The sequence below is a fragment of the Rhineura floridana genome, chromosome 9 (genome assembly GCF_030035675.1).
Source record: "Rhineura floridana isolate rRhiFlo1 chromosome 9, rRhiFlo1.hap2, whole genome shotgun sequence".
Taxonomy (NCBI): Eukaryota; Metazoa; Chordata; class Lepidosauria; order Squamata; family Rhineuridae; genus Rhineura; species Rhineura floridana.
The window spans coordinates 95,055,195-95,199,373 of record NC_084488.1 but is presented as its reverse complement, the minus strand read 5'-3'; the positions used below and the strand labels follow the sequence as shown (position 1 = coordinate 95,199,373).

The 144,179-nt window shown below is 43.3% G+C and overlaps 1 protein-coding gene and 1 non-coding gene across 2 annotated transcripts; both read right to left on the bottom strand.

Moving 5' to 3' along the window:
• Nucleotides 1–36,381: 36,381 nt before the first annotated feature.
• On the bottom strand, nucleotides 36,382–116,458 carry TACR3 (tachykinin receptor 3). The gene is made up of 5 exons (XM_061582945.1): nucleotides 116,007–116,458; nucleotides 90,032–90,220; nucleotides 83,528–83,678; nucleotides 48,936–49,132; nucleotides 36,382–36,697 (listed from the first exon to the last, which is right to left on the bottom strand). The coding sequence occupies exons 1-5, from the start codon at nucleotides 116,456–116,458 to the stop codon at nucleotides 36,382–36,384; spliced, it is 1,305 nt and encodes a 434-aa protein (XP_061438929.1).
• LOC133364702 (U1 spliceosomal RNA) lies at nucleotides 50,634–50,793 on the bottom strand. Its single transcript, XR_009758005.1, has one exon. It is a non-coding gene; the product is annotated as a U1 spliceosomal RNA (small nuclear RNA).
• Nucleotides 116,459–144,179: the final 27,721 nt, after the last annotated feature.

Sequence of the window (144,179 nt, the reverse complement as noted above, 5' to 3'; positions counted from 1 at the left end):
TAAGACCAAGCACTCCAGTTCTCCCATCTTGGTTCGGAGGCTCCTAGCATTAGCGTACAGGCACTTGTAAGCAGTGTCTCTCTTCAAGTGTCTTTGGCACTTGTGGTTTGGCCTGTGGTAATTTTGCCCTTCTGAATTGATATCCTGTGCCCCTGCTCTCACAATGCCTACTTCTAGGCCTACCCCTTTTAAAATTTCATCATTTCTTTGGTTTTTATCCCAGGGGGGAGGTTTATTCCGAACCGGACTTTCCTCAGCTCCTGTCGGGTTTCCCCCCTCAGTCAGTTTAAAAGCTGCTCTGCTACCTTTTTAATTTTAAGTGCCAGCAGTCTGGTTCCATTCTGGTTCGAGTGGAGCCCGTCCCTTTTGTACAGGCCCGGCTTGTCCCAAAATGTTCCCCAGTGCCCAACAAATCCAAACCCTTCCACCCGACACCATCGTCTCATCCACGCATTGAGACTGCAAAGCTGGGCTTGTCTGGCTGGTCCTGTGCGTGGAACCGGTAGCATTTCAGAGAAAGCCACCTTGGAGGTCCTGGCTTTCAGCATCCTACCTAGCAACCTAAATTTTGCTTCCAGGACCTCACGGCTGCATTTCCCCATGTCGTTGGTGCCAACGTGCACCACGACCACTGACTCCTCCCCAGCACTGTCTACCAAACTATCTAAACGACGGGTGATATCCGCAACCTTCGCACCAGGCAGGCAAAACACCTTGCGGTCTACACACCCATCACACACCCCACTGTCTATGTTCCTAATGATCAAATCACCCACTACAAGGATCCCTCCACCCCCTGGAGATATATCCTCGGCACGAGAGGATAGCTGCTCATCCCCCAAGGAATGGGTCCCTTCTAAGGGATCGTTTCCCTCTTCCTCAGCTGGACGCTCTCCTTTCCCGAGACCATCGTTCTCCATGATAGCAGGAGAGCTATCATTGTTGGAGTGGGACACAGCTATAACATCCCTGAAGGCCTCCTCCACACACCTCTCTGCCTCTCTCAGCTTTTCCAGGTCCGCCACCTTGGCCTCAAGGAAATGAAGTTGTTCCCGGAGAGCCAGGAGCTCATTGCACCGAGAGCACACCCAAGACTTCTGTCCAACAGGCAGATAGTCGTACATGCTGCAGGCGGTGCAAAACACTGGAAAGCCCCCACACCCCTGCTGGCTTCTTACCTGCATAGTTTTGTTTAAGGTTTATTATGTCAATGGGTTGGAGACTGCGGTTTAGTTGAGGTTACGGAACGGACGGGCAGAGTGGGGGGCCTTGGCCTCCTTGACCTGCTGCCGAACTCGCTCTGCTGCTTAACTCGCCTTCACGCTTTGTCAGCTGGGGCCTTGACGCTTCGTCAGCTGGGGCTCCCTCTAGCTCATGGAGCTATCACCTCACTCTGCCTAGGGCCCGCCCTGGTTCCTCCTTCTGTTAGTGTATAATAGCTCCATGTGTTCTTTTGGAGCTATCTTATTTTATATTGACTATAACTCTTCTGATATTTGCCTTTTTAATCTGTGCATCAGTCTGTGGACAGTCTCTTAGCCCTGGACATAGTTGAAACTGGGTGGAGTCAGGAGATTCTGTCTTGTTTTCATTTAAGAGAGATGTAGGGAGCCAATGTGATAGCAAGCCATCCACTGCTTCTTTAATCTTGATTGGGAGCCAATTGGGATAGACGGGAACAGGCTCATCATGAATGGGTGGCCAGGTGGGGCACTGGCTGAGGGCTCAGGAACTCAGAAGAGTCCTCACCCTCACAGGCCTTGCTTTCTGCCCCTGGGCTGCCCGGGTGATGAGTCCTATCTCCAGGTGACTCATGTCCCATGTCCCGATTGGTAGTGCACAAGTGCTGACAGTCACGGAAGATAAAGGTAGGAGGAGGAGGAGGTGCTGCTGTTGTCTAGCGTGAGAGTGACAGGTGTGTTTTGGAGAGGGAACATGTCACCCTGCTGGCACCTCCAATCTGCCACCTACCCACTCTCTCTCACACACACACAGGGTGAAGGAGGAGACAGGAGGGGAGGGGGCTCCCCAGCCAAACCATACAGCAGGGGCTTCTGCAAAGCTTCTCTGAGCAGGCAGAGGAGGAAAAGGAAGAGGAGGTGCAATACCACAGGGCAAGAGACAGGCTGCCGGCAAAATATCTGCTTAATTCCATTTGGGGGAAGGGTCAGAAATAAGCAGATATTTGCCCACCCAGCCTACAGCCTGTCTCTTACCCCACAGGATGACTCTTCCTCTTCCTCCTCCCTGGGCTAGCACTCCTGGGGAGGATATTGTTGCAGCCTCTGCTGTATGGATGTGTGGGGCTGGGGCCTCCGGCCTCCTCCTTCTCCATGGTAGGGGAGCGGCAGATCTGTAGTGCCGCAGGGTGAGTGTGTGCATGTGAGGGACAGAGGTGGCGTGAAGGGACTCTGCACCTGAGAGAAGTCTGCACAGGAGAACAGTGGCGAGGATGACAGAGGGTGAGAGAAGGAGTTTACACAGCGGGAGGGTGGAAGGTAGTTGCGACCCCAGGAATGACTATTTTCACCCAGTTTAGGAAGGAATTGGATGTTGTGCTTGCTTCTTGGGTTTTTTACCCCCTCCCAGAGGTGATGGATCAGTTCAGGTTTCAGAAGAGCAGGAGGGGCATATTACTTGCAAAGCATTCAAAAGGGATGAAGAATTGTGCCCTTTCTCTCTCTCTCCTAAAACAATGGCTTTAGAAGTTTGTGAGATCTTCCTACCTTCTCCCCCTTCTGATTCCCTTTCCCCCCCATGCATCTGAAAGTATTCGTGATGCAAAGCATTATAATGCAACAGATTATTCAAAGCAATGTCTTCCCTTCTCTGTCAAACGCTGCCCAGACAAAATTCTCTCTGTGTCTCTTGCTAACAAATTTAGGCTGTAATCCAATACACATTTACCTGGGAGTATGTTCCATTGATCCCAATGAAGCTTGCTTCTGAGTAGCTAATTTGGTTTATTTGGGAGTAAGCTTCGTTGATCACAGTGGGGCTTGTTTATGAGTAAACATGCAAATGATTGGGTTGCATGACACTATAGCAGATTTATCTTGATAAAATAGGTTGTTAATGTCTTTCTTTGGCTAGATTATATGACAAGATTAGAAATAAGAAGAATGATAGTTAAAGAATGATAGTTACATAATTCATGTGAGTTACGGTCATTTTATTATGCTAGGTACATAGCCTTGTGGTGGAGAAGGCATGGAAGGATCTTTCAGCAAATGAGCTTCTAAAACCACAACATGCTTTAAAAAAAATTCCTTGATGAAAATAGGCTTTAAATGGGGAAGGGCTGTAGCTCAGTGGCAGAGCATCTGCTTTCCATGTAGAAGATCCCAGGTGGAATTCCTGGCATCTCCAGGCAGGGCTGGAAGAGACTCTTGCCTGAAACCCTGGATTGCTGCTGCCAGTCAGTGTAGACAATACTGAGCAAGATGAACTCAGTATAAGGCAGTTTCCTGTCTTTCTATCAATCTTCCTAGACTTGCTTAACTTCTTTAATGTACTTGGAAAGAATTGTCTCTAAAAAAATAAAAATAAAAGTTACCTGTAGTAGTCTCACCTGACAAAGGCTGGCCGGCCTGTGAAGTCTGTGACCAAAACAGCCTATCAGCCATGCAGGCTGGTTTGTCAGAGACTTGACTATTTGCTGTCTATATGAAATTACAAAAGTGCAAGTTGTGAAGTACTTACAGGCCACAATACTTGGCTGGTCAGTGTTGTTTTGGGGCGGGGGGAGAGATGATCATCTTGTGGAAGGTGGATGGGTAATTTTGGGGCTAAGGGAGTATGCAAGAGGGTTGGTTAATCTATGTGTGCTGGTGGATCAAATGGGAAGAGATCCATCCATGAGAACTTTAAAATGAGAGGGTGAAGCTTCCATACACCTTCATGGCTTTTCTTTTTCTTTTATTGCTGTAGCTTTCCAAGTCAATTATTCAGGCCCCAATAACGTCAGTGGTATGACCTCAGAATGGGTGGCAGTGGGAGGTGTGGCATGACTCACAAAGGGACCCTGCACTTCTCAATTTGCCACTACACTACTGGCGAGCCAGCGAGCCGGAGTGGGTGATGAGAGGCTAAGGGGTGGGGCCAGAATGGTTTGGAGAGGGGAGCGAGGGGAGGAGTGGCTGTGGTGTCAGGAGCTGGAGAAGAATGCAGCAGGCCTCAGAACTTGCAGTGAAGCCAGCCACTCCTGTCACCGCCACCGCCACAGTCAAAGCAGACAGGGGCACAGGGCCAGAAGCCAGCCAGCTCTTCTGCCTGGCTGAGGTGTGTGTGAAAGAGAGAGAGAGGCAAAGAGAGAAGTGGAGGTGGGAGAAGGTGCAGCAGCCCTAGCATGTCTCCTTGTCCTATCCCTCAGGCTTTCGGTCCTGTTTGCAGGCCTCCTTCCCATTCATTCTCTTCCTTTCTTCAGAGGATGATCCTCTGACCATCCGCCATCCATTTCCTCCCCCCCAGCTTTGCTTGCAACAGCTTCACTCTCGCTGGGCCTGGCAACCGAAAGGTCTTCTGTATCTTTAAAAGTTGTGCAGGGGGAAGGGAGAATTTCACCTTGTTTTTCCCATTACAGTGTTGCAAGAAAACCTGCACTTGGTTGAAATTTTTCTTCTCTTAAAGATTCAGAATCATTCTCAGGCCCTGAGTCTGGCAACCCTAGAGATGAGGCAGCAACTGGCAGAAGCTGGTGCACACACAGAGCTGGGAGATAAAATAGTGGCTAGCTGCACATCCCCAGCCAGTTGTAAAAGTAAAGAGAGAATCGGGTGTGTGGGAGAGAGAGAGGAGTGGAGGCAAGAGCCAAGGACAAAGAGACAGTGAAGAGGGTGGGGAGAACCGAGAGGGAAACCAAGAAGAGACTGGGAGAAACAGAACTGGCAGACATGGGAAAGTAGGAAGTGAGAAAGAAAAGAAGGAAAGGTCTTGGGCCAGTAATCTCAATGGCGAGTTACAGGGAGAATGGAGAGAAGGAGAGTGATAAGCAGGGATTAACAGTACAGCAAGTAAATAAACAAAACAGGATTGTATCTAGTGATGACAGGAGTGTCAAGCCCATAGAGTAAGGGCTCACCAGGAGGTCTATAAAGGTACAAGACATCCTGGGGTTTTGAAGGTCCTTTGAACCAAAAGGAGGAGAGGAGTACCTCTGACAAGAGACAGTGACATTTTTGTCTAGCTTCCTGACTGGTGTACCCTCTTAGCCTTCCATTACAATCTATTTGGAGCCTTGGCAGGGAGCTAGTTGAGGAAAAATTCACTGAGAGTCAATTGAAGTCTGAGTTCAGCATAGGGAATGCCAGCATGGGTAGGGGGTGCAGGGTTGTGCATGTTAATCTTGCCTGCTCCACCCCTGACCTCCCCACATTGAGTGGGAAAGTCTTAGAAACATCCTCCTGATTGGGAACCCTGTAACACAGGGTTGCAGATCACAGAGCGGCTTTTAAGTGGATTCAGTTGAATGCTCTTGGAAGCAGGAAGATTGGGAGTGGAGTTGGTTGGAACAGGGACATTAGGGGTGCGGTCAGCCCCCCTGCATGTGTTCACATTCCCTGCCTGAACAGGCCTAATCTAAACTCATGCCAGTGCAAATGGTCAAGGCACCTATCCAGCAAAATTGCATGCCATACCTTGCTGCCTGCTGAGAAATGAAATGAAACCCATTCTCTGGCTCCTGTCCAATATTTTTATGCTGTTCAATTTTAAAATGAAACCATTTCTTTCATCCACAAAATTGTTCTGAGAAAAATTAGCCCAGCATTTCGTTCTTCCAATGATTACAAATTGGTGGCTCATCTCTAATGGCACATACCCTCTCTGTCCTATCCCTACCCACGTTCCACCTTGCCTATAAGTGTTTGCCATGATATGTGAATGCTTGAAACATCCACACATTCCAAAGTGCAGAGACCTAATAACACAAGCTTTAGCCACCACATTACTAAAAAAAAAGCCACTTTTGATTGGGCCACAATTGTAGCCCTTTGTTAAGAGTGAGCTGGCTGAATTGTATCCCACTATTATAATGAGAAATGGGAGCTGGAACAGGTTCTATGGCTTATAGCTGGGAAGTGGTTCAACAGACTGATTTGAAACTTGGCAGTATAGGAAAGATAAATATGAGGATAGTCCAAATTTGGTACAGAAAGGGTAAGAAATAACTTATTCTAAATGAGTTAAATGTTTGACAAGAGACGCTGGCATATTGATGGGTACTATCCATTTTTCTTCCATAGACTTTGCTGAGGATTTCTCCATATAGATGGTATTGGTTACCAGCTGAGTTCTTGTAACGTGGAATGGTAGCTTCACTCCATGCGTCTATTACAGTGAGCAGACAAATCTGGGACTTGGGTCCAGCACTCTACTACTATCAGCCATCCAGATCCCAGGTAGTGGTGAAGGTGGAACCAACGACAGGATAGGATACCATATCACTATTACCTAAAACAGCCTTTCCCAACCTTTGGGTCCCCAGATGTCGCTGGACTACAACTCTGATCAGCCCCAGTTGGCATGGCCAGTGATCAGGAATTATGGAAACTGTAGTACAACATCATCTGGGGACCCAAAGGATGGGAAAGGCTGGCCTAAACAATGTGCCTATTAAGAGTGAATGGCCCTTAAATACCAGGAAATTACAGCTGTTTGGAGTTTGAGTTTGGAACGCTCTTAACACAACACATTCAACCGGCAGGTTTTTTGTTAATTGAATTATTGATTGAATGCATGTTAAAATGTATGTATGTGAACTCTTTCTTTAAACATTGTGGCAAGTGTATTTGAGAACACAGCCCTGCTGCCCCACTGCATCTTCATTGCATGCTGTTTGCCATGTGTGTGAATAATAAGCTTCTATTTATAAGTACATTTTATTTAGAAGTTTAGGACTGGAATGCAAGACTTTCTGTTCCACTTAGGCCTCAAGCCTTCTGTTGCACATCCCCCCACCTCCTCTCCATATTGTCTGGTATGCAAGGAATGATAATGCACAGACCATTTCAAAACTTACAATATCATCAACAAGCCCCTTCTGCTGTTCTTGCCTTGAGTATATTTGCACGTATTGGGCGGGGTACAAAGAACTATCAGAAGAAAGGAAAGCAGCCACTGGAAATGCGTAAGCGTTCTCGTAATGCTAGCCATTCTCATACTTCTGCTTTTGCAAGAGGTTGCACAAGTGGAACATCCCTTTTCACATCCCTCAGACAATGCCCTGTTGCAAGGAGTGAAATAACCCTTCTGTGAGCAGTGATGTACTTTGGTAATTTTAGACTCTCAGCCTGGAGGGAGGGATGACTCCCCATTTCCTGCTTGGAAAATACTGGACATTCAAGTCCTTCTGCCTCTGTACCACATATCCCACATCCATCCCTATCAAATAAGCTATGTTTAGTTTCTGTGATTCTTGGTGCCATTTGAGCAGGACACAAGTCTGAAGCTGTGTTCAAAGCCTGTCACCTATCCTTCTGAAAATTTTCCTGTTATTGTCCTAGAGACATCTCTATAATATATGACATTTTCATGACAAAATAATTGCCCACGAAACTAAAGGGAGGGAAGCTAATCCCTTTTAATTCTCTCGCCCCTCCACCGCAATGAATGAATGAATGAATGAATGAACCATATAAACCCCTGGGCCTATTTATAATTTGGCAGATTTCTTAGGGGAAACTCTTTCATGCATGCTATTTTCCAACAAATTTCCTACAGAACAAAAGGGAATATTGTGAATCCTTTTTTAACCACCCCCAAACTGCAAAACCTGCCCTTTTAGGAAAGCTGCTACAGCTTTTCTTCCGAAATTTGGCAGGATTCATACCCTCAGAAGGAGCTAATATGCCTGCAAATCTTATAGATAGATTCTTTTATAAATAAATAAACTTTAAAGATGTCTGCAATTCATCCATTCAGGTTTCCAAAACTCCAGCTATGCCTGGAGATACCCTTTCAGTCAAAAGAAAAACAAACTTACAGCAATCTGTTGAGTTCCTCGTAATAGTGAATGGGAAATGCATGAAGCTTGATTTTTCTGAATCAGGATTTGGATTTGGTCTTAAATTGAGCCAGGCAGTCTCCAAAGCGCTTTAGACCAAATCAGGCTGTTTTTTAAACCACCAAATCAGGGTCCAAACCAAATCTTGTAGTCTATGTACAGTATAGTGCTCAAAAAGCAGTTAAGTTGTACATATAAAACACAAAATAAAGTATAATAAATATTTAGTGCACAAATATTATCGAACCAACATAAAATCACTACTAAAATTCTGCATGTAGTATTGAATCAATGTCCATGTAAGATGAAATACAAAAAAAAAATGCAGCCATAAAATTCTGCAAATGGTAATAAATCAATGCCTATATAAGATGAAAAACAGGCAAATGTGTTTCTACAAAGAGGCTTCTTCAGTGGCCTTGTGTCTTAATGGGCATACACCTTATATATTACTTTCACTGATAAGGGCTGATAAATTGGCAGTTCAAAAAGTCAAAATCTCATTTCCTCTTGTTTGCATATTTCTAAAAGTAGTGACAAAATTCCACCAGCATTATGCATCTATCCCGGGCATATTGTAATGGCTTCACTCCAGGCTGCACGTCTAATACTTACATGAAATTTTAGGAACATAGGAAGCTGCCTTATACTGAGTCAGACCACTGGTCCATCTTGTTCAGTGTTCTCCCTACCTGGAGATGCCAGACACTGAACCTGAGACCTTTTGCATGCAAAGCAGATGCTCCACCTCTGAGCTACTGCCTTTTCCCAAAGGCACATATTAAAGTAAGATTGGCAATAGCCTCAGTGACAGCAAGCAACAGGAATCTGCCTCACCAGGCCAGGCTATTTGTCCATCTAATCTAGCATTGTCTGTTATGGCAGTGACTTCCCAAAGTCTTGGGCAAGGTCTTTCCGGCTACTTTTTCACTGGAGATGCCAGGGATTGAAACTTGCATCTTCTGCATGCAAAGCTGGTGCTCTGCCACTAAGCCATGGTCCCTCCTCAAATCTGCTATTTTTTAAAAAGTAAATGGTTACCAAAGATATATTGCAAACCGAATGACTCGCTGATTGATCTTAGCCTCTGTGAGATTATTGAAAAAATACTAGTCAACAATAGCCACAAATAGAAACTCTTATTAGGAGATAAACAATTTATTGGGATGAATCATTTCCTGCAGGAACATACTTAAGCAAACCTTGAGATTTCCCAGTTCTAAAGGTAAGCTAAAAATAAAAACAATGCATATTGAGACAACATAAAAGAATCTGATGGTACATTCTGTGGAAGATGTTATGCACTCATACAAAGAGATGTTCATGAATCACAGAAATGTTCTTGTTCTTTGGAAATACGCATTTGAAACTGCATGGTGGAGTGGTTGAGGTGTGTGTATGTGATTTGGAGAAGAGACCCAGCACGTGTGCCAAGGATTAAGTGCTCCATTCTCTGGTTTGATCACCTGTTCACAAATCTGCTTTTCCTTTGAAACAGCATACGTCAGTGGTTTGTTACACACACTTGGGATTGAAGCATTAAGGATTTCCCCAACTCTCTCTTGGGCAGAGCAATCCAGATCCCAAGGCCCCAATCCACCATATTGGAAGGGGTTTGGATGAGTTTGAGGTATCCCTCTGTCCAGCTCATCTTGGCTCTGCTGGTCTCTGCCAGTAGGAGAACTCCACTACTGAAGGGGGAACCCTGCTGGTGAGGAATGCTGCAGTGTGGCCACCCAGATGGCAAGCAGACAGAAGCTAGTGACAGCAGCATCCCCCACCAGTGGCAGTCAGTGGAACCCCCTGAAATGGGGCATTTTTTGGATAGGGGTAGGCTGGGCCAGCATAGGATGTGATGGCCATCATGGCAAAGAGGCATCCCCCCTCCTCAATGTGAGCAGCAGGGCTGTGGTTGAAGTGGTGGCTATGCTGCTTCATCGAGCCCCGCCGCTGCCAGCCAGGGCTTTGGAATTCAGCCTTAGTCCTTAAAATTAAGGACTAAGGACTTATGTTTGAAGTTAGGTTAGATTAATATCGCGGAGTACATCTACCACTGGGCTCGTTGATGTGGTGATGCTCTCTCCCTCTTTTACCTCAGTGAGCTTTTCAAGGCTGTATTATTATTATTATTATTATTATTATTATTATTATTATTATTATTATTATTATTATTATTATTATTATTATTATTATTATTAACCTCTGTGTGGTTCTTCCCATGTTTCCCTTCTGAGATCTACATGGGGAAACACTGAGACCAAGAAGGAGGAGGAAGCTGACAGGCAGTGCCATACGACCTTGCACTAGTTGTAAGTAAGAAGGCAGGCAGGTGGCACCTGTCCGGGGGGCAGACTGTGAGGTTAGTGAGGCAGTGCTCCATTTGGCCTAATGGACCAGTCTCCTTTGGTAACCTAAGGTAAGCCAAATCATTTTGGTGCTTTGGCAGAAAATCTCACAAGAGCCTCTCCCTGGAAGTTAAAATACAATCCTAACATGTTAGATAACAATTTGTTTTTTAACTTATTTATCTCTCCTCCTTTCACTGGTTTCTGGGTTGTTTGACACCCCTGTTTGCCTGGGGCACGTGCCACAGTCTCCTAAATGGCAGCGCCACCGCTGCAGGCTCAAACAGGCCAGTCTTCCTGGATCAGTGCAACAAATAGTTGGGACTATTTGATCTGTCCTAGGCTGGTCCATTAGATTTATGAGGCCAACTAATTCAAGTTTTTTCTCTTTCTAAAAGGCCTATATTTTATTTATTTATTTATTTATTTTATTGCATTTTTAAACCGCCCTATAGCAACAAGCTATCCATCTTAATTCTTGCGCTTTGAGCCTTGGTTAGGTAGCTGCTGCTTTTGTTTTGAAAGGTGTCTAAATTGTGCATGCTGCCCACTGATCTTGCTTTCATAGCGCGCAGGTCAGTGGAAATGTCAAGCAATCAAGCTGTTTTGTAGAGAGGGATTGAGAGCGAATATTAAGGATTAATTTCTTTACCCAGTCTCCTGTTGTTGGTTTCCGTACTGTTTCTATGTTAAGGAGCCAGCTGTGGCCATTTTGGGTAAAATACAGAACGATGAATCTGTGTTATGGTTTCTAATGCTAAATGTCCCTTAAAAAAACCCACGTTGCACCTCATCCCAAAACATGGTTGCAGAACACAAGGAGTGAGCAGCATCAGTCTGGACCCACTGATATGAACGGAAATTGCCTTGGAGCAGGAGTGGGGAAACGTTTTCAGTCTCATTGCCCCATGGCTAACTTTCTTGGGGGCAAAGAACAAACAGCTCATTGGGCAAGGAAAAAGGCAGATGTGTGAATAACTACTATTCAGGTCTTGTGAAGAAATAAATGGGAACACTTTAATACAAAGCAGGATTAAATGGATTAAAATATTATGGTGAGATGTACTGCATTTCTTTTTAAATTATATTATTTCTAAAATTGCATCTATACAGAGGGGATGTATTAAATGAGCAGATGCAAATTTTATGCAACTCTCTGTCTTCTTATGTTCTCTTAATGGGCGATCCATTTCATGTTTTGTGGTGATATGTAAGGGGCCACTATAATAGTGCTCTGGTCCCATTCATTTAAATGGATTGCACCCTTTGGTCACATGCACACTTTACATGTAAAGCTCCATGGTAGCACTAACAGTTATGACTCCCCCCAAAGAATCCTGGGAACTATAGTTTGTGAAGGGTGCTGAGAGTTGTTAGGAGATCCCTATTCCCCTCACAGAGCTACAATTCTCAGACTTCCTTGGGAAGAGGGATTGAGTGTTAAACCCATAGCTTGGAAAAGTTACTTTTTTGAACAACAACTCCCATCTGCCCCAGCCAGCATGGCCGCTGGATTGGGCTGATGGGAGTTGTCGTTCAAAAAAGTAACGTTTCCAAGCTCTGGAAATCACATGGAATGTCTTCCTTCAGTACCTGGAGAGCAATGGAGATGTGAGCTAGCTGACTCACCTCTCACGCGTGGAATTTCTGCATATTGATAATGCCTGAATAGGATAATCTATGAAACAGAGCACTTGAATCCATGAAATGGTATTCATTTCACTAATATTTCAGGATATTGATCCTCATTTAAACCAATTTTAATGGGTTACTCACCTTTTATACTAGATTCAAACAGATAAACAATAATAACATGCAAAAAATGGATGGGTCTTTTCTACTTTAGCTACAGAGAATTCTCTCTCATAAATCAAGTAAGCAGGTCTCTGGATGCCATGTGTTATTGCTTTCTAGCTGACTTCTCTCACTCACAATGACTTAATGTGCTGGTTCAAACACTTTTAAAGATCAGTGCCCAGGAATTATTCTGCCTGCTACCCTGAGATGTGACATAAAGAAATACACACTTCATCTAGAGAAAGCATTTCCTAAGGGGATCTGATGTAATAATCTCCAAAGAAAATATTTTGTTCATCATCATCAACAAAATATTACCTACTAAGGCAGGCCAAATATGGAGTCTCCTACTGACCACCCAGTCAAGGAGAAGACGAGGATGAAACTTTTGAAAAGTAAATTGCCAGTGTCTCAAGGAGGTGCTATTGGAGGTCACTGATTCATAGGGTCGCCATAAGTCATGATCGACTTGAAGGCACATAACAACAACAAAATATCTGTTGGGAGACAAATTATGCCAAACATGGCCTCTCCAAGAAATTCCTAACTTGTGTGGGAGGTACCTTTCTCCTACAGAAAGTGGAGGAAGAACTAGAGGATCAACTATCCTTGGCTTGACTCAAACCAATAAAGATGACTTGGTGGATGAAGTGGCAGTTACAGGAACTGGGGGAAAGTGACCATGCTATACTTGACTTCTTGATTTTAAAGGAAGCAAAAGCTGAGTGTAGCCATATGGATATCTTGGACTTCAGGAAAGTCAGTTTTAATAAACTCAGAACAATGATAATAAAGTAAGGTCTCATGGCAAGGACTCCTAATGAGAAAAGGTGTCCAAGATGGATGGAAGTTTCTACAAAAGGAAATTCTAAAGGCACAATTGCAAACAATTCCAACAAGAAAAAAGGTGGAAGACAGCAGAAAGCCAATGTAGCTTCACAAAAAGCTTAAGATCTGAAAACAAAAAAGGGTGCATATAGGAAGTGGAATGAAGGTAAGGCCACAAAGGAAGAGTACAGACAGGTATCATGGAATTTCAGGGATGGCGTCAGGAAGGCTAAAGCTAGAATGAGCTGAGGTTAGCGAGGAATGCTAAAAGCAACAAAAAAGCTTTCTTCAGGTATGTCCATAGCAAAAGACAGAGAAAAGAAATGGTGGTACAGCTACTCAGTGAGGATAGCAAAATGATAACAGATGACAGAAAAAGGCAGAAGTGCTCAATTCCTACTTTGGCTCAGTTTTCTCCTAAAAGAGGGTCTATGACTCTTCTGGCAAACATGAAGTACAAGTTGAAGGGACAGGATTGCAGCTTCAGATTGACAGACAAATGGTCCAGGAATACCTAATTACTTTGAATAAGTTCAAATCTCCAGGGCCCAATGATCTGCATCTTAGAGTAATGAAAAAACTGGCTGAAGAACTCTCAGAACCACTATCTATTAACTTTGTTAATCGTGGAGAATAGGTAAAGTGCCAGATGACTGGAGGAGGACTAATGTTGTCCCTAGCTTCAAAAAGGGGGAAAAGAAAAAACCTGGAAACTACAGACCAGTCAGTCTGAAATCAGTCCCTGGGAAAATTCTGGAGCAGATTATAAAGTGATCAGTCTGTAAGTCCCTTGAAAACCATGCAGTGATTATTAGAAGCCAACATGGATTTGTCAAGAACAAATCCTGCCCAAATAATGTTATCTCAGTTTTTGGTAGACCGTGGGAATGCTGTGGACATAATATATCTTGACTTTGGTAAAGCTTTTGACTATGTGCCCCATGATATTCTGATTAGCAAGCTCACCAAATGTGGGCTGGATGGAACAACTATCAGGTGGATTCACAGTTGACTATAAAAATTGTACTCAAAGGGTTATCTAAGGTTCATTCTCCAAGTGGGAGGAGGTAATGAACGGGGTACTGCAGGGCTCAGTCCTGGGCCCAGTGCTCTTCAATGTTTTTTAATGGATGAGGAAGTGCAGGGAATATTTATCAAATTTGCAGAGGACACAAAAACAATCAAATACAAGAGAAGTGGAGAAGCACTGTTGCAAAAAAAATGATTGCTGCTAGGAATGGAGGAGAAATTCGATTTGGTTCACATTTTGATCTAATTTTCACTCCTTGAAACATTAAGTGAACTGAAACTTGGCTATCCTTCGAAATACACACTTCTCTAAATGTTGCAATGCAGTTCACCAACAACAAAAAAGTGTACAAAAATGTATATATTAGGGGAAAGCGTGCATAATATGCATATCAGTGAAATTAACATGCAAAAATGCATTATATGAGGGAAAAGGTCTTGTAAAAATGTGTGTTCCATGAGGACTTTTTTAAAAAAAATTATAGACGCATACAGAAATGTATAAAGCTGAACTTAAGACTGGAAATATGAGAAATTGAAAGAAACCAGAACTGACAGATTCATCAATCTGTACCGTCAAATGGAAGGGACACTATGTTGACTGACGGTCTTGGTATCATCTGTTAGTAGCACATTAGGAAATGTTTTGTTTGAAGGCAACATTTAACATATATATTAGTTTTAGATGAACAGTTCCTGTTAACAGCTCAGTGAACCATTCGTGTGAAAATGATAAATGCCACTGCTCCAACAATGGTGTGAAAGAAATAGAACCAGGTTTACATTCCCCTTGAGTGACAACAGAAGCATGTATACATTTACACAATGGCTTGTTCAGAACATTTAGGGGACATAGTTTTTCCACAGGCCATAAAATACAATTAAGGACACAGTCAAGGACAATTAAAACCAAACAGCACTTGAAGATCTGATCAATCTCAAAGACTTAAGAAAGAAAGAAAAAAGCTCTTTGTTTCTGAGGAAAACTGGAAGATGTTTCACGTTGGCTAATATTGTCATTCTATGTATGGAAGACACAAGGAACGCAATATTTCTGGAGTGAATGACAACATAAAGTGATCTATAAATAGCCCAGTGTTTCTGAAGCATCTGGTCCTACTAACCTTGAGGCAGATGATATGTTTCATTCATTTGCTTCCTTTACATCAGGAGCATTGCACAGTAAAAGTTCCTTGTGCCTAAATGCAAAAATACAATAGGCCTCCATTCATTCATCTGCTTACTCTTCCAGTGTGATGTAAGCCATCCTCTGCCAGGTGCTTGCAATGCCCCTCTGCATTCTAAATAGGACAAACAGGCCAGCCTCCACACCAGAAGTTTATGCAATAATAGGTTTGCTGGTCTTTTAGATGCCACACAATTCTTTGTTGATTTGTGAGTAAGAGGGAACTTAGTGCTCGCTGTTTCTTACATTTTAATCTGCATCTACCAAGGAACGTAGAGCAGAATTACCCTTTGAGGTAGGTGACACTGAGAAATGGTGACATGCCTGAAGCTACCCAGTAAGCTTCCTAGGTGAACAGGGATTTGAACCTGTGTTTCCCATCTCACCGAGACTATTGTCTGGGCCAACAGGCTGGGCAGGCGGGGGCACTTGTCACAGACTATTTACTCAATAATCTACTGAACAGCTGAGACAAGTGGTACTCAAGATGAGTACAATTCTTCACATTTCCACATCAGTTTGCAATTTGTTGAAGAAGTCCCCACGAACATTCATCAACATTTGTGTGCAAATATCTCCTCATATACACAATTTTGTATGCAATTTTGCCTGATAGACACATTTTTGAAAAGCATATTTTTCTGCTATAATGCATTTCTGTATATTATTTTCATGAATACATGCAGTTTTATCCACACTGTACCCAAGTATATGGATCTTTTTACACATTGCTTGTATGGAGAATTACACTGCAAAATTTCAAAGGATGGCTGTGTTTTGGTCAGAACTTGGAAGTAATTAGTTACAAGTAACAAATTACTTGTAATTCATTACTTTTTTGAGGAATGAGTGGGTAATGAGTGGGTAAAGCACTACTTTAGGGCATTACTGGGGGGGGAGGGAAGCAGGGGAAGTCTTCTGCTCCTCTGAATTGAAGATGAAAATCATGTGCCTCAAACTGGGCTTCCATGCAGCGTCGCTCTTTCCTCATGCTCTGTGGGTGGGTAGGAGGCGACAAGGGAGGAGGTGGAGTGGAGAAAACAATTGTTTTAAAAAAAATGGATGGTGGTGGTGAAGAGTGGAGTGGAGGGAAAAAGGAGTTGGAGGGCAAGAACATGGATAAAGCAAGAGAAGGAGACAGCAAAAGAATGGAGATAAAGAACTGTGGAGGTGAAAAATGACAATGTGTGTGTGTGAATACTGTGTTTGCACTTGGCACACAAAGCGGCCTCCACCACCCTCTCTGGCTACTGTGCTGCATTTGCAGTATTTTAACTTTTTTGCATCTCAGGGGAAAATGTTTGCTTGGGTGAGTGTCCCTTAGTTGGTGGCAGGGCAGGGTCTGGGAGGTGGTTACGTGGGAGAGATTATGCTTGCTGGCTGAGTGGGGTGTGTGTTGCACTTTGTTTGACATGCAAAGATCTGAGTAGTGGCCTCTGCCTCCCCCCCACCTCTCTTACCAGTGGAGAGCCCACCATTGCTATCTTATGGATAAAAATAATTATTCTCCTACCTCTGTATGTGTGTATTTATTTTTAATGTTGTTTTAGGCTACTTAGATGTGCAGCAGCCAAGGCCAGCACCTTGTAGGCATTTTTTAAAAAAGTAACTGATTTAATTGTAGCGATTACTTTTGAGAAAAAACAAAGTAATCAGTTATTTTCAGAGCAATTGCAATTGTAATGGTAATTACTACTTTTTTGGACCATGTAATTGTAACTGTAATTTATTACTTTTTAAAAGTAATCTTCCAAGCTCTGCTTTTGGTTCACATGTTGTTTTGGATTAGGTAGGGTCTCTTTTAAATGCAAATTGAATCAAATACCCCCCAAGTCAGCTTGAAAATGTCAGTGAAAATACCCTGGAAATAGAGTGCAAGTGAAGGAGCCCAGCTCCCCAGGTGGAAAATTTCTGGACTAAGGTACTGCTGATTTTGTGTTCAAGAATAGTCCCAAACTGGGTATTCGCATAGGCCATTCCCAAGATAATGAGGTTGCAAAAGCAAAGTCTGCCCATATCCTTTATATCCTTTTGATTTTTACAGGGTGTTTCTTTTCATATTTGGAAAGCAAATCCTGTTTATCCACTGATGTAGCTCATTGCACATTCTCTGAAGAGATTAGCTGTTCTGCCTTCTGCACCCCAAACCTCAAGATGTTATATTTAGGAGGGCTTAACATTTGAGCCAACCTGATTGCAACCAGCCATCTGTGCACAGTCTTCAGGCAATTTCAGCTTCCTTAGCCACCTCTTGTGAAAAATGACACCACCCAGATATATTAGACACAAGACCTACTGTGTTCTTATGTTGTGAAGGGCACCAAAGGGCACTATGCTGAATTTATATCAAAAGTCCAGAAAATGACAGATTTAATCAAGGAAGCAGGGGTCATTTGTTGAGGTTTTAAGTTGAGGCAAATCCAAATAATCAAGATGAAGCTTAAGGTTGCAATATGAGTTCAGAAAGCAGATGATCTCCAGCAAGAACATTTAGTGAACATGAGCATGCTATTGAGACATGTATTTTATTTCCCAGATATGAAATAATATCCTTTGAATGCACAGAAAATGTAATATTCTTATTAAAAAACTTCTGCCTTTATGGAAGAAGAAGTGAGTGTGTCAAGCACTGGTAATCTGGAAGAACCATTATCCTGCTTCACAGGATAGACCATCACCTCTGTGTCCACAGATGTGATCTGGGATTTGTTGGTGGTTTTGTCATCATCCTATGTAAAAATAATGGAGACCCATGGGATCCATGCCTTCAATCACTTTTTTTTTTTTTTGCTACTGGAAAGTACTAGATCTGTGATTTTTCACTGTGAAGTCTACTACTGTAACCTTTAATGAGATGGTACTTTCTTGGAGACTCCATGGAAAATCATGAACATTCAAGAGGATTAATTTACTGGATCCAACTTTTACCCAGATCCTTTGGGGAAGCAATTTGTGTGTGTGCACATGTTGCCTCTCTTTCTATCTGCTGGGTGTGGGATGAGGTAGAGAAACAGCCAGAGAGCATGATGCCCATGGCACTCTCTCAAAATTCTAAATGTGGCTCCTGTTCTGTAGTATTATTTAAGATTTATAGCATTTTGCAAAGCAACATTTGCCAAAAAGACTAGCACCTGCTCTAAGGGGTTTTCAGAGTGAGACAACCAAAGGATCAGGGCAAAGCCCTATGGTCTCAAGTCAAAATATGCAGCCAGGTTGCTGAAGCTAAGTGGGTCTTTGGTCAGCGCCTGCATGGGAGACTACCTTGAGTTTCAGCATGGAAAAAAATGCAGGATATAAATAAATCTCTTTTCTCACAAGTTGCATTCAATGAGTGCACAGTCTGTGTACACAATAGCTGAGCTGTACAAATCAGCAAGTGTACACTCTTTCTCACAAACACCTATACACGTGACAGAGAGCTATACTTGTGTAGTTCCTGTGTTCAGTGTAATGTGTGAACAAGCCTAGTGTCAAAATCCAGGGATATTGTATGGTGGGTGGTGTGGGATTGTGCTTGCTGCCCTGATTATATATTGACCATTCCTTATTGAACAGACCCTACATAGCATCTCTCTCTCCCCCCACAAATTGAACATCCCCACACTTCATCCATGTGAAAATGACTAGTGCGAGGAGGCAGGATGTCATACCAGTGGGGCATATGAGGAAGGGGCAAAGCTGTGGAACTACACCTCGAAGACCAGCATTGCTGCTATTTACATGGATGAGGCTGGGGTGTGCAGGGCCTGTTCAAGACATTTTGGTGCTGAGGCAAAGGACAAAATGATGCCCCCATCCCACACATAGAACCTGATCAGACAAGCAGCTAGATTTGCTTTGGATGCTGGTGACACGACCGGGTCCTCCTGAGGGCAAGCAGGTTAGCTTAGGTGGTGCAGGCAAGCTACAAAGCCCTCGCAGCTCTGTCCTTCCATAACTTGTTCCTGCTGTCCAGCCCCCATTATTTGCCACCCGGGGCAACTGCCTCACTCTGCCTAATGGTAGGGCCTGGTGGCCAGGTGGGGCAAGGTTGGGGCTGCATCATTTCACTGGCAGAAGACCTGGATTGGAGGTGGCAGTTTTGCTAGTGCAAAATGTCTAGCCCTGACCTTGCTGCTGTCCCATCCTACCCACATCTAGGTAAGCAGCAGTGACACTGGTGTTAGGAGGGCAGTTCCACTCCACTACATGCATTGCTACTGGGAAGATGGAAGGCTGAGGAATGCATCCTAAGCAGAGGTACATATGATGAGTCTTTTGGTAACAGTTGCTGCCTAGTTCAGGTATGTTTCAGATTTTTTTGTGTATTTTCTTTTTCACCGAGTTCATTTGCAACAGGCTACTATATTTAAGCAGTGCTATAAATGCTACTGTTATAATAGCAATTACCATTTTTATGAAGTAATATTATGTTTAATTAAAGCAAAAAAGTGTGTTGTATTGCATGGTGATTAGCCCCATAGGAAGGCAAGATATTACCAGATACTCATGCATAAAATATTGTATCTTTGGGAACGGCATTTATTTTAAAAAACTGAAATAAAATAACAATTGGTAGAACAGGTTGTTAGAAAACAGGAGTGTCAGAAAAGAGGTCCTGGAAGTCACTTGGAGATATCTTAACAATTTGTTAAAGTATGAATTAAGCATGTAATAGACATGATTTTATTTTTTTGTGTGTAACCTATGGATAAGACTGAGTTAGTCATATTTATATTTATGTACTATTGACTTACATGTTTTTCATTTAAAAAAAAAACCACATACAGCAAATATCGTCTAGATGTTCAAGCAGTGAAATAATGATTTTACATATGGCAGAAAGAAAATCGACCACTGAAATTAAGCCTGTAGATGAATTCATTAAACATGCATGTTAGCATTTGTAGAAATACAGCTAATTAGTCAAATATTAACGTTATCATTATGGAAACACATTTTTTAAATTTTCCTAGGAAAGGTAATGGAAAATAAGATCATATTTATTTATTTATTTATTTGATTTATATCCCGCCTTTTCCCCCAGTAGGAGCCCAGGGTGGCATAATCAGGCCTCTCTAATTTTAAAAAAATGTGTCACAGGAATCGTGACCTTTGAAGACTGAAAACTGAAAGTGGAAAGTAATTCAAAGGGCAGTTTCTCATTTTTCCAGTCTTGAGTTCACTTCTCCACATTTCAACATTTGTTTGTGATTGTTTCTCTAAAAAAAGTAGTAATGAAAATTCAACAGCATTTTACTGTGAATTTCTCCCAATATACACATTTGTATGCAATCTTGGCTAATATATACACTTTTGCAAAGCAATGCTCCCTAGAATAATACATTTTTTGGTGTTATTTTCACTAACATATGTGACTGTTTGCACACTTTACCCTAATATATATAGTTTTTTATACACATTCCTTGGCTGGATAACTGCACTGCAAAATTTGGAGAAGTGCAAATGTTGAAAGATGTGTTTCTCTTTGCATATTGTTTTGGAAAGTGCAAATTAGGTAGGTTTGCTTTTAAATGAGAACTGGATAGCATTTCTCCCAGGGGGCAGAGAGAAAGAGTGGTGACGAGGTGTTGGAGGATACTCTAGATCTGTGCATTCCCCTAGCCTATTCTACATCCCGTAAGTCAGCCTGTTGCCCTCAGGTATGGCGGAGGATGCTGTCCCATCAATAATGCTGAAATAAGATTCAGCTGCCAGCAGTCAGCTTCTATAAATAGAATAGGAGGGGGCACCATTTTCCTCTTCATCTCAGGCAATATATCCTGCTCTGATCCTGTTAAGATCTCAGGGAATGTAAGAAGATATAATCACTGTGTTGTATGTGCAAGTGATTTATCTTTTAAATGACACAAATGTTTCATGCAGTGCAGGAAGGCAAACCATGAAACCACAGATGGAACATTGGAAATTGGAACTAGGGTGGCTTGAATTACAAGTACATGGCATGATACAGCCAAAGCAAAGAACTTCTGTGTCCTATAGATAGAAATGAACACATCTTCACATCATTATAATTGAAATCAACATTTATTTATTTAATTATTTAATTTGTATACCGCTCCATACTTGAAAAAAAGCTTCTAAGCAGTTCACAGTGCTGGAAAAAAAATCAAACCAAATTACATATTTAAAATAATACAAAATGCTTAAAATAAACCATCTTAAACATTAACATCTTAACATTAACAATAAACATCATAAGAACCAAATTACACATTTAACACAATACAAAACTTTTAAAAAAAATAATCTTAAACATTAATATAACCTAAAATAACTAACAATAAATCATAATCACTAATATTAAAACACAAATATACCAGGAAGACAAGACAACCCCGCCCCCCCCCAAACACACGAGTGTGTGTGAACAGGTAGCAGCATCACTCCCATTTCTGGTGCTACCACCCCAACTTATGCTCTCACCAAAAGGTGGGGCAACACTACACACTCCCCACCCCTGGAGCTCCCTCCTCTCACCAGGGAGCACCCACAATCATTCCACCCCCACACAACACCCATAACTACAGGGGGTACCACCATCCTTGAGGATAATGCACAAAGTGATCTGCAGTAACACAAGTTGTATGTCCATGGATGGGGCTTTGAAGATGCATCGTGTTGCAACCATCCAGCGACTATACGTTCTTTCCCTGTCAGTAAGCTGGCACACTCCATTAATGCCTTATAGGCCAGAATCTTGTGCTCAGGCTGCTCGCCCCCCGCTGAGAGCCACAGGACGAGAGCTCTTTTGCTCTCGCCCTTCAGCTCCTGCCAAGGGCTCATGTGCTTGCTGGGTAGGAATTTAAATAGGTACCTGGAGAGAGAGAAAAAACATAGCCTTCAGTCAGGGTCCCAGCTGCACCTCCTTTCATTAACACACACACTACCAGCCCCACCCTAAGATGCAGAAGTGCTCAATGTTGGTTAGGCTGAGCCCATAATTAACTATTACATGTGAATCATATCATAGAAAGGGGCTGAATGTGTCTTCCCTACCAACGCAGTGGGGAAATGCTTTCTGCAGTTTGTGGCGGTGGGCTGGAGAAATTCTTTCAAATTTCAGCAATGGGGACTTGCATTTCATACTGCTGTCAGCAGAAGTTTATCTCCCCACTTTTCTTGTTTCTAAATATCTTTTACTGCTGTAGCGAGCAGTGGCAATGATCCTCCTAGCCAGCTCTGGCCATCATTCCCTCCCCCCCAATGCTCTGTGGAAGGACACCAAGACATGACATAGCATCCCTCCAGGGAGGAGCCAGCCCTGCGATTAGGCAGAGTGAGGCAGTCGCCTCAGGCAGCAGATGCTGGGTGGTGGTTGTGAGGCGTCCTTCCCTGGCTCTCCCTGTCAGGTTCCTACCTGCTCGTGGTTACTGCCTGTCTCTAGGCACCACCAGGGACTCCACCAGTCCGGACCGCTCTCTCTTATGATTTCTCTCCCCGCTCTAGCACAGATCTCAACAGATCCCCCTGCTAGGCAACCACCAGTAACGTCCCAATACTAGTATTCCCAGAGACTCTGAATACTGGTATTGTTATTCTCTTCACCGCTGCCACCATTTGTTACAGTTCCCCTTCAGCCTTGGTCATTACCTTACCCTCCCTTCTGGTCTGTGAAACCCCAGCCAAGGATCAGGCCTTTGGTAAACCAAATTAAGTATTTATTACAGATAACAAAGCTAACAAGATTAACAAGATTTCTTCTTAAGGCACGTAAGCATATGGTTTTACTCAATACTAATCCGAACTCCACCTCCCTCCTGGTAAACAACTCTCTAAACCCCACCAAGCAATCCACTCTTTCTCTTCTCCCCCCAGATTCCACAATTCACCACCTCACATTCACCCAGATTTACCTGTCATCCTTTCATTTATACTGTCAGCCATTTTAAACATTCAGCCAATCATCAAGCATTCTATTGCCCATTCACTCCCCCTCCTCTTTCACTACTTACCATGTATACTCTAAACAACCAGCACTTACCATATATACACTAATATATAGGAACATCACATTTCCCCCCCCCCTTAAACAACTGCAGAGTATTATTCCTGTTCCAGGATTTATACGTCGCGTTAACAAATAAAAGTCTCTATGGGGAAAATGTCTTTCTTTGTTCCTCTGTCTGGTCATGTCACTGCAGTCCCAGCCACTTGCCTGGAAAGTCCATCGGCCAGTACATTGTCCTTGCCTTTGATGAACTGGAAGTCCACTTGATAGTCCTGTAGGGCCCAGGACCACCTCTGCAGCATAGTGTTATGGTTTTTCATAGTCTGCAACCATAACAAGGCCCGATGATCCGTAGTCACTGTGAATCTTCGTCCCCACACGTATGGGCGCAACTTGTTCAGTCCCCACACGACCGCTAGGCACTCCTTCTGGACCGACGAATAGTTTTTCTCCCTCGGCGTCAGCTTGCGACTCAGATACGCCACTAGATGTCTGGTGCCTTCTCTCTCCTGCAGCAAGACGACTCCCAGCGCGAGGTCTGACGCATCTGTAGCCACGATGAATGGTTGCTCATAGTCTGGTGCTATTAATATGGGTCCTTGGCACAAGGCTTGCTTCAGCAGATCAAAAGCCTTCTGACATCCATCCGTCCATACCACACGCTCAGAACACTTCTTCTTGGTCAATTCATGCAAGGGGGTTGCTATTTCCCCAAAATTTCTCACAAACTTCCTATAAAAACCAGCCACACCCAGAAATGCCCTTACTTGTTTTTTGGTTAAGGGGATCGGCCACGCTTGTATTGCCTCCACCTTGCTCCATAAGGGGGTGATTTTCCCACTCCCCACCTTATGTCCTAAATAGATTACTTCCTTTAGTCCAAACTGGCATTTCTTAGCTTTTATTGTGAGGCCTGCTTTTCTTAAGGCCTCCAATACTGTTGTCAGGTGTTGGACATGCTCAGGCACCGACCTGCTAAAAATGGCCATGTCATCGATATAGGCCACTGCAAAATCTGACATGCCTCGCAACACAGTATTGATTAGCCTCTGAAATGAACTTGGTGAGTTCCTTAGTCCCATGGGTAAGGTCACAAACTCATATAACCCATCTGGTGTACTGAAGGCAGTTTTGGCTCTGGATTGCTCGTCTAGTTCCATTTGCCAAAATCCTTTACAGAGATCTAGTGTAGAGATAATGGTTGCTGCCCCCAATAACTCTAACATAGCGTCTACCCTAGGCATAGGATACGCATCTGGGACAGTAATTTTATTGATTAGCTGATAATCAATGCAAAACCTTGTCGTTCCATCTTTTTTCGGAACCAGGACAATACTTGAGGCCCAGGGACTGATGGATTCCCTGATCACTCCTAATTCCAGCATATCTTCCACCTCCTTTTTGATCTCATTCAAAACTTTCCCATTCGCACGGTACGGAACAGATCTGATTGGGGCATGATCTCCAGTATCAATGGAATGTATAACTATACTGGTTCGGCCAGGTTTGTTGCTAAAGAGATTCCTATAGGTTTTCAAAACTCTCAGAATCTCTTCTTTTACTTCCTCCTTTACCTCCTCTGACCATTCCACTTGATCTACCCCTCCTTTGTCTTTGCTTTCCTGTACCAAATCTGGAAGTTCAGGCCCACTTCCCTCAGGGAATAAGGTAACTTGCAACACCTGTGCATCCCTGGTATGGTAAGGCTTCAACATATTTACATGAACCACTTTGCTTTTGTTTAATTGGTCTGTGGTGATTACGTATGTAACTGTGTCAAGCCTTTCTCTGATGGTATATGGTCCTTCCCAGTTAGCCTGTAATTTGTCATGTTTCCTGGGTATGAACGCCATAACCATATCTCCCACATCATACACACGTTCTCTGGCTGTTCTGTCATACCAGTAACTTTGCTTCTCCTGTGCATGACTCAAATTCTCTTTCACTACTTCCATCATTGATGTTAATTTATTGCGGAATTCCAATACAAAATCTACTACAGAAGTTTTGTACTCTCCCAGAGTTCCTTCCCATGAATTTTTTAGCAGTTCCAAAGGTCCCCTCACTTTTCTAGTAAACATTAGTTCAAAGGGTGAGAAGCCTGTTGACTCCTGAGGGACTTCTCTGTATGCAAATAAGAAGCATCCAAACCGTTCATCCCAGTCTTGTGGGTGATCTTGAACATAGCTTCTTATCATGCCCTTCAAAACTCCATTGAATCTCTCAGTTAGCCCATTAGTGGCGGGATGGGAAGTAGTGGTCTTTAGATGTTTTAGACCACAACATTTCCACATACATTGCATCACTTCTCCCATGAATACACTGCCTTGATCTGTCAGCACTTCATGAGGGAAACCCAGCCTCATAAAGATTTTTAATAAAGCCTCTGCCACTACAGGGGCTTCTACAGATCTCAGTGCTTCTGCGTCTGGGTACCTGGTGGCAAAATCCACCACCACCACTAGATATTTCTTGCCATGCCTTGTGGGTTTGGAAAAAGGGCCCACCAAATCTATTCCCACTCTATAAAAGGGTTGTCCAATTATAGGAAGGGGCTTTAAGGGTGCCTTGGTCTTTACTCCACTCTTTCCCACCTTTTGGCATATTCCACAAGATAGACAGTGTTGTTTTACATCCTTGGAGATATTTGGCCAATAATAATGTGCAGCCAATCTCCTCTTGGTCTTTTTTATTCCCAGATGTCCTGCACATGGGACATCGTGGGCTACCTCTAGCAATCTGGTTCTGTATTTGCTAGGTACTATCAATTGCTTCACTGGTTCACATTCATCCTTTCTTTCAGCAGGCATCCACAGTCTATATAAAATCCCATTCTCACACACAACTTGATTCCTCAGTTTGTCAGTGAAAGGAATCTGTTGGGTCAAGGCTTGTTCCTTTACCTGCTTCAAACTGATATCTTTATGCAGCTCTTCCCTGAATTGCTCTGCTTCTTCCCCAGAGACCACTTGATACAGTTTGTCTTCTTCAGCAGGCCTGCTAGTGGTTGCTATGGTGACCTGAGGCTGGTTAACAGATTCCACCCTGTTTGTTTCAGCCCCCCTTAATATGGCTTCTTTTTCTCTGCCAATTTGCTGTCTGGTCACTGTCTGGTCACTACGACGTCGAAGGCCCTTCTCCGTGTCCCAACACATAGGGAGGCACGGAGAACGATAACTAGAGCTAGGGCCTTCTCAGTGGTGGCCCCCGAACTATGGAACGCCCTCCCTGATGAGATACGCCTGGCGCCTTCTTTGTTATCTTTTCGGCGCCAGGTAAAGACCTACCTCTTCGCCCAGGCATTTTAAAAATTTTAAAAATTTTAAAATTTGAATTTAAAATTGAAAATTTTTAATTATGTTTTATTGTGTATCTACATCCACTTGTATTTTAACCTGTTTTATTATGCTGTACACCGCCCTGGGAGCTTATTGCTATAGGGCGGTCTAAAAATGTAATAAAATAAATAAAAATAAATAAATAGATCTTTCCTTGGGCGCCCATTACATCCCTTCCCAGTATTACTGGTTCTTGTTGCTGGGCATTAATGCCTACTTTATATCGGCCCTCTCGGCCTCTCCAAGTCATTTCCACCAGGGCCACAGGCAAACGTTTTGGTTGACCCCTCACTCCTTGGATAGTCACTGTTTCCTGAGGTAATATTTCTTCAGATTTTATTAAATCTGGCCTCAGTAACGTCTGAGCGGCACCAGTGTCAAGCAATGCCCAATAATTTGCCCCTTGTACACTCACTTCCTCTCTCAGACTTGAATCAAGGTCTGTTACTTCTGTCCAGTTTATCTGGCAAAACTGAACCTTTTTCGCTGTTTCTAAAGCCTTGGGCTCTGTTTTCACTGCCCTTGTCTGAGCAGGATTACTACTGGGGTTGGCAACCTCACATTGAAAACGTAGGTGCCCTGGTCTACCACATTTGTAGCATAATTTCTCCTCACTTTTAGGGTACACAGATCCACTCTGGGGTGTCCTGTGCCCTTCAGATTTTAATGGAGGACTCACCCGCTGTGGTACCACATCCCTTCTGCCAGCACTATATGGTCTGGGTTTAAACTCTCTTGATGTTTTCCCCACCCAGCCAGTTCTATTGGAGGCGAAGTGATCCGCCATCTCTGCGGCCTCCTGCACAGATGTAGGGGAACGGTCTTTGACCAGGAGCCTTATTTCTGGTGGTAACTGATGGTATAATTGATCCAGTATCATGAGGCTTTTCACCTCTTCCACTGACTGAGCTTTGGCACTACTCATCCACTTTCCAAATATATCCATCAACTTTGCTCCCAGTTCCACAAAAGACCTCTCTGTCTGTATCTGGCAATTTCTGAAAAGCTTTCTAAAATAATCAGGCCCCAGTCTGAATCTTTTAAACACTGCTTCTTTGAATTCAGCATAGGTGACGGGCTTGTCTGAGGGGAAATATTGGTATACCTCAGCCAATTCCCCTTTAATCAGGTTTGATAAATACTGCATGTATTTATCTTCAGGTAGCCCCCACAACTGAGCTGCTTTTTCAAAGGTGCTGAGGTAAATTTGAGGATCTTGACCAGGCTCATAGACAGCGAAGTCCTTTGGAGTAATTTTTATTTTTGCTCCATCTCTCTCTTTCCTTGTCTCCTCAGAGTGAAATTTCTCTCTATCAAATTTTAACTTTTCTACTTGTAATTCAGCATCCAATGCTCGTTGCTTCTCCCTCTCCTCAAACCCCAATCTCATTCTCTCAATTTCCAACTCCCTCTGTTTTTCCTTCTCTGCACCTTCCATCCTCAATCTCTCAGCTTCCAACTCCCACTGTTTATCTTTTTCCTCAGCCTCCATCCTCAATCTCTCAGCTTCCAACTCTCTCTGCTTGTCTTTTTCCACAGCCTCCATCCTCAATCTCTCAGCTTCCAACTCTCTCTGTTTTTCCTTCTCTGCACCTTCCATCCTCAACTTCTCTCTCAAGTACTCTATATAAGCGGGATTGCTTAAATATCCTTCTGGGGTCTCTTCTCTGACAGGTTGTTTTTGCTGGGCAGTTGCAAATCCTATAAGTGCTACCCTCAATTCATCTACCCCTTTACCCTCATGAGGTAAATTGAATGTTATGCACTTCTCCACCAGCTCCTCTCTTTTCATTTTTATGTATTCAGCCATGGTGTTTGAGTTCACTCACTCTTTGCCACACACTCTTTGCCAGTCATTCTCACAAGAAATCTTGTTTTGTTATTTCTGTTTGCCACACAACTATTAGGGATTGTCTAGTATTCGTATCTCACTGCTACAGCCAACACCTGTGACGTAGTCTCCTTTGTCACCACGTGTCTTTGGGACTATCTTTGGTTCGTATCTGGATTCTCTGTTGTTCGTATCCCACCGCTACCACCACATGTGAGGCGTCCTTCCCTGGCTCTCCCTGTCAGGTTCCTACCTGCTCGTGGTTACTGCCTGTCTCTAGGCACTACCAGGGACTCCACCAGTCCGGACCGCACTCTCTTATGATTTCTCTCCCCGCTCTAGCACAGATCTCAACAGATCCCCCTGCTAGGCAACCACCAGTAACGTCCCAATACTAGTATTCCCAGAGACTCTGAATACTGGTATTGTTATTCTCTTCACCGCTGCCACCATTTGTTACAGTTCCCCTTCAGCCTTGGTCATTACTTTACCCTCCCTTCTGGTCTGTGAAACCCCAGCCAAGGATCAGGCCTTTGGTAAACCAAATTAAGTATTTATTACAGATAACAAAGCTAACAAGATTAACAAGATTTCTTCTTAAGGCACATAAGCATATGGTTTTACTCAATACTAATCCGAACTCCACCTCCCTCCTGGTAAACAACTCTCTCAAACCCCACCAAGCAATCCACTCTTTCTCTTCTCCCCCCAGATTCCACAATTCACCACCTCACATTCACCCAGATTTACCTGTCATCCTTTCATTTATACTGTCAGCCATTTTAAACATTCAGCCAATCATCAAGCATTCTATTGCCCATTCACTCCCCCTCCTCTTTCACTACTTACCATGTATACTCTAAACAACCAGCACTTACCATATATACACTAATATATAGGAACATCACAGTGGTGTCCTTCAAGATGTTGAAGGACAGTGCTATTCAGCCTGCCCGGTGCCCCCTAGGATAGCCTGCTGCCTTCAGGTGTCGTGGAAGACCCATTGCCAGTGTTGAACTAAGATTCTACTTCCAGATCTGTCAACTTCTGTATGTGGAATGATGAGAGGTCACTACCTTCCTTTTGTCTTAGGCAGCAAACATTCTTGCTTCTAGGAGCATGGTTGGGGTGGGGAATGGCTGAATAGTATATATGTTTGCTCTGTTTTTAAAGTTATATTCATTGCTTCGATCCATTTGGGAAAGCAGGGAAATTGAATTAACATGAATCAGTCTAGCGTTGCCTTTTCTGTGGATTTTCTTGTAGCATGCACTTCCCCGGATCCTATCTGGAGATGTGCCAAAAGTAATTCCTGCTCTGTGGTGTCTTCTCCCCAGGCCATCTCCATCTGAGTATCTTTTGCGGTGTGAACTCATATATGGCACCCCGAGACATTGTTTTATTCTTATTTTAAAAATATTCGCTGGAAATCTCCTTACGGAAGATCATGTCTCTCCTTTCCTGCTCTGCATATCTGGCTTTTTAAATCAGACCCTCCCTACGCAGCTTGACAGTGGTGATGGACTTCATTTCCGAGTGCACAGCACAACGATTTTATTGTGACATTTTACTGAGTCGGTAATTGCAGAAATTACTCCTAATGAAGTGCAAGAATGAGCTGACAATTGCCATGGGGGTGGGGAAGAAGAACCTCTAATTCTATCTTTGATTTGTTGAACAAAATAGCAGACAGTAACCTTTGAAGAAAGATGCGGGGCTGCTTCAAACCTTCCCCTCCCTTCATATCTTTTCCAGCCTGCATGAATAGGTTGATTGACCTATAGATTCTCTGCTCCTCAGGCACATTAATTCAAGCTGTTTTACTATGTTTGTTTTTCAATTCTAAAGGGGTGTGTGGGGGAGGAAATGGACTTCACAGGTGAAAGAAAAGGTGTAAGCTTTAGCTATGTAATACCTAGGATTTGTGGCCTATGGCCTTTTGGTGCTTCCTACTGTAAAATAAATAATTAGAAAATTAAGATAACCACAAGAAAGGGCTGTAGGTCAGTGGTAGAATATCTGTCTTTGTTTCGGTAATATAATTAATTGTGGGGCAGGAATTATTTTGTTGTTGCATTGCTATTCAAATGGGAATCAGAAATCCTTCAAATCACCCAAAGATAGCTGAGTGGGAGACCATTTGCTTCGCATGCGGAAGGCCCTGGGTTCAATCCCTAGCATCTTCAGGTAGAGCTGAGATAAGATTCCCTGCAATTTCCTGGAAAACCATTACCTGCCAATATATATAGTACTGATAGATGGACCAATGGTCTTACTCACTATCAGGCAGCTGCCTATTTGCTCCCCTCAAATGTGGTGCCTGAGAATGTCGCTAGCTCAATCTGCCATATGGCAGGGCAACTCCATTGATCCCTCTCCATTGGCCATGCCAGCTGGGGCTTATGGGAGTTATAATCCAACAACAGGTTCCCCACCCCTGAATTAGTTCCTAAACTGAGCTTCTGTAGCAGGGCAAAGAAGTTTTCTTTATCTGACTATCTGAGACCATGTGGTTCAGTGTTTTGGCATTCCTTCATCAGTGCATACCTTTGGTGAGGACTTCAAGTGGGTGATTGTCTGTTGATGGACTAGATTTTTCTTGAGCATAACACATCACCAGTTTTATTTTGAAGTGATTTTCAAATGACCAGAACTGGTACACCCATTACATCATCAGAGGCCTTGAGAGGGGGCACAGAGAGAATAACAGAATGTTTGAGGGATCAGTTCAAGTCAGGCTGCTAATAAACAGAATCATAACTTATATTTTGGGATTGCCACCTGATACTTATTTGAAAACATTTTTCCTCATTCCAAATGCTTAGAATGTGCTAGATAACTGTTCTTCAACCAAGGATCTCCAGTGGATCTGACCATTGGCTGAGGATGATGGGAGCTGTAGTCCAAAGGTTGAAGAAAACCGTACTAAACAATACTTTCAAAAAAATTACATCTTACTCGAGCTCTTTAGAACAGATGGTAAGGCAATGGAATCCACTCCAGGTTTTAGTCAAAAGTTTCAAGGAGCTGTCCAAGGTCCCTGAAAGTTCAGATTAAAACCTGGAGTGGATTCCACTGCCGCACTGACATGGAGCCACCAGCCGCCACTGGTTCATACTTCAGATTTAGATATGAAGACAGAGAAAAAGGGGACATTTTCTCAGTGGAACCTCACAGTTTCTGTGTTTATCATGCTCTCCTTCCCTTTGCATCTTCTTGGTTCCCTCCATTCGTGCAGGATGCTGAGCTGTCCATCTAATATTATGTTTCTCCCGGTGTTGTTGTGGGTTATTTTGCCATTGTTGCCACTATGAATGTCTTTTGTTTATTTTTATTTATTTATTAATTAAATTTCTAACCCGCCCTTCCTCCCAGACGGAGCCGAGGGTGGCAAACAAAACACTAAAAACACTCTAAAACATCTTGAAAACAGACTTCAAAATATATTAAAACAAAACATATTTAAAACATATTAAAACAAAACATATTTAAAACATCTTTTTAAAAGGCTTTTAAAAGATCTTAAAAAGCAATTCTAACACAGACACAGACTGGGATAAGGTCTCCACTTAAAAGGCTTGTTGAAAGCGGAAGGTCTTCAGTAGGTGCTGAAAAGATAACACAGATGATGCCTGTCTAATATTTAAGGGGAGGAAATTCCAAATGGGAGGTGCCACAACACTAAAAGTTTGCTTCCTGTATTGTGCAGAACTGACCTCCTGATAAGATGGTATCTGCAGGAGGCCCTCACTTGAAGAACACAGTGATCGATTGGATATACAAGGGGTAAGACGGTGTTTCAGGTATCTTGGTCCCAAGCTGTATAGGGCTTTGTACACCAAAATCAGAACCTTGAACTTGGCCTGGTAGCTAACGGGCAGCCAGTGCAATTCTTTCAGCAGCGGGGTGACAAGTTGGCAATACCCTGCCCCAGTGAGCAGTCACACTGCCGCATTTTGTACCAGCTGCAGCTTCCAGACCAACCTCAAGGGCAGTCCCATATGGAGAGCATTACAGTAATCCACCCTGGGGTGGTGGGGTGGAGCTATAGGGCTGGCCTCCTGGTAGCAGCATCACTCCCACTTGCCAAGATGGTGTGAGGGCAGGGCGGAGCAGGGTGGTGGCAGGGTGGTGTGGGCACATCAGCACAGCCAATCTTTAGAGACCCATCTGGCCTCTTCTTTGTCCGATTTTAAGGAATTATTAAAACTTCTTATTTTTCTCTCTTGCATTTCCTTCTTGATATTCACTTTGACTTAGGCTGCATTCTGGCAGCAGCTTATTCCATTTTTCTGTTATTTCCTTACCTGATAATTTCTGCATTTTATTTGATCTTTTACATGACGTAAAAGCCACTTCTGGACATCTAGCGGAATACAGTGGAGGTTTAACACTCATTTCTGTCTTAATTGCTTCCAGTGAAAATCTGTTTGCAACCTCAGTAACCCAGAAAATCATTGGAGTAAAGTGATGAAATTTGGAGTGGTATTCCTGGAGGAATCATGGAGGAACAGAAGTATGCAGGTGTGCAAAGGGCGGGGGAGTAATGACATGTCCATGAGAAATGTTATTGTGGTAACTAGTCCTGTTTTAGAAGCATTTGCAGTGGACAATGAATGGCCCAGATTCATCATATTCATCATTCATTGTTATGTCATATCATGCCAACTGGTGTGAATGAAACTTAGCGCGACATGGCAGTATATCAGCCGAAAAAGCCACAGTTCCATAATGCAACAGGTACCATAGTGTGAAAGGAATGGTAGAAATTGGGACACAAGTGAGAGCATTATGATCAAGAAACATAACACAATAAGCCCCATGTCTGAATGCAGCCTTACTTGATTATTTTGCTACCCACATGTTAAGCTATTGCACTGGTTTTAACTTTTTTTTTTTTTTTGCTTCCTGGGAGTTGAAGCCAGAGAAGGTTTCTGCCTGCCCCCGCATCTTGTTCCTGAAAGTCAGGTGACCTTCCAGAGTCACATGTGGTGCCAGGGGACTTCAGAGAACAGGAGAATTGGTGGAAATCAGTGCTTTCTACTTGTGGAAGAGACCTTCTCATTCTCAGCCTAACACTTTACTCACGCACAGCTAGTGACAGTCTTGTCCCTTCCCTCTATCCTTTCATTTTTTTAGTGCAAGCTTATGAGTGGAGACATGCTCATTTTGTTCCTGCACAGCACTGAGAATTTTAGGGATTTTAAGAAATAAACAATGGCAATTAATCCAGACATTATGCCATTGAAAATCCCATTAAGTTCAGAAGGAGAGGTGTTTGTTAAGCATGCTAGTGGGACTTACATGTCCTTAACTCTGGCTGAATAGTGCCTGAATGTTCTCTCCATCTTGACTGTGAATCTCTCTAACACTTTAGGGACGGAGCAGCAGAACACTGATAAGTGACCTTTGTGGTTACCATGACATCTAGGATTATGGGTCTCTCTGCGTAAAGCGGGAACTTTATTTTATTGAATGCTAGAAAACAGCATGTACAACAGCTGACAATTCCAGCATATTTCAGTAGCAAAAATAAATAATTAAAATCAAACGCAGGCTTCTCTTTCTCTCTTTTTAAAGCATTTGATCATGTACCATTGCACATTTGTAAAGACATGGATTTTACAAAATATTACAATATTAAACCTGTACAAACAAAACTGGCTTGAACTGAGTGGAAAAAAATGCCCTTGCAATGTACGCACATTCCTATTTATTGACAATCGTTACAGTTTCTTTTAATGTAGTGTTACTTGGACTCTGAGCATGAGGCCATAACAGTGCTTTAAATGCTTCTTTAGGAACATCTAAGAGACCACTGATCTATGCAACTCAGTGTTGTTACACTGGCTGTGACTCTTCGGGGTTTCAAGCATCGGTCTTTTCCAGCCCTACCTGGAGATGCCGGGACTGAACCTGGAACATCTTGCCTGCAAAATAGGTGCTTTATCACTGAGTAAAAGCCCTTTTCTAAATATATTAAGTAGCTTCAGTCAACACCTTTGACACAGATATTTTTATTTTTTTGATCAGCTTAAAAATCAGGGAGGACGGCTAATAAAACAGTGTAATCCTATACATGTCTACTCAGAAGTAAGGTCAGTTGTGCTTACTTCTAGGTAGGTGTGTATAGGACTGAAGCCTAAAATGCTGAATTAATGGGTGTGTGTTTCAGAACATAACTATATTTTTAATTTTGCACTTCTCTGAATTTTGTGATACAGTTATCATCTGAAAAACAGAACAAATGCATTAAAATTATATATTTTAAGATAAAACATGTTTAGAAATGCATACATTGATATAAAATATGTACTTTAGTACAAATATATGTATCTGAATTGGGGTGGAGAGGTCTGTCAATTTTGATTCTCTCTGTTGTTTTTTCAGTCTTAAATTCACATTTCTGTAGCAATTTGTGATTTTTTTAAAAAAAAATCCTCATGTGATTTTATTGTGAATTTCTCCTAATAAACACATTTTTGTAGGCAGTTTTGACTAATGTGCACATTTTTGCAATCCATTTCTTGTCATATAATGCAGTTTTGCATGTTATTTTCACTCATATTCATTTTTATGCACACTTTCTGCTAATATATGCATTTTTGCAAACACTGCTTAGCTGGAGACCTGTTATCACAAAATTCTGATAAGGGCACATTTCAAAGGATGGCTGTGTTTCGGTTCTCATATTGTTTCAGAATGTGCGAATTTGATAGATTCAGCTTGAAATGTGAACTGAATCAAAATTCTCAGCCATCTTTAAACAAATAATTAAACAATATGTATTGAAATACAGATTGCCATGCAGATCTTGTCAAAAATAGAATTCACAGATTAATGTCAAAAAGGGACAGCCTGGATTTATGAATGAATACGTATAAAACTGACACAAACCAGAAATGGACTGAATCATCCATCCCTAGGTGGAAACAGGGAAACTGAATGCATATGGACTCTTGCTAGACAGCTCCTCTGTAGCTGGTGGCCCCAAGGACACTTAAATTGGAAAATAAACTTCACTAGCCAGAAGGTCATCTTGTGGATAGGGATAGAACATATGGGTTATTTATGTTTCAAAATTACCATCTCCCTGCTCTACAAGGTCATGTGCAATTCAGCATCATTTCCGATGTATATGTGTGTCAGAGAACATTTGCATCAAATTCAAGCACATCCACTGCTGTATAATGGTTTTCTTTTTGTTGTGCTTTTTGTTTTTAATTATTGTGTACAATTGCTGCACTTGTTACTATGTTGTTCCCTGGTCTCGACTGTCAATAGAAATGGCAGAATGTAAATAAAATTAATCATCATCATAATGTGATGCAGTGAGTAGGCCTCCAGATGATGGTGCAGGAACCTGCTAACTGTAGACAGAAGTCCTTCTGTTGAAAGGTTAGCTGTTTCCTAATTACATAGCGAAGAGTAATCCGACAATGCTGTACTGAAGACCAGCTAAATCTGATTCTCAAAGAATTTGAATATTTTTTAAAAAAATGTTCTCACCCATCACATTAAATATTGAAAATGAACCTAGTGCTGGTAGACATTTGTGCCATTCTAAATGGTAACATTTACAAGTCAGCAAGTCAGATAAGAACCACTGTTACCTTAATTCCAAATAAAAGGTCCACATGTAATGTGGATTGGAACCAGTTTCATTGGGCTGGAAGTACAGCAAGGTAGGTATGCTTTGGTCTCATTGAAATAAGTGAGACTTAAGTTAGCCATGACTCACATGGATTTCAATGGAATCTAATTAACTCTGGATACAGCCCATTTTTGTATAAATCATATAAACATTCCATTTTACAACATGGCACTATGTCATTAGACGGATGTAAACAGGTCTCATGTCTGTGTTGCATTTTCCAAAGCACAGAGACACACTGAGCCAAAGAAGGCTTATGATGACATAAATATATAGATAAATATACACATGCAATCAGTGCTCAGGATTTGAAGCCTGGTTGCCTTTCAGAAGCTTGGATGTTTGGTTCTAAGGCAGAATAGCACTGTCCTATGAGCAATACTGCTTTCTCCCACATCCTCAATATCTCAACTTAAGGCTTTATGAGTACTCGTCCACTGATGTATATGGGGAGTTGATGTAACTTGACACTGTTGAAGTGGCTTTGGAACTCCTGCGTGAGCAACCATTGAAGCTGGCTTCCTGTGAAGGAGCTCTTTTCTTGCGGCTAGACTTAGTGGTTTCTCCATCGCTGGGGTCAAACACTACTGACATGCTGGATTCCATTCTGGAAACTGTGTATAAACTACTTTGCCTAGTAGGATGGAACCTGGTCGTCTTGAGTTCCAGTTCATCATAACTAGATATTTCAATGAAAGGACACCATTGGAAAGCTCTCTTGAAACCAGCTCTGAACCTGGAAGGAAAGAAACCCAGTCACTCACAATACATTTATACTCTAGGACAGCCTTTCCCAGTCTTTGGGTCCCCAGATGTTGCTGGCCTACAGTTCCCATAATTCGTGACTGTGATGTTCCTGCTTATAGTGTAAATATGGTAAGTGCTGTTTATATAGAAGACATATGGTAAGTGGAGAGAAAGAGGAGGGGGGAGTACATGAGCAGTAGAATGCTGGATGATTGGCTGAGCGTTTGAATGGCTGGGAGTATAAATGGAAGAATGACAGTTGAATCTGGGTGGATGTTGGGAGTGTGGAGAAAGAGGTGTTTGAGGGTGGAGGTCAGGAGTGTGGAGAAAGAGGGAGTTGGAGTTCTGATTAATAATAAGTCAAGTACAAAACAGGAATAGATGAAACCATACGCTTGTGAAACATTCTAAAACCAATCTTGTTATTTCTGATATTTAATAAATACTTATTTGGTTTACCAAAGGCCTGATCCTTGGCTGGGGGATATACATACCAGAAGGGAGGGCAAGGTAATTACCAAGGCTGAACAGAAACAATATCTAATGGTGGCAGCGGTGAAGGGAGGAATAATAACAATTCAAGTATCCAGAGCAACCCAGAGTTGTATGCGTTATCTATAAAGATACAAGGGGGTTGGGAACAGCATAAGCACGCAGTCACAAAAGTAACCAGCTAGAGAGAGACTCAGGCAAAGTCTCTGGGAGTATTGGTTATAGGACGTGACTGGTGGTGCTGCCTAGCAGGGGGATCTAGTGAGATCTGTGCTAGAGCGGAGTGAGAAACCATATAAAGAACGGTCCGGACTGGTGGTATCCCTGGTGGTGCCTAGTGAAAGGCAGTAGCCACAAGCAGGTGGGAACCTGACAGGGAGAACCAGGGAAGGACGTCACAGTGACCACTGGCCATGCTGGTTGGGGCTGATGGGAGTTGTAGTCCAGCAACATCTGGGGACTCAAAAGTTGGGAAAGGCTGATCTAGGAGGCATCAAATGGCACGAAGTTGCAAGCTTAGGTGCATAAAAGTGGTGGGGAAAGATGTTATATCAACACAGTTACTATGGCAGAAAATGTAACTTGTGGTTTGGCTGCAGTGAGAACAGAAAAAGGGGAACAGGCAGAACAAAGGGACATGTCAGGGAACAGGGAAATGAGAATGAGGGTTCAACTGAGAAGGTACTCTGTGCATGGATGTGTGCTACCTGACATGTGCCTGCTAAGAAATGGGAAGTATGCATCTAGGGACTTGCTGGAACTTCTGAGTCATGGAGAGAACACATGGAGGATATCTGAGGTATACACATCCATAGCAGCTGGAGTGCCAAAAGTAATTGGTAAAGGAAAAGTGGGAAATTAAAAGAACCAGTTGGGTAATGGAATGGTTGTTATCTTTTTCTGGACCCCAAAGTTTTAAGAACTGTATAAAAAGGGATGGAAAGATGAGCTCAGATTGATCTCTTGGACTTGGACTCCTGCCCATGTGGATTATATCCTGGAGAGTATAGGATCCTGGGCTGACAGGTCACCTCTACTAGTCACTTGCTACTAGTAAAATGCTGTAAGTGTGAGAAACCTTTTCGTTGTTTTTTCTTTTTACACACGTGAGGTCTATGTGAAACTGTGCACATGTGCTTTCAGTAAAGCTTTTGCTAAACCTTTGAACTCAGGGTCTTGACTGTGCCAATTTAATTCCAGTGGGTGAACAACAGTTGCTGGGACCAGAGAAAGTAAATGTATAGGATACCTCCAGTTTAAGTCCTGGTAGCTAATTAAAAATCCTTGATAAAATTAAAATCCTACAGTATGACCTGAGTTTTGACAAATTTTGCAAGGTACTGGGCAGTTCATCAAACAGTATGCATCTGGAGTACTCTGTTCAGTTCTGGGCATTTTAAGAAAGATGTAGACCAATTGTTGACCAGAGGAGGACTACCAGGATGATGAAGTGTCTGGAAATTAAGAAGTATTGTTAAAAGAGCTGGAGAAGAGAAGATTAAGGGGGGACATGATAGTTATCTGCCAGTATCTGAAAAGGTGCCATGCAGAAGTTGGAGCTGACTTGTTCTCTGCTGCACCAGAGGAGAGCACCAGAATCAATGGGTGGAAATTTGCAGGCAAGCAGATTTCAGCTAATGTTTAAGAGAACCTTCCCAGCAGTAAGCGCTGTTGGACAGTAGAACAGAATGTCACCAGAGTTCCCCTTCACTGGAGGTAAGCAAAAGCTGCCCAGCCATTTGTCAGGGATGCTGCACCTGCACTGGAGATCCTGCACTGAGAAGCGAGTTGGACTCAATGACTTACAATGTCCCTTCCAATCAGTGGTGACTGGTGTCCTTTGGGACTCGTAAGGTGGAATGCAGAGAGATGAACAGTAGGTGGAGCCAGAGTCAATGAGAGCCAGAGTCAAAGCATTTGGGTTTTTTCCCCATCTTCCTCCCTGCTGAGTTCTATGAGGGGACATAAGGAGGAGGAGAAAGCTGACAGCCAATGCCACCCCTTGGACTGCTTGTAAGAAAGGAGACAGACAGGTGAGCGGATTGTCTGGGGCCATTTACCCTAATAGATCAGCCTCCAGTGCATCCAGCTTTTGAACTTCTTTTCGGAGGAAGGGCAGGATAGAAATTTAAGAATGAATGAATAAAACTTTAAAATTCTATCATTCTGTGACACTAACTAACTGATTTCCTTAGCTCCAAATGTCTAACATGCTTTTATCAATTAATTTCTGAAGGGCCTGTTTACATGTTTGTCCTGGTACAAACTGGCATGAAGTTGTAATACATTCTATTCATCACGCTCTCATGGTCTTTGGATGCATGCCAGGCCTCCTGTGGCCCTCCAGATGTTACTGGACTACAGCTCGCATTATCCTGACCACTGACCATGCTGGCTGGGGCTGATGGAAGAAGGAGTCCAACAACATCAGGAGGGCCACAGGTTAGCCACCCCTCAAGATATAAAGGCTCAGCTTAAGAATCTGCCTCTATAAAAACATGCTGATAAATATTCCAGGATTATAAGTGGTCTGTGTTTATTCAGCAGGAAATAAGAATATGCATTATTTTCTTTATTAATTTGTTTCAAGGCTGAGCCCTGGCATGAAAAAAGGTGAGAGATGTAGCTGGGCTAGAGTGTTCTTATGGCCATCACAGGTGAAATGTTTTCTTTTCATTAAAGTGGGTGAATCAAAGTAAGATGAAAATTAAAAGGCAGCCCACTCCCCAACAGAGGAAAAAGTTAGTTAACATCTCAGGCTGAAGGAAGCAGAAAGGTAAGGGCCAATTTCTAACAAAAGAACATAAGAACATAAGAAGAGCCTGCTGGATCAGGCCAGTGGCCCATCTAGTCCAGCATCCTGTTCTCACAGTGGCCAACCAGGTGCCTGGGGGAAGCCCGCAAGCAGGACCTGAGTGCAAGAACACTTTCCCCTCCTGAGGCTTCCGGCAACTGGTTTTCAGAAGCATGCTGCCTCTGACTAGGGTGGCGAAGCACAGCCATCACGGCTAGTAGCCATTGATAGCCCTGTCCTCCATGAATTTGTCTAATCGTCTTTTAAAGCCATCCAAGCTGGTGGCCATTACTGTATCTTGTGGGAGCAAATTCCATAGTTTAACTATGCGCTGAGTAAAGAAGTACTTCCTTTTGTCTGTCCTGAATCTTCCAACATTCAACTTCTTTGAATGTCCACGAGTTCTAGTATTATGAGAGAGGGAGAAGAACTTTTCTCTGTCCACTTTCTCAATGCCATGCATAATTTTATACACTTCTATCATGTCTCCTCTGACCCGTCTTTTCTCTAAACTAAAAAGCCCCAAATGCTGCAACCTTTCCTCGTAAGGGAGTCGCTCCATCCACTTGATCATTCTGGTTGCCCTCTTCTGAACCTTTTCCAACTCTATAATATCCTTTTTGAGATGAGGCGACCAGAACTGTACACAGTATTCCAAATGCGGCCGCACCATAGATTTATACAACGGCATTATGATATCGGCTGTTTTATTTTCAATACCTTTCCTAATTATCCCTAGCATGGAATTTGCCTTTTTTCACAGCTGCCGCACACTGGGTCGACATTTTCATCGTGCTGTCCACTAAAACTCCGAGGTCTCTCTCCTGGTTGGTCACCGCCAGTTCAGACCCCATGAGCGTATATGTGAAATTAAGATTTTTTGCTCCAATATGCATAATTTTACACTTGTTTACATTGAATTGCATTTGCCATTTTTCCGCACATTCACTCAGTTTGGAGAGGTCTTTTTGGAGCTCTTCACAATCCTTCTTTGTTTTAACAACCCTGAACAATTTAGTGTCGTCAGCAAACTTGGCCACTTCACTGCTCACTCCTAATTCTAGGTCATTAATGAACAAGTTGAAAAGTACAGGTCCCAATACCGATCCTTGAGGGACTCCACTTTCTACAGCCCTCCATTGGGAGAACTGTCCGTTGATTCCTACTCTCTGCTTTCTGCTTCTTAACCAATTCCTTATCCACAAGAGGACCTCTCCTCTTATTCCATGACTGCTAAGCTTCCTCAGAAGTCTTTGGTGAGGTACCTTGTCAAACACTTTTTGAAAGTCTAAGTACACTATGTCCACTGGATCACCTCTATCTATATGCTTGTTGACACTCTCAAAGAATTCTAATAGGTTACTGAGACAGGGCTTTCCCTTGCAGAAGCCATGCTGGCTCTGCTTCAGCAAGGCTTGTTCTTCTATGTGCTTAGTTAATCTAGCTTTAATCATACTTTCTACCAGTTTTCCAGGGACAGAAGTTAAGCTAACTGGCCTGTAATTTCCGGGATCCCCTCTGGATCCCTTTTTGAAGATTGGCGTTACATTTGCCACTTTCCAGTCCTCAGGCACGGAGGAGGACCCGAGGGACAAGTTACATATTTTAGTTAGCAGATCAGCAATTTCACATTTGAGTTCTTTGAGAACTCTCGGGTGGATGCCATCCGGGCCCGGTGATTTGTCAGTTTTTATATTGTTCATTAAGCCTAGAACTTCCTCTCTCGTTACCACTATTTGTCTCAGTTCCTCAGAATCCCTTCCTGCAAATGTTCAGGTTCAGGGATCTGCCCTATATCTTCCACTGTGAAGACAGATGCAAAGAATTCATTTAGCTTCTCTGCAATCTCCTTATCGTTCTTTAGTACTCCTTTGACTCCCTTATCATCCAAGGGTCCAATCACCTCCCTAGATGGTCTCCTGCTTTGAATGTATTTATAGCATTTTTTGTTGTTGGTTTTTATGTTCTTAGCAATGTGCTCCTCAATTTCTTTTTTAGCATCCCTTATTGTCTTCTTGCATTTCTTTTGCCAGAATTTGTGTTCTTTTTTATTTTCTTCATTCGGACAAGACTTCCATTTTCTGAAGGAAGACTTTTTGCCTCTAAGAGCTTCCTTGACTTTGCTCATTAACCATGCTGGCATCTTCTTGGCCCTGGTGGTACCTTTTCTGATCTGCGGTATGTACTCCAGTTAAGCTTCTAATATAGTGTTTTTAAACAACTTCCAAGCATTTTCGAGTGATGTGACCCTCTGGACTTTGTTTTTCAGCTTTCTTTTTACCAATCCCCTCATTTTTGTGAAGTTTCCTCTTTTGAAGTCAAATGTGACCGTGTTGGATTTTCTTGGCAATTGGCCATTTACATGTATGTTTAATTTAATAGCACTGTGGTCACTGCTCCCAATCGGTTCAACAACACTTACATCTCGCACCAGGTCCCGGTCCCCACTGAGGATTAAGTCCAGGGTTGCCGTCCCTTTGGTCGGTTCCATGACCAACTGGTCTAGGGAATAGTCATTTAGAATATCTAGAAACTTTGCTTCTTTGTCATGACTGGAACACATATGCAGCCAGTCTATGTCTGGGTAGTTGAAGTCACCCATTACTACCACATTTCCTAGTTTGGATGCTTCCTCAATTTCATATCTCATCTCAAGGTCTCCCTGAGCATTTTGATCAGGGGGACGATAGATCGTTTCCAGTATTAAGTCCCTCCTGGGGCATGGTATCACCACCCACAACGATTCTGTGGAGAAGTCTGCCTCTTTTGGGGTTTCGAGCTTGCTGGATTCAATGCCTTCTTTCACGTATAGAGCAACTCCGCCACCAATATGTCCTTCCCTGTCCTTCCGATATAGTTTATATCCAGGGATAACCGTATCCCACTGGTCTTCTCCATTCCACCAGGTTTCCATTATGCTCACTATATCAATGCTGTCCTCTAAGACCAAGCACTCCAGTTCTCCCATCTTGGTTCAGAGGCTCCTAGCATTAGTGTACAGGCACTTGTAAGCAGTGTCTCTCTTCAAGTGTCTTTGGCACTTGTGGTTTGGCCTGTGGTAATTTTGCTCTTCTGAATTGATATCCTGTGCCCCTGCTCTCACAATGCCTACTTCTAGGCCTACCCCTTTTAAAATTTCATCATTTCTTTGGTTTTTATCCCAGGGGGGACGTTTATTCCGAACCGGACCTTCCTCAGCTCCTGTCGGGTTTTCCCCCTCAGTCAGTTTAAAAGCTGCTCTGCTACCTTTTTAATTTTAAGTGCCAGCAGTCTGGTTCCATTCTGGTTCGAGTGGAGCCCGTCCCTTTTGTACAGGCCCGGCTTGTCCCAAATGTTCCCCAGTGCCCAACAAATCCAAACCCTTCCACCCGACACCATCGTCTCATCCACGCATTGAGACTGCAAAGCTGGGCCTGTCTGGCTGGTCCTGTGCGTGGAACCGGTAGCATTTCAGAGAAAGCCACCTTGGAGGTCCTGGCTTTCAGCATCCTACCTAGCAACCTAAATTTTGCTTCCAGGACCTCACGGCTGCATTTCCCCATGTCGTTGGTGCCAACGTGCACCACGACCACTGACTCCTCTCCAGCACTGTCTACCAAACTATCTAAACGACGGGTGATATCCGCAACCTTCGCACCAGGCAGGCAAAACACCTTGCGGTCTACACGCCCATCACACACCCCACTGTCTATGTTCCTAATGATCAAATCACCCACTACAAGGATCCCTCCACCCCCTGGAGATATATCCTCGGCACGAGAGGATAGCTGCTCATCCCCCAAGGAATGGGTCCCTTCTAAGGGATCATTTCCCTCTTCCTCAGCTGGACGCTCTCCTTCCCCAAGACCATCATTGTCCATGATAGCAGGAGAGCTATCATCGTTGGAGTGGGACACAGCTATAACGTCCCTGAAGGCCTCCTCCACACACCTCTCTGCCTCTCTCAGCTTTTCCAGGTCTGCCACCTTGGCCTCAAGGAAATGAAGTCGTTCCCGGAGAGCCAGGAGCTCATTGCACCGAGAGCACACCCACGACTTCTGTCCAACAGGCAGATAGTCGTACATGCTGCAGGCGGTGCAAAACACTGGAAAGCCCCCACACCCCTGCTGGCTTCTTACCTGCATAGTTTTGTTTAAGGTTTATTACGTCAATGGATTGGAGACTGCGGTTTAGTTGAGGTTACGGAACGGACGGGCAGAGTGGGGGGCCCTGGCCTCCTCACCCTGCTGCCGAACTCGCTCTGCTGCTTAACTCGCCTTGACGCTTTGTCAGCTGGGGCCCTGACGCTTTGTCAGCTGGGGCTCCCTCTAGCTCGTGGAGCAGGCTCCCTCGCTAGGGTGCTTCTTTTAATTCATTTTGCATTCCAAGTCCAATATGTACACATCTTGCATCAGTTATGAAGGCAATCAATTACATCTTGCAAACCATTATGAAGGCAAGTTCCAGGCTGGATGGCAGGGGAGCTGTGTTAAGTCTGTTACAATAAATGCAAGAAAGAGCCTTGTGGCACCATAATGATGAACAGATTGATTGTGGCATATGTTTGTGCAGCAATAAATCTGTTGGACTTTAAAGTGTCATCAGGCTCAATAATGAAGGGCTGCTAATTCAAGATAATTTCAAATGGAAGCTCAATCTTTTAACAGTATCGCTGAAGGAAAAAGCTACCCCCAGGCCATTAATGACTCATGGGAGGCAGAATGTCAAGTGGTGAAATGTTTCCTAGCATTTGTTTGTTACATTTATATTCCACCTCGGAGGAACATTTTAGCTCCATAAGAAGCCTATGAAGTAGGTCAGGCTGGAAGATAGTGACTTTCCCATGCATCACAGCTGAAGATGAATTGGCAGCTGGATTTCACAAGTCAAAAGCCCATCACTCCCCACTTCAACAAATAGGTAGTGATGTAGGCCACTGTTATTCACCCTTGGGTCCCCAGATGTTCTTGGACTACAATTCCCATGATCCCCAGACAGCATAGCCAAAGGTCAAGGGATCATGGGAGTCCAAGAACATTTGGAAGACCCAAGATTGAAGAACACTGATTTAGGTGCAATTAGGAGGAAGCCTTCACCAGCTGAATTTCCAAGTGTTAAAAGCAAGGAGCCCTACTGCCAAAATATGACATTGCCACTTTGCATCTGAGTTCAAGGTAGGGATGGGCAAGAAATTTGATTCAGGTCACATTTAAAGCAGAATTTATCAAATCTACACTTTCGGAAACATGAGGACTGAAACACCATCATCCTTCAAAATTTGCACGTATCTGAATTTTGTGATGCAGCTCTCCAAGTAAGCAATGTTTACAAAAACACATATATTTGGAGAAAGTGTGCATAAAAATGAATATATTAGTAAAAATAACATACAAAAATGCACTACATTAGGAGAAATTGTTTATAGTCAGAACTGCATACAAAAATACAGTAGAAATGCTTAGACTCGTATTCTTTTGGTGGGCTGGGTGGGTAAGGGGCATAAAAGATGAATATTTTTATACCAGGTGCAAATCCTGATGGGATTAGGTGTATATGAAATGAGATTGAAACAGACAGGTGTGTAATGAACATGTTGAAAGATGGTGGATTATCTGTTTTTTAGTCTTCTGCAGTCATCTGAAAATATTTGCATGCATACTGCAGCAATTATAGTGTGCTATTTGGCACTCTTCCCAAAGAGATTTCAAAATAATGTTCTGTAACAGTTACTCAGTACTGAATTAGGCACCGATTTCATTTATGAATTATGCTATTACTAGGTGTGGGGAACCTTTGGCCCTCCAGATGTTGCAGAACTGAAACTCCTATCAGCCCTAGCAAGCATGGCCAGTGGCCAGGGGTTATGGGAGTTGTAGTTCAGCAACATCTAGAGGGTCAAAGGTTCCCCACACCTGCAATTACTCCTGTTAGATTTGGACACTTTGCATGTTTTCTTGGAAGTAAGTTCCACTATGCTCTGGGTTCAATTCTTGCTGGCTCCTGGGTAAGTGTGCATAGGATTGCAACTTCAATTCAGCAGCATTTAGAGAAATGTCAGACAAAATTCATATTAGGAAAGGCAAAGACAATTCTTTCGGCACAATGTTGGCATGGCATGTACACCAATGTTAACATATTGGGGCCTTGAACTTACCATAGAATCCAGGCACACAAAGATATGAGGGCACCCAGATTTGTCAGATACTTGCAAATCTGTGCTGCCATTATAAGAAACTTTAAAACTGGCACATAAAAAATTGGGCTTTATTAGTGGATAGATAGGTAGAATAAAGATTTTATGGTGCAACAGTATTGGGGACATATTGCACTATACATTAGACTGGGGATGAGGAATCTTGGCCCTCCAGTTGTTGTTGGGCTCTAGCTCTCATTAGCTCCAGTGACTCTCCCACCTATGGAATTCTCTCTCCCATAGGAGGTTCATCTCCTCCACCTTGCTTCTGCTGACAGGCAAAGGCAATTGTGTTCAAGTTTCCTATCATTTTGGTAATGTAATCTGTCTGTTTTAACTGTCTGCTGTGCTGCTGCTGCTGATTTATTTTCTTTTCTTTTGGCTTTTAATTGTTTTAAGGGCCAATAGTTTTATTGTATTTTGAATGTTGTTGCGGGGACTAGAAACACGGCCCTGCGAGAAGAGACTGAAAGAACTGGGCATGTTTAGCCTTGAGAAGAGAAGATTGAGGGGAGATATGATAACACTCTTCAAGAACTTGAAAGATTGTCACACAGAAGAGGGCCAGGATCTCTACTCAATCATCCCAGAATACAGGACACGGAATAATGGGCTCAAGTTCCAGGAAGTCAGATTTCGACTGAACATCAGCAAAACCTAACTGTTGATATGAGTGATATGATAATGGAACAAATGACCTAGGGAGGTGGTGGGCTCTCCAACACTGGAGGCCTCCAGCAGGCAGCTGGACAGCCACCTGTTGGGTATGCTTTAAGTTAGATTCCTGCATTGAACAGGGGGTTGCACTCAATGGCCTTATAGGCCCCTTCCAACTCTACTATTCTATGCTTTGGTGGCTACTTTGGTAAGTGGAACAGTGGGATATAAATATATACGGTAATAAAATGTTGCAATGTGGATTGCTCCTGTTCAGGATTCCAGCCAGCCATGTCCTCTTCTCAGATACTCCATTCTATTTCTCCTGTAAACATTAGATTGTTTATGTGGTGAACATTATGGAGCACAGTTGTAGCTCAGCCTGTTTCCTGATATGTTACTTTTCCTTGTATAGAGAGTATCTAACTTGGCAAAACATTCAAACATATGATCCTCAACCTGTGATCTGAAGTGATACCATCCGGGAAGGGTTGTACTATGTGATACTGCCAAGTGGTTTTTGTTTTTTTAGTGTGCAGCTGAACACAAAATATGGAGTTGGATTTTGTGTGTGTGTGCATTGGAAAGCTAATAACGTGCACTTTGAAAAATGGGCAGGGGGATGAGACACGTTAGGTGTATGTGTTTATTAAGCACTTAAAGGACAGGCAAAGTCAGGGACAGCATGTATAAAAATTATATAAGGGTAGAATGCACTCAGTTTCCACGCTTAAAGAAAACAACAAGCTGCTCAAACCATATTAAAACAACTTCCTTTTGGCTGGAACCTCCTCTTCTGCAGCATCTTCATGTTGATAATGCTCTGTTGCATCCTTATAAATAAAATATTCCTCTTTTTTCATGCCTATTAGTTACTCAGCTAAGGCAGATTCATAAATGAATCATCACTGTATGGTAGGTAAGAACTACTGACCCCTATGGAGAAACCTCCACCGATACAGGGTGTAAGGAAGGAGCAAAACATGCTTTGTGTTCATTTGGCTTTTTTTTTTTTAGTGTGGGGTGTCTGATGGGGAATTCGTGCACTTGGAAAAAGTGCTTTTAAAACAACAACAACCCTGGATTCTGCTGCAGTGGTAGGGCAGCTCAGAAGCCCTATTCAGTCATTCCTCCATGGATCCACTGAAACAGGGCTGAGGAATCTGTGGCCCTCCAGATGGTGTTGGATTCCCACTCCCATCAGCTCCAACTAGCATAGCGAATGGGCAAGAATGATGAGAGTTGTAGTCCAGCAACATATTTTTTTACAAATATTTTTTTTATTTGCAAATTTCAGAAAGAGAGAGAAAAAGAATTAAAAAGTGAAGAAAAGAAAAAGAATAACAATACAAAACCACCATCAACTCACATTACCAATCAGTCAATCCATCTTAGGTTAAATTTATAAATTAATTTAAGCCCTCCAGATGTCCAAATATGTATTCACACGAAACTGACAACTGTAAGAAATATGTTCAAATGTAGGCAGGGCCTCCCTTATACTTCAAGCCTGGAAGGATAAACACCCACTGTCTATTTCACAATGGTAATTCCAGCAAAGTCTAGAGGGCCACAAGTTCCCCACTCCTGCACTAAAAGGATGGAGAGAGGTAGAATCACATTCTATTGACCCCACTTTGACATTACCCTCCCTACTGACCTTATTCCTGACATTCACATGTTGCATGGGACATTTCACACGGTGAGTATTGCTCAATGAGTGGCAATCAGGAACTGAGCTAGTGGGATGTGATCCCACCTCTTTCATCATTTAATGTCTCCCGGTTGTACATGCCATGCTCTTCACACTACAGTGTACTAATTAAATTTTGTGTGGTGAGTCTAACTTACGTTAGTGATTGTGAGAAAATGGCAGGGGATTAGACATTATTATAAATTAATTCTTCTTCTTTAATACGATTTTATTAACCTGTATGTCCCTGTGAGTTCATCATAAGAGTTTTGAATAACTAAGTTTTGACATAATGGGGGAATTGACTGTACATATCTTCATTTGAGAATATGATTAAGTGAATAGAAAATGTCCAGGATTCCCATTATCAGGCAGGTTATTCCTAAATTACAATCATACATGCTACAAGTTTTCCTTACCTTTTATTGAGACAGCAGTAGATAATGGGGTTGTACATGGTAGAACTCATGGCAAGCCAAAAGGTGGCTAGGTAGATTTGCTGAATGTATTTCCACCGGCCCAAGTTCTCATAGATACCAGTTGCTATAAAATAAATGTGGTACGGCAACCAGCAGACTGCAAATGTCATGACGACAACAATCATCATTTTCACCACCTGGAAAAAAGACAGCAATTTTTGAAAACCATACAGAATGAATGTCTTTTAATAATGGAATTTGATTTTTATTTTGAAACAGAATTAAAATACATGGCACACATAACAGAGCAATACAACAAGATCAAAAGAAAAAAATTCACTGATAATATAATTTAGTATATTATGCTTGTGGGATAACTATCACACTGATACATGACATGACATGCACATCATCATCAGGAAAAGGAAAAAATATAGGCACCCATCCATACTTGACTGGAATTTGATCTTCAATTTTGATCTTCAAGGGCTTCCATGTAGGAAATTCACAGAAATCATAATGTCTTTGACATAATCGCTCCTGAATGTCTTTTGTTTTTTGCAACACCAGATTATTAATGTTGCCAACTTGCAGCTGTTAGAATATGAGAGAAATCTATCAACATTCTGGACATATGGATGATGATGATAAGAGACACAGCAGAAAGCTAAACAGAGACAAACGTTTGCCAATATAGTTTTTTTTAAGGCAGCACAGCGCATTCTGATATGGAACTGAGCCAAGGAATGGAGACTGAAATAGTTATCATCATGTTTTCCCCCCTGCATGGCTTCATACCAGCAGTTGCCTTTCTGCAGAGCACATTCTCCCTATTTGTGGCACACACAAAGTGGTATCCAAGAAACTTGTTCCATTTGTGCAAGGATTTATGCTTGTGCAATGGAATCTCTCCCCATCTCCTCGCCCCTGCACATGCCCCACACCCTCTCCAAATCTGCTCTGGAGGGTTGGGAAAAAACCCACAACAGATTTAGGGGGTGCACAGGGGGAGGAAAGGGGGGAAAGTTCTGCTGCTCAAGCAGAAATCTTTGCGCTAATGAAATGAGTTACTTAGCATTACTTTGGATACAAGCCACTGGTCTAAATTGCTAAGGTGGACTTGAGGTACCAATGGATATATGGGTCTGCATTGTGTCAGGGGGCAACCTTCTGAACTTTCCAGGTTTTGGATTCTTTGAGTATGGTGTAGAGCTTAGAGTATCAGACTGGGACCTAGAAGAGCAGGGTTCAAATCCCCAGTCAGCTATGAAGCTCACTGAGTGACTTTGGGCCAGTCACTCTTCTCATCCTTTCTCATAGGGTTGTTGTGAGAATATAATGGGGAAAGTGAGGAACATATACATCACACTGAGCTGCTTGGAGGAAAGGTGGGATATAAATGTATTTAAAATAAATGAAAATATCTAGGGCTGGGCTAAAATGGATGTTTCATGAAAAACTGATTCCCTCTTTAGCAATCATTTGCGGGACAGCTGTAAAATAGGACAAAGGTGCTCTCTCATTCATAGTGAGGACAATTGCTATCACTCTGCTTTGAGATGTTGTCATATAGCCAAATCTGATTGGGTACGTGTTATCATGATGTCATCATGCTGGGTAAATGATTCTTGATTGACTGAATCATGTAGCCAACCCTCTTTCATAAAACAAATTGCATCAAAAGAGCTGCAATGAGGGGTAATGATCAGGAGCATAACACAGTAAAATGGTAAAATTATGCAGTTGAGTTTCCTGCATTTGGGGAAATTGCAGGGGTCAGCACACCCAGAGTGCAATGGATGAGCCTTACCCTGGGAAAACCTCATTCGTGATCAAAGTATCTCCCCTGCCAAGGTTTAGATCTTTTGGATAACCCCCTCTTTTACACAAAAAATGTTTGGCCTTGATAAATGTGGCTTACCCTTTAGTTATTTCATGTGAAATATTTTGCATTAGACTCTTGCTGTCACAGTTTTCTTCAAACCCAAAACTGATTCATGGGTTAACAGGGTTAATTACTGCCTTAGCATACAAAGCAGAATGCACTGGGGGGAATGTAATGGAGTGGCTGAAACAGGCGGACAGAAAAATAACTCTGTCTCTATTTATCTATAGTAGAAAGAACCATCTAATTGTCTGGATAGGTAAGTGCTCCTGATTCACACTGAGACACTATTTTTAAATATCCCCAGGGACAGAAGAGAGACCTGTCCATAGTCATCAGTGAAGAAACTAAATAATGTAATGTAGATGGGACAAATATATCCCTCTCCTCCACAGAATCTACAATGGAGGGGGGAAAACCCAAATGGAGAAAAAAGTGTCCTCAGAAAAGCCCAATCAGAACCAGCATAATTACTGGGCATGGAATGGTGACTGATCTTTTTTGGGGGGGAAGGGAGAAACCGCATACACAAAATTTATATCTGAATCTCAAGGTGGCTGATTTAGTGGCCTCAGTAATTTAAGAAAAAACAATCTGTGTTTGGTTTTCCTAATGACTTGCAATGCTAGATCTGGTCCATGGCTCATGGACCATGAATACAGAATGAATGCTATCTCCCATTCTTTTCATTTTTTCAATTATCTTTTTGTGTTTAAGTTGAAATTGATTTGTTTTTATTTTTAAATCTGCTGCTTTGGGGATCAGCAGATCAAAAAGCCAGTGACAAACAGAATGAATGAATAAAAATGTGGGCTTGACACATAAAGCAACAAAGTGGCTCCTCTCAAGAATGTTTAGATCAGGAGCATTTAAACTTAATTCCTTTCCACTACTTTAAAAGCAATAACCATAAAACAGAATGTGGAATTCATTGTCCAAAGACCCTCAGGGGAGCAGAGAGGATAGCTAAGAAAGAAAAGATCCAGGTTTTGTAATGAATAGGAAGAAAAGAGAAATGTATTCTCTGAGTGATGCAAAATCATATATTTTTTTTCCTAAAAAAGATGAGAAGGAACACTAAAATAAGATGTGGTGGGATAACTCAAAGGGCATCTCTCTCTCCCCCCCCCCCAATGCCTAGAGATGTATAGAGGAGGAAGTGCAGAGATTGGGCATCCTTTGGAAAAACAATACCCTTTCTTTTCATCTTTGGCATATTTGACTGTAAAGGAAAGGACCAATATAAGTAGCACAGCATCTGCTTTGCATGAAGAAGGTCCCAGGTTCAAACCCCAGCATCTCGAGTTGAGCTGGGAGTGTCCCCTGCCTGAAAGCCTGGAGAGCTGCTGCTAGTCAGTGTAGACGGTACTGAGCTAGGTGGACCAATGGTTTGACTTGCTGTAAGGCAAGGTCTTATGTTCCTATGAACATGATTTTAAATGTTAATTTAAATGTCCCAATTTCTCTCTCTCTCTATCTCTCTGGATGATGCCTGATAGCAAAGAAGCCATAAAGCCATGACAAAAAATGTTAAAAGTGAGCTTGTTCATATGTTTCCATGAGCCATGCCTGTGGGCACCTTATGGATTATACCATGATGGAAACCTTTTAATAACTCTTATTCGAGTCCCCCGGAAAGGACTTTGAGTTCTCAGAGTTGTGACTTGCCTGCCCTGGGTCACTGCAAACTCAGTGATCTGCTTTGGTCCTCTTTGTCATATGTAGTTGAACTGACCAAAAAAACACAAAAATATACTCCTGTCCCTCTAAATACTGAAATTGATATTTACTATAGATCCAAGAATTAAGACTTTGTTCAGATAAATCCACACATTCATTAGTACAAATTTCTTTTTTTTTTTACTATCCAAGGTAAGGCACCAGCAACTGAGGGTCAACAGGCCAAATCTAGCCCTCCCGAGTGATGCCATTGTACCCCTTGCCCTATTTCAACCCACAATGGGAAAGGTGAGATGCAGATAAGTATATTTATGCTAAGGTTGCCAGCTCTCCAGTTTCTGACCGGACACTCTGGATATTTGAGGTCCTCTCTGGGTCTCCAGATGAGTCACCTTAATCTCTGGACTCTCCGCTTTCATTTTTTTTAAAATTAAGTTTCTAGGTGGTCTGGTTCACGAAATATACACCAAAACCTCACCCCCCCCGGCAACTTCTGTTAAATGAGCTCATAGCTGGCTGCTCTAACCCCGCCCTTCCAGGTTTGAGCCAATAAGTGTTGACTTCCAGGCAGTACCAAGACCACATTGCAAAGCCTGAACACTGTTGTTTCATAAATTGAATAAGTATATAGCTTTCAGTCTTTTCCTCTCTTGTGAGCAGGAGTCAAACAAGTTTAAATTTTCTTGGGCTGCTAAAGAGGGCAGGGTTTTGAAAACCTTCCCAATATGAAGCTTTAATCCAATATTCACTTTTCTGGGAGAAAAGCTGCAAGGCTAATCCCACATACACGGAGTAAACCCCACTCAATTCAATAGGACTTACTTTTGAGTAGACATGGTTAGGATTGTGCTGTAAATTAATGGAACTTTTGAGTGAACATAGCAAAGAATTGTCTCTGTGTTGTAAATCTGTCTCTCCCCCTCCAATCCTATTTTTAAAGCAATTAGGCAGGGCTTACATAGGTATCACTGCTTTTATCTTGTAGGAAACTAATACTGATTTAAAAAAATGTTCTGCAATGACCAACTGGTTTTGACAATAAGCTATTATATGGGGTGTATGTATTTTTACATCTCCAGTGTGTGTATATATGGAGTCTTCCCAACAACCCTGTGAGGTAGGGTTGATGATTAGAAACCAAGGCAGCTTACAACAGGAAATAATTCCCTTTAAAACCATAAAAACAAGTATAAACAGTTGCAAAACAGCTTAAAGTGGCACAATTCTGAATTTTGGGTGGGGTGAGTGAAGTTTCTTATCACTTGAGATTGCAGTTCCATGCACGCTTTCCTGTTTGAGTAAGCCCCATTGAATACATTGGGACTTCCTTCTGAGTAAACAAACATAGGATTGCACTTCAAATATTTTTAAAGGTTGTGTAAATAATAAACATCTTTGATAATCATGCTTATATAAATATTTCTTTATTTAAAGCACATGACTTTCCCCAAAGAATCCTGGGAAGTGTAGTTTCCCCCTCACAGTTATAGTTCCCACCACCCTTAACAAACTACAGCTCCCATGATTCTGTGGTGGGATTCATGTGCTTCAAATGTGAGTTGAATATGCTTTGAATGAATGGTGTGGATCTGCCCTAGGTATGCTATGCATTCATTAGTTAATTTAAAAGAACAATTTTAAAATATACCTTTTTTAAACAGGGGAAGGGCTGCAGCTCAGTGGTAGGGCATATGCTTTGCATGCAAAGGTCCAAAATTCAATTTCTGGAAAAGACTATTGCCTGGAATCATGGACAGCCAATGCTAGTCCATGTCATCAGTACTGAACTAGATGGTACCAAATGGCCTGAGTCTGTATAAGGCAGATTCCCTTGTTCCTAAAAGTGGAAAGAGACCCAAGGGCCACAGTGAGTGACTCCAAAATTGATTTATGCATTTTATTTACAACATTTATATACTGCTTTATTATAAAAAATCTCAAAGCAGTTTACAGATGGAATTAAAACAATAAAATCATTGGCAAAATCAGTTAAAGACAGGTATTTAAAAACATTCAAAATAATAAAACCAACAATGAGTTAAAAATAGATAAGAAACATAAGAGCTTCTACATGCCTGGGTAGGCTTGCCTAAACAAAAAATGTTTTTAGCAGGTGCTGAAAAAAGTACAATGAAGGCGTCTGCCTAATATCAGTAGGCAGGGAGTTCCAAAGTGTAAGTGCTGCCACATTAAAGGACCGATTTCTTACAAGAGCAGAACAAGTACTGTGTGGCATCCGTAACATGGAAACCACACCTTGAACTTGGCCTGGTAGGAAACTGGCAACCAACCTGATTTCAGAGCAGAGGTATTATGTGCGGATAGGGTCTCACTCATGTCAGCAATCGTGCCACAGCATTCTGCACTACCTGCAGCCCCCGGGTCAGGTTGTGCTGCATGGTGATTTCTGTGACCTTGGTTGACTGGCTGCCAGGAATTTTTAGTTTTCGTTTTTGGTTAGGAATCCTGACTGGTTGTGGGATGCTGAGTTTTCTGCCTTACTCATAGGGATCTTGTGGTTGGTATGGTATTGCATTTAGGAAATCATCATTTGTTTTTCTTTTTCTATTTGCATTTCATTTACCTTGAACCTCACTTCCTTACAGCCATAGAAACAATAACAGTGGTTCCATGCACTCAGCTCAATCCCCTTAAACCCACTGGTGATGTATCTTGTTTGTTGCATGATGGTTTCTTTCTAGTCCCATAGAGGTAAAAGAGAATTCACATACTGGGAAGTGTGGCTACAAGTGTTGTTGTTCCCAAGCTGCTGCCTGTGAAGGTAGACCAAACCATGTGTGTTTTCTCTCTGTCAATTATTACTCACTGGAATTGAGTTGGCTGTCAAAGTGAGTTTATAGCAGCCCACAAGGTAGACAGAAAAGGGTAGAGAATCTTCTTACTCATTTCTCAAACCTCATTCTGAAGTGAAGGGTCAAATCTGTAAAGATTTATTTATTTATTTATTTAATTACATTTCTAGACCGCCCTATAGCAGAAAGCTCTCAGGGCGGTGTACAACAAATAAAATCACAATTAAAATATGAGCAAGTGTGGAAAAAAAAATATATAGTACAATTATAAAAGATGTTTGGAGCAGCCATGTTAAAAGGTAAGGGCAGGGCATTCCAGGCAGGGGGTTGCCAACCCTGCTTAGATAGGGATATCTTTGCAGACGATCCCTAGTCAAGCTTTACCAACTTCACAATCAAACCATATCTACTCAGAAGTAAGTCCTATTGAGTTCTATGGGGCTTAGTAAGTGTGTTTAGAATGGCAGCCTTCAGGGGCATTCATATTTACTCTTGAGTGCTCCTATCACATCTCATTTCTTCCTGCAATGGCCTTCTGGTGACTGGCCTTGCCTGAGGGCACTTAAACCCTCCTTGCCGGAAGCAAGTAGGCTAGATTAAATCTTCCCTACCCAGGCTCCATCTTTTAGCTAAGATTTCCAATCAGAGAAATGTTTTTGTTTGAATTGTATGCTCCAAGCAACTGTGGTTTATTCTTAATGTATCATTCTTAATGACATCACTCAGGCCTGCCCCATAACATTACTAGGGCCCGCCCCTGAAATCTCAGGGTTTGGAATGCTTCTGATCTGGCAACCATAATTTATGCCCATAGAAATTGGCAGCAGGCAATTTTGAGGATGGGACATGGAGACAGGGCTCAGCAACCCCCAAGGTGGCTGTATATCAAAAATAGTTGCTGAGTGGGGGATCTAAGCAATGGGCTGAATAAAGCCATAGAAACAACTAAATACAGTGGAATAGCTTGGTTTGGGGGGCTTAATATGTGTCAGATATATAAACATTCACTCTTCAATATTTATCTGGAAGTGGAGTTGCACATCCTACCCATTCCCATATTTATAATATGCATATGCTGCTCAATAACAAATGCTCTCTGGGTGGTTTACAGTAAACACAGACAGACACACACACACACACAGAGTAAGATTGTAAAAAGGCAATTTAAACACATCTATGAAATTAGAACAGAATAAAACTACAATAAAACCAGCAATTGCAAGGAACATTAGTACAAAGATCTAAAAGTATTACAAGATCTTAAGATTTTAAAAGGTTTTAGGACAAGGCTTGGGAAAATATAAAAGGTCTTCACTTTGTGCTAAAATGACTGCAACCTAGAGTGCAACCACCAAAAAGGCCTTCTGTTGTTTTGATTGTCCCTGCAATTACTATGATTCCTTTTTAATCAATTTTCATGTAAGAAGTTTGGAAACATGTGCTAAATCATTGCTTCATGACTATGAATGTGGAGGATTGGAAGCCTGAGCCTTGGAAGGAATAATACTGCTTTTATCCAGTGCTTCTTTAGCCCCATAAATATAGCCCTGTAGAAAATTACAGCCCCAAAACCCTCCTACAATAATCACAACCTTTATATTTCACTACCAGAGCTTGGAAGATAACTTTAAAAAAGTAATAAATTACAGTTACAATTACAGGGCCCAAAAATAGTAATTACCATTACAATAACAATTGCTCTGAAAGTAATTGATTACTTTACTTTTTCTCAAACGTAATCACTACAATTACATTTCAGTTACTTAAAAATATGCCTCCAGGGTGCTGGCCCTGGCTGCTGCACATCTAAGTAGCCTAATATTCAAAATAAACACACACATACAGAAGTAGGAGAATAATTCTTTTTATCCATAAGATAGCAATGGTGGGCTCTCTGCTGGTAAGAGAGGTGGGGGGGAGGCTGAGGCCACTACTCAGATCTTTGCATGTCAAAACAAGTGCAACCCCCACCCCCACTCAGCCAGCAAGCATAATCTCTCTCACTGAACCACCTCTTGGACCCTGCACTGTCACCAACTAAGGGACACTCACCCAAGCAAACATTTTCCCGTGAGATAGAAAAAAAGTTAAAATCACACACACACACACAAGTTGTCATCTTTTACCTCCACAGTTCTTTATCTCCATTCTGCTGCCCCCTTCTCCTCCTTTATCCATGTTCTTGCCCTCCAGCTCCTTTTTCCCTCCACTCCATTCTTCACCACTACCATCCATTTTTTAAACAATTGTTTTCTCCACCCCACCCTGTCTCACTTTCCACCTCCTCCCTCGTCACCTCCCACCCACCCACAGAGCATGAGGGAAGAGCAACGCTGCACGGAAGCCCAGTTTGAGGCACATGATTTTCATCCACAAATCAGAGGAGCAGAAGACTTCCCCTGCTTCCCCCCCCCCCAAGTAATGCTGAAAAGTAATGCTGGAAACATTACAATTACTCCACAAAAGTAATAAAATTACTCCATTATGATCAAAATGTTACTTGTAACGAATTACTTCCAAGCTCTGTTCACTACACATACAGTACATTTACAGCATACATGTATTTATCATGTTTTCTACCAACAAGAAAGGTAGGTTTTCTCTTAAAGGGCACGCAGCATATTCTTAAGGGAACATATTTAGCTGTTGTTCATGGACGGCTTATTGTCCCATCACTGACTTCTGTTTCAGATTGATGGCTGCCGAGCAGGGATGGGGAACCTGTGCCCCCCCAGATGTTGCTCAACTCCTTCTATCATCGCTGACCATTGGCCATGTTGCTTGGGGCTGATGGCAGCTACCGTTCAACATCTGGAGGGACAAAGGTTCTGCATTCCTGCTGCAAAGACATAAAAGAGATGAAGGAAGCATGACCTCAGTTCCACATCACCAGTTTTGCATTACTTTTTAAAAAAATGTATTTATTAAACTTTTACAATACAAAGGAATAAAGAAAAATAGCATACAAAAATCTGTATGTATTACAGAATTTCCATGAAAAATAAATAAAATAAATGTCAATATAGGGAAAGAAACACAATTAAAATAAGGTGGAATAGAGCATATGCATGTAAAACATTTTCCATTATAAAAGGCAATTCATCTCTTTCAAATATAGGAACTCCATTGACATGTGTTGCATCACGCAGTACTAAATAAAGGTAAAGGGTATAAAGTCTGAAAATAATAAATTGAGTATATAATAATATAATAATAGTAATAATAAATAATAATTGAGTGCTTGCTCAAGTCTGCTGTCCAAGTGCTAAGTGTTGATGGGCACCTATAAAGCCTCTTCAGCTCTCCAGTCTTTAAACTGGACTTGAACCCAGACATCTTTTCAAACAGAGGCATCCTTCAAACACATGGCCACCCTAGCTGATAAATACCCACTCCAGATCTCCTTCCACGTCCAGCCCTGACAACAGTCTTTTATCAGTCTTAAGTTCCAGAAGTGCTGACTTGTCTACAATATGACATCTTTAGTGGACTGAAAAGCAGTACCCAGTCCTGTTGGAAAATTATTATTTCCTCTCATAAATCATCTAGTAATTTTCACGGCAAATTGCATTTCTCCACTCCATTACTCCTGTTCCGAATGGGACAAGAGCTGGCAGGCATATGGCCTCAATCAATCAAAATGATGAAGCTTTTGGTGATAAGTCAAACTGCTCCACTCCGTCTCTTGAATGCTTCTCTTCAGTTCTACTTTTTCCTAAGGAATCAGCAGGTCATTTTTTGATCTGACATCCTGACATTTCAGTTTAACAATCTGAAGTGTAGAAATGAGTGCACTTTTTTCATTATTATTCCCCTGGGCTTGTGTTGATTTTATTTATCTCAGATTATGCCAGAGTTCAAACGGGCAAGAGAAACCCACTCAGTAAGCAGCATCCAAATGTAATCAAGTGCCAGAGAATAGTTACAACTCTGAAAAGAAGAGAAAGGCAAGTATGGTGTAGTGATTAGATTAGAATGTGGCACGAGGACTGGGGCGATCTGGGTTCAAATTCTTATTCAGCCATGGAGCTCAGGTCACATTGTCATAAGCCTTCATGTATAACCCAAGTAGCAGGTGCAAGCAATAAAAATTGATTGAAGATCATCAATTGCATCTGTGAGAACACTATGTATGGGCTTGATCCCATATAGGTTTAAAAAGTATTTATTATTGCTGGTGTTGCTGTGTAGTTTGTTTATTTTTTAGCTTGTGTGTCGCAAAAGAGCAAACAAGGTTTTTGGAAAAAGGGTTTCACTGCTCCCCCCCCCCCCATGTAAGCAGTGTGACTCTACAAGAGTTTAATAACAGAGAATAGGGAGATAAGGTGTCCCGGAAGGCAGCCAACATTTTGTTATATTTGTAAACATCTGATAACTTCTGATATCAGTTGAAACAGCTGCTGGAACACCATTTAACACAACTTAAGACGTTCTGTTTTGGGGTGAGTCTGAGAGACGTAGCAACCAGAATCACCAGAGAGGCACACCTGGTTAACTAGTTGAGCCAACTAGTTAACAAAAAGTTTAGTTAGTCACACTTGCTGTCTCTGGCAGATGACATGTAGAGGCAGCATGGAGAGATGGCTCTCTGATAAGAAAGTGTATAAAAATCCCAGCCCCGCTAGGCTCAGGACCCATCTCTGTCTGGAGGTTGGTTGAAGAATGCAGGTATGATATGCCATCTATGTCATTTGATGGGTGAGATGTATTTCCATGTACTTCATAACCATGGCTCTGTAACAAGACTTTGAGTTTAACTCAGTCCTTTCATCTATTGTAACTTAAGTAACTTGTACCTTCAAGGTCTTATCCTATGATGTTATACAGCAACCTCTTTCTTGCTGATTTGTATTCTTATATTCTATTTCTGCTATGATCGCTAAAGACACTTAGAATGCACTTTAATAGTTGTAGTGTGCAAGATATGAATAAGTAGCATATAAGACTATTCTGCTGTCTAAGTCTAACTCCCAAAAAGAAAAGTTATGGTACTTCCCAAGACCCAAGACTCCTTGGGAGGGTTCTCTTTATCTAAAATTGACCTACTTTTTGACAACTGCTGTTGGGAACCTGCGAGCTTATATTCAACATATAAGGACTCTGAATAGATATGGATAAAGGGACAAAGAAAGAACCCTTGACCCTGGTCATTCATAGGAAAGGGGGCCAGCCTTGCCACTATCAACTACCAAGATACAGGTGTGGCTGATAATTAGATGATGTCAGCATGAGTCAGCAGATGGTATTGAGACCAATGGTGGGCAAACAGTATAAAAAGTAGGGATGGGATTTGCCCCCACCCTGCTAATCTGCTGTGCCCCACTCACCCCCGGCATCACGGAGGAGGAGGCAGGAGAGAAGGGGCTTTCCCCAGGTGGAAGAATAGAGCAGCTGTGGCTGCAAAGCCACCTGCAGCAAGGCCAGACTGCAGAGAAGGAACAGGAAGAGAAGGCGCCACACCACAGGGCAAGCAACAGGCTGCAGGCTAGGGTGGGCAAAAATCTGCTTAATTCCAACTGCGGGATGGCAGTGGTCAGAATTAAATGGATATTCACCCATTGTCGCCTGTTGCTTGCTCTGTGGTGTGGCGACTCCTCTTCCTCTTCTTCCTCCTCCACAGTCTAGCCCTGCTGGGGAGGCTTTTGTCATGACTGCTGTTCTATTCTTCCATCCAGGGAGGGACCCTTCTCTCTTACCTCCTCCTTCTCCATGATGCCAGGGGTGAGCAGGGCGGAGTGGATCAGTAGCGGGGGTGGGGGGAGCAAGCCTCAGGGGGAAATCAGTCATTGGAACTTCTCCATGGACAAGGATTGCAATATGTGCTGTGGCTGCCTGGCCCTTGGAGCACATCTGTTACAGCCATGGGCTTCCCAGTAACTGAAGGGATGTAAGTTGTACAGCATCTGCCTGTTCCTTTCTGATCCATCTGTATGATTAAAATCTTGCCTCTCCCCTTAAATAAAATCTGGGAACGGAATCAACCTGGTGTGCCCCATTGCCTTGTTTCAATCCTGAAAGAACCTCTGCCCCCTGGCAGAATAGGCACCTGGTTTCTAATTAGGTGGAGGAAGAGGAGCTGACTGAAGCTGTGGCATGCTGTGCCAGTGATTGGTGAGAGATCCCCTTTACCCTACAAAGGGCATCTTGCAGCATGTAGATCCAAAGAAGACACCAGGCTTAATCATTTTCCTGGAATGTAGATGGGGTACCTGGGGTGCATTGGGGAGCCTTGGACACTCCTGCCATGGCATTTATAGGGAGGCAGTGCTTTTCTTGTGATGGTACTCACTGATATGGCATACCATCCCCTCTTTTTTTGCTGCCCTTGACAGCTATTTTAGGCTGGCACCCATGGCACTTTTATCAAGATATGAGTACTGTCACCTTATTTTTTGGGGGGAAAAAGCACTGTAGGGAAGAATAAAAAGGAAGATCAGATGAGAATAAAAATGTCGCAGAACAGAATCCTCTGTTCTTAATGTAATTGCTGGCATAAGTAATAACAATAAAAACAACACCCACAACATAACTGAGCTATCATTATCAAAGCGATCTTTGTCTCAAGAAGAAAACTGCAGTGTTGCTATCTTCACAGAGCAACTCAGTGATAAACTGTTTCTTTGACCCTTGGGGTATGTTGCTTTTTAATCGCCTCTTGAAACTTGTGTGGAAACTGGCATTGATGGGCCCAAATAAAATACTGAATGCTTGCAAAGGCTAAAAGCTTAGAAGTACATATCTTCTTCGATTCGAAAGTAATACTGGTTCAGGGATATTTGTGAATCAGCTCCAATGGTTCCATTGACATTCTGCCCACAATCAAGTACTGAAATTAAATCGCAGAAAAAAGAAATTATATAATGAGAACAAATTGTACAATCAGGGTTGTAGCGATAAGGAAAATGTGGTTCACCCTTTTTCAACTTTGACTGTTATTTTAAAACTGAGATTGGATTAGAGTATGATAAAGTGCATTGAGTTTGGCCAGTGAAATTAGCACACAATAATCAGTGGAATAATCAGGCTGAGGTCTGAATGCAAAGATGCTCAATGATTTGAGGCCAGAAGTAGTCTGCTACAATGACAAAATACTCTCATCGTATTTTTAATTCCAATTTCTGCCAACCACACCTGTTAACTTCACAGGAAGATGGGAACATGATTGAGAAAGATTAAATCCAGGCAAGCTTGGGAGGGGAAAACTAATTGCAGGAAGCTGGTTGGAACTGACTAATAAAAAAGAGAGTTGATATCACATGACAGGAAGTTACTTGACAGTTAAGGGAGCATACCATAACTCTAGCCTAATAAATACATTGTTTAACACAACTAGAGGGAATCTCCCTACAAACCCTGCAGAGGCAGCACAGTAGGGACGGGGGAGAAATTTGATGCAGTTTGCATTAAAAGGTGAATCTATTAAATTCACATTGATGCAGAAGTGTGAAGAACTGAATTTAAGACTGGAAAAAGGAGAAATGGTAAGAACTGCAGTTGACAGATCCTTCTATCCTTAGGTGCCAGTGAGCTTGAATTGGAAGCTCTAAAGCAGTGGTGGATCGCATGTGGCAGTCCTCAGCCTACTTTCATGTAGCCCTTGGTAGGCTGGCAAGATCTAAGACAGGATAAGACTCCTGTGAAAGTTGTGTGGAAGAGGGAATTTAAGCAGGCATGGCTTTTCATGCTAGTTACACCTGCTGAAACTCTCTCTTTTAGACACCTATTAAAGGCGGAGGAGCCTGCCCTCTTTTCTACCTGGCCACCGTAACTCTCACCCTAATCTCAAATGCCCTCTGAAAACAATCATTTCAGACCTCTGACGAGCAATCTGGCCTCCCCGAGCAGGTTGCTGGGTGGGTGGGTGGAGCCTTGCCCAACTAACTTTGGTTTTAGCTCCATCCACTGCTGACATGTGATCCTTGACAAATTACCCCCAAGGGAATGATCTCTTCAACAGGAAAGAAAAAGAGCTGCACATAGGGTTGCCAGGTTCAGGGCCTGAGACTGATCCTGTATCTTTAGGAGAAGAGAAAGTCAGCCAAGGGCAGGTGTTCTTGCAACATTATAATGGAAAAAACCACAAGGTGGAATTCTCCCTTCCCCCTGCACAACTTTTAAAGATACAGCAAGCAAGGGGTCTTCTGTATCTTTAAAGGTTGTGCGGGGGGGGGGGAGGGAGAATTCCACCTTGTGGTTTTTTCCATTACAGAGTTGCAAGAACACCTGCACTTGGCTGACTTTCTCTTCTCCTAAAGATACAGGATCAGTCTCAGGCCCTGAACTTGACAACCCTAGCTGCACATCTGTGCTCTAAAGGCATGGATTCTTGAAAGCTGAGAGGTTGAGCTAAAGATGAAGGGTGGAACTACACATTGTAAGGTAACTATAGGGCAAATCTGTCAGTTTTGGTTTCTTTCACTTTCTCATTTTTCCAATCTTAGGTTCAATTCTCCACATTTCCACATCATATTTTGATTTTTTTAAAAAAAATCTTCCTGAAAATTCATCTGCATTTTAGTATGAATGTCTCCTAATATGCACATTTTTGCATGAAATGTTTCCTAATACAATGCATTTTTATGTTCTTTTCAGTAATATATGCATGTATATGGACACTTTATGTTAGTATAAATGTTGTATGCAGTGCATGCCTGGAGAGAGCTACACTGCAAAATTCTGAGAAGTGCACATTTCAAAGGATGGCTGTGTTTTGATTTGCATATTGTTTTGCAAAGGGCAAATTAGGAAGGTTCTCCTTTAAATGCAAAGTTAAATTAAATTTCTCCCCCCATCTCTAAGTGCAGATCAAAACCAGCTGCAGGTTGTGGAGGAACTTCGGGAGGATGTCCTTATCCTCAGCTGGCCTGCTCCCTGAGTGGGCTCGTCACTTCACTGTTGATCCTATTTGCTTGCTGTCTCACTTTGGCCCAATATAGTCCCCCCCATTTTATCCTCACAACAACCCTGTGAGGTAGGTTAGGCTGAGAGACAGTGACTGGCCCAAGGTTGCCCAGTGAGCTTCATGGCTGAATGGGAATTTGAACCCTGGTCTTCCAGGTCCAAGATCCTCCATGGTGCAGAGTGGTAAGCGGACGTAACGCAGCCAAAGCTCTGCTCACGGCCGGAGTTCGATTCTAATGAAAGGAGGAAGTTGAATCTCCGGTAAAAGGGGCCGAGGTCCACACAGCCTTCCTTCCATCTGTGGTAGGTAAAATGAGTACCTGGCATATGTTGGGGGGTAAAGAAAGGCCGGGGATGGAACTGGCAATCCCACCCCATACATATGGTCTGCCTAGTAAATGTCACAAGATGTCACCCTAAGAGTCAGAAACGACTCACACTACAAGTGCGGGGACACCTTTACCTTTTTACCTCCCAGGTCCCAGTCCAACACTGTAACCACTGTACCAAATATTGTACTTTCCAGAGGACAGAACCTTTTTTCATGGTGCCCTCTATTTGTACGGCTGTTTGGCTGGAGCATGAAGAAGGGGCCTCCTGAAGTTGTCCATCAACAGGACAGCAGACCAGGACAGCAGACTGAGCAGGCAGGCAACACAGATCCCTTGGTCACAGGAGATATATCTCCATTTAAACTGGAGTAATTGGATAGTATTCAATTCTAGTCTTACTCAATTCTAGTCAGAGTAAACCCACTGAACTTAATAAACATAACTAACTCAGATGCATTAATTTCAATGGGTCTACTCTGAGTAGGCCTTAATATGATGATGGGCTCCTTCTAGGAGGAAGGGCAGGATATAATAATAACAATAATAATAATAATATCCTGCCCTTTCTCCAAGAAGGACTCTAGGGTGGCAAACAAAAACACTAAAAGCTCTACAAGCCATCTTAAAAACAAAAGACTTCAAAACATATTAAACAAAACATCTTTAGAAAATATTAAAACATCTTTAAAAAAAACACAGACTGAGATAAGGTTTCTACTTAAAAGGCTTGTTGAAAGAGGAAGGTCTTCAGTAGGTGCCGAAAAGATAATAGAGATGGTGCCTGTCTATTACGCCTTAGCTGAATCCGCATTATTTCTAAATGTGCATCTGTACATATACATTGGCTAAGTTTATGCAAATCTGTCTTCTTTTGCCCTCTTTTATAAATTTGGTGATGCATTCCACCTATTTTGGCAATGTGTAAGTGGGAACTCTAGAACTGGGGGCTTGGCCTCTTCTTGGGGCATCCTTGCTTGTCTTTCCTTCATAATGCTAATTCAGCGTGGGGCTTTTTTAGGTGAGAATGGTAAGCCAGAGGGAATTCCTCACCCTCCCATATTATTATTATTATTATTTATTAAATTTATATACCGCCCGACTAGCAATAGCTCTCTGGGCGGTGAACATAAAACAGCATAAAAATACAATAAATAACAAAACAATACTAAAATACAAGCAACAATCCAACACAATAAACATTTTTAAAATTAAATCAGTGTAACTTAAAATGCTTCAGAGAATAGAAAGGTTTTGACCTGGCACCGGAAGGAGAGCAGAGTCGGCGCCAGGCGTACTTCCTCAGGGAGACTGTTCCATAGTTCGGGGGCCACCACTGAGAAGGCCCTAGATCTTGTCATCACCCTCCGGGCCTCCCTGTGAGTTGGAACCCGGAGGAGGGCCTTCGTAGCAGAACGTAGTGCACGGGCCGGTTCATATCGGAAGAGGCGTTCCGCAAGGTATCGTGGTCCCGCACCGTATAAGGCTTTATAGGTTAATACCAACACTTTGAATCTAGCCCGGAAACATATTGGCAACCAGTGCAAGCTGGCCAGAACAGGTGTTATATGCTCGGACCGCTTGGTCCTTGTCAGCAATCTGGCCGCCGCATTTTGCACTAGTTGTAGCTTCCGAACTGTCTTCAAAGGTAGCCCTACATAAAGCGCATTACAGTAATCCAAACGTGAGGTTACCAGAGCATGTACCACTGATGTAAGGTCCTCTTTACTCAAATAGGGACGTAGCTGGGCTACCAACCGAAGTTGGTAAAACGCATTCCTAACCACCGAGGCTACTTGAGCCTCAAGTGAGAGGGAAGAGTCTAAAAAGACTCCCAGACTACGAACCCGGTCCTTTAGGGGGAGTGTAACCCCGTCCAGGACAGGGTATATATCCACCATCCAATCAGAGAACCCGTCCACCAACAGCATCTCAGTCTTGTCTGGATTGAGCTTCAGTTTGTTAACTCTCATCCAGTCCATTGTCGAGGCCAGGCAACGGTTCAGCAAATCGACAGCCTCACCTGAAGAAGATGAAAAGGAGAAGTAGAGCTGTGTGTCATCAGCATACTGATGACAACGCACTCCAAAACTCCTGATGACCTCTCCCAACGGCTTCATGTAGATATTAAAAAGCAGGGGGGACAAAACTGACCCCTGCGGGACCCCATATTGGAGAGCCCGCGGTGTCGAGCAATGTTCCCCAAGCACTATCTTCTGGAGACGACCCGCCAAGTAGGAGCGGAACCACTGCCAAGCAGTACCTCCAACTCCCAACTCCGCGAGCCTCTCCAGAAGGATACCATGGTCGATGGTATCAAAAGCCGCTGAGAGATCAAGGAGAATCAACAGAGTTACACTCCCTCTGTCTCTTTCCCGACATAGGTCATCGTACAGGGCGACCAAGGCTGTCTCAGTGCCAAAACCGGGCCTAAAACCCGATTGAAATGGATCTAGATAATCAGTTTCATCCAATAGCGCCTGGAGCTGGCCAGCAACCACCCGTTCCAAGACCTTGCCCAGGAATGGAACATTCGCCACTGGCCTGTAGCTGTTAAAATTGTCGGGGTCCAAGGAAGGCTTTTTCAGGAGTGGTCTCACCACTGCCTCTTTCAGACAGCCCGGGACCACTCCCTCTCGTAAAGAGGCATTTATCACTTCCTTGGCCCAGCTACCTGTTCCATTCCTACTAGTTTTTATCAGCCAGAAGGGGCAAGGATCCAGTACCGAAGTGGTTGCACGTACCTGTCCAAGCACCTTGTCCACGTCCTCAAGTTGAACCAACTGAAGCTCATCCAACAAAACAGGACAAGACTGTGCTCCGGACATCTCACTAGGATCTACTGCTATAACTTGAGAGTCTAGGTCCTGGCGGATACATGAGATCTTATTCTGGAAGTGATCGGCAAACTGATTACAGCGGGCCTCCGATGATTCCACCGTGTCCGGAGGGTTTGAATGGAGAAGCCCCCGGACAACTTGAAAGAGCTCCGCTGGGCGGCAAAGAGATGATTTAATAGTGGCAGCAAAATGATGTTTTTTAGCTGCCTTCACTGCTCCTACATAGAGCTTAGTCGAAGCACTAACCAGCGCATAATTGTATCCGTCGGGAGTTCGTCTCCATTTCCGCTCAAGCCTCCTCCTATCTTGCTTCATCGCTCTCAGCTCCGGAGTATACCATGGAGCTGTATGAGCTCTACACAGGAGAGGGCGTGCAGGAGCGATCGTGTTTACAGCCCGGGTCATCTCCGTATTCCACAGAGCGACCAGGGCTTCAGCAGGAGCGCCAGTCCTATCAGCCGGAAAATCCCCCAGAGCCCTTTGAAAACCTTCAGGATCCATTAGTCTCCGGGGGCGGACCATTTTAATAAGTCCCCCACCCTTGCAGAGGGAAGAGGTTACTGAAAGTCTAAACTTCAGCAAGCAGTGGTCTGTCCATGACAAAGGGAGTGTTGTAAAACTCCCCACATCCAGATCACTTTCCCCTTGCTCAGTAGCAAAAACAAGGTCTAGAGTGTGCCCCGATACATGTGTTGGACCACTAACATATTGAGACAGCCCCATGGCTGTCATGGAAGCCATGAAGTCCTGAGCCGCGCCAGACAAAGTGGTCTCGGCATGAATGCTGAAATCCCCCAGTACTATTAGTCTGGGGGACCTCAACAATATATCCGAGACCACTTCCGCCAGCTCAGTTAGGGAAGCCATTGGGCAGCAGGGTGAGCGGTACACCAAAAGGATTCCCAGCCTGTCCCTCTGGCCCAACACAAGGTGCAAACACTCCAGGCCAGTAACTGAATGAACATGGTGCTTGGTGAGTGAGATGGAACTCTTATAGACGACAGCAACCCCACCTCCCCGACCCTCAGATCTACCATGATGCTGAACCAAGTACCCCGGTGGGCAGAGCTGAGAGAGACCAACTCCTCCCTGCTCACCCACCCAGGTCTCGGTTATACATGCCAGATCGGCTGCCTCATCCACAATCAAATCGTGGACGAGGGAGGTTTTATTATATACCGATCTGGCATTTAATAACAGCAACTGGAGATCTGAGAGTTGGCTGATAGGACTACCAACGACCTTGCGGGTGTGGGAAGGACCGGAACAAGGCACAGCCACAACATGTCTGGACCACGTTCCCCTTACCTGGCACGTCCTTCTCACAGCGCCATACCTTCCTTTGCCCGTCACTACGGTAATTGGGGCCCCCTCAAGTCTCCCCGCCTGATGGATAAAACTCTCTCCGAAGCACATAATACAACTAAAATATACAACAATTAAACGTATAAAAACAGCTATATATACAGCCATATATACAGCATATAAACATACACACTCACTCAGACATACATTCATATAATCAGGCACCCATTCATCTCAAATTGCATCAATACACCAACAAAAAAAAGTAAAAAAATAAAAAAAGAAAGAAAGGAGCAGCACAGCAGCAGCAGCCTCTCCTTCCCTTGGGGCGATGGTTTCTTCCTCCTGCAGGGCCTGGGTCTCCCAGGCCACCTCAGCCAGCCGGCTTATGTATCCCTCCAAAGAGGGACAGGTGGTAAGAATCAGTCCTGGCTGGCTGGGTACCTGGGGCCTGGTCCTGCCAGGCAGAAGTCCCTCAGGGAAGGGTGGTGGAGATGGTGGTCCCGCAGCAGCAGCAGCAGCAGCAGCAGCAGCAGCAGCAGCAGCAGCAGCAGCAGCAGCAGCAGCAGCAGCAGCAGCAGCAGCAGCAGCAGCAGCAGCAGCAGCAGCAGCAGCAGCAGCAGCAGCAGCAGCAGCAGCAGCAGCAGCAGCAGCAGCAGCAGCAGCAGCAGCAGCAGCAGCAGCAGCCTCTCCTTCCCTTGGGCGATGGTTTCTTCCTCCTGCAGGGCCTGGGTCTCCCAGGCCACCTCAGCCAGCCGGCTTATGTATCCCTCCAAAGAGGGACAGGTGGTAAGAATCAGTCCTGGCTGGCTGGGTACCTGGGGCCTGGTCCTGCCAGGCAGAAGTCCCTCAGGGAAGGCCACCAGTTGCCACCTAAAAATGCCCCCAGGCTAGTTTAATCTGGTCCTTCCTCTTTTCCCACCAGCAATGGGGCTTCAAAGCTGGAAATAAGCCCAGCTGGGGGCAAAACCCCTCTAGGAGCATAGACAGGCAGCGGCAGCTTCTCGGTGGCTGCCCCTAGGGTTTGGAATTCCCTTCCTAGGGAGATAAGAATGACCCCCCCTTTGCAGTCCTTCCGCCGACAAGCAAAGACCTTCCTATTCCAACAAGCCTTTGGAATTGAAGGCTAAGGATAGGGCGTGAAGGGTGCTGCATTGCTAATGTCTATTATATCATTTTTAAACTAGTCTGAACTCTTTTAGCTGTATGTGTGTATGGCTTTAATATTGGAAATAGTTTAATCTTATTTTAATGTAGACTTTGTATGTTTTTAATTATATGTGTTTTTTATCTGGAAGCCGCCATGAGTTCCAGTTTTGGAAAAATGGCGGGGTATAAATAATAACAACAACAACAACAACAACAACAATAATAATAATAATAATAGGTTGGGTGGAGTGGCTACGGCAGCTTCCCAGCTGGTGTGTTCCTGTTGCTTACTGGGAGGGAGAGGAATGAGGTGGCAGGGAGGGTCAGTGCAGTGCAAACACACCAGCAGGTACGCTGGATTGGCCCTGCCAGGGCATTTGCAACCTGTCAACCTCCCTGCCACCTCACCCTTCCTGGTAAGCAACAGGGGCCCACCTGCCAAGAAGCGAGTGTAGTGGGTCTGCCCTACCCGGCAAGCCGCTTCTGTGTGCAGGGGAAAATTCATGGGTATGGGAAGGTTTGAACACCAGGTCTTAATGCTCATCCAGAAATTCAACCCTCCACACCTTCAGAAATTAAAGTAAAATGCAGTTTGGCCCTGAGGTAAATGAAATTTCTGCAGACATTTTAATCCACAACAATAAACGATGGTGTGGTAGAAGCGGAGACTGGCCTGCTGGGACATTAATCAGTTGCTTTTTCATTGAATTGGTCTCTCTGTGCAATTCCATCTGAGGGCTAAACTAGATCGGTCACGATTAGCAATTGTGAGAATGCCTTTTTAAAAGTAATCTGGACCCTGGCATGAGGTGGGTTTGGACAAAAAAAAAGGGCTTTAATCCTTTGACCTCGCTGTGATACCAGTCCCTCTCAGGCTCCCTGCATCAATTATTTGCACCAGGGGAAAAAAAGCTCCCATTCACTCCAACAGGAGTTTTATTTATTTATTGAATTTATTAGTCGCCCATTTGGCTGGCTGTCCAGCTACTCTGGGCGACGTACAACATAGGCATACAATACGTAGGCATTAAAAATCTAAATCAATAAAGATAAAATCTAACCCACCCCAAAAGCCTGCCTGAAGAGCCAGGTCTTCAAGGTCTGGCAGAAGCTCATCATAGACGGGGCATGGCGGAGATCATTTGGGAGGGAGTTCCACAGGGTGGGGGCCACAATTGAGTTCCCCCATCCAATGCAAATAGCAGACATGTCACCCACCCAGATCAGGTCCACAGCAGGGGCAGAGTGTTAAAGCTCCCCCATGTCTCAATCCAGATTTCTCCCCCCTCCATGCTTGCAATTTACTTCTTAAAAGCCATGTGTGAAATTGTTAATTGTATGAATTACATCACATTTAGTTTGGTTCTGAGCTGCATGTACAGTGCATGAAGCAATTGTCAATATTGATAAGATACTTTCATTTTAAAAATGAGACTAACATACTATTTAATGGAACATCAGTATCTATCGGTTTCATTGAAAATGCTGTTGTAGTTCAACACTGCAAAGACTGTACTCATCCGACACAAGATACGCCATTTATTTGGAAGATGGAAGAAATGTGAAGGTGAAATTAAACCAGGTTTTTCTGATTTGGCTTCTGTTGCTGGGCAGAAATCATTTCGTTTAAACAAATCACAGGGAAAGTCAAGGTATGGGAGCGCATCCGTATTTCTATGCATGAAATCCATTTATTACCAAGTAATCAGTGGAACTTTTGTCCCCTCCTCCCAAGACTTATGAATGATAAATTAAGTGCTGGAAATGTAATTAATTGCCATTTTGTTAGCAGAGGCAAATAGGAAGGAAATGTGATTCATTGCCTTTGGCAGTGAAATGGCTAAAATAGTATTCGGTAGCAGGAAACATCGCATTAACAGGCTTAATTAAAACTGGAGATGGCAATAAGAATACAGATGAGATTTCTGAAAAATGTTTTTGCTTTCTGATGTTTGGAATGGGAAATGTAGAGGAGAGTTTTTTTTTTTAAAAAATAAATCCTTGCCCTTATCTAGACAGACAAATCCCTGAGCAAAACAAGTTCTACTTATAGGTCTCCTCTAATGCCAGCACATACACCTGTTGAAGAGAGGAGAGATAGTCTGCATCCAGAACCTTGGAGTGTGCTTGCTCGCAGGTACAGAAAATACTGCTGAGCATATGTGGCCAATGTTACCAGCACTGCTGATCACCAGTGCCAGCTTAAAGAGATTTTGTTGCTTGAAGTGAAAAAAATCCGCCTACCTCCACCACAACTCCACATTCTTCAATGCTCAAGATTAGGTGTTTTTTTCATTTTTTGGGGGGAAAATGTGTTGGGGGGCACATGATAGAGGTGTATAAGATTATACATGGTATGGAGAAAGTGGATAGGGAGAGGTTTTTCACCTCACACCCCCTTCTCATAACATTAGACCCTGGGGCCATCCAATGTTGGACGGCAGTGATTGTCACCAATGTGGATGGCTTTAAAAGACGAGAAGACAAGTTCATGGCGGATATCTTGTTGGCTATGTTCTGTCACCACTATTGGAGACAGTATGCATCTGAATACCAGTTGCAATAGCATCTTGGACAGCTCCTTGAAAGTTTGGACTAACACCTGGAGCACATTCACTGCCCCACAGACATCGGAGCCACCGGTCTCCACTTCTGACGGTCTGCAGGCTCTTCTTATGTTCTTATGAGAGCCCACAACCTTTCAAAGCAGTCCATTTCACTGTCAAACAGCTGCCCATTAGTAAGTTTCTTATGTTTTGCTAAAATGAGCAAAATTTGCTTCCCTGCAATTTCCATTCAAATAGTTTGAACCCTGCTTTCTGGAGTGCCTGCCTATGCTCACCGGGACTTCCCTGGGTAATTTATTTGTGTGACTCGCTGGATGGAAGCTAAAATAATTTCATGTTACTGAAGTTCTGAGTTTGTGTTTTAACCATGTGGATCTGTTTTATCCTTGTCTTTAGTAATTTTTTCATATATTATAATATATATATGTATATACAAAGCTCTATAACTGCCATCTTGGTAACAGCATTTGTATGTTCGCAGCTGATGAAGGCGGAAGCTGAAACATTTTGTTAATATAATAAAAACCTCTGTTTTGTTAATCACAATTACTCTCTCTCTCTCTCTCATAGCTTTTACTGTTTCTAATCTGCCTTGGACGAGTTTTGCCCAGAAAAGCAGCATATAAATATTTTAAATTAAAAATAACTAAAATCTTTTCAACCATTCCCTCATTGTTTGTTCCCTACTGGAAGTAAAAGATTTGGACTGCTTATTGAGCTACCAACAGACGGTGCCATGTTTCCACTTTGTGGCTCTTGAGCAATTCTAGGATCTACACAACATTATTTTATTTATGTATTGAGCAAGATTTATACAGTGCCTTGCAAAAGTAATCAGACACCTGACCAATGCTCTTATATTACTGAATTACAAATGGTACATTGTAATTTCATTCTATATGATATTTTATTTTGAAACACTGAAACTCAAAATCAATTATTGTAAGGTGACATTGGTTTTAGGTTGGGAAATGTTTGCAAGAAACATAAAAAACTGAAACATGTTGCTTGTGTAAGTATTCAACCCGTGTGCTGTGCAAGCTCCCAGTTTACACAGATGAAAGAAATTGCCCTATCGAGGACACAATTATTAAAACTGCTGTCACATTGTCAGGATAAAAACCCCACTGTTGAAAGATCATTGGTTAGGCTGTGGATCTGAAGGAAAATGAAGCATTCTACAGAAGTGAGAGAAAATGTAATACAAATGCATAGATTAGGAAAAGGATACAAAATAGTATCCAAATGTTTGGAGATCCCAGTGAGCACAGTTGGATCAATAATCAGGAAACGGAAGCTGTATCACACCACCCAAGCACTGCCAAAAAAAGGCTGTCCCTCAAAACTCAGTGCTTGAACAAGAAGGAGACTTGTGAGAGAAGCCACAGAAAGGCTAACAATCACTTTGAAGGAGCTACAGAGTTCAGTGGCTGGGAGTGGAGTAATGGTGTACCAGTCAACCATTACTCAAAAAGTACCATCTGAAAGCATGTCTGGACTTTGCAAGAAAGCATGAGTGTGCCCCAGCTGTGATGTGGGAAGAGGTTTTGTGGTCAGATGAGACCAAGATAGAGCTTTTTGGCCAAAACTCAAAGCACTATGGGTGGCACAAACCTAACAGTGCCCATGCCTCAAGACACACCGTCCCTACAGTGAAGTATGGTGGTGGCAGCATCATGCTGTGGGGATGCTTCTCATCAGCAGGGACTGGGCATCTTGTTAAAAGTGAAGGAACAATGGATGGAGCAAAATACAAGGAAATAATGCAATAGAACCTGCTTCAGTACATTAAAATACTGAAGCTTGGGAGGAAATTCACTTTTCAGCAGGACAATGATCTCAAGCACAAGGCCAAAGCAACACTGGAGTGGCTCAAGCACAAAAAGTTGAATGTCTTACAGTGGCCCAATCAAAGTCCTGATCTCAATCCCATGGAGAATCATTGGCGCTCTTTGAAAATTGTGGTCCACAAGCAACATCCAACCAACCTGAACAAGCTGGAGTGAATCTGCCAAGAACAATGGGACAAAATCCTTCCGACACTGTGTGCAAAGCTGGTCCATTCCTACCCCAAAAGACTTAAAGCTGTTATTGCAGCAAAAGGTGGCTCTACCAAATATTAAAGTGTGGGGGCTCAATACTTATGCAAGCAACATGTTTCAATTTTTTATGTTTCTTACAAACATTTCCCAACCTAAACCCAATGTTACCTTACAATAACTGATTTTGAGTTTGTGTTTCAAAATAAAATATCATACAGAACGAAATCACAATGTAATTAATTTAATTTAATTTATTTAATTTGTAACCAGCCCTTCCTCCCAGCAGGAGCCCAGGGCGGCAAACAAAGCACTAAAACACTTTAAAACATAAAAACAGATCTTAAAATACATTAAAACAAAACAGCATTAATTTTTTTTAAAAAAAAACAACTTTAAAAAAGGGTTAAAAACATTATTAAGAAACATATTAAACAATTCTGACATAGACACAGACTGGGATGAAAGGCTTGTTGGAAGAGGAAAGTCTTCAAAAGGCGCCAAAAAGATAGCAGAGATGGCTCCTGTCTAAAATTCAAAGGGAGGGAATTCCACAGGGTAGGTGCTGCCACACTAAAGGTCCATTTCCTATATTGTGCAGAATGGACCTCCTGATAAGATGGTATCTGCAGGAGGCCCTCACCTGCAGAGTGCAGTGATTGACTGGGTATATAAGGGGTAAGACGGTCTTTCAGGTGTCTTGGTCCCGAGTTGTATAGGGCTTTGTATGCCAAAACTAGAACCTTGAACTTGGCTCGGTAGCAAAGTGCAATTCTTTCAGCAGTGGGGTGACATGTTGGCGATACCCTGCTCCAGTGAGCAGTCTCGCCATCGCAATTTGCACTAGCTGCAGCTTCCAGACCAATCTCAAGGGCAGCCCCACAAAGCACATTACAGTAATCCAGCCTAGAGGTTACCAGTGCATGGACAACAGTGGTCAGGCTATTCCGGTCCAGAAATGGCCGCAGCTGTCTCACCAGCCAAAGCTGATAAAAGGCACTCCTAGTCACTGAGGTCATCTGGGCCTCTAGCGACAAAGATGGATCCAGGGTCACCCCCAGGCTATGACCTGCTCTTTCACAGGGAGTATGACCCCATCCAAAGCAGGCACCTGACCAATTATCCATACTCGGGAACCACCAACCCACAGTGCCTCCATCTTGCTAGGATTCAGACTCAGTTTATTGGCCCTTATCCAGCCCACCACCGAGTCCAGGCAGAGGTCCAGGGCTTGCACGGCCTCTCCCGATTCAGATGTTATGGAGAAATAGAGCTGGGTATCATCAGCATATTGCTAACACCTCGCCCCAAAGCTCCTGATGACTGCTTCCAAGGGCTTCATATAGATGTTAAACAGCATTGGGGACAAGATGGTACCCTGCGGCACCCCATAGCACAGCTGCCAGGGGGCCAAAAGACAGTCACCCAATGCTATTCTCTGAGAACAACCCTGGAGATAGGATTGGAACCACTGTAAAACAGTGTCTCCAATGCCCATCTCACCAAGTCGGCCCAGAAGGATACCATGGTCAATGGTATCAAAAGCCGCTGACAGATCAAGTAAGAACAACAGGGTCACACTCCTCCTGTCCTTCTCTCAATAAAGGTCATCCATCAGGGCGACCAAGGCTGATTCAGTCCCATAAACAGGCCTGAACCCAGACTGGGATGGGTCAAGATAATCTGTTTCATGCAAGAGTACTTGCAGTTGCTGTGCCACAACCCTCTCAATCACCTTCCCTAAGAAGGGGGTATTTGCAACTGGTCTGTAGTTGTCACAAACCAATGGGTCCAGGGTGGGCTTTTTCAGGAGTGGTCGAATCACCGCCTCTTTCAAGGTGGCTGGAACAACTCCCTCTCGCAATAATGCGTTGACCACACACTGGATCCACTCGGTCAGACCCCCTCGGCAAGCTTTAATAAGCCAAGAAGGACAAGGGTCGAGAGGACATGTTGCTGGCCGCATCATCACAAGCACCTTGTCCACGTCATCAGCATCAACTGAAACCATTCCCAAGAAGTTGCAGCAGACGTTGCACTGGACACCTCATTGGGGACTACAGTAGATGTAGAGGGGGCATCAAGACTGCTATGGAGGCGAGCAACTTTACCCTCAAAGTGCCTTGCAAACAATTCACAGTGGGCCTCCGAAGGGTCTAAGACTCCATTTCCTGGAGTTGTTGTCAACAGACCCCTGACAATATGGAAAAGCTCCACTGGATGGCTACTTGAGGATGTGATGGTTCCAGAGAAGTGGGCCGCCCTCACCGCCACGCAGTAGGCACGGTTATAATGTTTTACTCATGCCCGATCAGCCTCACAGCACGTCTTTCGCCACTTGTGCTCTAGCTGTCGTCCAGCCTGTTTCATTGCCCTTACCTCACTGGTGTACCAAGGTGCAAGCCCGGCTCCACAGTGTCGGAGAGGGCGCTCAGGGGCAATCGTGTCGAGAGCCCGGCGCGCCTTGCTGTTCCACAGCATGACAAGGGCTTCAACAGGGTCATCTGCTCTATCTGTACCAATTGTAATTCAGTAATATGAGAGCATTGGTCAGGGGTCTGATTACTTTTGCAAGGCACTGTATACTGCTTAATAAAAAAACCTCTAAGTAGTTTAAATAAAATGGTATACATTAATTAAAAATAGCAATAGAAAGACATTAAAAACAGTTGTTTTAAAAATGTTTTAGAGTGCTTTTAGTGTTTTTGTTTGTCCCCCTGGGTTCCTTCTTGAAGGAAGGGCAAGATATAAGTGTAATTAATTAATAATAAATGACCAACAGATAGATAAAATCAACACTTTTTAAAACAAATATACATAAAATAAAATCACATACTTGTGTAGGCTTGCCTAAACAAAAACAATTTTGGTAGGCACTGTAAAGAGTACAACAAAGGCATCTGCCTAATATTAACAGGCAGGCTGATCCAGAGAACAAGGCCATCAAAGATGGTTAACCATCAAATATGACTTCAGATTGACTCCGACCTGGGCTGACTTGGGACCAGCTGGGCCTGGATCTGGGCACTGAATCAATTGGGAGCCAGCCCTAGTGTTTATTCAGGGTTTAAAAACCCTAATGAAACATATAGTTGGGAAAGGGGAGAGGGAAGAAGGAAATGCTACATCTCCTTCCTCTTGATCCATCTACACTGCATCCAGAAGGCCTATACCATCTGCTCATCAGCTGGTCTGTGGAGGGTTCAATCCTTTTGGGTGCTACTTAACCAGCATGTTCCCTGGTAGAATGCACTGGCAAAGCAGATCCCTGCAGCCAGTAGGATTGACCCCTCCACAGACCAGCTGATGAGCAGAGGAGTCAGTCCTGCTCAGTTTGGCTGCACACACGTGTTCCCCACTAAGAACAGGTGTATGAAGCCAAAGCACAGTGCAGGGCTGTTTGAAAGCTGCACTGACCTTTACAAAGGTTGCATGCCTCTCCTCCTTCCTGCCAACCTCTTAACAATCCTGGATTGCTCCGGGTTGGCTGACCAGACCCAGAGTGATCTGGAGCTGTCTGAACCCAATTTGGACAAAGCCTAGATCTGCCTGAATTGGCCCAGTTTGGATTCAGATTTGGTATTTGGCTGAATCCAATGCACAGCCCTAGCAGATGGTCCCAATGTGTTCTGTGAGGCTTACTTCCAGTATACATAGGATTGCAGCCTTAGAGACTGCCTTCTTCTGAGGACTGCTTTCAAATAAATTTTCTCTTGCACTTCTTCTTTGCAAACAGCATCTGTCACACTGAGTGATTTCTCACTTTATCATTCACCATCGGACCTTTGGCAAATGCTTAGCAGCAGACGGTCTTTTGCTAACAGAAAAGGAGATGGTGGCACTAACCCAGAACGTTGCCTTGTAAAGAATTTGTCTGGTTGCTGCTTCATTACATTTATCCTATAAGCTGAAGATAATGGGAAGCTTTTTAATGGAAAACATTGTACATGATGTTCCCATTCCCCTTAGTTATTGGCCATGATAAACATGGCACTCTTGAATGGTACATTCAGCATATATTTAACCAATGCTGATCTCTCTCCCCACCCCTCTCTCCCCACCCCCCAGTGATTCAATAGTAAGCAGAGTGATCAGATCTGTTGGATCAATGTATGTTGGTCTAATGCATGGGTCCTCAACCTTTTTGAGCTGAAGGGAACATTTGGAAATCAAATAAACTGCTGTAGGCATCACAAAACACCAATATCACAGAAAAAAACCCTGATGAGATTCAGAACTCCCCCCCTGGCAGAAAACAAATTAGATAGACAAAAACTTGAACAACCCCCTCCCCCACAATTAACCCCTGCTTTGGGAGGAAGGGGTGTAGCTCAATGGTAGAGCACCTTGTTTGCATTCAGAAGGTCCCAGATTCAATTTCTGGCATCTTCAGGTAGGTTTGAGAATGTCCCCTGTCTGAAACCCTGAAGAGCCACTGCCAATCTGTGTAGACAATACTGAACTAGATGAACCAAGGGTCTGACTCTGTGCAAGCAATTTTCTATTTTCCTATATCCTCTGACCAAACAATCCCCTCCCCAATATAAAAAAGCCAAAAATCTCATTTAAAAAATGGGTGGGGGCCTGGGCAGGCATGAAGGAGATATATGTGGGCACCATGTTTGTGATCCTACATCTAATGTTACCACCATCTTCCCATCAGAAATTTGGAAAAATAAGTTCATTTATTACTAATGTTAACTTGTGTATCGATAGCTACAACTAAATGTTGGTATTAAAATGGGTTTTGAATGTGTATATTTGAATTTGAGCTTCTGAGTCAAGCTCACATTTTTGAAGATGTCTTTTGGCTTTTAATATTTTTTTATCAGTGCAGTATTGCTAGCTGTGAGGTTCTGTTACCCAAGCAGGTTTCTGTCATTCAAATGTCAAATTTGCCTGCTCTTAAACACCAGAAGGCTGCAATTAAATCTTGCACACTATTACACTGCTTCAGTGCCACTGGAGTCAAGCAATGGGGAAATTGCTGCCCAAATACTCCCAGGATGAAGAAGAGAGTGACTTCTTGCATGAGATGCTATATGCTCCAGCAATCTCAGTAAAGGGTAGAAATCAATTTTGTGCATTAAAATCAGTCAGACTCTACCCACTCTCGGCCCTTTATCAAACCTGCAGCTGCAACTGCAACGTGAGAGGTAGAGCCTAGAGGACTAGATGAGCTGTCACTCCTTGCTTGAATTGCTGTGATGGCAGCTAGGAACACAAATTGAGGGGTGCTTGGGGAGGGGAGGATCCTCTGCTCACCTGAGAGGCCCTTATTCAAACTGCTGTTGCTGTGAGGAACAGGTGAAGCTGGACCTGGAGACCTGCGCCCACTGTCTGCACTGTGGCAACGTGGCTGGCTTACATCACAGGTTGTGGGGGGCCAGTGTGAGAGATCATTGCTACTAATTAGAAGTCATTTGGGAGTGGGATTGGGAGTGGGATCCAGCAAAATGGAATCCTGAAGCCGGAATGGACGAATCTGTCAGTTTCAGGATCTCCCTAGTTTCTCATTTTGTCTCTCTTAAGTTCAGTTCTCCACATTTCCACATCAGTTTCCTTTTTTTTTAAATGGTCCTCATGAAAATTTATCAGTGCAAATTTCTCCTAATATACACATTTTTGTATGCCATTTTGCCTAATAAACACTTTTTTGCAAGTCAATTTTTCTTTATAATAATACATTTTTGCATGCTATTTTTGCTAACATATGCATTTTATGTGCACGTCACCTTTGCATATGTGTTTTTGTACACATGACTTTGCTGGAGAACTGCACTGCAAAATTTTGAGAAGTAAGAATTTCACAAGAATTCTTCCACTCTGCATTCTCATCTCTCCTGGTTCCGTCTTCATTGACAAGATGACAAGAAAGCGGTGGAATGGCTCATCCCCCACCCCAACAAATAAATAAATTGGTGTTGGGCACAGGAATCCTGGTGTGATCCAATTCCTCTCTGTGCACCCCGCAGAGAAGCCAGGAACTCAGATATAGCCAATACAGATCACACATCTTTTATTTATTTAAGATTATATTCTGCTCTTTCTCAGAAGCTCACAGCTGGTAAGAATAATTTCATTAAAACAACAAGAGAAAGAGATAGGTAGTGTACATTTAAACAGCATTTCCTCAGAACAGGTACACACTGTCCTCTAGACTGCCATCAAATGCCTGTGCAAACAGAAAAGGTGTTAACTCTTGCTTTGGAAATGGAAGATGTTACAATTTCAGTGTTACAAAAAAAGAAGAAGAGAGGAGGAGGAGACGTATCAACCAAACATTTCAGCCCATGCATTATGCAAAAGGCAGTACATGCTCAATCAGGGAGAAACAGAACTTCATTAAAGTCATGGACAAATGTCAGATTGATAAATGGGACCATCATTTTAACCAAGGCCATTGGGAGCTCTTTCATTATTGCTTAGAATAATTTTTTTTTAAGCCGTAGCAAAGCCAGAGTCAAAACAGCAGAGCAAATGGTATCCTGTTATCATCGTGGCTTTATTAGAGCCAGGCTGTTTATTTCAGCTACGAGTATGAACGTATATATTTATTTCTATCCCACATTCCCACTTACCAAAGTAGTGTGCAAGGTGGCTAACAAGTGGTTCCTCCATAGCAAGGTATACCTTTTGCCAACTTCAGTCAGTGCACCAGCTATGGTTGTTCCTGGACAGGGATAGTCTGGCTACAGTGATACACTCTTTGAAAACTTCAAGGCTGGACTACTGCAATGGGCTCTAAGTGGGGCTGCCTTGGAAGTTGGTTTGGAAGCGGGGGCTAGTGCAGAATGCTATGGCACAGCTATTGTGTGGGCTAGCCTGGCAGCAGGACATTACACCTGTGCTGAAAGAACTGCACTGGCTGTCTGTATGCTACTGAGCCACGTTCAAGGTACCTGAATTGACCTATGAAGCTCTATACAGCTCAGGACCTAGATATGTGGCAAAGCTGCCTGTATTTTAAGATCTGTGGGAGTTGTCTTCTTGACAGTGCTACATGATCCTGAAATCTGATGTGCGGCAATGCAACAGAGGGCATTCTCAGGACAGGCACCCTTATTGGGGAATTTCCACCTCTACCAAAGCAGGCTAGCATTTCCCCCCAGGCCTTTGGGTGAACTGTTGGCCACTGGAACTGCTATTATGAGGGTTTATTCTGTTAGTTTTCTTATGTATAATGTATCATGATTGCGATCCACTCTGGGATGCTTTTAGTAATGAAGAGTGGGTAAGAAATATTAAACCATTGATTTAAGCAAATCAACAATTAAAACAATTAAAATACAAACCACAATGACAAAATAGATAGAAGCAGCATAGCAGATAGTTAAAGCAGAGTCAGCTTCAACTTCCACATTAACGGAGAGCCCACCTGAACACAGTTATCTTCACTTTGAGGAGAAAGTTAAAAAGCAAGGGGATCAAATGGGAGAGAGTTCCTCAGGCCTTCTCATGCATCTTGTCTAACCTAGTACACACCCATATCAGGACACAGAGGAGAACCCCTTCACTGAACACCCCTTAGGGTGCTGGCATGATGTTATAGGGGATAGTGGTCCTTTAGGTAACTTGGATCCAAGCTATTTAGGGCTTTATTTGGAGATTGGGTTGCTTGGGTTGGAACTAGATCAGCCTTTCCCAACCAGTGTGCCTCCAGATGCTGTTGGACCACAACTCCCATCAGCCTCAGCCAGCATTGCCAATGGCCAGGAAAGATGGAAATTGTGGTCCAACAACATCTGGAGGCACACTGGTTGGGAAAGGCTGAACTAGATGTTTCAGAGAACAAACGCCTTCCACTGAAAGCAGGAGCTCATGTGTCTTCCTCTCCAGTTTAATGGCTAGTAATACAACAAGCAAGTTATGACATCATCACACTGTGTTTTTAACCCCTTCAAGCAACAGCCAACACAGCAGACCAGGAATAAGGAAACTCACAGTGCAGAGTCATCACATCACGTTTTGTATTATTAAATATTACAAGGGCAAAAGGACGAGGCAGTGTAACAGCCATGCCTTCTCTATAATTGTCCTGTGCTGGTCCTGGGGAGGAGCAAGGTAGCAAGACATACCAAAGAAAGCTCCTAGTGAGCAACTTCCTCTGACTAGGGTTGGAACTGAACTGAGAGCTTTTGAGCCTCTGTCTCCTGCCCACCTCTTCTATGTTCCACTTCCTCTTGAAAAACTCGAGTTTCTTAAATGACCAACCCTCTGGTCTGGACACTTCTTCTGCACTCCGTGGCTTCATGCCTGATGGGCTCCCTGCAGTGTGGGAACAGCAAGGTAATGTGGGAGACACTTGGTTCCTCAGGCCCAGAGGAAGGTGTCCATGATGGCTCCAGTTCTACAGGCCCTGGTGCTCTATGATGTGGTTCAATGGACTCCTACTTGCCAGCCTCAGATTAATTGGTCCCCTGATCAGCAGCATCAGGCTAAGAGCCACGAACGTGATCTCGCTCCTTAGCAGATGACACTGTAAACTCAGACTTTGTGTCCTGGTCACTGCTGGGCTCTGGGTTCATGACAACAAACTGGGCTTGGAGACCCGTGTCCCTTCAGATGTTGTTGGGCTCCAACTCCCATCAAACCCAGCCAGAAATGCCAGTGATCAGGGATGATGAGAATTTAAACATTTAGAGAGCTATAGATTCCTCACCCCTGGTCTATAATATTCCATTCTCACCATTATCAAAGACAGAAGATAGAAGATGGATTTAATTGCATGGAATTTGACAGCTAGGAGTTTGATTGTGCCATCACAAATATTTGGCACTGGAGCACACGTTGAATTTAGTCAGCTGCGGTGCCCAAAAGTTCAGTATTTCCAAATACTTTGTGAAGTGTCCACCAGTATGATAAAGGCTGGGATACGACACCAACGTTTGCAAGACCAAAATAATGTGATAACTAGAAAAGAAATGGAAAAATAAATGAACATCGGTCAATGCCATTCACTTACCCTACTGAAACTATGCAGAAAGAGGACCAAACTCCATGCTACAAAAACTGGCAATCATAAACATGAAGCCATTAACATTAATGTCACTAACAAATAAGCAAGTATTAGTGGTACAGTACCTTCCTCTTTGCTTTCAGCTGCTCATGATATTTGTCAGATGTATCACCAGGGATCTCTCCACCCCAAAGGGTAATTCCAACTATTGTATAAGTGATACCCATGACAAGCAGTGGAAAACAATAGACGAGGGCAATCACAATGATGTGGTACCTGAAAGAGAACGACATTGAACGGACACATTCTTTGAGAAGAACCATTCAGAACTGATACTGCTAAAAGCAACAAGTCTTCATATGATGGTAGGGGGAACAAGGTCAGTTGATGTATGGCCATTCAACATTAGGGATATTATACTACTTTCCCCTCCTTTCATTTAGTGGGGAGGAAACAAGATAGGGTATGCATAAGTGGAAAGAATTCCCATCCAATTCTCTCTTGGATCATGAGAGTGACTCACATACTGGAGGCTTGTCCATTAGGGTAAAGAGGCACTGCTCCACCAATCTCAGTCTGCCTTCAGTCAGCCCCACCTACCTGCCTTTCCATGGGGTGGCATTGCATGTCAGCTTCCTCTTCGTTAGTCTCAATTGTTGCCTCTTGTAGACCTCAGCAGGGATGAGGATGGGGGCAAAGCTAGAATTAGTTGGCTCTGCCTGTCATCTGCTCTGGCCCCACCTACTATTGTGTCTCATTGTTTTCCACCCCACTGGTCCCAATGGGCACCAGCTACCACAGCATGCATGCACCGCCCCCAACGCAAACTGATGACCATCAGGTTGGAGGGCTCTGAAAAAGCATTAGATGAACTCATGAAGAGTAAGCCTGTCAATCCTCCTCTCGGAAGCACACCCTAACGTGGTGAGGGGGTTTGAGAATGTCGAAGAAGCTGACAGCAATGCCGTCAAGAATCTAGAGCAAGAGGTTAGACTCCTAACAGGGGCACCCAAGGCGGAATGGTCAAAGCTGAGACACCAGACTAAGATGCATCCAGACTCAGGGGAAGGCAATGGTAAATCACCTCTGAATACCTCTCACCATGAAAACCCTATGAACAAAATGCAACAAGAGATAGTGTTGGAAGATGAGACCCTCAGGTCAGATGGCACTGTTGTTGGAAGAACAACAGACAAGCACAAGTAGCGCTGTGACTAATGACGCCACTGGGTCAAAGCTGAAGGGAAGCCCAGAGGCTGATGCGCACAGATGTGAAAGGAGAGTCCGGGATTGTATGATGTACACAATAGGAACATGGAATGTGAGAAGCATGAACCAGGGAAAGTTAGAAATTGTCAAGCAAGAAATGGAACATATCAACATTACAATACTTTGCGTGAGTGAATTAAAATGGATGGGAATGGAACATTTTCAGTCAGGCAACTACAAAATATTTTATGCAGGAAATGAGAAATTAAGAAGAAACGGGGTTGCTTTAATAGTGAGAAGTAGCAAAAGCAATTAGGAGCTATAACACAAGGTCTCAGTTAGTGATAATGCGATTTAACAGGAAGCCTATTAACATAACCATCATCCAAGTCTATGCTCCAATGGCAAACACAGAAGAAGAGAAATTGGAGAGATTTTATGCAGTACAGGAAGAAACTAATCACACACCAAAACAAGATGGTCTGATAATCATGGGGGACTGGAATGCAAACGCAGGGAACAGAGAAGAACTAGAAATTGTGGGGAAATGGGGCTTAGGAGACAGAAATGAAGCAGGAGAAAGACTTACTGAATTCTGTGAAGAAAATAATTTGTTTCTTGCAAACACATTTTTGGAGCAACCAAAAAGATGACTTTACACATGGACATCACCAGATGGTCAATATAGGAATCAAATTGATTATATAATTGGTAGCAGAAGATGGAGAAGTTCCATACTTTCTGTGAAAACAAGACCAGGAGCAGGCTGCGGTCCAGATAATAAACTGGTAATATCAAAAATCAAAATAAAGCTAAAGAAGAACAAAGCAATCTAAATGCCAAAATACAATTTATATAACATCCCAGAAGAATATAAAGATCAAATAAGGAACAGATTTGAGGCTTTAAACTTAGTTGATAGAGAACCAGAAAAACTATGGATTGGAGTCAGAGACATGATCAGAGAAGAATGCAAAAAGACAATACCTCTAGTTAAAAAGTGAGAAAGACCTCAATAGATAACCAATGAAGCTCTTAAAATGGTTAAAGAAAGAAGGAAAGCAAAAGCAAAAGGAGATAGAAACACAGTCAGAACCCTAAATGCAATAATACAGCAACTAGTACATAGGGACAAAGAGAACTATTACCATAGTTACTGTATAGAAATAGAAGAGGACAACAAAAAAGGTAGAACAAGAGCCCTATTCCGAAAGTCTAGAGAAATTAAAGGGAAATTTAAGCCAAGAGTAGGGATGTTGAATAATCAACAGGGGAACACACTGACTGACCGAGATGAAATAAAAGGAAGATGGAAGCAATACACTGAAGAACTCTATAAAAAGATGCAAGGATGACAGATTCATTCATGGAAGAACCGTATGATGAAGAACCAGAAATTTTAGAATGTGAGGTGAAAGCTGCTCTTAAAATACTTGGAAGAAACCAATCACCAGGAATAGATGGCATACCAATAGAGTTGCTAAAAGTTACTGAGACTGAATCTGTCCAAACTTTGACAAAAAATTATCAACAAATATGGAAAACTAAACAATGGCCCACAGACTGGAAGTGTTCAATATACATCCCAATTCCAAACAAAGGGAATCCGAGGGAATGCAGTAATTATCGAACTATTGCCTTAATATCCCATGCAAGTAAAGTAACGCTCAAGATTCTACAACAAGATTCTTAGCATATATGGAACGAGAAATGCCAGATGTCCAAGCTGGATTTAGAAAGGGAAGAGGTACCAGAGATCATATCGCAAACATATGTCGGATAATGGAACGGACCAAGGAATTTCAGAAGAAAATCACCCTGTGTTTTATAGATTACAGCAAAGCCTTTGATTGTGTAGATCATGAGAAACTATGGGATGCTTTAAAAGAAATGGGAGGGCCACAGCATCTGACTGTCCTGATGCACAACCTATACTCTGGACAAGAGACTACGGTAAGGACAGAATATGGAGAAACTTATTAGTTCCCAATCGGAAAGGGTGTGAGACAGGGGTGTATTTTATCACTGTATTTGTCTAATCTGTATACAGAACATATCATACGGAAAGCGGGATTGGACCAAGAGGAAGGAGGTGTGAAAATTGGAGGGAGAAATATCAACAATTTAAGATATGCAGATGATACCATACTACTAGCAGAAACCAGTAATGATTTGAAACAAATGTTGATGAAAGTTAAAGAGGAAAACACAAAAGCAGGACTACAGCTGAACTTCAAGAAAACTAAAGTAATGACAACAGAAGATTTATGTAACTTTACAGTTGACAATGAGGACATTGAGCTTGTCAAAAATTATCAATACCTCAGCACAGTGCTTAACCAAAATGGAGACAATAGTCAAGAAATCAGAAAAAAGTCAAATTTCAGCAGCCAGCCTTGAGTCTCCCACAAATATCTGTTAAAAATGTGAGAAATGTTCTAACCCCTCAAGAACCATAAGAAGACAGTGGGTGAGCTACAGTATTGGCAACTTATATACATTGCATTCTCTTCAGTGGAGGTATTTATGAACTTTCACTTTGAATATGTTGCTGTTTGAATACCTTTATTGTTCATAGACCTACACGTGGGTAACATTTCTCACATTTTTAACAGATATTTGTGGGAGACTCAAGGCTGGCTGCTGAAATTTGACTACCATGAATGTATGAAGAAGCACTGAAACAGTTTAACAATCCGGAATAACTGTAACCTTTTATCATTGTGTCATTTTCCATTGCCTGTCATCATTGTATAATTTCTCATGTTACCATATTGACTGTGGCAGCATTTTGCATTGTTACATATTGTTGTTTCAGGTCCTATGTTTTGGGCCTCTCAGTATATTTATTCATTCTGTTATTCACAGTCATTGTGATTGTTTTGCTAGCTTTCATTTCAGCTGCATGCCACACTGCTTTTCATTTTCCTTTGCAAATTTGGGGTAGTGACTTTTTCTGCGCATAAAGGTTAAGACAGGGGTCACCAATCAGCTATAGCACTCTCGAAGGCATTTAATGGCACCCCTAAGAGGCAGTCCAGAATTTGAGCTTTCATTTTTTTTTAAAAAAAGTAAGTCTTTAGCTATCCTAGAAAGAAAGTTATACAGCAAAGTGTGCAAGTACCCTTCTAAGCAATTATGTGAAATGAACCAGCCTGGCTGCTCCTGCCTGTCAGTGTTATTAGCCAATGAGTAACAACCAGGATGCATCTTTACTATGTTGGATTCGCCTGAGATCAGGTAATGCCCAGAAGTTCATTTTTTGCAAATATTACCACACAATAAGTATGGGTGAATATTAAAGAATCTCCCTCCTCACAAAAGGCAAATGTGAAAACTTTGCAAAGAGCCTTAGGCATGTCTCCTCCTTTTCAGGAGCTAAAGACCAGAAACTCATTAAGAATTCACTTACAGTACAATGATATATATTTGTACTCAGAAGTAAATCTCTTTGTGTTTAATGGGGCTTACTTCTAGGTAATTGTGTACAGGATGGCTTTGGTTTAGGGTTGGCTTTGGGGAAAACAGGGTTCTTGTGCCTTTAACAGCTATATGGCAAGCAGAACTTCAACAGGTCAAGCCTTTTCTGGTATGGAAATACAATTATGGGAAAGGCTTCACCATGACTACTTGCTAATTTTGTGTTATGCCATGCTCCTATGGCAACAATTTTGTGACTCTCTCAAAATTTGCAATATGCCCTGTGGTCCAAAAAGGTTGGAATTCCCTGTGTTAAGCAATTTATGAATGGAAACACAACTATGGGAACAGCTTCAGTTACTGACATTATACCAACCCTGCGTTAAACTTACCAAAGCAAAGAGATTCAAACAGGGAGAAGAGATTATCTGACCTGATCACAGTCTTTTCCACTAAAGTGAGATATGTTTCCAGATGTGCACTGATGTGTATTGATGCACACACATTAACACATGCACATTTTGTGCAAAGTTCTTTTGTGCAAAGTTCTTTTGAGAATCTGGTGGAAGGCTCAGTCTACAGTCAGTATACTGGCCCCAGAAAATACTGTTGACACCCTTGTCTTTAGCACACCCAAACATTTTTGGGGGGGAGGAGGGAATGCTGATGCAAGTAGGGCAGGCATGCCTGGCACAGAAGTCAGGGCATGGTCCATATTACTGTTCCTACACCTAGAAGAGACCTGGTCTCTCTCTGATTAGTAACCACCTGATTAAGCTGTGACGTGCTCTATGTAGGGCTTCCTTTGAAGATAGTTCAGAAACTTCAGCTAGCGCAGAAAGTGGTTGCCAGTCTACTGAGAGATATAGATTGATATTATCATATGTCTGCGTCTGTGTTAGAATTGCTTTTAATATGTGTTCTTTAATAATATGTTTTAACCCTTTTAAAAAAAGATGTTTTTAAAGTTTTTTAAAAAAAATGTTTTTAATGTTTTGTTTTAATGTATTTTAAGTTTTTTTAAAATGATGTTTTAAAGTGTTTTTAGTGTTCCTGTTTGCCACCCTGGGCCCCTGCTGGGAGGAAGGGCAGGACATAAATCAAATAATAAATCAAATAAAAATAAATAAATATGTCACCTATTGTGACACATCTGCCTTGACATCCACTCTATCAAAGTGCTGATTCTTACTTTTAAGGCTCAAGTCCTTGTTATTTAAGGCAGAGATAGGAAATCTTTTCTTTTTCTGCCAAGGGCCACATTCCCTTGTCATCTGTCAGGGCCTGCATGTCAACTGTTGGTGGGGCTGAAGCCAGTGATGGTGTGGCCACTCTCTCTCTCTCATCCCCTTTTCTCTCCCTTGTTCTGGCACACTTTTCTCTCTCCTACTCCTTCTTCCCACCCAGGAGGGGAGACAGGCCACTCTTGCCAAATGTCTGAACTGATCACTTTCAGAGGACTTTTGAAATTAGACTGAGGGAGGCCAAGGGTTGTGTATGGCCCTAGGGCCACAGTTGCCCATCTGCAATATAAACATGCACTTCTGCCCCTATACGAGCTACTCTCTGACACCCGGAATCTTCTGACAAGGGCCTGTGGTTGCTGGAAAACCCTTTCCATCATGACGCTACATCCATGGCAGTGGAAATGGTAAAGAAAGAACAGTTATTTCTCCATCTTTTTGCCCCCTTTCCCCCCGTCATCTGAAGACTTACACTATTAATCCAAGCTATGATCCATACAATCTTTGGTTTGATCCAGCACTATTGCTGGAAACGGCAGGAAGGGAGAGTTCTCTTGTGCTCAGGTCCTGCTTACAGGCTTCCCATGGGCATCTGGTTGGCCACTGTGAGAACAAGATGCTGGACCAAATGGGCCATTGGCCTGATCCAGCAGTCTCTTCTCATGTTCTTTGTGGATGTTTCTATGCTCTTGGGAAGCCGGGGGGGGGGGGAGGAGAAGCATGCAAAAGTGCATTGCCATTCAAAGTCTGACTTACGTAAAATGCTGTTTCATACCGCCTGGCCATGAAACATAGCACAGAGTCCTTGCAGGCATCACATTAGTCTTGGAAAAGAGACACTGTGGCAAGGCAAGCAGGAACGCCAGAATCCATATGCTGGCAATTACCACTTTGGTAGCAGTGGCAGACAGTCTGGGCTTCAGGGGGTCAATAATGGCCATATATCTGTTAAAACAAAACAAAAAAATACATAGAAAATGTTACAAAATTAGGAATGGTGGGGAAAATGTAACTTGCAGACAACTAATTTTCAACACCATACAGGAAATGAAAGCTACTCTCTTGGCACTCCACAGCTGAGGATAGTTACTGGCAAGAGAATGGCTACTGTGGCACAAGGCAGAAATTAAATAATGGAAGGCTCCTGTGAACCCAAAGTAATTACCCGCAGCGGAACTGCCCACCACGCTCCTTGTATAATTCATTGCTCTGGCCTTTCCTCTTTCCAATTCATTTCCCCTGGGGAGGAATGATTGTGCCTTGACTCGACACTGGGAGTGATTGGATCCCCCTGATGTAGCAGAGGACTCTGCATGCTCTCCACTAACATGCCCATAGAGTAATGTGTCAACACAGATGCTCCATGCATTGGAATGTGCATGCATATGTGCCAGACGTATGCAATTCTTTCTCTCCCATGAAGAAAGAGGGAAAGATTGTTCACATCATACCCACAAATGCACAGTTCTGTATTTAGAATGCCTGTGTCACCTTGTGTGTTTGGTGGAAGCCAAGGGATGGGTTGGAGGGAAGGAGAAAGAACCTGCTAGGAATGTGCACTTGGAACAAAAACATTTTTCATTTCATTTCTGACAGCTCTGTTCACTTCATATTCCATTTGCTATTGCCTTGTTTGCGTCATTCCTCTTTCGTTACTGTTTCATTCATTTTTGATTGCTTATTTCTTTTGTTTCTACTTTGATTACAATGGATGCTCAGCCTCTCTCCTGATGCCTGTAACTTTGATGTTTGCCATCGAAATTGCCAAATGGCATGAAAGCAGTAGGTGTCTTACTATTTTCCAAAGCACCAGACCTGACAAGTTTCAGATAGGGTGAATGAGGAGCCCCCTTTCTATGAGCAATTTGAAAGGGGTAACATCCTCTAAGCTGTCCTTCCCCAAACTGGTGCCTTCCAGATGCTTTGGACTACAACTCCTATCAACCCCAGCCAGCTATAAGTTTCCTATTGCTTTATGCTTCAGATTGGACAGTTTTCAAATCCCTCTTAAGGCATTCAGCTGAACATGTGAATACATAAGCTACCCAGGGAACATGTGAACACATAGCTGCACAGCTGCTGCTGCCCCCATTGTCCATGTGCATCCTGGCCCTACCCATATTTGTAACATGAACTCATAAAAACCAGCAGTTCACTTCCCCCTTCAGGTAAGAGACAACTAATTTGTATGTTATAATATTATGATTACTGTTCTCCTATTGCCCCTTTCCACCTGGGAAATGTTAAAAGGAAGGAGTTGAATCCAACAGAGTTGCCGTGCAAGTGGAATGACTTCTGCTCAGCCACAGAACTTCCTTTCTCTCTCCTCCTTCTATCCTTCTTCCCCAAATTGGCTCTAGGGCTTCCCCAACTGTCCAGAGCAGATTTGGGGCATGTGGAGGAGGAAAGGGAGGGGAAGTTCTGTTGCATGAGTGGAAGTCATTCTGTTTGCACAGTGACTTCATTGGATTCCACCCAAGGAGGTTACATGAAAGACCAACATGGTTATGAATCTCAGTTTAGGAGTCAGGGGTCAGCATTGTCAGGCACCTGTTGAGGCCCACACTTTAGCAGAGTCCTTGGCCTTATTACTGCTCCATTTGCTTTTGCCACCTGCTCTCTCCTAGGTAGGGTGGGCAAGAATTCTGCCCATTTTGGATTTAAAACCAGAATTTTAAACAGTTGGCATGCTTCCACTGGTGTGGAGTGAGCATGCTTGCTGCGAACTCAGTGGCTTTTCTGCAACACCGGATTTGCTGCTACCACCACCCATTGTCAGGCATGCTTTCCTTGCCTTCTCTTCCCCTGTCTGGGCCACTTCTGCCTCACTGCCGCTCTTTCTTTTCAGCTGGGGAGGGCACATTCTCTCCTGCTTTCCCCTCCTACTTTTAATGGGGAAGGGGGAGTTCAGCAATTAAAGATTAATTAAAGAGATTTAAAGGGAAAATCTAGAGTGGCTTCTGCATGTTAATACAAGCCTCTCTAGGCTTCCCTGTTGGTCTCTATAGTATTAACCCATTAAATGCTTTTTCTACCTACTTCCTTCACTTGAAGGATATGAAACCTGAAGTTATCCGGGGAAAATAAAGACAGCTTGGAAAAGCATTCCATTTCAACAGAATGCTAGTGGATCAGGACTAGCAAGTGGACCCAAAACCTAACTCCACGGATGAACATTAGCAAGTAACAGACGAGAGAAGAAACAGCAGTGGTCATTGCCTGCTCACTTGCAGTGGCACTTGCAGTGGCTGGGTCCAGAGGCAGAGGGAGAACAAGGGGCACAGCTCAGTGGTAGAGCACTAGCTTTCCATACAAAAGATGCCAGCTTCAGTTCCTGGTATCTCTAGGTTCAGCTTGGAGGGACTCAGACCTTAAACCCTGGAGAGTTGCTGCCAATCAATGAAGACCAGTGTTCTTTGACTATGGATCCCCAGATTAGGCTACAATTCCCAACATTTTCACCCACCTTAGCCAACAGCCAGGGATGATGGAAACTGTAGTCCAACAACATCTGGGGACTAACCTTGAAGAACACTGGTGTAGACAATACTGACCTAGATAGACTAATGGTCTGACTTGATATAAGGCGGCTTACTATATTCCTAGGTAGGCAATTACAGGGAGGAAGAAAGGAACCCGCTGAGGGGCATCTTGCTTATCCCCTCTCCAAAATGTGGAATCAGTGCTGGCTTTCCTTGCCAGCAAAGGAAGGAAGTGTTAACCATATATCTTCTGTTCCACTGTCCCACATTCCTTCAGCAGTTCTGCCAGGCCTTGTATGGGTTCTTTCTTTCTGCAAATCCCACTGATTTCAAACTTTTCAAAGACTGATATTTGAACAATGGGCATTTCACCTTTTCACTTTGGAAACTCAAAGTCCCCCCCATTCCAGCTTTGCTTCACCTCTACTATTTTTTTAAAACAACATTTACATACCACTTGAATGTAAAGACCTCTAAGCAGTTTATGCAACTATGCAATCTCTACTATGCAATATCTCCTTTAAAAATTGGGCATTCGAGCTGATCCTCCTGATGGCTAGATCCCACCTCCACTGTTGGAGGTGATGTGTCTCTGAATGCCAGTTGCTGGAAATCATAGGCGGGGAGAATGCTGTTGTGCTCAGGTCCTGCTTTTGAGTTTCCCACGGGCATCTAGTTTGCCTGTGAGAACAGGATATTGGACTAGACGCTCCTTCGGTTTGATCCAGCAGGGCTCCTCTTACGTTCCTTTCAAGCAACAATTTGAGGAGACTTGTTTTATATTTTTCTTCTTTTTCTTTGTTCAGTGTTTCTCAACCTTTTAAAACCTATACCCATTTTTAGCTAATGTAAAAATCCTACGCCCCTCTTCTAACCTGGCTCCTTTGTTTTATTTGAATTTTCAAATTTTAAATAAAAAATTGAGCTTCATAATAAAAATGAATCAAGGTGCTTATAATTCTTTGAGTTTTTTGCAGCCATTTTGAGATAATCCAATACCCTGAAATTAAAAAGAAAACTGTTACTTTCATTCTTGTTCATGCCGTGATATTGTATTATGTATACATAGTGATAACTTGTGAGATAATGCTAAATTATTGCAAACCCGTGATGATGTGCAGATCATGTAATAAGCTGTCAATCTTCCCACCTTCCAAATAAAATGTTTTATACTTTTATATTTTAATATTGTCAATTTGTTTACTTTTATTGTACATATTTTTTTGAAACACTCCCCCCCCCAGAGATCTTCATACACCCCATCTCAGAGGGAGTGTGTGTAACCCACTGGTTGAGAAACACTGGGTTTGTTAATGTTCACAGATTCCTTCCTACTTCTGAAGCCACAGATGGTAACTTCTCTATTTGACATTTCAAGATCAAGATGCACATCTTTTTTAACAAAAATCATCTCTCAACATCACTACAACAGGCAAATTTTTATTCCAGATCATTTCCTCTCTATTTTTGTATTTTTATTATGTTCATGAAACTTTAACTCTTTTCTGCATTAGCTCTTGCCTAGGTTGCTGTTGACAGCAAAATTGGGAGTGGGGACTAGCCCCATTGCAAGGAAGATGAAGCCCGGGGCACCCACCTCTCCTTCCATTTTTTCTTTCCTGGCCATTAAGGCTCAGAGATAAATGATGGAGCAGAAAGTAAGGGAGGGGCAGCAACAAAAGACAGGACACACCACTGTCTCTCACACATATGTGGAATTACACTAATAATTTCTCTATCACTCCTGGAGATACAACATGCTTGGTATCATCATTATATCATCAGCACTCCTTATTCTGAGGTGACTTAGAATGGTTATTTTTCAGTGTTCAGCTCCCTCCCTAGTGTCTCGCTGGTTGTATCTCCAGGGGTATGGAAGATGTCATCTCCCTAGTTCAGGGGCCAGCAACATGGTGCCCTTGGGTGCCAGTGTGCCCACATATACTTCCTCTGGCGCCAATGAAATGTCTCAGTAAATATCCCTTTAAAATTCCACAATATATCAAGGACTGTTTGCTCAGTTCCTACTCAGTTCCTATTTGCACTGGCTCAGACTCTGACAAGAACATTGACAAACCAATATAACCTAATAACAATAGACAGACAATGTTTCTAGCTAAATAATCAACCTGCCAACACTTTAGCAGTTTATTTCGACTTCAAGGCCTTTTCCACTCTCCGTTCTTATGGTTCTTCATCTTTAAACTGGGCTTGGACTTCAAGAAGAGGGCTCTCCAAATACAGCCTCTGACAGCTCTTCAGATAGAGGATTGTCCTCTGTGCATTATAAGACAATGCCCACTCTAATTCAGAGATATATGAAAGCAAATTATTTATGCCAACAGGGTGAAAAGAGAACCTTCATATCGGGCTTGTGTATAACAATGGTTTTTTCCTTGCCTGTGGAAACAAAGAAGATCACAAAATATTTCACCACCAGTAAGGAGTTGTTCCAGAAGACTTATATATAAATGATTTCTTTTGGAGAAGGAAACTTTGTCATATAATTTGTTCAAAAGCATTCTATTTGCAGGCCCAATTCAAAGGGTGGGTTATTTCCTTTAGGGTGCAACCCACTTACCTGGGAGTAGGGATGAGTGAGAATTCTGCTGAATTTAGATTTAGCACTCAATTTTTCAATAGTCCACATATTCTCCATCTTTGTGGAGCGATTCAGTGGCTTTCCTCCAGCACTGATTTTCCCCCTTGAATATTCCCTCAAATATATTGCTCTTTTATTGATTTTACTCACAGCACAGCAGTACAGCACTCTGTCTCTCTCTGCCACGCCCCTGTCACTCAAATAATCCAAGCTCCAAACAGGGAGGAAGCAAGCCAAGCCTATAATAATCTACAACAGCAGAAGAGAATGCAAAGCTGCTTTCCTTTCAAAATACCAATAATTCATTTCAAAATATCAATAATTCATTTCAAAATATTGATACCTACGTATATTGATATTTTTTGATAGGAAAAAAACCATGGACCAGTAAAAGCCATGGTTAGTGAACGAAGAAGAAACTCAAATTGATACTGCCTGTTAGGTTGAGCTCGTTTGAGCTCAATGAAACTTACTTCTATGAAGATGTGTATAGGATTGCACTGTTAAAGCCCTAAAAGAGTTAGGCCTAGGACACTTTGCAGACTGCCTGCTTCCACATGAGCCTGCAGGATTGCTCAGATCTACTAGGAAGACCTTTTTGTATGCCCTACCTCTGTTTTTGATGTGGTTGGTTCAAACACAGAATAAGGCTTTGCTGTGGTCACAACTAGACTTCAAAATTACCTGCCCAAGGAGTTCCATCTACCTAGCCCCAGTGATTTTTCTCTGTAGTCTGAAGTCATTTTCTTCTGATGGGTATTTGGCCTGCTGAATGTCTAATATGAATTATTATCAAGTAATAATTCCTAATTTTTGCATTGACAGATTACATCAGGCAGTATTGACTGACTTCATGTATGATAACACCATCAGTGGCTACTAGACACAACGACTATGTTCTATCTTCACTCCCAGATGCACTATGCCCCTAAATGATAGTTGCTGGGAGTCACAAGTGGGGAGAGTGCTGTTACACTCCAGTCCTGTTTGCAGGCTTTTCATAGGCACCTACTTGGCCACTGTGAGAAGAGGATCCTGGACTAGATTGGCCATTGGCCTGATCCATCAGGCTCTTCTTTTGTGTATATATATATATATAGCTTTTAAAAGGTGTATATATGGACCCACTATGAACCCCATCATCACCACCACCATCTCTCTCTCTCTCTCTCTCTCTCTCTTGCTTGTAAAGGGTGTATATATGAACCCAATATGAACCCATGCAGCAAACCCTTATTTTCTTACCCTGAGAAATATTATCACTTTTGTACATTCCCAAATGTGAACTAACCTTGAATTGCAAACTGGGCTACATGACAGGTAAGAAATAAACATTCCAGCCCTGATTATTTCACAAGTGAGTTATTTGAGACAAATTGTTGAATAAGCATTCTCTATGATTAGATGATGCACATTTTGGACATGTGTTTTAATTGGAGAGATCATTATTCCAACATTTTATTGCTGATGCATCAAAGAAATTATCCTGTATACTTAAGAGAACCCCCCCCCCAAACACATACAATCCCTGGTTGCTTCTACCAGTCAGTGACCTAAACTAGCACATTTAAATTCCTATTTCTGTTACTTAGCAGAAAGCAAAAGTTCCTCAGCCTCATTACTGTAAAGAGCAGTAGAGGAAAAGTTTCTGAAATGTGATGTGTACACTGGAGAAAAATAAAACTAATTGTCCATAAGATGGGATCTTGTGAAAGAAAGAACAAAGATTTTAAGAGGGCATATTTGAGAGAGGTGGGGGAGGGAGATGAAGATAGAGAAGGAGAATATCTTTTAGCACCCCTCTCTTTGGAAATCTCATTTGCAGAAAACACTGGAAGAGAATGTCTTTTTGTAGAAACCCAGGAGAAATAATCAGCTCAGGTTTCCCACAGTTTTAGCAATATAAACATCAAGAACATCTGTGAAATTATATTGTTTCAGTCCCAGCATATCCACAGAAAATAAAACTGTGTGAAAGGGTATGGTGGTGGTGGGGAAGATGCACCACCAATGTTATTTCAGAAACAGTGAACATTAAGTTAGGTGTGGGATGTTGAAAAATCTAGGTCAGTGGCAGGGCATGTGCTTTGCACGCCAAAGGTTCAATCCCTGGCATCTCCAGGTAGGGCTGGAAAGGACTTGTCTGAAACCCTGGATTGCTGCTGCAAGTCAGTGCAGGCAATACAGAGCTAGGTGGACCAATAGCGTGACTCGGTATAAGGCAGCTGCCGACATTCCTAGGGTAATGGCTCTTTTTCTAGTGTACAGCTTACATGTAGGATCTGTTCTGGTTGTTGGTTCAGCTAGATGCGCCACTTACATATGGCCAGACATGAGGAAATGCATCACCCCCACCCCTAAAAAAAGAAAACATAGGTCTGCATATGCTAATGTCACACATTTAGAAATAATTATTGTAAACACCTACTGGGAGGAAGGGCAGGATATAAATGTAATAAATAATAATAATAAATACAATACATCTCACCATAATGGAGAAGACTCTGAGCTATGTCCCTGCTCAGTCTGCTGCCCAACTGCTAACTGTTGATGGGTTGAGGGGCAACCTTCTGCTCTCCCTTCTTAGGGTTCATCATCTCACTGCACTTAGATTGGCCAGCCTTTCAAACAATGTATACCCTCAAGGAGGGGACTATTCTGATAGCCCTTCATATAGAAGACATTTCTCTGCAAAGTAGGACACATAGTTACCCTAATTTCAGCCGATGGCTGCAAAACCAAAAAGGCAGTCCATGCTGACTTCTAACACCATAACTTGTGGTATGGTGGTAGTGGCCAGAGGGGAAGGGCAGTGGCAAGCATACCAATGGAGGCAATCCGGAGCTTTCACCGATCTCCCCACCCCTCCCCCTTGCACACTGAGATTTGGCTTTGCCACACCACCCGAAACAAAACAAAACCCTGTATGTAAGAACATAAGAGCAGCCTTGCTGGGTCATACTCTGGGTTCATCTTCTGAGCAGTCTGTGAGAAGTCCACAAGCAAGACATGAATGCAATAGCCCTCTTCTGCTGTTGCTCCCAACATGCAGCAGTTCAGAAATATACTGCCACTGAAACTTGAGACTGGATATCCATCATGAACTAATAGCCACTGATGGACTGAGCCTCCATTAATTGTTCTAATCCCCTTGTAAAGCCATCTAAGCTACTGGCCATTGCCACTTCTTGTGCAGCACGTTCCATAAATTAGGCAAGCCACTGCCACAAAATGTGCTGGATGACCACTAGCTTAGATGAGTATGCCAAAAGACAAATTGTGGAGGGAAGGGGGGTATTTCTTTACTTATTCTATTAACAAAACCCAACTTCCACTCCAATGGCTTTCCTAAACCTATACTACTGCCACCACTTAATATCACATACCTTTTGGCCCCTTAACTTATCAATAACCTTGATAACTGTGGGGTGCAGGCATGGTACAAAGCCAGAGGATATATTTAACAAATATATTATTGCTTATTTATTACAAGATTATATAGTGCACAAGCTTGTGTGGTTACTTTAATACAGTACTGTCTCTTGTATTTATATACACTTTACTAACTGGTTACTGTCAGTTTAAATACCAGCAGCTTATTTTATACTACAATTACTAAACCAAAAACATGTTTGAGGAACCTTATTTAAAACTCTTTGTCTAGATTGCCTCTGTATTTACTCCGCCCCTGTTAAACCCCACCAACGCTATAACTGAAGACTTTTGTTGAAGCCTCTGTTTCAACCCCTACTGACCCTATTGAAGTACAGGGCTGTTTTTGTCGAACTAGCCTAGAAGCTTCTTCTGGCTCTCCTACCAGACCCCAGAGCCTAACATTCCAAATTGCCTCTCACTTCTTTTCCCTCTCCCCCGTAGACACATTTTCCCTTCGTCCCTTCAGTCTAAGGCAAGTTATTCAGCTATCCCAGCAAGTTGTTGGCTGCCAAGCCACTCTGCCTGCCTTTCAGATCTGCTTTCTTTTTCCCTCTGCTGTCTTCTTCTTCCATCTGTTCACCACAAACACCAGGCACCGGCACAGACTAGCCCTGATTGACTAGCACCCAGCCATATATTCACTTCTCATATTCAGACCCCTGTCCCAGTCTAGCTCCAGCCAATCACATTATCTGACTAAGAATTCTAAACCTATAGCCACCAATCAGAATGTGCATACCTTCTATTCTTCTTTTGCATAATGACAGTCTATCTCTAATCCTTCCACCACTGCCCATTAAGATCGCCCTGACAGTTAAACCAACTTTCACCTCAGACAGAAGACTTCTCTGGTCAAGCACATTACAATTTACATCACAACACAAATAACAGAACACATTACACAACACCCATTGAAACGTAATTCAATTAAACAGGTTTTCTTCACACAAGTCTAGGCTGAAACCTGTAGATATTAATGGCTTCTCACAAGTGCTTTGCTTTGTTGTTATGTGCTTCAAGTCGATTACGTCTTATGGCGTCCCTATGAATCAGCAACCTCCAAAAGCATCTGTTGTAAACCACCCTGTTTAGATCTTGTAAGTTCAGGTCTGTGGCTTCCTTTATGGAAGCAATCCATCTCTTGTTTGGCCTTCCTCTTTTTCTACTCCTTTCTGTTTTCCCCAGCATTTCTAGTGAATCATGTCTTCTCATTGTGTGTGCAAAGTATGATAACCTCAGTTTCATCATTTTAGCTTCTAGTGATAGTTCTGGTTTAATTTGTTCTAACACCCAATTATTTGTCTTTTTTGCATTCCATGGTATCTGCAAGGCTCTCCTCCAACACCACATTTCAAATGCGTTGATTTTTCTCGTATCTGCCTTTTCACTGTCCAACTTTCACATCCATACATAGAGATTGGGAATACCATGGTCTGAATGATCCTGTCTTTAGTGTTCAGTGATACATCTTTGCATTTGAGGACCTTTTCTAGTTCTCTCACAGCTGCCCTCCCCAGTCCTAGCCTTCTTCTGATTTCTTGACTATTCTTTCCATTTTGGTTAATGACTGTGCCGAGGTATTGATAATCCTTGACAAGTTCAATGTCCTCATTGTCAGCTTTAAGTTACAGAAATCTTCTGTTGTCATTACTTTAGTCTTTTTGACCTAAGTACTGGAAAATAAGAATATAGGAAACTGCCTTATACAGAGTCAAACCATTGGTCCATCGAGCTCAGTACTGTATACAGTGACTCTCCAGGGTTTCAGACAGGACTCTCAATCAGCCCTACCTGCAGATGGCAGGGACTGGATTTGAGACCTTCTGCATGCCAAGCAGATGCTTTACCACTGAGCTACAGCCCTCCTGGTACAGCTGGAAGACAGCACATGCTGCCCCCTCCCGCTGTGGCTCACACAAGCTGAGCTGTGTTCTTACTTATTCATTGAATTTATAACCTGTCCTTCCTCCCGAAGGAGTCCAAACTCATCCACAACAAAATAATCTACAACAACATTGTAAGGAAGATGAGACCTAGGGCCTCCTTATGTGTAGCTCCATGGTAGAGCATCTGCTCGGCATGGAGAAGGTCTCAAATCCAATCCCTGGCATCTCCAGGTAGGGCTGAGGATTTCTCCGGTCTGAAACATTGAAGAGCCACTGCCAGCCAGTGTAGACCAAGGGTTCCCAAACTGTGGTTCATGGACCAACAGTGGTTCGTGAGCTTCATTTGAGTAGTCCATGGCATATTGCTTTCTTAATTGTATTTTTATTGCTTCTTTTCTTTCTTATATTGTATTTTACTGTATTATGATTTAAATTCTATGGAATGCAAACTGCAATACTATAACATAAAATATAAGAAACAAAAGAAGCAATAAAAATACAATTCAAGATCTAGCACAGCACATCACAGGTGCTGCAACATGCAGAAAGAAATCATTGAGCAGTCCACCAAAACCGTCAGCAGTTTTCAAGTGGTCCATGTGAAAAAAATGTTCGAGAACCACTGGTGTAGACTATACTGAGCCAGAGGGACCAATGGTCTCTCTCAGTATAAGGCAGATTCTCAGAGCTCCATTGATAGGCAAAAGTGAAAGGAACATGGAGGCAACTATATGGCTGCTTCCCACACCTGCTGACTCCCATGTGAGCTGTGGGTTCCCACAGGGCCAGATTAGGTGCTGCAGCAGCTAACATGCAATTGAGGTAACGTACTAAGGGTCTCTAATGTGACTCTGTTTAAATTGCTCTACACATTAAGCAGAATGACATCACAGAATAGACTGAGGGCCCCTCGAGATGGCCTGTTTAGTAAGGTTCAGCCAGATGACTATATTCTGTCTGGTAGAAATATAAGAACACCTTCCATTACAGCGTCAGACATTCCTTGACCCATGGCATTTCAAGGAGGGCTGTATTGTGCTGCTAGCAATGCTGCTTTAGTAAAGATGCTACTATAGTGTTCTTACCTACTCAACAGTTTGGGGAAGAACACCTTCCATTATAGCGTCAGACATTCCTTGACCCATGGCATTTCAAGGAGGGCTGTATTGTGCTGTTAGCAATGCTGCATTAGTAAAGATGCTACTATAGTGTTCTTACCTACTCAACAGTTTGGGATATACTTGTGGTATATCCAGAGATTGTCAGTACGGATGGGTGAGCAATTGGATTTAGATCGCATTAAAATGTGAGCCTTCCTAATTTGCACTTCCTGAAACAATATGTGAGCTGAAACACACCTATCATTTGAAATTCACTTTTCTGGATTTCTGTGATGCAGCTCTCTAACCAAAACATGTGCACACAAATGCATATATTAGGATAAACTGCACAAAACCAAAGTGAATGTAGTATGCAAAAATGCTATATTAGGTAAAATTACATGCAAAAATGTTTATAAAAGGAGAGATGCACACTAAAATACTGTGAGGACTTTTTCTTTAAAATTATTTAACTGAATTTGTATACCGCTTCAGGGAAAGGGCTGTAGCTCAGTGGTAGAGCATCTGTTTTACATGCATAAGGTCATAGGTTCAATCTCCCACATCTCCAAGTAAGGCTGAGAATGACCCCTGCCTAAATCCTGGAGAAATGCTGCCAGTCAGTGTAGACAATATTGAACTAGATGGATAAGGCAGCCACCTGTGTTGGGAAAGGGCCATAGCTCAGTGATAGAGCATTTGCCTTGCATGTAGAAGGTCCGAGGTTCAATCCTCGGCATCTCCAGGTAGGGCTGGGAGAGATTCCTGCCAGAAATCCTGGAAAGTGTTAGAATAAGCAAACTTGCATGTTCCCTTTATGGGATATTTAGAAATATCCCATGTACCTGTTTACCAGTGATGTAACTTCCTAAAGTGTGGGGTTACCTGGTTTTCTCTTCCTCCTCCTTTGTCTTGGGCTTTGCATATTCTCCATTAAGCCTGAGGAGAGTGAAGCATGCACATGCTCCTTTTCAAGATGAACATTATCATGGACTGAGACTTCTACTTTTCTTTCACCTAAGCTAGAGCCTATGTTTCCTGAACATATGAAAGGTCGTGAGTAAACATTCTTTATCTTTTACTTAAGAAGATTGTGTCTGTTATTATTTGTGTCTGAGGAAAAGGGTGATTCTCATCTCACTGCTTGCATTTATATCTCTGCTAAGAAATAGGACCACAAAACTATTCCTATTTCACACATATTTTTAAAATACCAAACAGAAAGCTGGTGCCTATCAGAGTGGAAAATGCTGAACAGGATAGATAGAGCAATGGTCTGACTCAGTACAGAATAGCTTATTATGTTCATCACTAGATGCTCTACATGTGTCAGTCTGTTATTCAATTGAGGATCAGGAATCCTTCAAATCATCCAGTGGTAGAGTATCTGCTTTGCATGCAGAAGGTCCCAGGTTCAATCCCCAGCATCACCAAGTAGGGCTGGGAACATCCTTTGTCTGAAACTCTGGAGAGCCACTCCCAGCCATTGTAGACAATACCAAGCGAAGTGAACTAATGTATAACTCAGTATAAGCCAGCTTCGTGTTAGTTATTTTCTACCCATCCCTGATGTAGACTCAATTATGTCCTTTACTTTGCAAGTCACATATGCAACAAATATGGACAATCAAGAGCAGATAACTTACTCAGCAAGAAAGAGCACAGGAGACGGAATATTGACTAAAGTATGAAGATAGGCATAGAACTCCTCTTAAGGTCTTTGAAGGGCCTACTTTCATTCAAAGATGAATTATTTCACACCACTCTCATTGAAAGCAATTTACAATCTCCAGACCTTGACTGAACATTTTAATGTGTAACCCTGAAGGTCCTTACAAAGTGATTTTAAAAAAGAGAGGATAAATATGTGCCCAAAGAAAACTAGAGGGAAGGCACATTATGAAATGGCACTATTGGCCACTGTTAATGTAAGTTCTCCTAAGAGTTATTCTTAGAAGTTGTTTGCACTCTTCTTCTGCCAGTTTTAATTTCTTGCTGTGTGCCTAGAAACTGATATTGTCATTTACATTAACAGACTAGAGGCTGCACCCCAGCTTGCTTCGCTTACCAACCCTTCCTACCTCCACCAACTTTCCTCATTACCCATGCCCTCCCTTTACTCTTTGTTACACTTTCCACCCCTCTCTCTATTCCTGCCTGCTCCCTTCTCAGTCTCTACTTTCCTCCTCGGTTAAACCTTCCCACCCCTTTCTTGCTCTTGCCTGCCTCCATTTTTCTTGTCCACTATACCTTGCAATATGACATTGTAGTTTGGATGCCACCTGTCAGCAGCCATGCAAACTGCAGCTGTGAGCAGCCTTTCAATTTTATGTATATAGGAATGAAATGTGCATAAAAGTCAAGCTAAAGTTTTGAACCTGTTGAATAATATTGCAAAGAGATCCCTTGCACTAGTAGACTGAGTCTCTAATACTGCTTTTTCATGATTTGGCTCTAGCATGGATCAAAAGAGCTCAAGGCCCTCTGGACTGCTGCAGGTTATTAATGTGGAAATCATATACAGCAGATCCTTCTCACACCTGATCTATCTTGTATACTACAGTGGGAGCAACAGAAAGCAGGACAGTTTGATTAGCTCCACTGACATATCAGCTCTATTGGGCTCCGCTTTTCCCTGATTTGTTTCCATTCTAGCTGGTCATATTAAAAACTGGTACCTGCAGATGGGAGAAACCACATGGTCAAATCCTCTTGTACACAGGGCAGTGATTTCCAAACTTTTTCTACCACTTGAAAATTGCTGAAGGTTTTGGCAGATCACTTAATGATTCTTCTGCTTCATATAGCAATTGTAATGGGCTGTACTAGATGCTGTATGACTTGGGTGGGGAACCTTTAACCTCCAGGCCATTGGCCCTTGGGCCATTTCCCCCAAACCACACCCACCCACTCACCAGTTGACATCAGTAGTGATGTCAGCTGATGAGCAGGAGCACTAGATTTAATCCTGCATTGGCTGCACAATCCTGTTCCCGACAAGGAACAAGATCATGTAGCCAAGGCGGCAGGATTTAATCCCTACTCATTAGCTGAAAGGGGACTAAAACTCTGTGCAAAAGTGCCCTTTGAAGCAGCTTTGACGTGCGAGCTACTTGAGAGGCTTTTGCAAAGGCTCTAAGGCAACTTCTGCACTCCTGTTTGCTGAAACTGGAGCATGAGGGCTATCTTAAAGCTTTTTGCAAGTTTCCCCCTCTCCCTTTAAGTCCTCTAACAAGAAGTCTTAAAAGGGAAGACCATGAAGACTTGGAAAAGGCTTTTGCAAGTTTCCCATTTTAAGTTCCTGATTGTGGAGACTTCAAACGGAACCACAAGGGATTTTGACAGGTGGGCAACCCCACCTACCTCTCAAATATGGGCTGGGAAGCCAAAAAGGTTCCCCATCCCTGCTGTATGATGTTTAATTATATTTTTATTGCTTCTTTTATTTCTTGTATTGTCATGTATTACAATACATGTAATACATTGTGCTGGATGGGGTTACACTCCCCCTGAAATCGCAGGTTCGCATTCTGGGAGTACTCTTGGACTCGGCTTTGAGCCTGGATGCCCAGGCCTCTGCTGTAGCCGGGAGCGCCTTTGCCCAACTGAGATTAATTCGCCAGCTGTGCCCGTTCCTTGACTTGTCAGATTTGACTACGGTGACACATGCCTTAGTTACATCCCAATTAGATTACTGAAACGCGCTCTATGTGGGGCTGCCCTTGAAAACTTCTCGGAAACTTAAATTGGTACAGACAGCTGCAGCCAGAATGTTAACTGGAGCTGGGTTCAAAGAACATACAACTCCTTTGCTATACCAGCTCCACTGGCTGCCACTTTGTTTCCGGGCACAATTCAAAGTGCTGGTTTTGACCTATAAAGCCTTATACGGCCTAGGTCCAGGCTATCTGTTAGATCGTATCTCCCTCTATGAACCTGCCAGGACTTTAAGATCATCCGGTGATTCTCTACTCACTATTCCATCTTTTCTGCAAGTTCGTCTTGCGAAGACACAGAATAGGGCTTTCTCGATGACAGCCCCCAGATTGTGGAATTCCTTCCCTAGTGAGGTTCGACTGGCCCCCTCGCTTTTGTCTTTTCGTGCCCAGGTGAAGACTGTTTTATTTAAACGGGCTTTTAATTGAAACTGAAATTTTTAACTTTCTTCTGATTTGTTTTAAATGTTTTAAATGTTTTAATTTGTATATTTGCTGTTTAACTGTTTATGGTTTTTATTTGTAAGCCGCCCTGAGTTCCTTGGAAGAAGGGCGGGGTATAAATATTAAAATCAAATCAAATCAAATCAAATATGAATTCCTATGGAACTTGACTCATGATACAATAAAGTGCACTGTATATAAAAAAAGAAGCAATAAAATATAATTAAAAATCAATGTGTATATTTAATGGAACACATCACAGACCACCTGAATGAAGCTCGTGGACTACTGATGGTCCACCGACCACAGTTTGGGAGCACCTGATACAAGGAATAGCACATATAAGATTAGAAATCAGAGAGAAGCATTTTCTGCCTGGTTGACAACCCTAGGAATCAAGGTACTTTTTCAGTACTCTGATCTTCTAACTCAGAGATTGCCTACCTTTGGGGGTTGGTGAGCACACTTGGCATTTTGAGAAAGTACTGTGGGCACCAGTTGTAAAAAGGCTGCAGTGAGGAGGGTGTATGTGTAATTACACAAAATGGCTGCTGTTGGGTGTATGGCATAACGGAAAATAGCTGGTAGATCTTAAAAAGTAGAATAAGAGACAAGACCACAAAATATTGCAGGCATGCCCCCATCTGTCAGCCTCCCCAATGGTAAAAAAGGCACATACATTATCAGCCACTGATGTTCTCGCTCACAGAGATAATTTGTTTGCACTTCTCTGTTCAGAATGGAAGGGGGTTGGTCAATTCTGGTGTCCAAAAAAGTGTGGGCATGTTTGAGGGGGAGTCTTTTAATGTAAGAGAGGTCAAGTCATGGCAACAAGGAACTGAGCAAGAAGAGCGAACAGTCTTTCATGCAATGTAGATTTTTGAGGGGATTTTAACTGAGACTTTCACAGGTGCTATAGAGGTGCCTGTGGGTACCATACTGGCAACCCATTCTAATCTACATCGTTTAGTTAATTTAGTTTAGTTTATTAAAGTTTCTTAGGTGCCTTTTCTAGGAAAAAGGCTCAGCGCACTTTACAACAATTAAAATATCCAAATTTTTAAAAAAACACATCAAAATTCATAAAATAATAAAACCACCCAGCTCCAACGAAAAGCATATCATCAGGAATAGTCAATTAGTATGAAGCTAATATATAAAATCAGCCCATCCCATCAAGTGCCTGGCAGGAGAGGAACACTCAGTTGCAGAGTGTATGCTTTGTATGCAGACAGCACAGATTCAAACCTTGGCATTGCCATCAAAAAGAATTCCAGACTTGGAACTTGGAGAGCTGATGTCGGCTGGTGCAGATGGTCCTGAGCTAAACAAAACCATAGTTTGAAGCTGCATAAGGCAGCTCCCTTTGTTCCTACGTCCAGCACAAGTTGGCCCCCACTGGGTCACCCAGTTGACAGCACCTTGGGCACGTCTGCAAGTCTGACTTTCTCCACTTACTACAGGGGAAGCTGGTTGGAGGGAGCACCTATCAACTCTTTCCCCACAAGACAGTCCCTATAGCCCTGGTCAGATGTGATATTGCCCAGCTGGAAGCTAAGGGCAGGAGTGGGAAGTGCTTTTGGCTCCGCAAGACAGATCCTTATCAGGATCAGTCTGATGGGCCAAAGTTTGGCAGGTGGCTGGGGCTGCCCACCTGTCAACCACACAACACCATTATGATGTCACATGATTGACAGGCAGCTTAGCCAGCCCACCTACCAAAATACTTTGTGCAGGGTTCCCAAGTGCCCAACAGCCAGCTGGCTGGCTGGCACTTGAGAACTGTCAGGCAAGGGACATTGCTAGCCCTGCACTCAGTGCTTTGTGAAGCACCAAGCATAGGGCTGGCAAAGAACGTATGGGGGAGGGGGAGAAACATGTCTGCCTTTTCCAGGCTTTCTTTGGCTGTGCTGGGCAAAGTGCTTCTTTCTCCCCTGCCGGGGATGGGTGAGGTAAAAAACCCTGCACTTTACAGAACATAAGAAGAGCTTGCTGGATCAGGCCAGTGGCCCATCTAGTCCAGCATCCTGTTCTCACAGTGACCAACCAGATGCCCATGGGAAGCCCACAAGCAGGATCTGAGTGCAAGAGCACTCTCCCCTCCTGCGGCTTCTGGCAACTGGTTTTCAGAAGCAGACTGCCTCTGACTCTGGTGGCAGAGCACAGCCAACATGGCTAGTAACTCCCTTGGGCTGTACACACCTGTTCTGAAGAGGGAACAGGCACCTGCAGCCAATGCAGATTTAAACTCCACCCTCCTGCCTACCAACTGATGTCACAAAATGATGTCAGCTGATTGACAGGTGGGTGTGGTTTGGAAAGCAGCTTTCTGGGCCAAACTAGATCCCCTAGCATGCCAAGATTGGCCTTCAGGCTGGAGGTTTCCCACCCATTGTGTAAAATTGCTGCTGGCACATGCTTTAAAACAGGGGTGGCTATCCTTTTTAAAGCCAGAGGGCCACATTGCCCCATGGCAAGCCTTCTGGGGCTGCACACCAGTGGTATGCATGATGAAAAAGTGGGCCAACTATTAACAATAGAGCAGGTAACTTAGAGGACTTTCTCCCTTGAACGTCCCATTGTAAGAGGATTTGTACAAGGGCTGCTATCTTAATTTCCCACAAGGCCTTGGAATGACACTGTATCAGGATCATTAAGGGAAATCAAAAGACCAGCTCCAAACTGCGGGGCACTGAGTACTGCCTGCCTGCCTGCCTGCTGCTGCTGCTATCAAGTAATCCCTTCCATTCCCCCCAGAAGGCCCATCAGGAGGGCACCCCTTCAAATCTATAGCTACAAAGACAATAATGTTGGGAAAAACAGAAAGGAGTAGAAAAAGAGGAAGGCCAAATAAGAGATGGATTGATTCCGTAAAGGAAGCCACAGACCTGAACTTACAAGATCTGAGCAGGGTGGTCCATGACAGATGCTATTGGAGGTCGCTGATTCATAGGGTCGCTATAAGTTGTAATTGACCTGAAGGCATATAACAACCAAGGTGACAGATATGCTTCTTCCATTTCCACGGATATTGCTGAAGACCTGTTCCTGATCCATTTTTACCATGATGGTCAACATGGCTCAACCCAGCCTATGTTCTTTTTTCTCAGTGCCAGAAACATTAAGCTTCCACTCATAAGGTAAACAGATTTATTTGCAGAAATATTTTTGATACCTTCCATACTGCATCCTTATATTAGTTTTAAAAAGTGATACTACTGGCACTAGTGTCCTTCACACCATTTTCTTCCTTTCATTTGCTTTTTTTTTTAAAAAAAGTAAGTGCTAATTATTGCTGATGAATGTTAATGTTGGATTCTGTACTTCAAGCTCCATGGATGGCCTGGATACAGGGAAATGATCTGCTTGCAAAATAACAGCAGTAATTCTTTTTAAAAAACACATTTTGCTTAGCATTTTTCACAGAAATCATGGTGTGCTATTGACTTTAACTCATTTACGCTTCTCAGGCTTTCTGTGAATTAGGAAAAATGGAAACACTTCTTCCTTTACTGCAGTAATGAAGAGAACACCTTGAATAACAACACACAGCAGTTGAAAAGCTGGACTGACGATATGGTTTCATGTAGTCAAGGACAGGACTGGGACCAGTTCCATCTCCTAGGAAGGATGAAGCAGCTGACCTCAGACAGCATATTTTGGAATGCCATTAAAGCAGGGATCACCAACCTTTTGGGGCACATTGCCCATTCTGGGCACATTGCAAACGGGAGAAACTGTTATGAGCATCACACACACATCACAACCAAACATGCACAGCAACATATTCCATTGGTTACTACAGAGGCCAGAGCCAAATTGGGCCAATTTGGGGCCATGCTGGATCACTCTAGAGTGAGTCAGGTCCACCTGGAGTGATCCAGAGCTGAAAAAAACAGACAGCCTGCCTCAAAAGTGTTGGAATTATTAATTACAACACCATACAAGGAATGGGGAGATGGGGAAGGGAAGGAAGGGAGCCAGACTTTGCTCATTAATAGCTCCAGCTTTCAATCCATGGCTGGAATCTCACTCCACCCTCTCTAGTCACAGTGCTGGTAAAAAAAACCCAAAATGTAATGGTGGAAAACAGAAAAGCCCCTGAGGCTACCTGTCTGAACTTTGGTAGGGTTAATCCTCTCTTGAGGGGCTACCATGTATCCAAATTTCATACACCTATGTGAAGAAATAAAAAAGTAATGGCCATTTTGGTTTTCTAATGCAAGTGAATGGGGTCACTGAAGAGTCACATTTCAGTTTAGATCCAGGATCCAGATTGGGTTGGGTATGGATTTATCTAGACCAAACGGGCCCCGGAACTGGATCAGGGGGCCTTGCACAGTCCAAATAGTTGTTTATTTCAAGCATAATTTCATGGGGGGGGAGAATCTGTGGGCATTAGGAGGAGGGATCTGTGGGTGCCTGTGTATCTCTGGATGCCACATTGGTGAATATTATTTGGGACCTACAACAATATGTTGCAGTGTGGAGTGCTCCTGTTCATGGTCCCAGCCAGCCATGCCCTTTCCCAGGATATTCCATTCTGTTCCTCTTTTCTTCTTCCCCTTAGGGTATTTTTTTCTTAAACTTTTTACTTCTAAAACTTAAGGTTTCCCCCAAACTTGCTGATATGTGGATGGTGCTTTTTTTGGCTACATAAGGATCCACACTCATCCCTGCACTTCGGAAATAGGAGCAAATGATTACTACTAGCTACAGTGCCATGTTCCACCACCACTGTAGGAGGCAGTATACCTCTGAATATCAGTTGCTGAGAATCACAAGTGGGGAGAGCACAGTTGCACTTGTGTCCTGCTTGAGAGCTTCCCATGGGCATCTTGTTGGCCATTATGAGAAGTGGGTACTGGACCAGATGGACCTTTGTCCTGACCCAACAGGGCTCTTCTTATGCTGAACTACAGCTCCCCTCATCCCTGACCATTAGCCATGTTGGCTGAGGCTGATGGGGGTTGTAGTCCATATCTGGAGGCCACCAGGTTGGGGAAGGCCACCCTACACTATCACAAACCAAGGTTTACTGCCATGTCATGTTCCCAATGGTGCTTTGGAACTGAGAGCTGTTTTGCTGGGGTCTCAGACCAATGGTTTGTCTCCTAGCTTGATCTCTTTTAGGTTCAGCTGCTTGGGGCAATTTCTGCAGGGAGCTGCCCGGCAATTGTCTGAAGAGCTGTTATTACACTTCATCCAAGTGTCCATTGCTTATCCCACACAGAGGAGTTCTGAGATTTTGTTTTGACTGGGAATAATGGCTCCTTGAGGAGGAGAGAGAGGTTTTCATGGTGACATACCTTAGTCTGATCTCTCTGCTCAAGCAGCAGGCTCAGAAATGACTCACTGGACAAGGCAGAATAGCACCCAAGTGAATCACCAAGACCTGACTTTTATGAAGGAGCATTAGCAAAAGCAAAAACAAAATACCCCCCCTCCAATACTGAAATACTGATACTGAAAATACAGCAAGGATCTGTAGAAAGAATTCTGGAACAATCAAGAAACATCGAACCCTTTAATTTTTTAAAAAAGGTATTTGCTTACTTAAAACAGATATAGATACAGTGGATACTGGTCCCTCCAATGTCAGTGTGGCAGTGAATGTGCTCTGACTTTTAGTCTCTACTTTCAAGGAGCTGTTCAAGGTGCTGAAAGTTCAGACTAAAACTCAGAACAGATTCATTGTTCCATTGATATCAGAGCCACCACTCTCCACTGCATATATACCACTTTTTAGGCCAGCCTTCACCAACCTGGCACCCTCCAGCTGTTTTGGATTACAGTGCCCATCAATCCCAGCCAGTACAGCCATGGTGCCTGGGACTGATGGGAATTATAGTCCAAAACAACAGGAGGAGCCAGGAGGGTACAGGCTGCTTTAGCCAAACCTCACAACTTGCTTTACATAAAAATATTTTAAAAATAAGTATCAGTTTAAACAATATAATAAAACAGCACAGGCAAGCAACAAGAGGTTAAAAAACTAGATCTCTCCTGCTCCTTAGGGCAAGATGGTTCTTGAGCAGCCCAATGGTGGTAGTTGAGGAATGAGAGCCCACCTGAGATGGAACAGGTGGTGGGCAGCTCCACAAGCTCTTCTGTCTAATACAGCTTGTATATTCTAGCATCCAAAAGAGCAGTCACAACATTCCAGCCCATCATCCTTAACCCTGTCCCTCTTGCTCCACACAGCCATGAAGCTCACTGTGTGACCCTGGGCCAACCACTGCCTCTCAGCCTCAGAGGAAGGCAATGGTAAACCACCTCTGAATACAGCTTACCATGAAAACCCTGTTCATAGGGTTGCCATGAGTAGGAATTGACTTGAAGGCAGTCCATTTCCACCCTGAGAGAGTGTGAAAAGTCATGCATTTTGTTGTTATTATTGTTATTCTATTAGTTGCTTGATACCTGCAGTTCTCCAAGCAACTTACAACAATGTTAAAAACAAAAACAAAATATATCATACCATAAAAACAAAACTCACTAGAAAAGACAATAATGCTGGGAAAAAACAGAAGGGAGTAGAAAAAGAGGAAGGCCAAACAAGTGATGGATTGATTCCATAAAGGAAGCCACAGACCTGAACAATCTGAACAGGGTGTTTTCATGACAGATGCTATTGGAGGTTGCTGATTCATAGGGTTGCCATAAGTTAAAATCAGCTTGAAGGCACATAACAACAACAAACAAAAACAAAACAATAAAAAAGCAACACCCCCATGCAGCCATAGGAAGCTTAGGCAGCATACTAATAACTGACAGCATCATCTCAGTCTATCAAATGCCTGGGGGGAAAGGCAAGCATTTACTTGGCCCCGAATGAAGGTGCCAGGCAGACCTCACTGCGGAGCTCACTCCACAGATGGGGAGCCATAACTGAAAAGGCCTACATACTAGTACATATGAGGGGTGTGTGGGTGTTTAAAGCATAATGAACAAGATGCCATTTGATGAAGATAGGGGCAATCCCCCCCATTTCAGATATCATGCAGTTTTTCTTCAGATGCAGCTATTACTTATACCCCCCTTTTTGAGATGTACAAGCTATGGATGGCAAAGGCTCAAAGCCCTTTACTTTTAAACAAAGTTTTTGTTTTATTTATATATGTGGCTTTTCCTCCATGAGGAGGGACCTCAAAGCACTGTTCACGGGCTTCTAGGTGGTCACTGATCAAACCCAGATCTGAGTAGATTTATGGGTTGCATCATGTACGGCTCATCCAGACGACTGCAAAATGTGTGACATGCCCGCTATGTGTGTTCATTATTTTTCGGTTGTCCAAATGATGTCTCGTGCTGTTATGCATTTTTGCGGGTTAAATCCGCTCCTTGCAATACCGGCAAAAATGCGATTTGCTGTTTAAAATCGGGAATCATCCACTGTGCCTTCAGGAGTTAGGATGCAATACCGCGGACTTTACAGCTGATGGGCGGTTCTTGGGCGTTTCCCCTTGCCCCTTCTCCTCATTCCAGCCAATCACGTATCTGCACTTTGCGCATGTGCGAGAATAAGCCCAGGAAAATTGAACCAATCATCGCAATGGTGGGGTGTTGGGGGGGGTCTGCAACTACTGCGCAGATGCATTTTATTTTTTGCCAGCCTGCAAACTGGGTGGCTGCTCTGGGTGAGATCTGCAATGCACAGCAAGCGAGAAAGGGGGGGTGGTCAGTTTCAGCCTGCCTCCAAAAGCCTTGTCAATTTCATTCTACTTGCTGGGGTTTTTGCTTCAAATCAGAAAAGCATACATTCCTTTAAGTGTAATATCGCAAATGCAAACAAGAAAAGGGCTTCTGGTGGGTTTCAAGCCTGCTCTGGAAAGCTTTGTCAATTTCATTCTCCTGGGAAGGCAGGCATGAAAGACCAGCAGCCTTTCCTTCCCAGGGGAGAACTCCTTTACAGCCATATTGTGCTTCCTTGCAAAGGGGGAGAGAAGCATATGTAATTTTTTTGCTGACCAATTGGTTGATAGGGGGAGGTTTTAGAGGCGGAGCTTGGAAAAAGTGAAAACAATGTAGGGGTCTTACCACTGCGGGTGCGGGTGCAAAAAAGCATTTTTTTTTTAATTGGGAAAGAGCGAACTAAAAGGCAAAGTGAGGTCTATCAGATGACAAACCGAATATGGAAACCGTGGATTATCCCGCTCCGTTTGGATAAGCCCATAGTTTTAGATCTGGGGTCAGGATCAGGGGACAAATGTGGCTCTCCCTGCAGGCCTCTCTATCTATAGGACGTTGGACCCAATGTCTTGTAGGACCCTGCAGAGTTGTGTAGCGGAACGGAGAGTATTGAGCGAGCTTATGTGTGTGTGTTTGAATCTTTACTAAGATTCTACCTTCCCTGCAAATTAGTCAGACAGAGACTTTAAGCTTAAAATAAGAAATAACTACTTTATTCTGGAAGTACATGTTTGATAGGAAAGAGTCCTATATCTAGCTAACTAGCTAAGTTGGAGCAACGAACACTGCGCCCAGTACTCGCCCTCATGCTGGTGGAGAGGGAGAGACAAAGGAAAGATGTCTGCTCCCCTCTCGAGAGAAAGAGGGAAGGAACTGGGATCAACATCCTTTGCATATCAGTCTAGCAGGAAAGGAGAGACAGCAGGAGATCAAAGGGATAGGTATAGCCTAGCAACCAAGAGGTCTCCTCTCTAGCTACCCTTTTTAACCCCATGCAGCCTCAACCCACAAGTTGGAGTTGAACCTCATACATTCCAACACTATCAACCCTTGGGACTCCCCAGGCCACATCAGTGAAGTAGGCTAAGCTGAGGGATAGTGACTACTGGCCCACAGTCATAAAGGGAGCTTCATGATTAAGCAGAGATTTGAACTTGAAGTCTCCCCACTACTAGTCTGACCCTCTGCCTACAGTCACGATAGTTGAGGGCTAAAACCCATATCTGGAATGATATTAATAATAAATAATAGCCTGCCTTTGAGTACATACAGAATTTATTTCCTTATTATGGAATGGCCAAGGCCTATTTTCACACACCGCAGATTATGGAAAAGTTCCCCCCAGCTGTGAAAGTGGAGCAGCAAAAAAAAAAAAAAAAAAAGAACCACGCCAGGGGAGAGTCATTCTCATTCATGAGCTGAACCTTCATAAGGTATCCACAGCAGACTCACACACTTGTTAAAACGTTCCACGCCTGCCATAAACCCGCCTCCTAGCATGCCCAGCACTGCAAGTATCTCATTGACAAAAAAGAAAAGGGGGGGGAATACCAGGAAGGGATGACCTGAATCTGGATCGTTGCAATGAGAGAAGCAACACAAAACAGCATTTCTAAAATACAACGGGGGAGGGGACATACCTCCCACTGTTCCTATGAGCCGATTCTTCCTCTATGACTGCTGCTGAAATAACACTAATACTCCTACAGGGAAGAGGGAAATTTAAACTGCTTCATCTGCCGGCACAGATCGCCTGATCAAAGAGGGCTGGAATCACAGGGACGCTAATGAAAAGGCCAGCGAAAGGAAGGAGATAATCCGGTTTAAGAAAGAAAACGGGGAAATGAATACACTTTTACTACACGATTATACCTGACCTAGTCCTGGTCACAAGCAGGACCCCTTTCAAAAGGGAGAGTATGCGTGTGTGACCGATTGGGAAAGGGATGAATGTCGCAATGGCTAAAAACTGCGACAGTATAAACGCTGCGATAGTAAAGTAGACCCTCCATGGACAGACACAGTATACCTCCAAAGAACAGACGAGGGGAGGGGAGGCTGCTTATGAGCGCCTAGAAACGCGTGGCCAGCCGCAGTTAAAGTATTGGACTTTGGGTCCCTTGAGGCAATTGTTGCGTTCACGAAAAAAAGATACCGAAGTCATGATAAGATACATAGACCACAAGGAAAAAAGTGCACTGGACGGCAACGACGGCGCTTGAAGCAAAAGAACCCTCACCAAGGACCAAAACCCCAAACTCCAGCGAAGATGTTCGCGGGGCCTCAACTGAGCAGGCGGCCCAAGGCGCGAGTGCTGGAGCTCCCGAAGGGGCGCGCCCTCCCCTCTCGCCTCTCCCCCGCCCGCCTCTCTCACCTGTCCACAGCGATGACGGTCATGGAGTAGATGCTGGCGAAGACGGCGGTGATGGGAAAGAAGTTCTGGAAGCGGCAGTAGGCCTCGCCGAAGTACCAGTCGCCGTGGAGGGCGTAGATGAAATTGACCAGCGTGTTGAAGGCGGCCACGGAGGCGTCGGAGAAAGCCAAGTTGACCAGGAAGTAGTTGGTGACCGTCCTCATGCGCTTGTGGGCGAGGATGATCCAGATCACCACGAGGTTGCCGAAGACGGCCACGGCCACCACCGCGCCGTACGCCAAGGACCAGAGCGCGATGCACCACGACGGCTGCAGGAACTGGTTGGAAAAGTTGGCGGCGGGCGCCAGGGGAAACGAGGGCGACGACACGTTCCCGAGTGAGCGGGACAGGCTCTCGTTCCAGCTGCCGATCTCGGCACCGCCGCTCCAGTTGGCCGCGGGGATCGAAGTCATCTTATCCCGACGGCCCTTCCCCGGCACTCCCCCCCCCCGAGTCGGGGAAGAAAAGAGGAGCGCGTTTGGTAGAAAGGTCCGCCCGCCGGGGATCCGCGACGTCTCGCAGCCCCGTCTGTGCGCGCTTCTTTGGACTGTTCAGGAATGCTAGGGGGGGGGGGAAAGGAGCGCTCCGCAGCGGAAGCCGCGCTTTTATAGGCTTCTGTGAATGCGGCGTCGAGGCTGCTCTACTCCATAGGCTGGTAAGATTTCTCGCACTCCCCCCGCCCCGCTTTTCTTCCGTCGTGTCGTGAGATCCCTCCCCTTAACTAGCTTTGGCCAACGGTGTGCGCTTCAAGGGGTCATCAACGACGAAGTGACCACCGACGAGATCCGAGGGGACCGAACAGCGGCGGACACCGAGCCTCCACTGAGCTCCAATGGTGCACTCAGGCAATGGTAGCCTCGGGAGTCATACGGTCTTATATGAGAAGGTGTTTTACTTCAGTCGGTGAAACTCCCGGCCCTGCTGCGTTTGGAGAACAGTGCACATAAGAAGCTGCCTTATACCAAGTCAGATCATTGTCCATCTAGCTCAGTATTGTCTACACTGACTGGCAGCGCCTCTCCAGGGTTTCAAGCTGGGTGCATTCCCAGTCCTTCCTGGAGATACCGGGTGTTGAACCTGGAACCTTCTACGTGCAACAGAGTATTTTTAAGGAAATGCAACTGGGTGCTCTACCATGTACAAGACCTGACGTTGTGATCGAAGTTCAAATTCAAAAAAGAAAGAAAGAAGGGGGGAGTGAATACAGCCTTGCAAATGTATTTATATAAGTTACTAGCCTAGTAAAATTCTTAATAGCCTACTCACCCACCAGTAAAGATCTGAATTAAAAAGCAAAATTAGAATAATAATATCTAAAACTCTAATTTCAGAATTTAGAAAAATTGCTTAAAAACTTTAACTGTCCTAGTATTACAAAAAACACTGAATCCTCTAAAGCCAGAATGTTAAGATCACAGAAGAATTGTTTCTGGGATTAGACAGGACTGAGAAGAATATTTGTTATTTCCCCTGGGTGTCCAAAGTTAGGACTGGGTGTCCCTTTGGACACACAACTATTACTTAAAAATGCCTTGCCATGCAAAGCGGGTGCTTGACCCTCGACTTGTGTGTCTCAGGTGAAGCTTTTCACAGCATGAAGATTACTAGAACCTGTCCCCCCCCCCCCAGCTACTTCACAGGTGTACTATTCCAGTATCTTTAGGAAACTTGGTGGTCAGGACCGACGATGCCACTAGCCACAACAAGCAGTAAAGAAGATTCAAGGCAACCACTTTGGGCAGTGATTGGGAAAGGGAGACAACATTATATATCATAAGGTTGTATGCAATGTTAGTCCTACTCAGAGGAGACCCACTGACATTAATGCACATGACTAATATTGGTCCATTCCTCTTCCCAGTGCCTCCTGGAAAAGCAGAGAGTCACAGATTCTTGGCTTTCCTAGCTCAGAAAAAGATATACTCCCAAGGGATGAAAATACCTGCTAGGTTGCACCATTCCAGAGGAGGGCTATTTCCCCCATTACCACCCCTATATCAGTGATGGCATGGCAAATGTTGAAGTGCAGGACTACATCATGACAGCCCCATAGCCATGGGCCCCCAAGGACAGTCTGAAAATGCAGACAGCTGTGTTGACCATATATTACAATGACTAACAAAGCAGATATTAACATCTTATATTTATTTAATTATCACAGCAAAACATTTCAGCGTTCACCTTCTTCAGGTGCTCTGATGTGAATCAAAGGGTGCCAGCAGCCAAAGAAAATGAAAGCCAAGATGTTTTCCTATAAGAATTTAATATATCTGGGAGGGTTTTAAGCCACCATAAATATATGGTGTTAGAGTTGAACTGCATCCTTGTGGGATTCAGACCAAACTGAAGAGCTTTTTAATGCTTTACAAATTATCACAAAGATACATGTATGCACACGCATGAGCAGCGGTACATAACATAATACCCAGTTTATGAGGATCTACATGACTGTAATCCTGTTCAAGTTTCCTGAGGGTATATTCCACTGAAGTCAGTGGGAGTTACTTCTGGATGCATAGGTTGAACTGTTAAAACATTCTGAGATTTAAGAAAAGATCATCAGCCAGCTGAAATGCAACCTTTAGCTTTTAATTAGAAATGCAAACAATCTTGCAAAGAAGTGTTGCCATTTAAACTGCTAGGGTGGAACAGCAATCTTATGAAAGAAAGGGAAAGAGGTATCCAGCTTTTGCTTGATTATTTCCCTCATTCTTAGACTTCCTCTAGTCTATGCTAATCTGTCACAAACAAACTTGAAAGCCTCATTATCACATCCTCACTCACTAGAGCAAGTAGGGGCCATCATTTACTCTGGCACTTTATAATTATTGTTATTATTTGTTAGATTTATTAGTCGCTTAACCTGAAGGTCTCCAAGAGACTTACTACTGTGTTAAAAACAAAAACAAATATATATAAAATAAGACAATAAGTGAACACCCCCATACAGCCACAGAAAGCTTTGGCAGCGTACTTATAACTCTAGTGGATGAGATCATCACTCCTGCCTTAAAAAAATTAATGGAGCTGTGCTTCTCTGTGTTTCCTCTCGACTAAATCACTGAATCACAAATCCGTTAAAGAGCACCAGTAGTAGCTGTAACATCTAGCATCAGTCATCCATCTCTGCCTTATTTTAAAAAAATAATCTCATGTGTTGATTGCATCTTAATTTTCTTTTGTCAGCAGCTGACGGATTCCTGTTGCCAAAATAAAAGGCTTAAATATTTGAATCACTACCTGCTAATGTCTGCACAGCAAGTAGCTGTTTAACCTGGTTAAAGCACTGGCTGCCCTAGTTGGCATCTGACATGTTTAAAGAAATTAATGAAGACGACACTTTTGAATCCACAGCTATATGAAGAGCAATAATCAGTTTAGAGGCTCTGGGATAGAAGGTGATTACCAATTAGAAGAGGAACAGTAATTGGAAGGTCACTTCAACTTATTAGTAATTATTCTTGCCTTCAGGAAGTTTTACAAAGAAAGCCTGGCATCTGGAATGCAGAATTGTGCGTGTACGTGTGTATGATTGGGATGGGCATATGGTGCATTTTACAACTGCATTACTCACCTAAATTCTGGAGTAGGTGGTACCCTCTCTGAATGGTCACTTCATATCCTCATTCCCATCATAATGTGCCCGAAGCAGCTTACAATGCCTCAAACGAAGAACGGCAGCAATAAATATGACAATTCCATTTTTTTAAAAAAAATAAGGAATTTCAGTATATTTCTAGGAATTTCGATACCATTTCAGCATATGAAATAGCAGAGGGGTGCAGATTTGAAGACTTGAAAACATAATATATGTTTCATGTGTAATATGAAATACACAAAAAACAGGCAGGCAGCTTCCATAAGGCAAACAACATGGCCGGGTTATGCAGGGAAGTCTGCGCAAATAAAGAAAGTTTTAAGCAAGCATTTTCAGCGGGGGAGGGGGTGAACCATTTTCAGACTGAGGTCCACATTCCCTTTGGGGGCATCCTTCTGGGGCCCACACACCAGTGGGGAGGGGGAAGAGGCAAAAGTGGGTGGAGCAACACATTTAAATTTTACCATTGTACAGTAGGCTGGTTTCTATCCACACCCCTCGCCATCACTCAGGCAAGCAAGAGGCACTGCCAGCAGTAGCATAGTGGCAAATTCAGAAGTGCAGGGTCCCTTCTTGCTGATCACAGCCATGTCCCCTCCCCACTTTTTTTTTGCTGTGCTGAGATCCTTCTTAATGTCTAGGAACCAATAAGCATGAAAGAGGACAGTGTTAGCACTGAGAAGACTCTTCTCAGTAGCTGACTTGCCTCCTTTCATTCGGATTGGCTGCAATCAGCAGGAAAGGACAAGAAAGCAAGTTAGAAGACTCTTCTCAGTGGCTAACACACTCCCTTTCATGCTGATTGGCTTGTAGGGTGCTGGAAACATCGGGACTCTGCTGGGTCCCTGCTCCCAAAAAAGTAAAGGGTCCAAGAACCCCTGAGACCCTGCAGGACTACACCCTTGATTATCAGAGTTCCAGGACACATTCCAGTGAGGCAAAAACCCTCAAGGGGGATGCAAAGTAGGGCCAGTGAGGGGTGCGGCCTGGTTTGAGTCCTGAAGGCCAGAGAAAGAGGCCTCAAGGGCCACATTTGGCCCCTGGGTCTATGGTCTTGTTGGATGTCCAAGGGCGGGAGTTTAACATAATAACTGCAGGATGGGCAGTCATGAAGCAGACCTCAGGGGCATGTGGCACAGTCAGAAGTATCTCTCCCCAAAACCACAGATATTTATTCAATTATAAATATCAACCCCAATGTCCATGAATCAATACACAATGACAGTATCAATTAATATCAATAGAACTGAAGCAACCATATAAAGCAATAATACAAATAAACTAAATAGCCTAGTCTGACAGTTGAAGACCAATTGCCAGGAGAACACAAGAGCTGCTGCTTCTGATGCCTTCCACAACATTTGTCTCCTGGCTCACTCAACAGAAGACACAGGTGAGCCAGGGGAGCATTAATCCGAGGCCTAGAGTGGCTACATAAAAAGCAAGATGTGGAAGTGTTGAGAGAAAAGTGCCAGGAAATGTATGAGTGGAAGGAAACAGGACAAGATAAGGAAGGTAGGAACAGAGTGGATTGGTTGCAATTAGATCTCGGAATGTTCCTGATTAGTCTGGGGGTAACTCCCAATGGCGAGCCAGTAAAGGAATGTTGCAGAAGAGTGTGGGCAGTTGAAGGGAAACACTGCGCTCTAGACAATTAGACACAGGTACAGGGATGAAAGTCCTCCAGCTTGGAAATAAAAATACCAAAGGAGACCTGTGATGAAAAAGGGATTTCCAAGCACCAGTGGCAAGCGTCCCTCCAGGCAGTCTCTGAGGGTAAGAGGCCACCTGGGGTTCTGAGGATCTTTGTAACCTAAAGAAGGAGATTTGACAGCAAGTGTGAAAGAGAATAAAGACAGACAAAAATACAAGGCCACTGAGAACAGAGCACTGTGATGGCTCTAATGGCTATTAGAGTTTTAGTAAATTAGCAGAGTTTGGCTTAGTGTAGCTTGCTCAGTGCTCTGGCTGTGTGGGTGTGATTTTAGAGAAAGCAAGCTTTTACCTTGCTTTAAATCCCTCAGACTTGGTTTCAAAATAAGAAAAGGCCACTTTATTAATGGAAATACATACTGGATAGGAAAGGTGCTACTTCTGTCTAAGTAAGTTGAAGGCTGCAATGACCGTGGTTGGACGTTGCCCCTCGTACTAGATGAGAGTAGACAAAGAGAACGTGGCTCCTTCCCCTCTGGTGGTCTGCAAAGAAGAGGGGAAAAATGGGGATGTGAGTCAGAGGTGTGAATAGCTCCCTGAGACATATCAGTTTACATGGAAAGAAGACAATAGAAAAGCGAGCATAGGTCAGTGGCAGCCTAGCCAGCTAGGAGGACTATCTCTCTCCCTATGCAAAGTGAACCAAATGGGGTTTGCTCTTGTCACACTTTTAACATGTTGGACCTGATGGACCTCTGGCCTGTTCCATGGGACTCTTATGTTCAGTCACAAACAGTGGCTGACAGCTATATTAGGTTTTGTGAGATAAAACACTCATGTAGTTCTATCTCTAGCACAGTGTAAATGGCAAACATGGAATAGAGCAAAAAGCCAGCCCACCTCCCACTCACACAATCTAGCTGAATAAAGCAAACAAGTCTTCTTTAGTAAAGTCAATAAAATAGACTTTACTCTTGACCTTTCATGGATTAGAGTTACAGGCTTAGCTTGGAGAAAAATAGAGAAATGGATGGTAGGTTCAGTTTATGGTTTTGGAGTTCTGGAAAAGCAGCCTCATGGCTACTTTCTCTTGGGGTTAATGGAGGATATGCTAGACAACCACAAAATAACTAACAAAGGAGAAGGGAGCTGAGAGAAGAAAATAGGGAACTTCTTGTTATGCGCCTTCAAGTCAATTACGACTTATTGCAACCCTATGAATCAGAGACCTCCAATAGCATCTGTTGTAAACCACCCTGTTCAGAGATTGTAAGTTCAGGTCTGTCATGCAGCTGTCCTGAATCTAGTTAGAGGTGATTTCACCACATCGGTGCTAAATGATGCGAGGCCCTTCTCAGTGGAGCATGCAAGCTTGCTCATTCCCAGTAAGCTGCACCTCTCCCTCATGGTCTCCCTTCCTCTCATCTCTCCTAGTCCCTTCCTTAAATGCCGCTTGAAGGACAGGATACAGATGGCTGATCCTCCTTGAACCCCCAGACACATTGACCTTCCTCAATCTACTCCAATCAAATACGCACTTCCAGTGTATTTTTTTTGTCTGGTCCCAGGACAGAGGGGTAGGGCAAGGCATGTGAAAATACCCTTGATATCACTCAGCCTTACTCTACCAAACAGCCCTCAGGGATCACACCTGCCACCTGTAGCCATTTTACATATGTGCAATCACATATCACAAGGAACTATGATGGCCAGGACTGAAGCTCCAGTAGCCACAAAAAGCAGTTGGAAAAGATTCACGGTAACCGTACTGGCCGGGGAAAGAATGAGGCAGAGGCTTGGAGAGTCATTTGGAGAAACTCAAGCTGTTGGCGCATCATCACCATCACCATCATTATTCCCAGGGCAGGCTATAGCATATAAAAACAGGATTAAAACAGTAAAAAAGCTAGCCCTCCCACAACCACAAAACCAATAATCTATACAACACGTTACAGGGAGGACACAAAAGTCCATTTTTTCAATTTTCAAAGAGATGTGTCTTCAGCACTTGATGGAAGCTGTAAAGATACGGTGCCACAATGCACCTATGTTAGGATGCTGTGCCACATTCTCAGGGCCATCACCGAGAAGGCCCTTTCTCACACATATACTCAAAGCTCTGAGAGTGGCAGAACCACTGGGCGGGAGGGGGGAGCTCCTCTGCTGATCTTAACTCCCAGGGTAGTCTACAGGAAAGGAAGTACTTTTTCAGATATTTGGAGTCCAAGTCATTTTGGGCTTTAAACACCTTGAATTGGGCTCAGAAACTAACAGACGACCAGTGCAGCTGCTTCAGAACAGGTGTTATACACAGTTTTGCTGCTATCTTTGCCAACAACCTGGCTGATGCATTCTGGACCAGTTGCAGTGTTCAACTATTTTCAAGGACAGCCCAATGTAAAGCCCATTACAGCAGTCTAATCTGAAGGTTTCCCGGCCATGGAATGCAGTCAATAAGTCGTGTCTGTTCAAAAGGGGATGTAGCTGGTGAACAGAGCTGGAAATAGCCGCTCTCGTCCCCATGAATGGGTGAGCCATTTTCTGTTAGCCATCCACCGTCTCTCCTTTTGTGTGTGTGTGTGTGTGTGTGTGTGTGTGTGTGTGTGTGTGTGTGTGAGAGAGAGAGAGAGAGAGAGAGAGAGAGAGAGAGAGAGAGAGAGAGATCCTTTTAAGGTTGGGAACCTATGTATTTCCAGATGGTATTGAACACCCTATTCCCATGAACCCTAGCCAGCATGGCCCACAGTCAGGGATGATGGGAGTTGTAGACCAGCAATAAGTGGAGAACTGTAAGTTCCCCATCTCTGGCTTAATTTAGGCAATAACTTAATTTTCAAAATGGTGCTAGGGCTCTGTTCTAGAAAATGCAAACTTGAGATAGTATATTTATTCATTTATTTATTTAACAAAATTTATATACCACTTGAATGTAAAGTCCTCTAAGCAGTTTACAATTTTTAAAGAAAATTATCAATAAAACAGTTAAAATGAGTAATTAAAATGTATTTAAAACAATTAGAACAGCTACTAACAAAAGATTTGATCAACATGTATTTTTATTTATTGAACAAAATTTATATACCGCTATAACTGGGTTCTCCAGTTAAATACAATTTCTCAAATCCTGCTAGCATTGTTCAACAGGCACCATTCTATAGAGTTTTAGGCTGGCAGTAACTCCTGCTAATGGATGCATTAAGATGGTCCACTCCCAGAACCTTTCCCAAGAACCCTCTTCCACAATGCAGAATTGGCTAACAAGGGAGCTTGGAGTGATGAAGCAAAGCAGGAGAAGGTTAGAATGCAGGTGCTGAACGTAAGGAGAGCCCTGCTGTTTCAGGCTAAAGACCCACGTTGTCCAGCATCCTGTTCTCACAATGGTCAACCAGTTGCCTAAGGGAAGCTTGCCGGCATGGTGGAAGACACAAAGTGAGTACAACAGAAACCAAGTAAGACCAGGGTGACAGTTCTTAACTGTGGTAATCACTTGTAGAACTCCTTTCCCTGAGAGGCCTACCTGGTTCCTACTCTGTCCACCTTTAGGCAGAGCAGTCCTTAGTGTGTGTTGGTGAGGAGATCTGCGGTGGAGCCACCGCTGCACGCAGAGCTATGGTGGCTTGTAGCAAACACAGTGGGAGGTGGTGGATATTTGTGTGCGTTCCCAGCAGATCTTTATTGTTTTATTCTCCCCATTGAATCTAATGGGAAGCAAATTAACTACACCAGACCCAGACTGATGTAGTTGAGAGGCCCGATCCTGGGGCTTCTCAGGGGAATGTAGAGGTTTTGGATCAGGCCACCTTTGACTCACCCACGACATGCTGCTGGTCACTGAAATACCACATTTTGGGGTCTACCATCAGCAGAATCACCATTGGGAGTAGATCTGTGCTTTAGTGGGTCCTGCACAATTGATGTCCCTCCACAAGTGGCACTCCTGTCCACCAGTGAATGGGCAAGTCCACCCTGTCCAAAACCCTTCTAGCCAGCATAGCTACGGTTAAGGTTGCATTGCACTCTTTTAAATTGCTGTTTTGTTTTATTTTATCTTTTTTATGCACTTGCATTTTATGTTGTTATTGAAATGTTTATGTAAAGTGCCCTGGGATCTTTTGTAATGACAGCTGATATATGAATTCTCTAAAATGAATTGCATACATAAACAAGCAATACTATGTGTTTTGAAAACACATTATTCTACTTACTGCTGTCATTGCCAGTTCTGTTAGGAATGTTTTTTTTTTCTCAAGGATGTGTGAGGAGAAATCAGGGTGTATCCTCATTTTAATGCATTGCTTATTCATTTAGTACAGGGCCCACTTTCTTTTGGCATGGTATGAACGGAAAAAGGTCAGTTGCCTATTCAATTATTGGGATTCATTCATAAATTTAAAATCCTGATCTGACCTGATTAATTCATGCTGGTTCTGCCTTGGATGATCTCCTGAGGCTTTATCCCACTGCACCAGCAGTTTGTGGTTTAATTTTCTGTCGTAGGCAGTTTGAATTCCCTCCCCCATATTCTTCAGCTGAATAGCAGATTAGGGAGCCTGAAGAACTGTCTCTTTTGGCAGGTATTTTGACAGATGAAAAAATTCTTGCACACTAGGGGTGCTTTCTGCCTGCTTCAGATTCACAGTTTGCTCATCTATTTCATTCACAAATGTCTCCGTGATACCTTGCTTGCCATGGCAGCTGATTTGTGCTAAGCTATTCTCCTGAGCTTGCCAGCCCTACTTGGCTTCTGAATCAAGATTATTTTCATTGTATTTATTTATGGAGCTGCTCTTATAAAAAACAGGTATAAGCCACAGCATAGATGCTTCTTTTTGGCTGCTGTTGTTGTTGTGTGTATATCAAGTTCTCATCACAAAGTCTGGGTAACTGAGATACATGTTAGCCAGCTCTGTGAGATGGAAGGGGAGTTATCAGTCAGTGGAAGGAATTTTTTTCCTTAGGGCATATCAAAAATATTTCTTTATTATTTCTTACATTTATGCCCCACCTTTATTTTATCACAGAACCCAAGGCAGCATGCATGTGATCCCCAGGTGTTCTCCCATCCACGCAATGGCCAGACCCAGATCTGCTTATCTTCAGCAAGGTGGTGGCCTTGTGCACCTTCAGACCACAGCCTGGGACCAGCAAAATATGATCAACATCTTGCTGTATGATTGGAGGAACCTAATCTGTTCACCTGAGGATGAGGGGAGTGATAGGCTCTGTCTCAGCCTGATTCTTTTTCGATGTTGGATGTTGCCCTAGAGTGGGGGCAGAGAATCTGTGGCCCTCCAGATGATGCTGGACTATAACTCCCATATTCTTTGACCATTGGTCATGCTGGCTGGGGTTAACGGGAGACAGTGGTGGCAGATGTCTACTGGGATGGGTGGAGTGGAAGGCAGGGAGTCCAACAGTAGGTGGCGCTGGAGCCAGTGACAGGTAGAGGCAACTAACTGAAGTTTTGTCCACAGCCTCCTCCCTGCTGAGTTCTATGAGGGCAACACTGAGACTAAGGAGGAAGAAACTGACAGCCAGGACCACCCCCTGGACAAACGTTAAGTTAGGAGGTAGGAAGTGGGGGCTGGCTGAGAGAGGACTGAGGGTGGTGGGGCAATGCCCATTCGCTCTAATGGGCCTGCCCCCACTGGAGAGATGGAATCCAGCAACAGATCCCCACCACTGCCCTAGAGATCATAAAACCATTTGGATGGCAGCATAAGCTGTTGTTCCTTTTGCTCCGCTCTAAACATTGTAGTGGCAAGTACTGGAGGCATTGAAGAGGCAGCTGGACAGCCATCTGTCAGGAATGCTTTGATTTGGATTCCTGCATTGAGCAGGGGGGTAGACTTGATGGCCTTATAGGCCCCTTCCAACTCTACTATTCTATGGTTCTATGACTTTATTAAATGTTTTCTCTTTCTTGTGTTTTGCTGGAGCCTTATAGTGGGAAAACCGTTATTTTTTAGGCATCTGGTCTCTCTCCCCCACACCCCATAATTCAACATTTATTAAACATAGCAAGCAACAAACATCTGGATGTCTCAGAAGAGTGATTAAAAATAGATGAACATCTTGAGACTCTTGCATATTGTCATACATCAGTTTTATATTGATGGTTTTGCATATTGTTGTTCCCTCCGAGTGTGTTTGGAGGGAGGGAGGAATTGGGTGGACAATACATTTAAATAAAAAGCACTTCTGAGGTCCAAGACCTGAGCTTGCTAGATTATAACAAAGCACTTTTATTTCACGGTGCTTGCCAAAGAGATGAACAGCAGGGCAAAGAGTTCATGAGCTAGCCATGGATCTCAGCTGTATGGTAGGAAGTTTGCTTTGACAAAGCAAGCTCAGTTGTTGGAACTTGTTTTCACTGTGGAGGATTCTCTTTCTTTCTCTTTCATGTGATTAGAATCAGGAAGAATGTTGATGTGTAAGCTAGCTCCCCCAACAGGACCACCCCTACCATTAGGCAGAGTGAAGGGGTTGCTGTGACTCCCTTCCCTGGCTCTCCCTGTCAGGTTCTTACCTGCTCGTGGTTACTGCCTGTCTCTAGGCACCACCAGGGACTCCACCAGTCTGGACTGTCCTTTTTTATGGTTTCCCTCTCCGCTCTAGCATAGATCTCAACAGATCCCCCTGCTAGGCAGCACCACCAGTCACGTCCTATAACCAGTATTCCTAGAGACTCTGCCTGAGTCTCCCTCAATTAGGTTACCTCTGTGACTGCATGCTTAAGCTGTCCCAATCCCTTTGATTTACTCAGACTGCTTATAATTCTGGTTTGCTCTGAATACTTGTGGTGTTATATTCTTCCCTTCACCCGCTGCCACCATTTGCCACTCTTCAGCCTTGGTTATTTACCTCACCCTCCCTTCTGGTCTGTGAAACCCCAGCCAAGGATCAGGCCTCTGGTAAACCAAATTAAGTATTTATTAAATAACACAGAGAACAAGATTAACAAGATTTCTTCAAAAGGCACATAAGCATATGGTTTTATCTAATACTAATCCGAACTCCACCCCCCTCCTTCTCCACGCTCTCCTGACAAACAACTCTCTCAAACCCACCAAAACAACCCACTCCAGTCCACCCACGTCCACCTCACATCCACTTCACATCCACCTCACATCCACCCAGATTTACCTGTCATACTTCCTTTTATACTGTCAGCCATTTTAAACATCCAGCCAATCATCCAGCATTCTACTGCCCATTCACTCCCCCTTCCTCTTTCATTCCACTTACCATGTATCTCCTATACAACCAGCACTTACCCTATTTACACTAATACAGGAACATCACATTCCCCCCCCCCTTAAAACAACGGCAGAGTATTATTCCTGTTCCAGGATTTATATGTCGCGTTAACAATATAAACAATATAAACAAGTCTCTCTGGGGAAAATGTCTTTCTTTGTTCCTCCGTCTGGTCACGTCACTGCAGTCCCAGCCACTTGCCTGGAAAGTCCATCGGCCAGTACATTGTCCTTGCCTTTGATGAACTGGAAGTCCACTTGATAGTCCTGTAGGGCCCAGGACCACCTCTGCAGCATAGTGTTATGGTTTTTCATAGTCTGCAACCATAACAAGGCCCGATGATCCGTTGTTACCATGAATCTTCGTCCCCACACGTATGGGCGCAACTTGTTCAGTCCCCACATGACCGCTAGGCACTCCTTTTGGACCGACGAATAGTTTTTCTCCCTCGGCGTTAGCTTGCGACTCAGATACACCACTGGATGTCTGGTGCCTTCTCTCTCCTGCAGCAAGACGACTCCCAGCGCGAGGTCCGACGCATCTGTAGCCACGATGAATGGTTGCTCATAGTCTGGTGCTATTAATATGGGTCCTTGGCACAAGGCTTGCTTCAGCAGATCAAAAGCCTTCTGACATTCATCCGTCCATACCACACGCTCAGAACACTTTTTCTTTGTCAATTCATGCAAGGGGATAGGACACGATTGCACTGCCTCTACCTTGCTCCATAAGGGGGTGATTTTCCCACTCCCCACCTTATGTCCTAAATAGATTACTTCACTCACAACTTTCCCATTCACACAGCATGGTACAGATCTGACTGGGGGATGCTCTCCAGTATCAATGGAATGTCTGGCTATACTGGTTCGGCCAGGTTTATTACTAAAGAGATTCCAATAGTTTTTCAAAACTCTCAGAATCTCTTCTTTTACTTCCTCCTTCACCTCTTCTGACCATTCCACTTGATCTACCCCTCCTTTGTTTTTGCTTTCCTGTACCAAATCTGGAAGTTCAGGCTCACTTCCCTCAGGGAATAAGGTAACTTGCAATACCTTTGCATCCCTGGTATGGTAAGGCTTTAACATATTTACATGAACCACTTTGCTTTTGTTTAATTGGTCTGTGGTGATTACATACGTCACTGTGTCAAGCCTTTCTCTGATGGTATATGGTCCTTCCCAGTTAGCCTGTTATTTATAATAATAATAATAATAAATTTAATTTATGCGTCGCCTATCTGACCAATGGCCACTCTAGGCGACTTACATGTGAAAAATTAAAACACAATACAATAATACAAAATACAAAATAGAACAGTGTGACAGCAAAAGCAATAATAATACAGGGCATGAGGCATTTAATCATAGCATTTCGCCCTCCCCGGAAATCCCGAAGGCCTGTTGAAAGAGCCAGGTCTTTAAGGCTTTTCGGAAGACATTTAGGGAAGAGGCGTGCCGTAGATCTTGTGGGACGGAGTTCCAGAAGGTGGGGGCCGCCACTGAGAAAGCCCTCTCTCTAGTTCCCGCCAATCTAGCTGTTTTTGTTGGCGGGATTGAGAGAAGGCCCTGTGTGGCTGATCAAGTCGGGCGGCATAATTGGTGGTGTTGAAGGCGCTCCTTTAGATAAACTGGGCCGAAACTGTATAGGGATTTAAAGGTTAATACCAACACCTTGAATTGGGCCCGGAAAACAACAGGAAGCCAGTGTAGATCGAACAACACAGGTGTGATGTGATCCTGGCGGCGACTATTCGTAAGTAGTCTAGCCGCCGCGTTTTGTATAAGTTGTAGTTTCCGGACCGTTTTCAAGGGTAACCCCACATAGAGCGCATTACAGTAATCCAAACGAGAGGTGACCAGGGCATGTATTACCAGTGGGAGCTGATATTTGTCATGTTTCCTGGGTATGAACGCCATAACCCTATCTCCCACATCATACACACGTTCCCTGGCTGTTCTGTCATACCAGTAACTTTGCTTCTGCTGTGCTTGACCCAAATTCTTTTTCACCACCTCCATCATTGATGTTAATTTATTGCGGAATTCCAATACAAAATCTACTACAGATGTTTTGTACTCTCCCAGGGTTCCTTCCCATGAATTTTTTAACAGTTCCAAAGGTCCCCTCACTTTTCTAGTGAACATCAGTTCAAAGGGTGAGAAGCCTGTTGACTCTTGAGAGACTTCTCTGTATGCAAATAAGAAGCATCCCAAACGTTCATCCCAGTCTTGTGGGTGATCTTGAACATAGCTTCTGATCATGCCCTTCAAAACGCCACTGAATCTCTCTGTTAACCCATTAGTGGCGGGATGGTAAGTAGTGGTCTTTAGATGTTTTAGAGCACAACATTTCCACATACGTTGCATCACTTCTCCCATGAATACACTGCCTTGATCTGTCAGCACTTCATGAGGGAAACCCAGCCTCATAAAGATTTTTAATAAAGCCTCTGCCACTACAGGGGCTTCTACAGATCTTAGTGCTTCTGCATCTGGGTACCTGGTGGCAAAATCCACCACCACCACTAGATATTTCTTGCCATGCCTTGTGGGTTTGGAAAAAGGGCCCACCAAATCTATTCCCACTCTATAAAAGGGTTGTCCAATTATAGGAAGGGGCTTTAAGGGTGCCTTAGTCTTTACTCCACTTTTCCCCACCTTTTGGCAGATACCAAAAGATAGACAATGTTGTTTTACATCTTTGGAGATGTTTGATCAATAATAGTGTGCAGCCAATCTGCTCTTGGTCTTTTTTATTCCCAGATATCCTGCACATGGGACATCGTGGGCTACCTCTAGCAATCTGGTTCTGTATTTGCTAGGTACTATCAATTGCTTCACTGGTTCACATTCATCCTTTCTCTCAGCAGGCATCCACAGTCTATATAACATCCCATTCTCACACACAACTTGATTCCTCAGTTTGTCAGTGAAAGGAATCTGTTGGGTCAGGGCTTGCTCCTTTATTTGATTCAAACTGGTATCCTTATTCAGTTCTTCTCTGAAATGCTCTGTCTCTTCCCCAGAGACCAGCTGATACAGTTTGTCTCCTTCAGCAGGCCTGCTAGTGGTTGTTATGGCGACCTGAGGCTCGCTAACAGTTTCCACCCTGTTTGCTTCAGCCCCCCTTAACATGGCTTCTTTTTCTCTGCCAAGTTGCTGTCTGGTCACCACATATATTTTCCCTTGGGCTCCCATAACATCTCTTCCCAGTATTACTGGTTCTTGTTGCTGGGCATTAATGCCTACTTTATATCGGCCCTCTCGGCCTCTCCATGCCATTTTCACCAGGGCCACAGGCAAGCTTTCTGGTTGACCCCTCACTCCTTGGATATTCACCGTTTCCTGAGGTAATATTTCTTCAGATTTTATTAAATCTGGCCTCAGTAACGTCTGAGCGGCACCAGTGTCAAGCAATGCCCAATAATTTGCCCCTTGTACACTCACTTCCTCTCTCAGACTTGAATCAAGGTCTGTTACTTCTGTCCAGTTTATCTGGCAAAACTGAACCTTTTTCGCTGTTTCTAAAGCCTTGGGCTCTGTTTTCACTGCCCTTGGCTGAGCAGGATTACTAATGGGGTTGGCAACCTCACATTGAAAACGTAGGTGCTCCGGTCTACCACATTTGTAGCATAATTTCTCCTCTGTTTTAGGGTACACAGTGTTGGGCTGGTGACCAGTAGGCATTACTGTCTCTAGTAGTTTTCCATGAAGCCCGCAAGTGTGAAGACATAACTGTGGTTAAGGGGGAGTTATGTCTATGCTCTGTCTGGGAACAGACTGCCAGGGTCGTTGCTATGGTAGCCATCTGATAACAGCTGGGAAAGTTGTAACAGAGTCCATGTGTTGCCATTCTTCTGAATTATGCCTCTGAGCTGAGAGGCTGTCTTTTGTGTTTATCTATGGAGAGAGATGTACCAGAAGGGGGGTGACTGAAGAATCTCTACATGTATTTACTCTTAAGCCTCTGGCCTTAATGTCTTTCAATAAAGACTCTTAACATGCTCTGAAGAAGTTTCTTGCTCAACCTAACTCCAACGTCATGTATGCTGTTTCACACAACAACGCACACAAGCCAACACACAGATCCACTCTGGGGTGTCCTGTGCCCTTCAGATTTTACTGGAGGACTCACTCGCTGTGGCACCACATCCTTTCTGCCACCACTATATGGTCTGGGTTTAAACTCTCTTGATGTTTTCCCCACCCAGCCAGTTCTATTGGAGGCGAAGTGATCCGCCATCTCTGTGGCCTCCTGCACAGATGTAGGGGAACGGTCTTTGACCAGGAGCCTTATTTCTGGTGGTAACTGATGGTATAATTGATCCAGTATCATGAGGTTTTTCACCTCCTCCACTGACTGAGCTTTGGCACTACTTATCCACTTTCCAAATATATCCATCAACTTTGCTCCCAGTTCAACAAAAGACCTCCCTGCTTGGATCTGACAGTTTCTGAAAAGCTTTCTAAAGTAGTCAGGTCCCAGTCTGAACCTTTTGTAGACTGCCTCTTTAAACTCAGCATAGGTGACGGGCTTGTCTGAGGGGAAATATTGGTATACCTCTGCCAATTCCCCTTTAATCAGGTTTGATAAATACTGCATGTATTTATCTTCAGGTAGCCCCCACAACTGAGCTGCCTTTTCAAAGGTTGTGAGATAAATTTGAGGATCTTGACCAGGCTCATAGACAGCAAAGTCCTTTGGAGTAATTTTTATTTTTGCTCCATCTCTGTCTTTCCTTGTCTCATCAGAATGAAACTTCTCTCTTTCAAATTTTAACTTTTCTACCTGTAATTCCGCATTCACTCTCATTCTCTCAAATTCCATCTCCCTCTGTTTTTCCTTCTCTGCACCTTCCATCCTCAATCTCTCAGTTTCCATCTTCAACTTCTCAGTTTCTAACTCTCGCTGTTTATCTTTTTCCTCAGCCTCAAAGACCCGTTGCTTTTCTTTCTCATCAGCCTCCCTCCTCAATCTCTCAGTTTCCAACTCATGCTCCCATCTTAACTTTTCTCTCTCAAGTACTCTATATAAGCGGGATTGCTTGAGTATCCTTCTGGGGTCTCTTCCCTGACAGGTTGTTTTTGCTGGGCAGTTGCAAATCCTATAAGTGCTACCCTCAATTCATCTACCCCTTTACCCTCGTGAGGTAAATTGAATGTTATGCACTTCTCCACCAGCTCCTCTCTTTTCATTTTTATATATTCAGCCATGGTGTTTGAGTTCACTCACTCTTTGCCACACACTCTTTGCCAGTCACTCTCACAAATAATCTTGTTTTGCTATTTCTGTTTGCCACACCACTGTTAGGGATTCTCTAGTATGCGTACCACCGCTACAGCCAACACCTGTGACGTAGTCTCCTTTGTCACCACGTGTCTTTGGGACTCTCTTTGGTTCGTATCCCACCGCTACTGCCACCACCTGTGACGCCCTTCCCTTGCTCTCCCTGTCAGGTTCCTACCTGCTCGTGGTTACTGCCTGTCTCTAGACACCACCAGGGACTCCACCAGTCCGGACTGTCCTTTTTATGGTTTCCCTCTCCGCTCTAGCATAGATCTCAACAGATCCCCCTGCTAGGCAGCACCACCAGTCACGTCCTATAACCAGTATTCCTAGAGACTCTGCCTGAGTCTCCCTCAATTAGGTTACCTCTGTGACTGCGTGCTTAAGCTGTCCCAATCCCTTTGATTTACTCAGACTGCTTATAATTCTGGTTTGCTCTGAATACTTGTGGTGTTATATTCTTCCCTTCACCCGCTGCCACCATTTGCCACTCTTCAGCCTTGGTTATTTACCTCACCCTCCCTTCTGGTCTTTGAAACCCCAGCCAAGGATCAGGTCTCTGGTAAACCAAATTAAGTATTTATTAAATAACACAGAGAACAAGATTAACAAGATTTCTTCAAAAGGCACATAAGCATATGGTTTTATCTAATACTAATCCGAACTCCAGCCCCCTCCTTCTCCACGCTCTCCTGACAAACAACTCTCTCAAACCCACCAAAACAACCCGCTCCAGTCCACCCACGTCCACCTCACATCCACTTCACATCCACCTCACATCCACCCAGATTTACCTGTCATACTTCCTTTTATACATTCAGCCAATCATCCAGCATTCTACTGCCCATTCACTCCCCCTTCCTCTTTCATTCTACTTACCATGTATCTCCTATACAACCAGCACTTACCCTATTTACACTAATACAGGAACATCACAGTTGCCTCAGGCAGCACAGTAGGTTCAGTGGCAAGGGGATTGGACAAAGTTGCATGCACCACTTTGCTTGCCCTATGTGTCCCAAGTTAGCCTCAGGTGTGATGGCAGATGCTGTCATGCCACCAGTGTGGAAAAGTGGATTCAACTATCAGTCCACTCAGTGTTTGTATGTGGTGGACGGTGCCATCTTGCCCTTTGCCTTGGGCAGCAAAATGTCTTGGCCCACCCCCTCCATTATATCCCCATGATAGTTTGGGGCAACTTCAAAATACCTAGTATATAGTGAGCTATATCCAATGCTGCTGCTCTGCTGGGACAATGGACTTCTGTACACGGAATCGAGCTTCCTCTTTATCTCTTGTCTGCTCTAGTCTCCCATGTGCCCTTAAAATCCACTCTGGAGATTGGGGGCCCCTCCAGAGCAGATTTTGGAGGGTGCTCTGGGGAGAGAGGAAATGGAAGTCCCATTGTGCCAGTGAAACTCCACCTGTGCAGCATTGGATCAAACTTGGGCTTTTTTCCTACAGAAGGGAAGGTCAGTGTGTGTGTGGCCATGGTGTGCACTGGTGACAGGGCATAGAATGAGCCTATGTGTCCCTTGATGCCCTCATGGGTTCTTTCAGCATGTGGGAGGGTTTTCTGGACCCTCCTAATGTGCCTCTAGATGAATGTATAAGGACACATCTACACTACAGACCTAAACCAGCTTACAATGGAGGCTGGTCCATGAGGTCTATTGGGGCACTGCCTTACCAAATGAAATTTCCAGCATTTTTAAAAAAATGTTTTCCCCTCAATCCACACACTTGCCTGCCCCACACACACTCACAACCGTCACATTGAAGATATCCTGAAGATATTTCTGTCACTCTCCCATTCTCTGGTTAATCCGCTCTCTGCCCCACTCAGCCAATCCCTATCCCAATCTATATTGCCTATGGCTAGGAGGTCCCCACCACCCGTCTCCAGGCAGAAAAACCACATGAATTTTTTTTATGTTACTAGCGTCTAGGGGGTACTTTTGCTCCAGCAGTTTTGCAGGTTTCCCCTCCCCTCCTGCTGGCTTAATGTTCTCCTCAGGGATCTGTAGTTCTGAGAGGGAGAGTAGAGGTTGTTAATTGAAAATTCTCAGCTCTTCTCTGCACTAGACTGCAATTTTCAGGATTCTTTGGAAAAAGCGATGATTATTGAACTGGTGTAAGATTGATATGTGTGTGTAGTTTAGAAATGTCCTAAGTAGAAAAGTATGCTCAAATCAGAATGCCTTATGTTTCCCCTCTCTCTTCCAGACACCCCTTAAAATCAGAGAGCATAAGAAGAGCCTGCTGGATCAGGCCAGTGGCCCACCTAGTCCAGCATCATGTTCTCACAGGGGCCAACCAGATGCCCATGGGAATCCCGCAAGTGGGAACTCAGCACAACAGCACTCTCCCTTCCTGCCATTTCCAGCAACTGACATTCACAAGTATGAATAGGCTGTTCATGGTAAGCGGTGTTCAGAGGGGGTTTATCATTGCCTCTCTCAGAGGCTAGTCCTCCCCAGCTGGCTAGGGCCTGCTCAGCTTGCCACAGCTGTGCAAGCCAGCCCTTTCCTTGTCCACAACTGCCAGCTGGGGGACAACTGGGCTCCTTGGGACTATGCTGCTTGCCCACGGCTGCACAAGTGGCAGGGCATGTAACCCCTGAGCCACTCACTGTGGGGTGATCTTTAGCTGGCCCTTGACACCCAGGAGACATGAGCAGGGATTTGAACTCACAGACTCTGGACTCCCAGCCAGGCTGTCCTCCCCACTGTGCTATACCAACACTGCTTACCATGAACACCCTATTCATAGGGTAGCCATAAGTCGGGATCGACTTGAAGGCAGTCCATTTCATTTCATTTAGAAGCATGATGCCTCCGACCATGGAGGCAGAGCATAGCCATCATGGCTGGTAACCACCGATAGCTTTATCCTTCATATATTTGTCTAATCCTCTTTTAACAGCCATCCAAGTTGGTGGCCATCATTGCCTCCTGTGGGAGCAAATTCCATAGTTTAACTATGTGCTGCGTTTAGAAGTACTTTCTTTTTTGTCTGTTCTGAACCTTCCGACATTCATCTTCATTGGATGCCCCCTGAGTTCTAGTGTTATGAGAGGGGGAGCAAAACCACTTTCTCCATACCATGCATAATTGTATACACTTCCATCATGTCACCTTAGAGATACTTTGTCTATAAGTCTAAGCAGATGTGATTTGGTCATTTTAAAAATGGTTTCATTACTTACTTATTAAACGTATACAAATAAACAAAAGAGAAACATTTTGTTCCAGGACGAGGAAGCCTTATGCACGTAGCGATTCTGAATCATGCAATCTACATGCCAGGAAAAGGATGTTTTGATTTTCTTTTTGTATGGTACTAAACCTCTACCTTGTACAATGTTCTAAAATTATGCTCTATTGTATTTGAGCTTTATTTTCTGTACATCACTTTGAGATTCTTTGAATATAAAACAAATAATGAATAACTCTCCTCTTAATTTCTGCTTCTCCTACAGCAGTTTTAAAGTTAAGGAGCCTAGCCTGAAAGAACCTGGGAACCTTTCATCTTCAATCATGAAGTTTCCAAATGGTTACCCTTTAACATTCATGGGCTTGTGGAGGATCTGCTTTTGCTAGAGCATAAATGGTTACAAATTGCACACATTTTCTGTGTGGCTCTTTCACAGTAAACTATAAATCCGGTAATAACTGTTATGAAAAGATTTTTTGGTTAGAGTTGAAGCTGCTGGCTTTATTACAGGAAATAGAAGGCTTCTGAAATAAAAAAAAAGGATTAGAACAATATTTTCAGCTATGTTCATCTGCCTTGGCTATATTACCCCTTCCAGTTCTCCTGAGCATGCAAGGAAACTTTGCACTTCATCCCTTAGGCAGCAAGTCAGAAAAACTCACTGCTCCTATGCATCATAACTGTATTGTGTTTGGGGGAACAATTAGTACTATTCAAGGCATGGGTGTGCAGACCGCAACGTGATTTGCCTGCCTGGTGCGAAGGTTGCAGATATTGCCTGTCGTTTAGATAGTTTGGTAGACAGTGCTGGGAAGGAGTCAGTGGTCGTGGTGCACGTTGTCACCAATGACATGGGGAAATGCAGCCATGAGGTCCTGGAAGCAAAATTTAGGTTGCTAGGTAGGATGCTGAAAGCCAGGACCTCCAAGGTGGCTTTCTCTGAAATGCTACCTGTTCCACGCGCAGGACCAGCCAGACAGGCCCAGCTTTGCAGTCTCAATGCGTGGATGAGACGATGGTGTCAGGTGGAAGGGTTTGGATTTGTTAGGCACTGGGGAACATTTTGGGACAAGCCGGGCCTGTACAAAAGGGACGGGCTCCACTTGAACCAGAATGGAACCAGACTGCTGGCACTTAAAATTAAAAAGGTAGCAGAGCAGCTTTTAAACTGACTGAGAGGGGAAACCCAACAGGAGCTGAGAAAGGTCCGGTTCGGAATAAACCTCCCCCCTGGGATAAAAACCAAAGAAATGATGAAATTTTAAAAGGGGTAGGCCTAGAAGTAGGTATTGTGAGAGCAGGGGCACAGGATATCAATTCAGAAGGGCAAAATTACCACAGGCCAAACCACCAGTGCCAAAGACACTTGAAGAGAGACACTGCTTACAAGTGCCTGTACGCTAATCCTAGAAACCTCCGAACCAAGATGGGAGAACTGGAGTGCTTGGTCTTAGAGGAGAGCATTGATATAGTGAGCATAACGGAGACCTGGTGGAATGAAGAAAACCAGTGGGATACGGTTATCCCTGGATATAAACTATATCGGAAGGACAGGGAAGGACGTATTGGTGGCGGAGTCGCTCTATACGTGAAAGAAGGCATTGAATCCAGCAAGCTCGAAACCCCAAAAGAGGCAGACTCCTCCACAGAATTGTTGTGGGTGGTGATACCATGCCCCAGGAGGAATTTAATACTGGGAACGATCTATCGTCCTCCTGATCAAAATGCTCAGGGAGACCTGGAGATGAGATATGAAATTGAGGAAGCATCCAAACTAGGAAATGTGGTAGTAATGGGTGACTTCAACTACCTGGACATAGACTGGCTGCATATGTGTTCCAGTCATGAGAAAGAAGCAAAATTTCTAGATATTCTAAATGACTATGCCCTAGACCAGTTGGTCATGGAACCAACCAGAGGGACGGCAACCCTGGACTCAGTGGGGACTGGGACCTGGTGCGAGATGTAAGTGTTGTTGAACCGATTGGGAGCAGTGACCATAATGCTATTAGATTAAACATACATGTGAATGGCCAATTGCCAAGAAAATCCAACACGGTCACATTTGACTTCAAAAGAGGAAACTTCACAAAAATTAGGGGATTGGTAAAAAGAAAGCTGAAAAACAAAGTCCAGAGGGTCACATCACTCGAAAATGCTTGGAAGTTGTTTAAAAACACTATATTAGAAGCTCAAGTGGAGTGCATACCTCAGATCAGAAAAGGTACCGCCAGGGCCAAGAAGATGCCAGCATGGTTAACGAGCAAAGTCAAGGAAGCTCTTAGAGGCAAAAAGTCTTCCTTCAGAAAATGGAAGTCTTGTCTGAATGAAGAAAATAAAAAGGAACATAAACTCTGGCAAAAGAAATGCAAGAAGACAATAAGGGATGCTGTGGCGTCCTTCCCTGGTTCTCCCTGTCAGGTTCCCACCTGCTTGTGGCTACTGCCTTTCACTAGGCACCACCAGGGATAACACCAGTCTGGACCATCCTTTATATGGTTTCTCACTCCGCTCTAGCACAGATCTCACTAGATCCCCCTGCTAGGCAGCACCACCAGTCATGTCCTATAACCAATACTCCCAGAGACTTTGCCTGAGTCTCTCTCTAGCTGGTTACTTTTGTGACTGCATGCTTATGCTGTTCCCAACCCCCTTGTATCTTTATAGATAACGCATACAACTCTGAGTTGCTCTGGATACTTGAATTGTTATTATTCCCCCCTTCACCGCTGCCACCATTAGATACTGTTTCTGTTCAGCCTTGGTAATTACCTTGCCCTCCTTTCTGGTATGTATATCCCCCAGCCAAGGATCAGGCCTTTGGTAAACCAAATAAGTATTTATTAAATATCAGAAATAACAAGATTAGTTTTAGAATGTTTCACAAGCGTATGGTTTCATCTATTCCTGTTTTGTACTTGACTTATTATTAATCAGAACTCCAACTCCCTCTTTCTCCACACTCCTGACCTTCACCCTCAAACACCTCTTTCTCCACACTCTCAACATCCACCTTCAAACACCTCTTTCTCCACACTCCCAACATCCATCCACCAAACACCTTCTTCTCCACCCTACTAACATCCATCCACCAAACACCTTCTTCTCCACCCTACTAACATCCACCCAGATTCAACTGTCATTCTTCCATTTATACTCCCAGCCACTCAAACACTCAGCCAATCATCCAGCATTCTACTGCTCATGTACTCCCCCTCCTCTTTCACTCCACTTACCATATGTCTTCTATATAAACAGCACTTACCATATTTACCCTACAAGCAGGAACATCACAGATGCTAAAAAAGAATTTGAGGAGCACATTGCTAAGAACATAAAAACCAACAACAAAAAATTCTATAAATACATTCAAAGCAGGAGACCATCTAGGGAGGCGATTGGACCCTTGGATGATAAGGGAGTCAAAGGTGTACTAAAGAACGATAAGGAGATTGCAGAGAAGCTAAATGAATTCTTTGCATCTGTCTTCACAGTGGAAGATGTAGGGCAGATCCCTGAACCTGAACTAACATTTGCAGGAAGGGATTCTGAGGAACTGAGACAAATAGTGGTAATGAGAGAGGAAGTTCTAGGCTTAATGGACAATATAAAAACTGACAAATCACCGGGCCTGGATGGCATCCACCCAAGAGTTCTCAAAGAACTCAAATGTGAAATTGCTGGTCTGCTAACTAAAATATGTAACTTGTCCCTCGGGTCCTCCTCTGTGCCTGAGGACTGGAAAGTGGCAAATGTAACGCCAATCTTCAAAAAGGGATCCAGGGGGGATCCCGGAAATTATAGGCCAGTTAGCTTAACTTCTGTCCCTGGAAAACTGGTAGAACGTATTATTAAAGCTAGATTAACTAAGCACATAGAAGAACAAGCCTTGCTGAAGCAAAACCAACATGGCTTCTGCAAGGGAAAGTCCTGTCTCAGTAACCTATTAGAATTCTTTGAGAGTGTCAACAAGCATATAGATAGAGGTGATCCAGTGGACATAGTGTACTTAGACTTTCAAAAAGCTTTTGACAAGGTACCTCACCAAAGACTTCTGAGGAATCTTAGCAGGAGAGGTCCTTTTGTGGATAAGGAATTGGTTAAGAAGCAGAAAGCAGAGAGTAGGAATAAATGGACAGTTCTCCCAATGGAGGGCTGTAGAAAGTGGAGTCCCTCAAGGATCGGCATTGGGACCTATACTTTTCAACTTGTTCATTAATGACCTAGAATTAGGAGTGAGCAGTGAAGTGGCCAAGTTTGCTGACGATACTAAATTGTTCAGGGTTGTTAAAACAAAAAGGGATTGCGAAGAGCTCCAAAAAGACCTCTCCAAACTGAGTGAATGGGCAGAAAAATGACAAATGCAATTCAATATAAACAAGTGTAAAATTATGCATATTGGAGCAAAAAATCTTCATTTCACATATACGCTCATGGGGTCTGAACTGGCAGTGACTGACCAGGAGAGAAACCTCGGGGTTGTAGTGGACAGCACGATGAAAATGTCGACCCAGTGTGCGGCAGCTGTGAAAAAGGCAAATTCCATGCTAGCGATAATTAGGAAAGGTATTGAAAATAAAACAGCCGATATCATAATGCCATTGTATAAATCCATGGTGCGGCCGCATTTGGAATACTGTGTACAGTTCTGGTTGCCTCATCTCAAAAAGGATATTATAGAGTTGGAAAAGGTCCAGAAGAGGGCAACCAGAATGATCAAGGGGATGGAGCGACTCCCTTATGAGGAAAGGTTGCAGCATTTGGGGCTTTTTAGTTTAGAGAAAAGGCGGGTCAGAGGAGACATGATAGAAGTGTATAAAATTATGCACGGCACTGAGAAAGTGGATAGAGAAAATTTTTTCTCCCTCTCTCATAATACTAGAAGTCACGGCCAGTTCTGGCATCTTTGGCGCCCCCCTGCAAATTATAAATTGGCGCCCTTACCTTTTATAATTTTTTGTGTTCATTTTTCAATTCAAATGTTAGTAATTTATTATTAATTTTTCCAGGTGTTTTTTTAAAAGTTTGTGCCCTCCTGCCATGCTTACCTTGCTTACTGTGTTACACCGGCCCTGCTAGAACTCGTGGACATTCAAAGAAGCTGACTGTTGGAAGATTCAGGACAGACAAAAGGAAGTACTTCTTTACTCAGCGCATAGTTAAACTATGGAATTTACTCCCACAAGACACAGTAATGGCCACCAGCTTAGATGGCTTTAAAAGAAGATTAGACAAATTCATGGAGGACAGGGCTAACAATGGCTACTAGCCATGATGGCTGTGCTTCGCCACCCTAGTCAGAGGCAGCATGCTTCTGAAAACCAGTTGCCGGAAGCCTCAGGAGGGGAGAGTGTTCTTGCACTCAGGTCCTGCTTGCAGGCTTCCCCCAGGCACCTGGTTGGCCACTGTGAGAACAGGATGCTGGACTAGATGGGCCACTGGCCTGATCCAGCAGGCTCTTCTTATGTTCTTATGTTATTAAGGCATCTTTTTTCTGTCCTGCCATAAGTTCATAGAATCATAGAATAGTAGAGTTGGAAGGGGCCTATAAGGCCATCAAGTCCAACCCCCTGCTCAATGCAGGAATCCAAATCAAAGCATTCCCGACAGATGGCTGTCCAGCTGCCTCTTGAATGCCTCCAGTGTCGGGGAGCCCACTACCTCTCTAGGTAATTGGTTCCATTGTCGTATGGCTCTAACAGTTAGGAAGTATTTCCTGATGTCCAGTCGGAATCTGGCTTCCTGCAACTTGAGTCCATCATTCCGTGTCCTGCACTCTGGTAATTGTGTGCATCACTTGAAAACAAGTGTTCTTGTTGCATTGTTCTTGTTGCATTGTATTTTTATTGTACATTTTTTACTGGTTATTGCTTATGTATTTTTTTTTGTAATATGTTTTATAATATTTTGTTCACCACTTTGGGGGCCTTTTGGCCAAAAGTGGTATATAAATAAACTATAATAAAATAATAATAATGACTGGTAGCTGATTGTTAGTAATGGGACTTGACAGAAAATGAAAGTACATTGATCTGGTTGTAGCCCCATTGAAGTCAGTGGGACTTGCTTCTGACCAAGCATGCACAAGCTTGGACTTCACATCACACTTAACATTGGGTGGATTCAAGGCTTGAGGTGTCACATTTATGTGCTTATCTTAAATGGAGCAGTACTTTAAACCAGTCTTCGCCAACCTGGTACCCTCCAGAAGTTTTGGACTACAACTCCCAGCAGCTGGCTGGGACTGATAGGGACTGTTGTCCAAAACATCCAGAGGGCAGCAGATTGGTGTGTTAGTGTTTTTGACATACATATGTGTGGCAGCAAAGTGCAGAAATAACTGCTCTGTTAAGAATGGTAGTTGAAAGAATAAAGAAACTTAAGGTTTATTACTACAACAAAGTGAAGTCATAAAGGCTGAAGCAGCCATGCAGCTTCCACTCAGGGAGCCATGCCTAACTAACTGAGAACAAAGACAGAAAGAGAAGGAAGAAAGGGAAGTGTGCAAAAACAACAAATGCTTTAGAAGAGGAATCAGCAGAGGGAAGAATACATTGTCTTCCGCCCCTCACTGGTTCAGGTCACTTGTAACATGCATTGGTGTCAGGGCCGGCACCAGAGGGTGGCCAGGTTGGGCTCTGGCCGAGGGCCCCTACAGCCCAGAGGGGCCCCTGCAAGGCCCCTCCTTAAGGTGGGAGAGTAGCACTCCTGTTTTGCGATCCACTGCAGTGTCAGTGTGATGATCCTCTATTATTGTATATATGGTAAGTGCTGTTTGTATAGGAGATACATGGTAAGTGGAATGTAAGAGGAAGGGGGAGTGAATGGGCAGTAGAATGCTGGATGATTGGCTGAATGTTTAAAATGGCTGACAGTATAAAAGGAAGAGTGACAGTGGAATCTGGGGGGGAGAAGAGAAAGAGTGGGTTGTTTGGTGGGTTTGAGAGAGGGTTTGTCAGGAGAGCGTGGAGAAGGAGGGGGGTGGAGTTCGGATTAGTATTAGATAAAACCATATGCTTATGTGCCTTATGAAGAAATCTTGTTAGCTTGTTATCTGTGTTATTTAATAAATACTTAATTTGGTTTACCAAAGCCCTGATCCTTGGCTGGGGTTTCACAGA

Coding starts and splice junctions, on each gene's coding strand:
- TACR3 (XM_061582945.1), bottom strand. CDS start 116,458: ATGACTTCGATCCCCGCGGCCAACTGGAGCGGCGGTGCCGAGATCGGC. Junction 90,221..116,006: donor ACCGTCATCGCTGTGGACAG/GTGAGAGAGGCG, acceptor TTGTTTTAACAG/ATATATGGCCATTATTGACC. Junction 49,133..83,527: donor AGCTGAAAGCAAAGAGGAAG/GTACTGTACCAC, acceptor TCTTTTTTCCAG/GTGGTGAAAATGATGATTGT.